Source organism: Maylandia zebra, linkage group LG11 (genome assembly GCF_041146795.1).
Source record: "Maylandia zebra isolate NMK-2024a linkage group LG11, Mzebra_GT3a, whole genome shotgun sequence".
In the NCBI taxonomy this organism is placed as follows: Eukaryota; Metazoa; Chordata; class Actinopteri; order Cichliformes; family Cichlidae; genus Maylandia; species Maylandia zebra.
In genome coordinates this window covers 13846218-13968530 of record NC_135177.1, presented here as the reverse complement: position 1 = coordinate 13968530, position 122313 = coordinate 13846218, and the positions used below count along the sequence as shown (strand labels likewise).

The window sequence follows — 122313 nt, the reverse complement described above, 5'->3', positions numbered from 1 at the left end:
GGATTAATAAATAATATTAGCATCATAGATTTGATTAGTGCATAACTCTAACGTACAGATAGAACAACCATTACTATCGCATTTGATGTTAAGCTGCCAGTTTCATTCACTATGGGGTCACTTCAATGCAGACAAAGTTTCTTCTGTCTGCGCAGTTCCTGATCATCCACGTGCTGTTTGTGTCAAACTTGGACAAAGTCCCACAGTGTTCCCAGTTGGACGGACAGTCCGGCAGCATATCTTTGGGACCTGGTTTGTCTCCATTTAACCAAAACCATTTTCCTCCCAGGAAGCGCAAGCCAATCCAAGCCTGAGAAACACAGGACAAAACTGGCAGAGTCACTCCTGGCTGTGGAAGTGTTGATATAAGAGATTTCTATTTGCAAATTAAGCCGGACACAAATACTCATTACCGAGGCTTTAGTGAAGCCTTTCCTGAAATGAATATTGATCCTTTTTTTAATTTACCCCCACCCCCTCCTTCCCCCCCCCATGCAGTTGTTTTGTACAGTATAGATTTTAAACACATTGGACATGAAAGGACATCTCCACAGCACAGCCTGCCTTAAAGCACTGAACTAGTAGAAAGAGTAAAGCCACTTGAACGTGAACTCCTCTGGTGTTTAATGCAGAATCTATGAACAAGTGATGCATTTAGAAGAACATCTATAATTCAAAACTAATAAACTCAAACCTCATCAGTGGTTGCTCTGTAGATCCTGTCTCTGACATAGTTGTACTGAGAGACATCGGTCAGGCTCAGGAGGTCGTATGTACAACCAGCACATGATGCTTTCATCTCTCTGCAGTGAATCAAGGCGTCCTCCCATGTCTTGTTCTCATTCACCACCACCAGGTTGTCAACAAAACAAAAAGGGTTAAACTTTTCAGAGCATGCATAGCCTACCCAGCCTCCGATAAAAGCATGCAAAGAGCCACAGTCTGCAGTGAGTGGCTGTCCTGGTGCCCAGTTTCTGTAGCTAGATGCTAAACTACCCGTCCAGTTCCAGGTCTTGCCTCCCACTCGATACAGTCCAATCCAGCCCCGTTTGTCAACATCACCTGAGTTTACCTGGGTGACAGTGGCTAGGTAACCATAGTTTTCCATACAGTACTTTACAGCATCATACCAACTGAGCATAACAGTGTGATACTGGATTACATCACCTCGGGAACAGTAGACATTATTGATACTTGAACATTGTGCACTGTACCACATGAGGTCATCTCCTACAACTGCACAGTAGTCCTGCTGTGCAGAGGCCCATTTGCTGGTATGTGAGAGGTCATCACCTGAGACACCTTCACCTGTTCTGAAATCAACACAACAATCATCTCAAAATCAGCATAAACAGACATGGATATTGACATAAAGGTCATTTCAAAATTGACACTGACCTTAGATTTATAGACTTCCAGAATGAGTCATCTTCAGGATCTCTGAGCAGACCAATCCAAGTGTTTGGGATATTCCTTTGGACCAAAAATGGTATAATAACTTTCATATTTATCATCTCCAAAGTAGCCAAGTCAACATAATGTGTCTGGCAGAATAGTCTTGCTTGTGTCCAGTTCTTTTTCCCAATAAAAATTTGTGTGTCACGTTCAATGTTTCCTTGTAAGCCACAGGCAGCCGTTAGTACGAGGCAAAGTGCCAGTTCAAAGTTGCTTTTCCCCATATCTGCTCCTGTTTGGACAACAAGCCACACAGATCAGTTTTCAGAGATTGTATTTGCTGTCAGTCAGTTTATGATGTGATCCGTGGCTGCTGAACAGCAATCACCCTGCTTTTATAGCAACCAGCTATGTGATCAGTGCCACCTACACACACCTCAACATCCAGCTTACCAATAGGAACTCTGCACAATTTCAAATACATTTCAAATGGCCCTGTTGTTGTACTCTCCTGTTGTCACCTTTGACTTTGTTCTTAAAGATGCTCTCCTACTCTACTGTGACACTACATGTTTTATTTTATATTTGTTGAAATAGTTTGGGAAAACTCTTCCTTTCTCTCTAATTGGGAAACTAATTGCATCTGTTTGAGAATGTCTAATTTCTTTCTTAATAAGTGTGCAATCCAGTTAACTCCCACTACTACTAATAAGTGAGGTTTTAACAACAGCTCAATCATATTCAGTCTTGTATGGAGCTTGAAACAGAGTTAATCTTAGTTCAATCTTAACCCTGTATCCCTAGCATTACCCACTGCTAAAACCCCCACCAAATCTGGTATATATTTATACGATATTTGCATGAATGGGGGTCTTTGCTTCTTTCAAGCAGTTACAAAGGAAATAGGGATTGCAAAGTAACATCTTATCCCTGCTACCTGCAGGTAACGTCAGGTATAAATTAATTTTGAGACTATAATAGAGAGTAGCATGTAGAAAAATATGTTAAAATCCCACCTGACGCTCTCTTGTCTGCAGGCGCCTCCTCTTCTGCTAAGCGGGAAAATTACTTTGGAGAATGTATTCCAGACGACATTTGGGAGAACTGCCTTGAAAACATACAAGAACGCTTTCCATTGTCTCATTCAGTTTAAATTCATTCCCAGGCTTCATTATATTGTCAGGGGATGTAGCTCAGTGGTAAAGCACATGCTTTGCATGTCTGAGGTCCTGGGTTCAATCCCCAGCATCTCCAGGTTTTTATACCATCAAGCTTCTGAGCTACAGCTCAAAACTTCTACTGAATTTCCTGGAGGAATCCACCCGAGGGATTAATAAAGTTTCATCTAATGTAATCTACTCCGAGTTGCTGTATAATATGTATCGAAATGTGTCCAGAGTTTTTGACTATCCCACAAAATCCAGCTTTTTTTGGCTGAGATATGTACCCCAATGTATGCGGTCACTAAGAAACTGTTTAGACCAGAACCTTTTTTTTGCTCACTCATGGTGTTTCTGAGACTTTCAGAAACGTTTTCTGTCATATTGTCTTTTAGCAGGCAATAAATAAATAGATAATAAATAGACTGCCCACTCAACCTGACAAATACACTCCATCTAAAAAAGATAAGACACGCTGGGGATGACAAGAGATGTACCTGGAAAGACTGCTGAGTGAGTGAGATTCTACATTGGACTTATTTGTGGATGTGAGAAGGATTTTTATTTTCTTTCTTTTCTGCCTCCACATCAATCTTTCCCTAAAGTTTTCATAAAATGTAGGTGTGTCTAACAAAGGATCAGACGTTTCTTTCTACTAGAAAAACCATGACAGTAAAAGTGGCCTGATCTCATTTGCTCCTTGTGTAAGAAAATGGGAATCGTAAAAAAACAAATTTTAAGTAAGCACATAAAGTAGACCCAAATGCAGCCATGTGTGGTGGAGTAAAAGGCTCTGATGCTCTGTGTTTTAAAGCCCCAAAGAGATTTTATACATTCAAATCCAGCCAGTCTCTGGGCTTAGTTGGCAAATTAAGGTTAGGTAAATGTCTGAATTTGAATCTTATTCAATATGACAGGCTACTGACCTCTGTCTCTTTCACGAGTCTTAGTTATTGGTCCAAATGACTGAAGTGCAGAAGAAGATGATGAAATGATAAAAGAAGATATCAGCAGAAAGCAAAAGAGCAAAGGACTTTCAAACTGGATCTGTTAAAATAAAACCTTTGGTATGGTCGGCCGTTCTGAAATATTTAACTGACTCAGGATAATGAGCCAAACATGTGAAGGGAAAATCCATCAGTTATCATCATAAAGCTTAATAATTCATAATGTGGATCAGCTGTGGACTGCCTTTCTTAATTTTGAATATAAACAGAGAAGAGAAGAGAGTACAGTCTAATACTCTAAAACCATCTGCATTGTTGAAGCCGGATTGATATAAAAGTTAACTTTAACAACAATTTGTATTTGTTGTATAAAAATGTGGAATTTTTCATAGATTCAACTAAAGAAATGGGAGCAGATGTTGCGCCGGATATTGTGATGTCTAATCGCATTACTGACTCGTGGTTGCAGGGACAATTCATCCGGGTGTCTTGTTCTAAAGTGAATACAAGAAGGTCTGACCAGCACAACATTATAGAAGGAAAAAAAATCTGATGGTAAACTTCCTACAGACTACAGAAGAAAATCAAGCCTACATCTACAACAAATGTCATAGACATAGACATCCAGATATCTCATTAAACACAACGAAAGGCCGTATCAAACGTAGTTTTTTATCTAACTTATCTTCTTAGGCTTTTCTGGGCCTGGATTCTACAAAAAACATGGTCATAGAATGATTTTTTGATATATTGATTAGGAGTTAGAGCACCTAACCTGCTCCTCTAATAACTAATGACCCAAGATTACATAGTGACCCACAGAGCGAATCAAACAGCTCAATATGGAGAAAAAAAATCAGTAAGGGCTGGATTAAAGTGCACTCAGCTTTTATTTTTAACATCAGTGTGTCTCATGAAAAGTGTGAGCAGCTGCAGCAAGATATATGTAAAGAAACATACAAATATATTTAATATATGAAAAAATTAAAGTAGAATGCATAGACGGCAAATAACCACATACACACAAAGCATAAAGAGTGATACACCCTGAGCTGTAAAAACTTAAAGCAACTCTGCTCTGTGCTGTCTTTATGGAAAAAGCAACATATAAATATAGATGCTCACTTCATTCAATAAACTCCAGTACATCAACATCTACAGTGTACTTTTAATTTATTAGCATATGCAAATTATGTTGACTAAGAGTTTTTATTCACAGTCATTCTTTGATGATCAGCTTTTCCTCAGAGTAAGTGCTTCCCTCAAGTGGACAAACTGACCTACTGTTAAAAGCACATGTAGTTCCTGCATTAGTGAGCAGCCCATTGTCAGGCTGAAAGCCTTCAAAAGCAGGCATAAATGGAGCAGAGAGAGAAAAATGTCAGTGCCATGTAGTAAAACATGGCACCGACTGGCTACAATGCACCGTCATTTCTTTCCTTTTCCTTCCACCTGGAGCTGAGATGAAAACATGTTTACAGATTCAAAATCATCAAGTGATACTAAATTACTTGTAATCACAATTTCAAGTTTAAGTGGCCTAAATCACATCGTCCTTTCAATAAGTAATCAGAATTGGTACAGGTGATTTTTGCGTCGTTGCACTGCATAAATGTGGAATTATAATATTTCCAAAATAAAACAGCTATAAAATACCAGTGTTGTTTTTCAAGCTAAGAGAACGACTTATTTAGATGTAAATGAGCTCATTGCTCTTTGTCTGTCTGATTTTTCTTTTCTCTACACACATACATACACTAATTTTAAGTAAGTAAGCAAGATTTATTTGGCTTGTGGTCACGAATAATTTAAAGCGTGAGAAGAAATTATTCAAAGCATCTAAATTGAACAGATCAAAGTGTAGGAACAGATTGTCTCGTCATATCTATGAGCACTTTCAGTAAAAGTATTGATTTTAAACATTTGCAACAGCATTATCTCCAGACCTTGGCTCAGTCCAGCTCTCACTTTAGCTAGCCTGGTAACAAAATAGAAACAGTTTGTGTATCTATTTTCAGTCTGTCACATCCTGACTTGATTTCTTCTTTTGTTCCGTTGATACAATAGTGATCATATCATCTTCGGTTTCTTCCCCACCTAAAAGCACAGACACATTGTATATTAATTGTCAGTCTATTTATTCTTCTCAGTCATTTCTTGTGCTAATAAATTTATCCATCACTCACCGAAGCATTCCTGGAAGGACTCAGATTTGACCAGGAAGGTGTATAACAAAGCTGCCGCTAACAGGACGCCAAAGAATCCTCCAAGAATACAGCCAATGAGAAGGACATTGGTTGCACCAGTATCTAGGCATAAAGTAAAAATAAAAACAACATGAGTGCAAAACAGGACACCGCCATGTAAAGGAAACTTTACATGCTGTCTCAACTACACAGGCTTTTCGTGGTCTCTGCAGATTGAGCCAGCCTTGTTGCATCGTGTTTAAGAGAGGTCTCACCTTTCAGAGGGTATCATTCTTTTTCTCCTTATCAGAGGAGAAAAAGATCACTATATCTAAGATTATAACTGTATCTGGATCCTATGTATCCAAGTCATGCCATGAACAGATATGATGAAGAAGGCTTTCAGTTTTAAGGCATTCCTCAGAGATGAGCACCTCCCTGTAGTTTGTGTGCTTAGAAATGTCCAAAAATCTCAATGCCCATATATGGATGAGCTGGATGATGTAACCAGAGCAGCCCTAGTCTCGGCAAAGTAAATACATTAGAAATTAGACTTGCACCTGATTATGTACTGTGTGTGTGTGTGTATTTAACTGAAAAGGCTGAAAAGACGCATTGCTTATTACACTTTCAGTTTGTCATAAGGTGCGTCCTGCTTCGAGGTAGGTAAAACTATATGCTCTCTATCTCCTCTTTTCTGCCTCACTCAGTCCTCTACTTCCTGGAGAGATTGAAAATGAACACTGACAAAAAAACAAACAAACCACTCAATAAAAAGCTAAAGGGTTAAAATGACTGCACATTAATGAAATGCTGCCAAATTGAAGTTAAGAATCTCATATTGAAGAAACAATTTGAGTTTTAGTGGTTTATCTGCAAAAAAATGATCACTTAAACTTGTTGCCATAAGATGTAAAAGCTGCAATGCCCATTGTTTGTGGAAAGTCACTAAGCTCAGGGTGTCCTCTTGACAGTACAGCAGGACTCCATAGACTGCAAACATTTTGTTGGGCACAGTGGTCTCAGACTTAGTGTCCCCCACAGAGAATTGACAGGTCTTAGTGTGTAATGTTGAGGTCCTACAATTAAGAGAGAAAACCCAAAAGTCAGATGATCCCCTCTGAGAAAGAACTAGGAGATGATGTTATTTCTCCTTTTAACCCCCTTTTAATGGTAAGAAACTACGGGAAACGCTCAAAGTGGGGCAACCATCTGATTAAACTGCAACTACTGAAAGGTACAAATAAAGCGACTTGGACCTGAACCCAAGAGACTACTGGATTGAATTAAACTGAAGACATGCAACGTTAGGCAATGCACTTAGTTTTACTGTATTTCAATACTTCACCATAAACATGCAGGACGGCAGAGAGCGCTCTCGGGTTGCTCAGCTGCTGACAAACTACTCTTGTGCCGTTGTGGGGCAAGGCAGTTCCCAGGAGGGTCCACGTAGCCAGCGACTCTCCATTCTTCATTTCACAACGTCCATAGACAGCCTGAGGATGGAGAAAGAGGAGAGAAAGGAGACTGAATAAGGGATTCAAAAGTGCTTCAAAAGAAGACGTTTTCATAGGGTGATTGATGGTGGTCAATTTACAATGTCAACACAATCTTAACACACGTAAGACGATGATACTATAAAATGATCCTGGGTCGTTTGATGGGGATGAGTTGAAAATGCACCATAGTGCAAACATGTTAAACTCATGATTGAATGTCCTTATAATGACCACTTACAATGAAAAAAATGAATATGCAGACACGCTTAGAATATATAAATCCACGGCACAGTGAGGGCTGCTGTAACCTTATTGTAAATGTGACTTGGTTCTACTTTGGTTTCCTAGAAAAGCTTTGTCATATTTGTTCCTCAATGTGCACATCCTGTTTCTGCTTCTTCAGAAAGACTCCCTGTAATCTAATAGCAGCTGTTTCCTGTCAGAAAACAACAGTCACATGGTCACTCCCCCCTCCCCTCCCTCACCTGGGGGATGTCTTCCACGTGGCCACCGGGGCAGGTGAGGCTGTAGTTGTGATTACTCCCATACAAGGTAAACGTGAGGTTCGGATGCGCTTCGGGCACGCCACAGTGAAACACTGCAGGCTCTCCCACACCCACTGAGATGTTAGATGGCTGTGTGCTGTACTTGAGAGCACCGGTGCTTGGAGCTTTGGTGGTGGTGCTAGCAGTACTCAAAGTTGTGTTTTGAGCTGGAGCAGTGATTGGGTGATCAATGCATGCGCGTGAGAGAGAGAGAGAAGGAAGAAAAATGATCAGGTAAAAAGTAAAAAGTTGCAATTTAACAAATGCACTGCTAACCCAAATATATCAGCAATTTATATTTGGTAAAACTAAAGAGTAAAAAAATTCTTATAGAAAGTAAATAACATCAAAGTTATTTCACAAAATAAATACAAAACAAATATCCAAATACAGAGTCACACCTCCTCTCCTAAATGTATATCTAGCCTAATGACTGGAATGAAATGGATGGAAAGATTTGCGACGATGGAATGAGGAAGCGTGAGAGAGGAATGTCTCAGTGACTGCAAAGTATATTTTGGAAGTCATGGATGTGGTTGGTTTACCTGAGGAAGGTGTGCTGATCTGGAGCACAGTCAGAAACAAGCACATCAGAGGAAGCGCCCTTCTGCTCCTCATTTCTCCATCCATATTTTCTTCACTATAGTTCCAGTTAGTAACCTGCAAACAACAAAAACTTCATAAACCATAAAAGAAGTTCAGTGAATGCAAAACCAGGTTATACGGGTGCCTGTGTGCGGGAGTGTGTAGATAACCAGTTATTTATGCAACCATTCTTTTCATGGGTGTAGTGCAGCAGTAGATGAACACTGTTCTAGAATTAGATATAGCAAACTGAGAGTGTTGACAACAACATAGTTTTAAAAATACTATAAATTAAACATACACGCAATCTAACATGCTGCTCTATGTCACCTGAGCAAATGACTTACTTTTTTCATTTTAGAAAACATATGAATTTCAAATGAAATTACTTACACTGAGCACAAAACGAACTGGAATTTCCCAACCAGCTCTACAGAAAGCTTCCTTATTTGAAGATTGTTTGACGGTGCCTCTTTAAAAAGAAAATCCTATTTATTGCACAGATGTGGTGGAGACCGGCCGCTGTGACGAACATCTGCGCCCACTGTCCATAACAGTGTCACTGTCCTCACACTTCTTACCCTTCGCTGCTTCACTTCTTTCTGCCTATCTCCATCCGCTCGCTTCAGAAGTTCAGGACAACAGGGCGCTTTTAGGAATGTGGAGAACTTCCTTATGTGCAAGCTGGATTGATGAAAACAAGTAACAAACAGGTTATGCAGGCCCAGCCTGAACCGATTATAGCTGGGTCAGACGTCAGGTTCGCGCACGCGCACACACACACAAACAAATGTCTTAAACCTGTCTTCTTTGTTCACCCTTCAATCAGTGATGCTTCTCTTTGAATGGTTTAAAAAAGGCACAAGGGACAAAGTTCATGGTAAATGATCGTGACCTGCCAGAAATGCCTTCCTTCTGTTAGAGGGTTTTCTTCATTTTTACATTTTGGTGTTTGGCTGGATGGAAAAAATAATCGAGGGGCATTTGTTTTCAAAGTTGTCATATTTTCATTACGAAGTGAGAGCAATAACAGAAATGGAAGTTGAACTAGTGAAACACAAGTTCCCCATCTGCCAGCTTATAAAAAAAATCTTGAAAAAAGTGAATAATAAGTTACAAATAAATGAATATTTGCTGTAATTTATTTATGAATGGGTTTCACAAATGTTATTAAATTAGTTTAAGGCCAAAATAAAACCATTCTGTCTTCTGTTTTGTTGTTTTTTCATCTGACTTTAAATTGTCACATTTTTGGCAATGAGTCATAACGGAGGATGGGTGAGAGACCGCTGAGCCCTCCCACTGTCTGAATCTCAAGTTCATGCAGAGGTCTCAATGCAACTCTACAGAGCAGAATGCAGAAATGTGTAGCTGGCGTCTACTGTATCAGCTACAGTAGACGCCAAGACTTCAAAGCTGTGTGGAAATATTGCGCATTGATGTGGAGATGATGATCGCAGTGCTGCTGCTCCTGACTGTGAAGTCAGGTAAGAAGATTATTTATCAATTGAGTTTTAAGATAACATAAAAGCTTGGAATGGAATAAAACTTCTTTTGATTGCAATTCTAGACTTTTTTTTTTAAGTATACTTAGTAATTATCTGTTATGTCTACACTGCATGGGGCTGCTTTTACTTTGTAAGAGCCAAAGAGTGAATGTGGAACATGAGGATAGAAAATAACACAGTTGTTAAGATGACTGTACCTGCTGAAGCAATGATGCATCAAACAGGAATAAATAAAAAGATGAGACAATGAGTAGAGGGATTATATTATTCTGAAAGCAGGTACTTTCCAAGATTCAAATTTTTTACAACCAACCATCTTTTTTTCTTCAAAGTTTCACTTTGATGTTTTGGACTTTCAGTTGCTAATGTGTAGCAGTGGAAGACTTAAATGCTGAAACAGTTAAAATGCTGTTTAACTGTTTCAGGATGTGTGATTTTCAGCGACTGCAGACACTCAAATACAAAAAAGTACTCAGTGGGATTTTCCTCTTTGAAAGTTAAAAGGCAACAAATGAGCAAGAAAAAACATTGATGAGGATGAGAACAGCAATATTATTCTCCTTAAATTTTATCTGAACCGATTGTAATCCATCAAATATGAAAAGCTTGGTAGAGAGCTGCCAGAAGAATATTATCTGATAGCAATTAGACAGTCACGTCACAAAAAAGAAACACACCCAACCTCTACTTGCTCTCTTAAAGGAACCTACTTACTTTCCTATTCTGTACCCAAAACACGTACCCAGTTTTCACTGTGGCAGTTCACATGCACATTTGAAAGTATTTGCATTACACGCACTGCTGGCAATCATGTAATCGGGTAATTTCCCCTGATTAACTGACTGTTTTAGTATCTGTCAGGTCAATGTTTGGTTATTTGTTTCAGTCTGAAAAGCCAAACCAAAATGATGACAACAAAAAGCTGCAGTTAGTGGAGGCCGAATAAGAGTGAACAGCAGAGTGATCTTCACCTTCTTGTTGTTGCCTTGTTTTGACAACTTAACTTCCTCATTTTTTTGTAAGAAGTAAAAAACACACTGTTCAGCGGTTTACTTCAATTTCCCCTTTACGTCTTGTCTTTGAATTCTCCATAATAATAAAAGAAACTAACAAAATATGTTCTGTCGTGTTTCATCACCTGTCAGCAGGAACTGTGAGTGCTGCTCGGTCAGTGACATTTGAAAACCCAGATCTTTGTGCTATAAAGGGATCATCTGTGACTTTTAGGTGCGTATACAACTACACAGCTGGGGAAACTGTTAGAACGACTGGATGGTACAAGGGACGTTTGGAAAATGGTGTCTGGAAACGAGTTGAGCTTTCAGTCGACCTTCTGTCGTATCGCCATCGTTATGAATATCTTGGCGACCAGCAGCACAACTGCAGCCTGAAAGTTCATGACCTGCAGGTTAATGACACTGGATATTACTACTTCCACTTTGGCACGGATACGATAGGAATGCGTAGCAAAACTTCTGTGCATCTGACCGTCTCAGGTAAAGTGATTTTACATTAAACCTGCTCTCCAGACTTAATGTTTCCAGCCTCTTGTTCTTTTTTAAAAAAAAAATATTTAACTGACCCACATCCAGAGATGAGAGCCACAGTGCAGCCGGAGAGAGTGAGAGCTGGAGAAAAGGTGACTCTTGAATGTGTGACATCGTGCCAACTTGGAAGCACACTCTGGTTCAAAGATGGACATCCAATGACAAAAACATTGTTGTGGGCGCAGGCAGAAGACACTGGGAAATATTCATGTACTGTCAAGGGGTATGAGTCAGTGCAATCACACCCTGCTGCTCTGGATGTTCAGTGTAAGTAGATGAAGATAATATTGATTCTTGCAAGCTGAGTTTTTACTCATACAACACAAAGTGCAACCAGTGACTTTGTTTAATGCAGATTCTCCACTGAACGTGTCTGCTGAGGTGAGTCAGGCTGGCCTCCTGTCAGTGGGCAGCAATGTGAATCTTACCTGCAACAGCGCTGCTAACCCTGAAGCAGATAGTTACACCTGGTACAGCTCCAGCTCCAGGCTTCAGGTGGCCTCGGGCCGGGTGCTGTCTCTTCCCTCTTTGGAGGTGTCCCACAGTGGAGTCTATCTCTGCAAGGCCGGGAACAGTCTCGGAGAAAGCAACTCGACGGCGGTCCTGCTGGAAGTGGAAGAAACAAAGAGTGAGTCTGTCAGGCGAGTGGGCATAACCTATTGTTCAAATGATGCAAATTATTAGTAGATATTTCATAAAATTGTTAAGAAATCCAATCTAGTGGCTCAAAAAAATGTGCATTTATTTTTACATTTTTGCAGAGGAAACTATGCAGGCTTGGTCATTTGTCATTTTCTCCTACTTTTCTTAACAGTTGATCGTGTTATCCTCCTTTTTGGTATTGGAGTCAAAGTGGTTTTGATGCTTTTCCTTACACTGATTATTATCTGGGTTCGGTAAGTGAATCATACCAACTACTCCTAATTTAGTAGCAGTTGGATGATTTTGAATGTTTTTGTGCTGTGTTTGCAAACGTCTCTCGTTTCCTTGTTAAAGGAAGGGGTGGTGTAATCCTGCTGGGGACAGTAAGGTGAGAAGGATGACACGTTGGACTCGGGTCTGTTTGAAATATTGATTCAAACTGATTATAACCGTCTCTCACAAAATGTCTAATGCTGTCCTTTTATGTTTCAGATGGACAGCAATGATTATGAAAATATGACAATGTGAAATGGGTAAAAATAACCCAGAAAACAAGAATCCACACATACTATTATCATTTGCTAAATGTTGTCAGTACAAAAGCAGCAGGCTTTAAAGCAAGTTTTAGAGATAGGAAACATTTTATGAAAGTTTGACCTTATTCAACCTTGAAGAAGAGATCAGAGGTCTAAAGTAACATGATATTTAGAATATCCATATACAGCAGGTAAAACTTGTATATAATATAATATAATATAATATAATATAATATAATATAATATAATATAATATAATATAATATAATATAATAGGGGCACGGTGGTTAGCACTGTTGCTGCACAGCAAGAAGGTACTGAGTTCAATTCCACCATCAGTCTTTCTGTGTAGAGTTTGCATGTTCTCTCCGTGTTTGCGTGGGTTCTCCCCGGGTACTCCGGCTTCCTCCCGCAGTCCAAAGACACGCTGTTAGTCGGGATAGGTTAATTGATTAATCTAAATTGCCCATAGGCGTGAATCTGAGTGCGAATGGTTGTCTGTGTTTCTATGTGTTAGCCCTGCGACAGACTGGCGACCTGTCCAGTGTGTACCCCGCCTCTCGCCCCATGACAGCTGGGATAGGCTCCAGCGCCCCCCGCGACCCTGGAAAGGATAAGCAGAAGCGAATGGATGGATAATATAATATTTAAGCATTGACTACGTCAACAAGTAAATATACTTCCAAAGGTGCTAAACTGATCAAATCCACACATTATGCAATATTTTGTGCAAAATCCTTTGTTGGTGACTACAGCTTCAAAATGCCTCCTATTTAAAGAGAAATTATTTGCATGCATTGCTCAGTCGTGATTCTTCCACACAAACAGTCCTGATGGTTCAGTGGACCCTTTCTGTGAACTCTGACCTTTAGTTCTTTCCATAGATTTTCACTTGGGTTCAGGTCAGCTGATTGGCTGGATCATTTTAGCAGCTTTATTTTCTTCCTCTGAAACCAACTGAGAGTTTCCTTTGCTGTGTGTTCGGGATCATTGTCTTGCTGAAACGTCCACCTTCATCTTCATCATCCTGGCAGCAGATACATTTTTTCATTCATCCTTCCTTCAGTTATATTAAACATGTTGGCATGGTGTTGTTGGGGAGATATATGTAGTGCCTTTTAAACATGGTGTGTTTTTTGGCATCTAAAGAGTTTTTCAATTTTGGCCTTGGCATTGCTTTCTAATTACTGATAGATTTCCTCTGGTGCCATGACTTTCCACATCTTTTTGCGTCTCCCTTTTTTCCTGGGTTCAATACTTTTTCCCTATGTCATTTCCCATTATTACACCTAATTTGTGGACATCTGTGGTTTATTTCCCTTGCATGTGTGGATTGGATGGGTTATTACTGACATCTGGTGAGAATTTCATGTCAATAGCACCTTTAGAAACACATTTACTTAGAAAATTGGTGACATGATAAATACTTATTTTACCTGCTGAATCAGTCCTTATGTGCCCAAATGTTGTTAATAAAAACAATGGTAATATAAATGTAGTTGTAAATAGCTCTATATAGCATTAGTTACTTTTACCTTGGAGGAGAGGTCAGCGGTCATGTGACATGAAATTTAAAATCTTCATACAGTGCTTTCTATACGTTGCCAATACGCACCACACTTGATGGTCTTATAGTCTCTAAGTTATAAGGATTTTTATCTTTGTCCAATAAATGATTAACTTGACCTAGACGACCTTGGTGGATGTAAGCCAAATTTTAATGGATCGTTAACGTGACCTCACTCTATGTTCCTACAAAGTTTTATCGGAATCAATTCAGATTTTTAGCTGACAGACAGAATGACAAGCACAGAAAACATAACAGGTTTATGCAGAAAGAAAGAAGAAGAAGAAAAAGCTGAGCTGCAAGGTTGCCTTCGTTAATACTGGGTCATTGTTCAATTTCACGGCGCAGGGAGGGAGAAAATATAAATGTTTAATTCAACAATTGAGGCCCACAAGCCTTAGTGTGAATAGGAATTCTCCTGGGTGAAACTGAGAGGACATGTGATCACTTTAAGTCTTCCTTCACACCAGTGTGTTATGTTAGCCACATTGCTGATGTGTGGACATATGGCTTTCATTGGTTACAACACTTTCTGCTCCCCCTTGAGTTACAATAAGCATGTGCATTCTCTTCTGCTCACAGGTCACATGACACCATCGCTCTCATAGTCTTTTCTGTTGCTAGAACTGTGGTTAATGTTTTAAAATGTTCAATGTTAATTGTAACAGAAGCTTGGATAAATATTTGCTGCCATATAACTGTATAAAGATTATTGTGTAAAACTTGTTGCCTTTTGATCTGCTTCCGGCTCTTCTTTTTTTAACTATTTTTTTTTTAATTTCCAAGTTCAGTTTGACTTTGAAAACGGTCCGAAGTCTGAGTTTTGTAAGTTTTGGTCCCACTGCAGTTTGCTGGATGCTTTTCAGTATAAATTTCAGCTCGTGAGCATTTAATGAAATTATAAGTTGGCACTGACAGCACAATACATGCTCTACAGATCACATGAAAACATCAAATGGCTGCAAAAATGTGTATTAAATGCAACTTGTTACAGCTAAGAGTCACATGTGCAAAACTGTCTCTTTGGATAGTTGTTAATGAAACACTTTATTGTTTATTAAAACAACTTTGCACGTCACACCTCACTTTAATATGGCAAATCAAACAAAAGCAAAATCCTAAAATAGTGCAGTTTTTAGATGTCTGGGTGTTAGAGTCACTGTCCTCTTGGTTTTCATCCTCTCCCACTTCTCCTCACGCTCTGCTCAGTATCTGCTGGAGGCTTATCGCTCTCAGGAGTTTACTCAAAGCCACACAAACAGGATCCAGTTGGACTTGCCAGCAGCACTTAATTGGGTTATCATCTTCGCAGTCATCATCACTGGCAGGCCTTCAGTAATAACTTCTTCAATGTTTTCTCTTTCTGGACATTGCTTGTACATTACCCGGTGCACTTTGTGCTGTGTGGTTACAACCCTGTGTCAGGAAGTGTTAGCGAGATCTCCGGATGTCGCCTGTAGTCGTGTTATGCAATGAACCGTGGAGGATATTTAAATTCAAATCTGTTACGGCAACACTCCAACAAACTGAAGCGAATAACATAAAATAATAAAATAAAATACAAATAAAATAAACTTAAAAACAGTAATAAATAAATTTGAGGTCATATGAAGGGGTAACATTTGTTTCCTAGCTTCTTTCTTTTGGAATAAAACCTTTTCTTAGAGATGCATCACTTCATCCTCGACTCAGTACTAGGCTTAATCCTAAAGAAGAAATGCATTTAAACTAATGGAAAACAAGCGGGTGAAATACATTCTGACGGTGCTCCATTGTTCGCTTCTTTCTGAAAAGGAAACGAAAGCTCAGGTCAGTGCTTTGAAATCTGTCGCATCCTGCTTGCTTGAATGAACATTGATGTTTATCACATGAGCTGCACACGCTCACAGCTGGTGAGAACTGGTGCCAAAATTTGATTACCACCTTAGACTTCAGCCATAGTGTAATAATCATTTAAAGTTAATGTGATGTGGTCTTACTTTGGGGAAAGTGATGTTAGTAACCACACAGGAGGAGCTGAAGAAAAATATTTGCTCTGTGTGTGTGTGTTAGAGAAATGTACAGATCTGTTGTTGGTGCATGTGCTGCACTGTGGGTAAGATTCTAGGTAGAATAAAGCCTGATTTCACTGACTCTTTAAGGCTCTGACGCAGTTGCAGTGAGCACATATGACTGACGTCTGGATGACTTCTGTCTCCTGAAAGCAAAAAGAACAAAACATTTTAAGAATAAAGACATTGTCACTGCAATCTAAAGTCACTTTTCATGTTATATAATGAACTAAATTCATTAATTCATCCTTTCAGTCATATTTAAACCTACTGTTTAACTATTTTGGTTCCTTAAATGATCAAAGTTAGTAACCAATCAATCTACCTCAGAGATTTAATTAGACTCAACTAGACTTCTAAAAAGGTATTTGATATATGAAATTAAAATTAACAGCAATCATTATATACTGTATATTCAAACTTCGGGCCATAACATTTTTATGCATCGGTGATGACTCAGCAGACAATATTTTTTAAAAATATATGATTATATAAGAGAGACCCAAGTCTTGAAAATGAAAATGTGCACATATTTAACTACATCATGTTCAGTGTTATAGTTACAGTACTATGTAGAAACGCTCTGATATATGGAATTAAAATTTCACAGGACTCATTATATAAATTCAAACTTCCTATCATAAAATTTTTATCCAAATCTGAGATGGTCGAGCAGAAATCTCGTGTTGATTTGAGATAGAATGACCCAAGATAATTGATTGATTTATCTTTTTGGTCATATTTAAACCTAACCTTTAAGTAATAACTCATTTGCTTAAATGATCCACGCCAGTAACCAATGACTCTGACTTAAGCAATGACCACTCTCATTTGATTTTAATGAAATTATTTTACACATATTGTGCACGAGCCCAGCTACAGGGACTGTGAAGTGAATTATGATGAAAGTTACTGGTTGTAAACAAACAAAGGCCCACCTTATGACACAGATGGCTATGACAACAATAACCAGAAGGATTCCAATGAACACTCCAGCAATCACCCCTTTTCTTTTTCCAGAGAGGGGTGGGATCACAGCTGCAGTTGACAACAAAATACACATTAGTAACACTTAATGTTTGAAAAAAAATATTGTGGTGGTAAAGTTTGGCTTTATGTGATGTTTGACACTGTAGGCAGGGAAAGGTCTTAATATTATATTAAGACCTGCCTCTTCATACACCTACCTCTGGAGGCTCTGGGCGTTATACTGAAAGTCTGAGATCCATGTCTGTTTCGTGCCACACAGCAGTGCTGCCCAGATTCCTCAGTGGTGATGTTGGCACTGCTGGATGTCTGGCTGCTTCCTGTGGTTGTAGCTACAGTTCGTCTGCCTTGATGAAAGCTTTTGTCTGCGTCACTGAGACATGCTGCACCCTGGTACCAGATGTATGTGTGCACGGGCGGGTTAGCATCACTGCTGCAGGTCAGAGTCATGGGGAGCTCGTAATCTAGCTGTCCAGCAGGTGACACTGAGACGGTTGTGTTTCGAGGAGCATCTAGAAGGAGGCATTAGAGATAAGTTAAATCTTCAAGTGAGTTTGATTCAATTCAAATCAGTTTTATTTATATAACACCAAATCACAATAACAGTTCTTCAAGGCACTTTATATTGTAAAGTAAAGACCCTACAATAATACTGAGGAAACAGAGGAAATAAAAACTCTGTAAGAGCACTGCTTGTATCCCTGTTACAAAAGGTTAACCCAGGCTTAATGCGGAAGTTTCTTACTTTTAGAATTTCTCTAGAAAGAGTTAAAATGCTTCGTCAGCAGCACATATTTTAAGCTTGAAAATTTTCTTTCTGCTCTTTGGAGTTCTGTGTGTCAAAACAAGCTTAATAAATAAACAGATGAATGACCTTGTATATAAATGTTGATCTGATTTTTACATTTATAACAAAAGCTTGACTTACACTGCACATCAACTGGTAGTATGGTTGAGTTATGCACTTTGGCTCCAGTTTGCATCTGACAGTAGTAGCTGCCAGAGTCATCTGATTTAACTTCAGTAATATTCCACACCTGTCCAGTGTGTGTTACGCTGTTACTTGTGCTCTTGTGCCAAGTCACATTGGCCTGTGACTCTGCAGGGCTGCAGCAGGCCAAACGTAAGGTTGCACCCTCTGTGATGCCCCTGGATGGATTTGCTAAGGCAGTGACTGCACTGGGGGAGTCTGAAGGGAAAAAAAACAGAAACAGACAAAGCACATATGTGGTGAGATTATTATTTCATATATTCAAATGGAAAAAACAATCATGAATTACAAAAAGCTAAAAGTCAACAACTTTTAAAACACTATCCTAATAGTTAACTAGTTCATTTTTGTTAATGAGGACAGTATTCAAGGAACAAGCTCTGCAGCTGAAAAACAAAGCCAAAGTAAAAAAAACAACAACAAAACAGTTCCTCTAACGGTAACTGGAGGCTGACTCTAAAAGTGAGTCAGCCTCCATAGGTGCACATGTAAAAATGCGCAAATAGAGCAGAAGGAAGTACACTTACAGCCTGGTGTCTGTAGTCTTTAGGTACCCGTCCAACAATGCAACAACCAAAATACCACATTTGAGTCTAAAAAAAGTGGTTGGTAAGCCAATGGGTGGAGTGATTTATATACCATTTGTACATGCCTATTTTCTATTTAAAGGTAGGAGGAAACCACTATGAATGCTTTCTATTCCATTGTTTTTTGGGCCATATCACTATTACATGTGATAGTATGTATGTACTATTTAATTTCTTTATAGATCCACAGAAGACCACCAGTTTTAAAGGACAGGACTCTGATGCTCTCATATGCATGCAGAACCAGACAAGCTATACCAAGACATAGAGCTGAGAGGCTCATATTAAAGCACACACACAGGGAATGTGTTTTAATTTAATGCTAAACACTATTATTCCACAGTGTCTTAACATAATCATATAGCTATTTGCTGTCATTTCTCACACCAGCTTTATGTAAGACAGACAAACTCAACTCGATTGCCTCTCAACAGGTTATAATATCTTTTTCTCCCAAGCTCTGCAAATACTAACCCGTCTTTAATGTTTAGCTCTAAGAGTAATTTGACTACAACCTCAAAAGCATCAAAGGTTATGAAACAGAGTCTTACATCAAGATTACTTAAACCCAACAAGTCGTCGGTTTCACTTCAGCTTCTCATAAATAGCACAAAATGTCAGACAAAGGGTTGCACAAAGGAAACTGTTACTGAATATTGCAATGGTGCTAGAAAAAGCAACGAGCTTTGCTAAGCAGTCATTTAAGAAATACAGTAAGGTAAACTGTAAACGCTGCTAGCTTTAGGTTATTGGACAGTAAATGCTGGTCTCTGACTGCGCTGTGTTTCTGACAACAGGGAATCACACTCAGATCCATTCATCAAGAAAACAAAATAAGAAACAGAGCAAACAGAGATATATTCTGTGACAAGGAAGTTGAGCAACTTACAGAGAAGTTTTTTTTTTATCTTACTTACAGAGAAGTTGACCAATACATAGCAAAAGAAAGAGAAAGACAGACAAAACCACAATGCACATAGAAAATAATAAGAAGGGATGTGTGGTTTGTCTTTAATGGTTTGCCAGGTCATACTGATGTGACTCATCCAGGGTATAAAATGATCACGACAACAGGAGGAAACTCATAAAAATAGATATAAAATAAGGTATCTTTTCTTGCGTACTTTGCAAATCTATAAAAGCTTTTGAATGATGGGGGGACGATGCGTTTGCTGATTGCACACCATCATTGTTAACGATGAGAATGATATTTTTACTCATTTAAGGTTCACACCTGCCACCAGGAGCTGTACGCCGGCCTGCTCTGGCATCTTCTCTGTGGAGTGGTTGGTGATGAGGTAAAACACGTAGGTCCCGCTGTCTGACTGCCTTAGATCATTAATCCTCAGAGAGCAGACCTTGCTTCCTGGTTCTCCCAGGTACTGCACCCTGTTCTGGTAGGATAGATCTGGGAAGATGTGATCGCTGTGGTACACGTATCTAACACAGACAGAGGGACAAGCAGACAGACTTAGACACCTGTGCTCTTTACTTCCACCCTCGTGTGTGTTTCTGTGACTTCAACACATCATTGTTACCTTGCCGTAATACACCGGCTGTCTTCAAGGCACCACATCTCAGACAAAACCATGTACTTTTGTCCTCCTTCACCTCCTCCACCCTAACAGATACACAGAGCTTTTTAAATCAGTGGATACTGTAAAGTGGAAAATTCTAGATTAACTTGACTGTATCTGTTCAAACCACACCCAAAACATCACCTGTAAGCTTAGCATAAAAACTAATTTTGGCTAGTTTTTATCAAAGAACTGACACTTGTTTTTATTCTGACTGCAGTTTTTAGCTCTTAATGCACAGTATAACTGCTAACAATGCCTTCTTTATTGAAATACCTGAGCAGAGGGCCACCCCTCTTCCCTGGTTTCATTGGAGGTCTGCGGGTAGTCATAGGAACACGGGATTTCTATGGAAGAACCAATCACAGCACAGATGGGACCAGATGGGAGATGAACTGACCAATCACCAGCAAGAATACCTGTAATACCAACAAAAAAACCCCTAAATTCTAACCATCACTGTCTTTGCGTGAAGCTCGGATCCCAGCATGACTGCTGCAGCGCTTTTATATATGTACCTACCTTTAAGAGAGAGTGTGACCAAGAGCCAGCAGTTCTGAGCCATGCCTCCATGCATCTTTTGCCTTCTTTGCTGTCTGTTTAGCTGTGGTGCTCTGATCCTCCCAACCTTCTTTGGCTTCACTCTCACCCTGTCTAACAAGGCGTCCTCTTCTAGTCTTTGGGTAATTCAGTGCAGTTGTAAGTGTAAGTCAAATGTCAAATTCCCTTTTATACTATCTGCCAACGAGGAACTAGGACCGTGACTAGGCTTTCATGTCAGTAAAGAGAACTTGGTGTATGTTTGTGTGAGAGAGAGGGTGCCGGCTGGTGGATACTGCATGCATCTGCTGACTCAGATTGAGGTCAACAAGTTCAGTATAATATACAAAATAACAGCTGACAGTGTTTGTCTCAGTGAGCTTGTGTTTATATGTCGGTGCGTTGAGCTGCGGCAGGTCTGTAGGGGTCCCGAGAGAGCCCTCGCGCGCGGTTTGTCCACTCAGAAACGTGTGCTGACGTCACTCGTGCCCCTCTCTTGTGCGCAGATGACCGCTCGCAGGACGACCACAGCACACGCACACACAGAGCGACGAAACTAAAAGTTTGTTTTAATTCGTCCAAATGTTCCTCTCTCTCCAGTTAGAAGCGAGCTCTGGTGGTTTTGGTTGACAGGAAGAGCTGTCGTAGAAAACGGCTATTTACTGTTTTTTCTTCGTCTTCTTTGTTGGGGTCAGTAACCTGTGGAGAGAGCAAAAAAAGGGGGGGAAGGATTTACTTGGCAAAAGCTCGGAAAGTTTTGGATTTATCCGTGTTGGCGTTTAAAATTGCTATCCAATTTCTTCCTATTAGAGGTTTTATGGGCCTTCTTTTGATTTGTACATCTTTTTAAAGCGAAAGGCTCCACCTGTAGCTGAGGAAAACAGACAGGTGAGTCATTGTCTGGAAGGCGATTTGAATGGTGTCTTTAAGCCTTGTTGGTTATTAGCAGTCACGCTCATTTCGTTTTCTCCTTAAGGAGTTAACCTTGCTCAAGTTATTTGAAATAGTCTAAACTAAAGTTGGCAGTGATATTTTAATTATTTAAAGTTTATATGGCGAGCTTCTTAAAATGCCCTTGGGTCTGTTTAACCTGTTTAATCAGTGACACTCAGCGGTTTAAATTAGTCTCCAATACTCACTGCCAATATTAGCCTACAAACAAACACTTTTCAAACGTCACAGCACAGGTTTTACATTGTGATGTATAGAATGGCAATGGGATAGACTTTTATACAGCCAGGATACATTACTTTAAATGAGATCTTCAGATCTCAGCGATCTCATTTGTATGTTGTATGTATGTTGTGCTTTTTCAAAAGCAGCAAAAATTGTAACTAATTTTTAAATGACCATCATCCACTTATCTGTTATTACGCACATGTAATTACACTCACTAGCCACATTTTTAGGTCCTTGGCAGCAAACCGATGCATTTAGGCAGGCAGACATGGTTAACACAACCTGCTGAAGTTCAAACCAAGCATCAGATTAGAGAAGAGGAAGGATTTAAGTGACTTTGAACGTAGATTGTTGTTGATGCCAGATGGACTGATTTGAGTATTTCAGAAACTGCCGATCTGCTGGGATTTTTCCAACTCAACTATCTCCAGGGTTTGCTGGGAATTGTCAGAAAAGTAGAAAATGTCCAGTGAGTGACAGTTCTGTGAGAGAAAATACCGTGTTCATGTCAGAGGTCAGAGGAGAATGACCAGACTGCTTTGAACTGATAGAAAGGAAACAGCAACTCAGATAACCACACATTACAACGAAGGTATGCAGAAGAGAATCTCCAAACTTGTCAAACCTCGAAGCAGATTGGTTAATAACAGGAAGTCGAGATTTCAATTCACACAGGCTTATCCTGTGTGTTGTAATCTAAAGCTGGATAATAGGAGACTGAAAAAACATTATCTGGATTGATGAGTCTTGATTTCTGCTGATAGGGTCAGAATTTGGTGTTGCGTGGATCCACGCTGCCTTGTTTTATATGTTCTGGTCGATGGTGGTGGTATAATGATGTGGATTATCTTAATAATGAATATTATAATAATGAACCATGTTGCAAAGTTCAGATCATCTCAGCCTGGTTTCTTGAGCACTGCAATGAGTTCATGGTACTCAGATGGCCTCCACAGTCACCAGATCTCAATCCAACAGAGTGCCTTTTTGGGATGTGATGAAACAGGAGATTCCTAGCAGCCATCAAGTCTGCAGCAACTGTGTGATGCTGTCGAGTGGATATGGACCAAATGTTTCCAACAAATTGTTGAATCTATGACATGAAAAATTAAGGCAGTAGTGAAGGCAAAAGTGGATTTAATCTGGTACTAGCAAGGTGTACCTAATGAAGTGGCAAGTGAGGGTGTAATTCATAGTCGAGCCCAATGTAACAGGAACTTGTTGGAAAGCCTGGATGGGTGTGGGTCTTGGGTATAGAGGATAGATATACATCCTCCGAATTAAACAAAGTCAGTGACTAACAGCTGCTGTAACATCTCAGAGTTTCAGGAATTAATTGAAAATATAAAGATCAGATGTTTTAGAGATCATAAAATTTATCAAAGCAGGTTTTGAGTGAATTGTTTCTGCCCAAAGATAGACTATAGTACAATATTATACTACCCGCTTTATCGATTTTTTATCTTTTTTACACAATCCTATCAATGTCATGCTGCCAGACAAAAGGGAGCACCAAGGACTTGGACCATCTGCCTCAAGGAGTCAAGGAGAGGAAGAGAAAGGAAGAAACTGCCGCTGTCGACTGTTGCTTCCTGTTGTGCACAAATGTATGCTGAAAAATTTGTGACTGAAGGAAAGATGGGTGAGTGCGCATGTGAAATATACAAGTCTTTGCAGTCTTATCTCCTGCCTTTCACACACACACACACACACACACACACACACACACACACACACACACACACACACACACACACACACACACACACGCGCATGCATGCATGCATACATATCTGAAGATTGAAATGCTGCGCTGGTCATGCTGCAGCCCATGCTGCCTACTTTCTGTGTCTGGGAAGAGACATCAGTCCACATGACAGTTAACCATTAACTGCTTTTTGCAAAGCTGGCTGTCTCTATGATAGTCACTGGAGTTATTTTTGAGGTTCTTTTAGGGTGAAAAACATATACTTGAACTGGCTGATGTTTTTCTCTTACAACAAGAATAAGCACCCAACCCAAGTAGAAATCTGATATGTCAAAGTCCTTTGCACACTAGCACGGTAAACTGTAACACAATATACTAACTGCAATAACAACATCATCCCTTGGCAATCGTAAACTAACTACTTACTGTAACCTTAGTTCTCTTGTTTTATTCCAACAGCATCAGGGAAAACCAACATTAAAAAGAAACCAGAGACTCCACATGTCCTCCTGTCTTTTGGTATTAGCTAAAATGTGATGTGGCACAGTTTTATACGCAAGTTTTACAGCTGCAAATGACTTGACTGTAATTTATGGAAGGAAAGATAAGATTATTTGCCATGTTATTGCTGAAAGGCACTTGTGTCAGTATGAACTGTGACATTCTGTTTGTGATGTCTACATAAATATGTGACCTTTCAAGAGCTCTTATCATTTTAATCCTAAAACAGTACTTTAACACTGTTTTTATCTCTTTTAAATGTGCTACTTATAAGTTGCTTTCCTTACCTTACACGAGGCACAGCTTTCCAGCATTGAAGCCGATAGTCTCCCAGGAAATGAAGTTTTCCTTAAAATGATTTCCACATCTTCCTCGGTTCTTCTCCTTCGGCAAGGCTTTGCTGTAATTTACTTTCTGTGTTTCAGCATGGGTTTGCGAACCACTAATGCCTCACAGAAAAGGCGTCCACCCAAACACAGGCTGCGTCTTTAATGTGTGTAATTATATGGAAAACACACTTCATCTTAGGTGTGTCACATATGTTGTGGCTAATTTTGTTTTTGTCTGAGCTAAGATTAGGTGGTACGTCATCAGCTTTCAGAGGCAATCTGTGTTTGTCTCAACCTCTACATGATTATATACCACGTAAGTGTGAATAAGTAAAGAAAAGGAAATATGCACATGCGTGTAAGCACACTCTTCTCATAGGATAGTGTGTCTGTCTTATTAGATTAATATTTCCTGTGTTCGTGTTTAATTTTAGTCTTGTGTGATAATGGCCGCTACATGTATGACTCATAGCTCGTGTTGTAACTTTAGCTGTGTGTGAGGTCTCTTTCTGCTCCTGTACTGTTATTATCCCACTCCTACTGTACCACACCTAGGCTTACTTGATGATGGACATTCCTCTGTTCGTTTTGCGAACCCCTTAAACCTTTTTCCTATTTATATTGCAGGGGATGTGTTTGTTGAAGCAAGATCAGACCTGTTTTGATGAACCAGTTACATAAATATCTGATCTTCCTGGTTTCCCCATGTCCAAATGTCGCTGCTTAGAGGATAAAGGATGATACATTAGATGCTGACAATGCAGTAAGGAATGGAGAGGGTCAGCAGACCTAATAAACATTAGCATAGCACAGGGGTGTGAAACATAAGGCAGGGGGGCTGAAATTGGACAGACTGCGATCCGGCCCACTGAACAGCTTTTAAAAATGTGACGGAGGGCAGATATTTTTACTTTAACTGTAGTTTAAATAGGTTTTTATAGTTTTTCCTACTGATAAAAGTCCCACCCACATTTTTTTTTACAATAGGTTCACAGCAAAATAAAGAAATTAATTATCAGATTTTTTTCTGTAAGCAAGGTCCATAAAGACATGGATGAGCGAGTTTAGTGTGGAAGAACTTGACTGGCCTGCACAGAGTCCTGACCTCAACCTAACAGAACACCTTTGGGATTAGAGCAGAGACTGTGAGCCAGACCGTCTCGTCCAACATCAGTGTCTCACCTCAGAAATGTATTTCTGGAAGAATGGTCCAATAAATACACTTATAAACCTTGTGGAAAGCCTTCTGAGACAAGCTGAAGCTGTTATAGCTGCAAAGGGTGGGCTGACATATTCAATTAAATTCTTCATTATTGATTAAGAATGGGATGTCTCTTAAATTCATGTGCATGTGAAGGCAGATGAGTGAATACTTTTGGCAGTATAGCGTATCATAAAATGCACTGTGGTAACATGACAGTAGTCATGTGGTGTGGTGTTTTTGTGTTTTTTAACTTGGTTTAGGGAGGCTTAACCTGTCATCTGGTGCATAGCTGTTGCTTTTTAACCAGCAGTCAGATGCTACATGCGATGTTAAAAGTATAACGTCCAACATCCCACAGAATGACTAACATGTGACTCATGATTGAGAACAGACATTGGAAACTATAAAAGAGTTTGTGGATGATCTGCACGTCTCTGTGGATTGGTCATGTACTATATTATGATTCATTCTTACCCTTATTTGCCATAAAGACAACAAACCATGGCAACAATCTATCCAGACACACTTCGTAGCAGCTCTAAATTTGGAATTCATGGTAAAATTACACCAAAACAGTGATGTTGCTAATACACACTAACTAAAATGTTTTTGTTGACTAAGCTTGTTGTTAGCAAGAGCTCAGGGCTCAGACTTTGTATCTTGTAAAAACTTTTGTTAGTAGCTTTTATGTTTGGGTTAGCTGTCAAGATAAATGAACAGGATTTGCTAGTGCGTTCTTTCAGGGTAGCATATATTCCTAATATCATTCATATGGACTACACTCAGTGCTTTATAGGAACATTAACTATTTTAATCCAATCATCGACTATAAGACCACAGCGATTTCAGAAAGCCCTGCCTCATAATACACACATTGACATGTATACCCACACACACAAGAGAAAAGTGGGTCTCAGGTAGAGGTAGATACAATGGAGAGCTTGTTCTGACCTGCTTTGTGATTAGGAAAATGGCATGTGGGGAAGTATAGCTGGAAAAAAGAAGGAACGGCCAATATGAGGAACAAGAAGGGTGAGTGGCACCAGTCTAGAGATGTTTCACATGTAAACTGGGTATACTGGAGAGAGAAACAGTTAGAAAGTGACCTTTATTCACATGTAGAATATGATTACATGTAGCTAAACAACAAGTCTATATGATGCTTTGTCATTTCTTCAAACACATTAGATTTATGTGTGGGTGTTGATGGCTGGAGTGTGCAGGTGGCAGGAAACACTATGCCCACTAGTGTGAATTCTCTAGACAGTTACTCTTGTCTCTTGAGTGGGCTGAGCTGGCCATCACATGGAGTTTGTAATAGGAAGATGGAGGGGTATACCTCCTTTAATGTCTGACCTGACTGAGTTAGACATTTTTTGGTCTCACGTCTCTGTTGGATGTCTATCAATGTTCAGGGCTGCAGTGTATTAAAGCAGCAGTAGTGTAGTGGCTCTATCCAGAAATCCCTGTGGGGTTGTGCCAAGAAGGACATCTAATGTAAAAACCAACAACATTTCTTTGTGAAAAGAGAACAGCCAAAAATAGCTTTTTGGCATGTTTTTGTTAGAGCTGAGGTATGGTGGAAAGAAAATGTGAAAGAGCAAACATGGGTCGTTAAGCTTAATCATACATCTCTATACCTCTGTTTCTATCTTCACCATCTCCTTCTGACCTTTGGGTCACAGCTGTTACTCACAGTTTCAAAGAACAATAACACCATTGTTTAGCTGGATGGGAAGCCTGAGGACAGGAGAGGTGGAGGAGAGGACAGGTATGGAATGGGAGGAGGAGAAGGAAAAAGGTACAAAGAGAAGAGAGGGAGGAGGCAAGAAAGACGTAGGGAGTTTTCAAGCATCTGTGTACAGGTAGAGTTAGTCAGGGAGCAGTATCGGTTTTTGATACCGGCGACACGGGCGGTTGCCCGGGGTGGCATCATGGTGGGGGACGGCATCACGGGCATCGACCAAAAAATAAATAAAATTGCTCGTACTCATGCTGCCTCGACGTCATCCCAGCGCATATTGGGAATGGCATAGGCACCGATCGGTTTTCTATCGCCCATTTGCTGGGAGTAAGGGCGCCCTCCGTTTGCGAGGTGCGCCTGCTGCTTGCGGCACAGGGAGGAGAGGGCGGGGCGGCGGGGGATTCTCTGGCTGGCTGGCTGGCTGGAGCGGCGTCTAATAACCAACTCGCAAAATAAAACAAAATAAAAACAAAACAACAAACACGAAAACACCAGACATCATGATACAGACTTATAATTTGCACCGATGTTTTTTCGAAATTCTATACACGAAAAGTGAGCGCGAGAGCCCTCGGTGCACCTGCTCGCTGCTGAAGTCAAAGTAAACTATACTGTCGTCTCCGCTACTTACAGTCCAGTATATAGAGACACGAGACGACGAGGCTCCAGTTACAGCAGTGCAAGTAAACAAACAATAAATATAAGAAGAGTAAGAAAATAAACATATACATTAGGAAAGGGATCAATGACAATTTAAAATTTATAATTTACAGTTTGAAGATTTAAAGTCTTACACACAACCCTTCGAAAGGGTCAAAAGCTCTTTCCAAATAGAGCACATTTCATTCATAATGTTGTAAATCCAAGCCCATAATGTATTATTATGTATTCATGATTTGAATCCCGGGTTGTGCGAAATCCAAGAAATAAACCCTAGACAAAGCATATCTGTGAACTAAGGTGTAGGTCTATTAGGTTATGTTGTGGTGATCCTCGAGTTGGGGGATGGGTGTTCATACTGGAGTGCAAAATTAAAACCAATGGAAGATGGACAAGGGAGTGTTCGCCCAGGGCGCCAAACGGGCTAGGACCGCCACTGTCAGGGAGAGGTTATGTTGTGCAGTGTGAGGAGTTAGCAGAGTAGAAGGTTAAGGTCCCTGGATCAGCAAGTCTACACAACTATCACGTTTCTTGATAACAACATAAAAATTCAGCAACTGTGGAATTGAACAGTCTCACTATATTTTCTTTTTAATGCAGTTTAATGCAATTTTTAAGATTTTTTAAAATTTTGCTGTTACACTTCTGCTGATCACATACTGGACAGAAAAATCCACATAAAGTCAGTACCTGTGGGGCAGGAGGGCTGATGGGGAGTAGATCTAATAAGAAAACCATTTAAGAACCCTTTAAAATGACCTGATCATGTTTGTTTCAGTGACATGTGTAGGCCAACTCAATGTGTCTGAGCCACAGATGTCAGGCATGAACTCTGGAGGTCAGAACCGCCCACCAAAGGGTCCTTTGATGGATTTGCAGTTTGAAAATTGCAGAGGACACAGGCATAATTTTCATACTGTTCACTGTTATTAAGAATGAGTCACATCATAAGACAGATTGTCTAAACTGTTAATTTATCCAAACTAGTGTTCTGAAGTATCATTAGGTTTATCCATCATCTGCCATACTACATCAAAGTAAGGTAGTCAAGCAAAGGAGCCAGGGTGACATGTAAAGACTAAAAATATGCAGAAAAATGAGACATATTGTTGAAAGTGCACTCATTACTCAGACATCTTGAAATGGTTATCATGTTTAGGGAATGTCATGGTAATTTCTGGGCTTTGTTATGAACTGTTCTCTTTTAAAAGTGGAACGATTGTACAGCATGCATCTTTAATGACTTAAAAAACAATAATTGAGTGCACAAGTTTGTATTTATTTTGGAGTTACACAGACTCCCACTAATATTGATTAAATGTCTATTAGCAGCGTGCACCTTGACCAGATGCTTTTTACAATCATAAACAAGCTTTGGCATAATTCTGGCTGGACATGTGACCACTCTTCACAGCAGAAGAGTTGGTTGGTTTCCTGACATTGAACTGGCCTTTAAACACAGAACACAGATTTTCAATAGGATTAAGATCTGGAAGTTCATTCCAGACACGTAATGGGCCATTTCTCAACTACTGCGGAGTACAGGATCTTCAGTTTAAGCAATTGCATGTAAGTACAAGTTATTCTGATATGTCATCACTTTGTCAGTCGGTGCTGAGCAAGAAGGAAGTTCCTTTTCTAAAATTGACATCTTCAAGCTCGAAACTTGTAGCCAAATGCTTTCTGGACAAACATGTTATGATCAGACGAGACAAAGATTGAACTATTTGGCTAAAATGGCAATAAATATGTTTGAGGATGAAAATGTGAGGTTTTCAAACCTAAGAAAAATGTATGAGCTGTCAAGTATGGTGGTGGTAGCATCATTGCTGTTCTGCTGCCAGTGGTACTGATACATTGGACAAAGTGATGAAAGAACGAAGATGGACTGCCTCCAGGTTCTTCACCTCAAATTATTAGCTAGATGGTTGAACCTATGACACAGCTGAATAGTCCAACAGCACAAGGATCCAGGCACACATCAAAAGTTTTAGGAATGTACAAAGTATAGTAATGTTAAGCTTCTGAAATGGCTTTTTCAAAGCCCTGACCTCAAACTTAACTAATATTAGTGTACATATTCAGCTCCTGATGCTGTGTGGATTTGAGAAAATCCAAAAGAAATCGTTCAAATTCTTGTTTTTTAGATACTTTAAAGACGTATGCTGTACAGTCATTCCACTGACTGTACAGCATACGTACAGTGATCAAGGAAATTAATGGAAAGCCTCAAATCACAATGCCCATGATGAGTGTTTGTAAACTTCTGACCACAAGATGTAGGTATCTTTGCATCTGTCCCCATGATCTAAAACGAGCTTAGATCTCTGTATTCCTGTCTTTATTAAACGACTTGAACGTGAAATGACCAGCAATACTTTTAAACACTTGTTCACATAGCTGAGGCTAGAATGCGGTGTTCTTATTATTAAATTCAGGAGTACATTTTAAGGTTCTTTACACTATAAGGTAAAGATGCTACAGTACAGTAAATGACTTGTCAAATTGTGAAGCACTTGTGTACTCAAGTAGCCACTTGACATATTACAGTTTAGTATTTCCATAAGTTTCATCATGGCCAGTTAATAACTATACTAATGCTGGTGTGCTTAAGTATATCATAAGTGAAATATAAGTTGATATAGTCAGTGTGGTTGGGTATTTTATTTATACTTGTATCACTGTGGATGCCAAGGACATGAAGGAGGAGGAGAAGTGGAAGTACAGTAGTAAAGATTTGAAGCTGCAAGTCATCTGATTTTAGATGTGCTGTAGTTATAACCTTGATGAAGATTGTAACGACAGTGGGTTTGTGTAAATGGTTGGTAGTGGGAAGAGACACGGGGAGACATATAATTCACTATAAGGGATTGCATGGCAGACTGACAGTTATCGTAACGAGTTTCTTTATTATTATTTGAGTGAAGTTTAACAAACTTGTCAAAGCAAGAACAGGACTTATGAAACTGTTACAACAAACTGCAGACCAAATGGTTGTAGATCATGACAGTGAGCAACCCGACACAATACCAGGAACTTGAGACTGGCATACTAAAATGCTGTAATACTGTTAGGTTTTCAGTCCATCACATGTGTGCAATGAAAAATGAGTAATTACTCAAGGTCAAGTTGACAAGCTGTTCTCACAGCAGAGAAAAGCAGACAGGAGGGGAAACACTGAGAGCGACACCCCAGTGCAGGTGCAACACAAACAGACAGTACGTGCACTCAGGACAGCTTTGGCACTATATCATAGTTGAAGAGTTTGTTCTTGCTTGGTGGAGAAATCCTAGACTTTAGACTATTGATCAGTAAGTGTCACTTGTACTTTTCAGTTTGTGCCAGGGAATGTGCTGTATGTCTGCTCTCACTGGGGCTTGAGCCATCTCTGTGAGGGTTTGAAGGGCAGCTGGAAAGTAAAAACATGAACTACACAGCAGCTACGCAGCTAGTATAGCTCACTATTTACTCTTTTAGATTTCATCACCTTTTCAGCAAAGTGTATTTGTTGGTGTGTTATGTAACGTTAAAAGCTGGAGTGCTGCACAAGCATGTTAGCATGCGAGCTTTTGTGCTTGTCAGTGTGTTGCTGTGCAAAGATGCTTTTATATTATCCTCTGCTATTTTATGTATGCTTGTTTGTGTGTCCTCAAATGTGTGTGTGCAGGGAGCAGGGGCATCTCTCTGACCTGTGTACTGACCCCCTGTCGGGTAATTGGAGTGTGTGTAACGCTGATGACCTTGGGAGCCATTGGAGCAGCCGTTTGGGCCGTAGGTCAGACTGCAGTTCTTGCACACCTACACACATTTGGTTCAAAAGTGTTGACGAACATAATCTGTTATTGTTGATATTTCAAGCAGTTGATATTCTGTGCTCTGTGCTCTGTCTGATGATGCAAATGCTTTCATTGTTTGCTGTAACAGACTGATGTGCTGTTTTTATTAAACTTTGTAGTTACATATTGCACAATGGAGGAAGACATAGAACAGTATGATGGTGAGTCTACTGATAGCTTTGAATGTATGTCTTTCTTTCTTTTTTCTTCATTCTTTAATTAGTGATACCGTCAGAACCCCCTCCACCCCCCCCCCCCCACACACACACACACACACATATATATATATATATATATATATATATGTATATATACTACATTACAGGAGTATGTGCTATTGGACCAGTAGTTTTAAAAGTTGCTCTTACAACTCCCCACAGTTCAGGTAAATTCACCTGACCAGCATCTCAGAGTCTTCGACTCCACTCACAGGAGGTGGCGTCAGGTGTGTTCCTCCCCAGTTGATGAACTGCTAGCTAGCATCAGCTGTGAAGAAGTGGGATTTGTCAGGTGTGGTAATTTCACAGTTGTATCTCGTTGTTTCAGTGTGACACACTGTCATCCTCGGGACTAATGTGTGCGCGTGCTTGTTTCAGCGTGGTGAATTACTCAGTCACAGCCGTGTCAGAGGCCAGCAGCGATGCTGGAGACTTCTTCTGCGTCAGACAGGAAGAGCTCAGCTATGGCAAGAAAATCAAAGACTCATTGTATCCATGGTAACGCATACACCTGAGTGGCTGTCTGTCAGCGGTCTGCCCTTCTACTACACTGTCCTCTCTGTTGCTCTTCCTGTCTCTTCTTTCACTCGTCTTCTCTGTTAACATAGAGGACAGCCGAACACTGGCTTCAGTTTTTGGATGTTTTCTGTGTCAGGTTGTTACTAACTCTGTCCGTCTTTGTTTCAGTGACTGTGAAAGCCGGGAAGTTCTCACACTGTTGTGCCAAGGTAAGATCGCAGATCTCCACTCATTCTGTCTGACACACTGGCCCACTTTATACACCGACACCCAACACCAACACTGTTTTCACCCCGGTGTGTAGAGCTCCCAGACACGGTCTGTTCTTGTCTTCTTTCTACTAATCTCACATGTATTTATTAAGCTATTGTCTGCTTTGTTTACTTTTTTAAATGGAGCTATTCTCATTGATTTCTTGTCCATAATATATCAGTCTTTCAACTAGAGTTTAAAAAGTAACTGGTCTTTTTCCTCACTGTTACTATCTTAAACCAGACTGCGGCAGACGTAGTTTTGCGGCAGACCGTATAGTGGGTGGTGTGGACGCCAGGCACGGCAGCTGGCCTTGGCAAGTCAGTTTGCAGTACGATGGTGTTCATCAGTGTGGAGGATCCATTATCTCAGACCGCTGGATTGTTTCTGCAGCTCATTGCTTCCCAGAGTAAGTGAAACAGATAGATTTAACACAGAAACAACAGCTTGATGGATTATTGTAGCTTTTTGGAAAATCCAAGGCATACATGAAAGTTTAATAAATTTGTATAGACAGTTTGAATGAAACTGTAATTTTACTTCTATGAAAAGTTCATTTTCAACATAGCTGTGTGTGTATTTTGCCCTCGCCACATAGGGACAATCATCAGACTGCTCTGCCTGCTGTTTTGTTTAACGTAGTGTTTGCATGTAAATTTAGATGTTTGTGTGCATAAAAAACACATCACAGCTCTCCTATTTTTGCTCTTCTAATGCTAGGCGGTATCGCTTTGTTAATCGCTGGCGTGTGCTGTTGGGCTCCATCTACAATAAACCTGTCAATGCCAACGTAGCAGAGGTTAAGACCATTGTTTACCACAGCAGCTACCTGCCCTTTGTAGATGCTAACATTGACGACAACAGCAGAGACATCGCTGTCCTGGCCCTCACTCAGCCTCTCACTTTCAATGGTAGGACGCATTTGCACATCATCAAAATCTGCCTGGTTTCAGTAACTTACCTCCTAAATTTGATCCAACATAATTATTTCAGGATAAAAAAAATTGCAACTGTTGGTTGTTTCTGATGCTTTAGGGTGACACTAAAACTTAAACAAGCACTGTGTGCAGAATATTTGACACATTTTAAAAACATATATATATATATATATATATATATATATATATATATATATATATATATATATATATATATATATACATATATATATATATATATATATATATATACACTCAACAAAAATATAAACGCAACACCTTTGTTACTGCTCCCATTCCCCATGGGATGGACGTAGAGACCTAAAATTCATTCCAGATACACAATATAACCATCCCTCCCAAACAGTGGTCACAAATCAGTCCAAATGTGTGGTAGTGGGCACATCTGCTATATTGAGATAATCCATCCCACCTCACAGGTGTGCCACATCAGGATGCTGATCTGACATCATGAGTAGTGCACAGGTGTACCTCAGACTGCCCACAACAAAAGGCCACCCTGGAATGTGCAGTTTTGTCTCACAGCAAAATGCCACAGATGCCACAAGCAATGAGGGAGCGTGCAATTGGCAGATTGGGTACATAGCCCCAAGTGCGATAGGAGAAGGATCGTTGAGTGCGAGAGGAACTGACCTGAAAAATAGGATCATGGCCAAGCTTGAAACCTCGATCCCCCGTAGCCGGTTACCAAGATTACGTGAAGTACCCTCAGAAGGTCTGCTAGATGATGTTAATGCAGCACTACGGACAATACCTACAACCACGATTACCGACACTAACAAGCTGATCTACAATACGGCAGCAGTGATCAGTGAGATGCTTGGCTACAAGTTGAACAGCCACAAGGGGCAGTACCCTCCATGGAGAAGGAGGCTAGAGGGCAAGATCAAAGTAGCACGGAGGGAGGTTAGCCAACTAACGGAGTTGCAGAAAGGTGCGACAAAGAAGGTGCATAAGAAATACAGCAAGCTGTCCATACTTGAGGGCCTTGGAAACTGCCAAGCAAAGACTCACAGCCCTAGCCAGCCGCTTGAGGAGGTACACCAGAGAGATCGAAGGCAGGAGAATAAACCAGCTGTTCTCCACAGAACCAGCAAAGGTGTACTCTCAGTGGCAAGGGAACAATAATAATAAGCGAACAGCACCACCAAGGCTGGAGACGGAGCAATACTGGAAGAGCATATGGGAGAAGGACGCAACCCATAACGGCAATGCTCAGTGGCTCTGAGGGCAGACCACAGCGACCTCCCTGAACAGGGTCCAGTAACCATCACAGTGGCAGATATCCAAGAAAGGGTCTCCAGTATGAAGAGTTGGACAGCACCAGGGCCCGACATGGTTCACGCCTACTGGCTAAAGAAGCTGACTGCACTCCACGAGCGTCTGGCAGCACAAATGAACCAGCTGCTAGTTAACGAGAGACACCCGGAATGGCTAACCGAAGGTCGGACGGTCCTGATCCCCAAGGACCCCAAGAAGGGACCGGTCCCCTCCAACTACCGACCAATAACCTGCCTCAGTACTACATGGAAGCTCCTGTCAGGCATCATATCGGCTAAGATAAACAGGCACATGGGTCAATACATGAGCGGGACACAGAAAGGAATTGGCAAGAATACCAGAGGCGCAAAACACCAGCTACTGGTAGACAGAACAATCAGCCGAGACTGCAAGACCAGACTGACCAACCTGTGCACTGCCTGGATTGATTACAAGAAGGCCTATGACTCAATGCCCCACAGCTGGATACTGGAATGCCTAGAATTGTACAAGATCAATGGGACCCTAAGAGCCTTCATCAGGAACTCAATGGGGATGTGGCGTACAACACTAGAGGCCAACTCCAAGCCCATAGCACAAGTCACCATCAAGTGCGGGATCTACCAAGGAGATGCTCTGTCCTCACTGCTGTTCTGCATAGGCCTGAACCCCCTCAGTGAGATCATTAACAAGACTGGCTACGGATACCGACTACGGAACGGAGCAGTTGTCAGCCACCTCCTGTACATGGATGACATCAAGCTGTATGCCAAGAGTGAACGAGACATCGATTCACTGATCCACACTACCAGGCTATACAGCAATGACATTGGAATGTCGTTCGGACTGGAGAAGTGTAGTCGGATGGTAACAAAGAGAGGGAAGGTAGTCAGAACTGAGGGGATTGAACTACCAGAAGGCAACATTGCAGACATAGAGGACAGTTACAAGTACCTGGGGATCCCGCAGGCGAATGGGAACAATGAAGAGGCCGCTAGAAAAGCTGCAACCACCAAGTACCTGCAGAGGGTCAGGCAAGTCCTGAGGAGTCAGCTGAATGGTAAGAACAAGATCCGGGCCATCAACACGTACGCCATGCCCATGATCAGGTACCCTGCTGGGGTAATAGGCTGGCCAAAGGAGGAGATAGAAGCCACTGACATAAAGACAAGAAAGCTCCTTACCATGCATGGAGGGTTTCACCCCAAGTCCAGCACCCTGAGGCTGTACGCTAAGCGGAAGGAAGGGGGCCGGGGACTGGTGAGTGTCAGCACCACAGTCCAGGATGAGACAAGGAACATCCAAGAATACATTGGGAAGATGGCCCCAACTGACCGAGTGCTCAGTGAATACCTCAGGCAGCAGAAACCCAAGAAAGAGGAGGGAGACGAGGAACCATCATGGAAGGACAGGCCCCTGCATGGTATGTACCACCGGCAGATAGAGGAGGTGGCTGATATCCAGAAATCCTACCAGTGGCTGGACAAAGCTGGACTGAAAGACAGCACAGAGGCACTAATCATGGCAGCACAAGAACAAGCTCTGAGTACAAGATCCATAGAGGCTGGGGTCTATCACACCAGGCAAGACCCCAGGTGCAGGCTGTGTAAAGATGCCCCAGAGACAATCCAGCACATAACAGCAGGGTGCAAGATGCTAGCAGGCAAGGCATACATGGAACGCCATAACCAAGTGGCCGGCATAGTGTACAGGAACATCTGTGCCGAGTATAACCTGGAAGTCCCGAGGTCAAAATGGGAGATGCCCCCAAGGGTGGTGGAGAATGACCGAGCTAAGATCCTGTGGGACTTCCAGATACAGACGGACAAAATGGTGGTGGCTAACCAACCGGACATAGTAGTGGTAGACAAACAGAAGAAGACGGCTGTAGTGATCGATGTAGTGGTTCCGAATGACAGCAATATCAGGAAGAAGGAACACGAGAAGCTGGAGAAATAACAAGGGCTCAGAGAAGAGCTCGAGAGGATGTGGAGGGTGAAGGTAACGGTGGTCCCCGTGGTAATCGGAGCACTAGGTGCGGTGACTCCCAAGCTAGGCGAGTGGCTCCAGCAGATCCCGGGAATAACATCGGAGATCTCTGTCCAGAAGAGCGCAGTCCTGGGAACAGCTAAGATACTGCGCAGGACCCTCAAGCTCCCAGGCCTCTGGTAGAGGACCCGAGCTTGAAGGATAAACCGCCCACAGGGGCGTGCTAGGTGTTATATATATATATATGTGTGTGTGTATATATATATGTATATATATATATGTGTGTGTGTGTGTGTGATAAACTAGAATTACTACAATCAATTAGTTACAAGATTTTAGGGGGGGAGAAAATAAATATCAGAGCATAAACAGTATTTATACTGAATAAAATACTGGAAAAAGTATCAAACAACTCACTCAAAATTCTGAAATATGAAATAATTAATCACAGGTTTTTAAAAATCTAATGTGACGATACCTTATAGGCACTGAACTAATTACTTCAATTACACTAATTGAGAAAGACTGCAGATAGGAGATGAAGTGTGTCAGATACTGTTACATCTCTGTGCTGTCATCTACTACAAGTGTTATTCCAGTACATCATGTCTGACATCTAGTGTTCAACATTTAGAACTGCAAAAAAAGAAAAGAAAAGAAAAGATGGAAACACTTTGGGTGATGTCAACAAGCAAGCATGAATGAAAGGGGAACAGCTGAGGGGTTTGGGGGAATCAAGTAAGAGGGAAGGTAGGAATGGCTGGCTTTCTTCAGGGGGTGACATGAGTTAATGAAATGTGACAAAATCAACTGCCTGCTATTTTCATTAAATGTATGCATTTGTTTTGTTAATAAATATTTGTTTGTGTTTCATGTTTGTCTCTGTGTGTAGAATACATCCAGCCTGTTTGCCTACCTGCATATGGCCAAAGGCTGATAGATGGACAGATGGGAACAGTGACAGGCTGGGGAAATGTAGGGTACTATGGTGAGTATACATTACATTAGTTATTGATAAATTTGGTAATATTTCTATAGAACGTCGTCTTCTTGCATTCAGTCGTTGTTTTTGTATTTAAACTTATCATATTTTGCATGAATACTGCGGTGCACTAAATAACAATAACATAAATATAATGGGAAAGGTTTCAGTAGCGTGACGATAACAACTATTCATACGTGACTGTTTATATTCAGGTAAAAACACAGTTGCTCATATTTAAATTTTGATCATTCTAAACTATAGGCCATCTAGCAGATGTTCTACAGGAAGCCAATGTCCCCATCATCAGTGACGCCGTCTGCAATGCTCCTGACTACTACGACAACCAGATCACTACTAGTATGTTCTGTGCTGGCTATGAGAAAGGAGGCACTGATGCCTGTCAGGTCAGATTGTGCTCATGCAGCATTTCTGTCTACTTTTGTTTAGTCTGATAAGTCCTTCTTTTACTGGCATGAATATAAATTGGCATGCGTACTGGTTTGATGTTATATCAGTGTCATGCATGTGATTTTCTCTTATATTTTCCCATGGGTAGTTAAAATGTGAGTGTGTGTCTGTTGTTTTAGGGAGATAGTGGTGGACCCTTTGTGGCTGAAGACTGCTTGTCCAAGACCACTCGATATCGTCTGCTAGGAGTAGTGAGCTGGGGAACTGGCTGTGCCATGTCCAAGAAACCTGGTGTCTACACAAGAGTGTCCCGATTTCTGCCCTGGATATCCTCAGCCATGAGGGTAAGAGTCCTGCCATTTTTCATTTCATCGGACACTGCATAAAAACTGTCTGTGCAGCCCCATCCACTCAGCCAAATCTCCTTCAGTCCCAGCACTTTCGATCTTAATTGTTTGCAACATGTGATGTTCACTTGTGCAAGAATGAATCACTTGCAGGGGATGGGGTTGGAAGTCTGAACACATCTAATTAGCATCTGAAAAGGAGTGACTACATTCGCTCACATTCTGTCACTGGAAGAAGCCACCAAGAAATATCACTTGTGATTTGTCATAAATACTGATCCACTGTTATACAGGCTTAGGTAAACACCTTCATAATCACAAGTCTGTGTCAAAAGAGACTTGTCAGAAGCCTCTGGACTACACATTCCTGATTTATATTTGTATTGCAGTTGCACTATATTGCATTGATAGAAATCATTGACTTCAGGTGTCAATGATTCTACTTTTATGGCCACAGGTGTGTAAACCAAGCCCCGAGGCATGCAGACTTCTACAAACATTTGTGAAAGAATGAGTCGCTCTCAGGAGCTCAGTGAATTCCAGTGTTTTATTGTGATAGGGTTCCACCTGTGAAATTTCCTCTCTATTAAATATTCCACAGTCAGCTGTTAGTGATATTGTAACAATATGGAAGTGATTGGGAAACAACAGCAACTCTCTTTGGGGGAAAGAAGATTATGGCATTGGGTTGTTTTTCAGGAATTGGGCTCAATTTCTTAGTTCCAATGAAAGGAAACCTTAATGCTTCAGCATACCGAGACATTTTGGACAATTTCATGCTCCCAGCTTTCTGGGAACAGTTGGGGATGGCCCCTTCCTGTTCCAATATGAATCTGCACCAGTGCACAAAGTGAGGTCCATAAAGACATGGATGAGCGAGTTTAGTGTGGAAGAACTTGACTGGCCTGCACAGAGTCCTGACCTCAACCCGACAGAACACCTCTGGGATGAATTAGAGCGGAGACTGTGAGCCAGGCCTTCTCGTCCAACATCAGTGTCTGACCTCACAAATGTGTTTCTGGAAGAATAGCCAAAAATTCCCATAAACACGCTCCTAGACGTTGTGGAAAGCTTTCCCAGAAGAGTTGCAAAGGGTGGGCCAACATCATATTAAACCCTATGGCTTAAGAATGGGATGTCCCTCAAGCTATTGTGCATATGAAGGCAGACAAGCAAGTACTTTTGGCAATAATGTTCCCAGACCTACGAACTGGTGGGTTTACTTCTGACATCCTCAGGCCTGTAAATCTGCAGTTACACCCAAGACTATATATTTATGTTTCCTGTGAGCAGAAAGTGCAAATATGCAAATACAGCGGAAACTACTGGATCAGTTAGTAATAATAAAGTAGATTTTTATAGCACCATCAACATGATCTCATACACACACAAACACACACGCGCAAAAACACAATAAAGAGCAAAGTCAGCTTGAATAAATAGGCAAGCATAACACTCACTTTATCTCACAAAGTGTTTCATGGAGTGGCACAGTGGTGCAGCAGTTAAAAACCTGTTTTATGGTATTGCTTTTAGGTATTTGACTAGGGAAAGGGGTATGCAACTATTGCAAACATGAATATGTGCCGTCCTCCATGGACCCTCAATGTGGTTGAACATTAACTGGTTGAAAAGTGGGCTGGAACAGTGGTGTTCACCACAAACGAGAGAAGCGCGAGAGACATATCAAAAACATAAAGCATGAAAAGAACAGACACAATGGACACTATTTCACTTCTGCTCTTTCTGTGTTTTAACTTTGCTCTTCTCTGCTGCTGGCAACGACCAATAACAGCACTAACAAGAGTAGTCCACAGGCCAGTCATGTATGACCATAATCAGCTACAACATGTAGACAGCAGTCCTCAGAGCGGTCTCTAGGATGTGACCACCATTGAACCATGTTGATGCCTGAACATTGCCACAAAGTTCTTGGTTAAATCCTGCTGGTTGCTTCTTCTTCACGATTTTCCAGAACCCAACAATATATTTGTCGGGTTAATTTCAAACTGGCAGCAGGTTTGGATAAGAGAGTGATTTCCTGCAGCTTTGTAATGGATTTGCTTGTCATCCTATGTCAACTGTGACAATGATTAAGAAAATGGATGGATAATTGTGTGATAAAAAAATAAAACAACTGCTGTATCTCAGAGGCTTGATGATCTCCTGAGAGGAAAAATTGAGACACTAAAAGGAAAGAATGGACTGTTGTACATCGGCTTCATGTCATACTGTGATAGAGAGGCTCAGGACCAGTTCAAAAGAGCATTTCCTTTTAATTTCAGCTCTGCCGTTCTAGTCCCCCCCCCCCATGTATACAGGTCAGTGGTAGTGTGGAGATTGACTTGAGGTGACATTCAGTCAGAGATTTAATTCATTTCATTAGGCCACAGTCACACGGAGGATCTCATTATCCACGCGGTGATGTTCTGGACTTTCAGCTAGAGCGTCGTCCAAAGGAGGCAAGTCTGTGTCATCGGGCGAGCTCAGTCTGTCAAAACACAAAGCAAATACATCATAAAACATACAGCAGGTATTTAAACAGAAAAATGTGTCTCATGCTTTTGTTTTTAAACTTACAGTTCTTCAGTTTTGTAACTAGTGCAGTCGTTCTCAAAGTTGTGATGATTCATAGCTCTCTATAAAAAACACACCAAGACACAAACTGGATTATAATCTTTTTCATCTATATTCTTATAAGGAAGCTTGAGTGCTATGCAGTTGTTAATAAAACCATCACCCAACCTGGGGGATAAGATGCTCTTTGAAATGTTTCTTTGCTGCATCTGGATTGTATGCGTTTGGAGGATTTCTGTCTGAATCCGGTCCAATATGCAGACGTCTGTGATGTGTAGATGTGTATTTTGGATTAGCTTCCAATCTAGCCTGAAGAGTCGCACACAGATCGGTGAGTTCTTTGCTTCGAAAGGAAGGAGGCCTAACAATCCACCCAGCCACCCCTTCAACAGCACCATCCTCCTCCTCGGACATCATATCAATTGTTACACCCCTCCAGAAGTCCAGTTCATCTGCACTGAGGACTCCCTGCCTGGCTTCCAGCAGCTGTAAGCAGAAGCAGTACATACAGTTGTGGATGTGCAACCTCTGTGTGGTGACAGTTTGTGCACTAATGTGACTGAAAAACAGTGCAGCAGTACTGTCAGTGAGTTTAAATCACATCAGATAACTTTACCCTTTTCCTTCTCTGACGGCTGCGGGCTGCAGTCTTCATTGCTTCAGCCTGGGCTGCAAGGTCCGGCTGGCTGTAGCGGAAATTCCTGCGTATGGTCTCATAGTATGTTTTACAGGCAGCTGGAACCATTAAGAGAGCATGTCACAAACCTGGAAACAGACAAAGCTACAGTAAAAGAGTAAAGCACAAACAGTGCTTACATAGAATGGCATCTCTAGCCACGTTGTGCAAATCCGGACTTTCAGCCAGAGCTTGGACCAAATGAGACGTGACTGCCTCATTGTGAGGCGAGCTCAGTCTGCGAAATCCAGATGTTTACACGTCAGCGATCACATTGCGATATATATGTATATATGTATTATACAGCCTGTACAACTTACACGACATAATATCTCACCCTTCTTCGGGATTATAGCGCTTGCGATTTCCCTTGGCGTTATGAAAACGACGCACCGCCTCCTACAAAATAAAACACCATAATTGACTTTATGAACAAACTCTCATCCAGCTGTTCCCAGCTCGTCAGATGTGCTAGTCGTTTAGAGCTTAGCAGTTAGCGGTGGCTTCTCTCTGCCTCTCCTGCTCGGGGTGTTTGTGCGGCTCTCCTCTGCCTCCTTAACGCACACGCTGCATACATGCACACATACATACCGCAATCTTGGGATTGTGCGCCCGTCTTTTCCTCTTCTCCTCCACACAAGCGCGGGAGTTCACTACTTCTTCTAAAGCGGTCATCCTCTCGTCTATGGAGTGCAGCTTTGCGTTTACCGCTGTTAGTTGGTCATTCACATCAGCAGCAAACCGAGCCAGCTGACGAGACAGCCCTCTCACAGCAGTGAGCAGTTTGTGGTCTCTGCTGTCCGGAGCAGCCAGCCCCGGTCTGTGCGGGGAGTTCCCGGCATTGCACGGAAAATCCAAGCCGCCAACACACGGTGTCCTAAATCTACCCAGCCTGACAACTTCTCACCAAGCGGAGAATAACATGCTCATATGGTAATAAGAGACGCTCTTCGCGAGGTTCCTCCAATCACCTGCAAGATCCTGGTCACATGGAAACCTCATCCAATTATATGCGAGGCTAAGGTCACAGGTACTCCCGGCCGGTGTGGCGCCCCCCGCCCCCAACCTCATTTGCATTTTTATAACTTACAGCATTTTCATTTGCGTGTGAAAGCCTCCACCTTACCTGGGTGGTGCCAGGCTTCTCTGACATGCAAAACTAGCTGAAATTCAAGTTCAACATAGATGCCCAGCAGTTCCTGATTTTATGTGCTGCCTACAAATTCCTGATCTCTACCTGCACCTCTGCTGCAATTCACTGTGCTGCTTACTTCAAAACCCCCACTTTCATGTGGTGATGTTCTTATTAGCGTTTTACTGTATTACTTGAATTTTATTATCTTCTAATAATAACAGAAACACAATGGTGGTGTTTACATATGTTGGGCAACATAACCTGCTGAAGTTCAAGAAAACATCAGAATGGAGAAACTGATAGGAAGGCAACGGCTTGTTACAACAGAGGTATGCAGATCTCTGAATGCACACCAGCCACAGGAGTGATGGTGTCACTCCTGCCAGCAAAGAATGGAAAAATTAGACTACACAGGCTCGTCAAAACTTGACATCAGAAGACTGGAAAAACACTGCCTGGCCTGATGAGCCTGCACAATTTGTGAGGTCAGACACTGATGTTGGATGAGAAGGCCTGCAGCAATTCATGCCAGAGGTGCTTTGTAAGATTAAGGTCAGGACGTTGTGGAGGTCAGCCTTCCACATTTAACTCGTTCATCCATGTCTTTATGGACCTTGCTTTGTGTATAGTCATGTTGAAACAGGAAGGGATCATCCTCAAACTGTTTCCACAATGTTGGGAGCATAAAATTGTCTAAAATGCCACGGGGCGACCGTGGTTCAGGGGGTTGGGAAGCTCATCTGTAACCGGAAGGTTGCTGGTTCAATCCCCCAGCTCTCTCTGTCCTGATCGTTGTGTCCTTGGGCAAGACACTTTACCGTACTGGTGTTGGCACGATGTGCTTCTGTCAGTCTGTCCCAGGGCAGCTGTGGCTACAACTGTAGTTTGCCTGCACCAGTGTGTGTGAATGAATAGTGGAATGTAAAGCGCTTTGGGTGCCTAGAAAAGCGCTATATAAATGCAGTCCATTATAAAATGTCTCTTTATGTTTAAGGTTTCCTTTCACTGGAACTAAGGGGCTGAGCCCAATTCCTGAAAAACAACCCAACACCATAATCCCCCCTTCACCGAACCGAGTTGCAGTTGTTTCCCAATCAGGGATACTTTGTTATAATACCACTAACAGTTAACTGTGGAATATTTAGTGTTACATTGAGACCTGAGAGCGACTCATTTTGTCACAAATGTTTGTCGAAGCAGTCTGCATGTCTTAGTGCTTGGTTATATACCTGTGCCCATGAAATTGATGAGAAGACCTGAAGTTAATGTTTTGGATGGGTTGCTGAATATTGATGTTTTAAGATGAATAGAATGATACAATTAAGAATTTCATCCTGTTATAACATGTTCAATTCTGCTTTTGTTTTTCCTCAGAACTATCAAAACTCACCCGGTGTTCATAAAATGGCACGGACATGAGATTCCTGCTTTCATGTTTCTGCTTTTTCCACTCTTGGATGACAAAATGGACAGTCCCCATAAGTGATACTGTGACTACATAGGTGCTACGACAGGGGGAAACAAGGCTGTGATGTTCCCCTCTCGTCAAGCCTTCCATTCTCACTGAAGCATTTTTCTGAGGATTTTAACAACTCTCTGAGCCTTTACTGTAGAGTGAAAAGTCTGAACACACATGAAGGTGTGACACAGTCACACCTTCATACCGTACATATTATCAAATGTTAACAGAGGCTTATGTCTTTGCAGGGATACACAGACAGAGCCCAGACATGAGGATCTCAAGTGATGAGCTTACTGATTCACTGCAGTAATCAGAACCACTACAGTTTGTAAACTACATTATTTTTCTGACACCATTTTCTTTGCATTTCTGTGGAAAAAAAAAAGTTACCAGAAGTAAACCTATAAATACAACATCAGTTAATTGCGTACTTATAAGGTCTGTTTGAAGAATTCATGATGTAATTTCAAGCCTCATTTTATGAAATTCTTCTTTATGTGGAGATTTTATTTGTTCGCCCCACACAAGTCACTTTCTTCAGTGTTGGTCTTCCTGCAGCCTTCTACTCAGCAAGCCACAGTGAGTGCACCCTGCATCATCAATTAGTACTAAATACTTAAAGTACTTTGGTCTTAACAGAAAACTAGAGATTAGTGCTAATTAACATGTAGAGAAATCCTGGAGTTTCTGTTTTTTAAACTTAAAACTCATAACAGTCATTTACAGTTCAACCTGTACGTGTGTGATACACGCCATATCTTTTTATATGCAGTAGCTTTACTTTTTTATAATAAAAATAATAATAAATCATACAGATTACAGTTAAAATCAATCAGTTTTTTGTTGTTGCCTTGTAAATATTAGTCAGTGTCTTGTTTATGTAGATGTTTATTTGTGACATTTTACACATGTCTAAAAGACTTGCTGATCTGAAGAGCCAACAGTGCAATACCGACTATAATCATGTTCTTATTAAATATGTACGTTGCAGACTTTTATACTTCTACTTGTGACTTTCAACTTTCAAATGCTAAAGGTGTCCCATCACATTAACTGGTTTTATTCCTCCTACACACATATACGCACACACATTACTGTATATCTTGGTTTTGTTCTTACTTATTAGGGTGGCTGCTGAAAATTGAATTTATACATGACCCAAATAAATGATTCGATATTCTACATCAAGAACATCAACATCTTTTTATGATGTAGGCGTCAGTGGTAAGATTGACTTGTAAACAGATTTTACCAAGCAGGAAGTACTGCAGTTCAATCAAGTCTGTTCAGTCTAATAGTTACTATTTCGGACCACCATGTGGAATAAAATTGTTTTACACTTACAGGATTTATCATGTGCATACTATAAATATTGTAAAATGTAATTGTTGCATTGAGTGTTGCATTGAAATAAAGCTTTAATTGGCCGCAGGCATCTTGTAACAATATTCATTGTTCATTCATTCGAGCTAAATAAATAAATTCAGCTAAATAAAATAACAGTACAGAGCAGTTTTACAGTAACCCAGACTTAACAGAAATAACACGAGTGCTCTGCCACTGCACAGCGTACACCCCTGCACCCACAGGAAGAATATCGAGACCTGGATTCGTTTGTGATGTTTCTTGAGAAAGTCACACTTTGTCCTGTCTGTAAATAGTAAAATATTATTCTTGAAGAAATTCCTAAAGCGCCAATCTCCTCCTCCCTGTCAGCTAAAATTGTGACTCATATCTGTTTATAATATATTAATCAATCCCATTAACAAATTAATTCACAAGCTGAACCAGTCTCATTACCTCTTAGCTGATGGAATGACAGAAATGTCATTTTTTCTCCCTGCCATCCTTTAAAACATATTTTAAATTTCACATGCTATTAATTTGATCAGTTGTGTTTTTACAACATAAACAGTGCAACAACATGATTGCTATAAATAATTAAAATTATTTCAATAAAAAACATTTAGTTTTCAAACGTTTTAACACTCCTGAAAACAGGTTTGCCTTAAGATGACGGTACACTGAGCTTTAAACTTGCTTATTTTCTTGAGAGGAAGAGGGCACATGACAAAATGCAGAGACTCAGCTGGATTTAAACACAGAGGCGTAGATCACAGAGTCGTTGTTTTCTCTTGCTTCGGACCTGAGGAGAAAACAGTGGAATGAACAATGTGGTTGGGTCGCAGTCTGAAGCTGTGTCAGGTGTCACTTCTGTGATAACCTTTATGATGACACACCGATAGCAACACTGAGGCAGTTTAAGATCAGTTTTGTTATCATGGAGTGTGGTTGTGTCTCCTTTAGTAACGTTTCTAGAAATGTGCAGGCTTTAGCCATTGTTATAAAGATAAATCTTAATTTTTTTATCTGTGATGATTTCAGTTATTTTGCTTTAGTTGGAGACGTGTGTGGAAACCCTACAATGCTGTGCTGTGAACATGTCAGAGTTTGGAGAGGAAGCATACCAGGAGTGCTGTGGCCGTCTGTTGGAGTTCAGGTGATGTGGAAAACTGGGGTCTTTGGGCCTGATGGTCACTGTGGAATAGGTAACCTCATCTTCATAAGAAGTGGTATCCTAAGAGAAAGAAGAAGTTGATGTAATATGAGTGTGTTGTGTTTAGTAGAGATGCTGAACAGTTACGACTGTGGATCATTACTTACATCCCGGTGTGAGCTCCTCTGTGAAGCCGTAGAAATGGCCTGAGGAGGGACAGAGGGAGTCGAGGATGGAAGCGGGTGGATGTTAGCATACGTGGTGTCAGGTGGATCTTCAGCGGCTGATGATCTTGATCTTGTTCTGATGAGCCTGGAGTCAAACACTCTCTGCCAGAGTGGACACATCCAAATCATCACTCCACTAGAATATTTGGTCTGCTATCTGTGTGTGTGTGTGTGTGTGTGTGTGTGTGCATGCTCTTCAGTGGGATACTTCCCAAACCTGTGTGTAACTGACAGATATGGCTTATTTAAAGATTTTTTTGCATGTACTCACTTTCTTGTCTGTGCTAGTCTTCTGTTTCTTCCTGCCATGACAACAAAATTTAAAAAGATAAATAAATCAAGGGTTAAATATGTCAAAAGTTGTGCCAACTCAAGCCAGAACAGAATGTTCTACGTTGCTCAGTCACGTTTCCTAATGTTTAAGGGAAGCTGTTATGTAATACTAGCAAACACAGGCAGCTTACATGCTAAAATACTGCCTTCTAGGAGTTTCTTAATATATCAAAACTAACTAAATGTACAGACACAATCTATAAAGAATCCATGAAAGTCGTTTTATGTATAGTAGTGACCTTCTGTGCTGATATGGACCCTAGCAATGAATGCTCCCCTCCCTACTAAATGCCAAGATACCGACTGTCAGTGTAGAAATATGCTGCGGTGACTGATGTGTTAAAAATGGCAGCAGCAGAATGGAAATTCAGATGACACACACGGTGCATGTTAACACTCATTACAGCATTAGGTAAGACACGTTTTTAAAAGTTCTGCAACACGTGAAAAAAAATACAGTGACATAAGAAATATGCACATTTAAGTAAGTGTTTAAGTGCAAAAAATGACATGAGTCAGCCTCACTAAAGCCTCATTCTCCATCTCTTACTGACTCACCGGAACAGAAGAAGCGCCACCACTAGTGTCACAAGAAGAAAAACTCCAATTCCAGCCACGACTGGGAGGGACTGCCCTTCTGAGGGGAAAGCACACACTCAGCTTGGAAATAACATATAGTCAATTAGCTCAATAAATTTCAATAAAGGAATTGAGGCAACTTAAGATTTATTTTTCATATCAGATTAAGAGGTTGTGGTATTTGGCACAGATTGCCTTTTGAGGATACAACGAGCATCTGTAAGTATTGGCTCCTACCATCCTGCTTTCTCTGCATGGACAGCAGCACCTGAGTTGAGTTGCTCTCCCCGAGACTGTTCCTGACCTTGCAGAGGTACACTCCACTGTGGGACTCTTCCACAGAGGGAAGGGAGAGCAGCTGTCCTGAGCCCACCTGCAGCATGGAGCTGGTGGCGTCAGAGTCAACCATTTTGTACCATATGTAGCTGTCTGCTGCGGGGTTAGCCACACCGCTGCAGGTCAGATTGACACTGCTGCCCTCATCAAACAGCTGTGGATCCACTGAAATGGAAATGTTCGTTGGAGGGTCTGAAAAAGCCCAAACATCACGATTGTTAACAGATTTGTTATAAAAAGACAGGAAAAATGGTGATAAGTGATCAGCTGTTCACAACCTCTTCTTCTTTGAGTGCTAAAATCTGAAGAGACACATTACAACTAAAATAATTACATTTAAATGTGCTCTCTTGTCTTCCTAATAAAAACAGAAGAGATACACTTCTCAATAGCTTTAAGATCCAAAATGTAAATTAAAAAAAAGGATGACACCCCCCCCCCCCCCCCCCCCCGGCACACACACACACACACACACACACACACACACACACACACACACACACACGCACACACAAAAGCTGCTGACTTTAATTAATTTGGTTGCATGTAATCTTGCATCTAACTTTGATGCCTAACTTCAGTGGAAAATGTTACATTTGTTGGAATCTTGTTAAAGATTAATTCTTTGAATGAATAAACCTTAAGAGTATCAGTTAAACTCTAATTTCATCACGTATTTGTTAGGACAGGACAGACTTTGTCTTCCAGAAGTGATCTCTAAATTAAAGTGGGCATGTAGGACTAATTTGGACCATGGAGCCCTAAAAAACTGTTATAGATTTAACTCTTTCCGTGAAGCTCAATTTAGGAAATAAATGTTTAAAATAAAAGTTTTTAGAACCCACATAAACCCACCTAAACACTAAAAAACAGTCTAAGGGGGTCACCTTAGACTGCAACAATTAGATTTTTTAAAAATGTGTTTCTGGTCCTTTCATTCATCAGTCTCTTCTCCCTATGGACAACACTAAAGAACTTGTTAACTTGTGAATAATCAGGTCTTAGAAAATTTCCTTTTTAAGTAGATGGTGAAACCAGTTAGACGACATGTGTGCTTTACTGTAAAAAGTTAAAAAATGATGCATCAGCATGGATATTTTAATATCACTTCCTCCAGACTGAACTTTTTGACACATTGTGACAGCAAACAGACAGACTGTAGCAATCATCAGGAAGTTGTGATATCAGTCAGTTGAGGATTGCCTTTGAAATGTCTGACACTGTACTCATGACCATGTGTCTAATTGCCCTCCTAGATAGCTTCCAAGTAACCAGACACACTCACATCTAACGTCAAGGTGAACCTCTGTCGAGTTGATCAAGTCGATGCCCCTCCAGCTGATGTTATTCCATGCCTGGCAGTAGTACCATCCTCTGTCGCTGGGGAGGATGTCAGAGATGATGTAATTCTGCCCTGAACTGAGAAGCTGTCCATCCTTATACAGGCTGTATCCGCTCTGTGCCACAGGAGGGTTGGCATCGCTGCTGCAGGTCAAAGTCGCTGTCCCTCCACTGCGGATGTCTCCCCATGGACTCACTGATAGTGTCACTTCTCTGGGAGCGTCTGCTTGAGAGGAGATAAGGAAGTGTAGCCACATGGATGATAAATCCTGATCGTAATGATGGAGTCATTAAAAGTGTCAATACATGCAACAAAAATAAAATACAATGAAGGAAAATTTCAGTATTTTACTTCCCCTTTTCTGTTTTTAAAACTAATTTTTACAAGCCACAAAAAAACTCCTCTGTCATCCTGCTGTCTCTTATCTCATCGGCATGGGCCACAACAATGGTGCTCATGCTGGATAAAACATAACCTTATCTGACCTTATTTCACACTTAGATCAAACTTCAAGCAGCCTTTAACCTAATTTCCCAGAGTAAAGGTGATATATTGTGATGTCCAAGTGAGGATATGTAAAAGTACAACTTGAGCCAATTTCTGGACACAATTGTCCAAAAATGATTCTAATAATTCACATGATCAAAGTTATTGAAATATTATGATGAGATTCAAGTGTACTCCTGTAACAATTGGTCTTCCTCACAGGAGACAGAAAGAAAAACACAGTCATATATAATAAAGTTAATCATATATTCATGTAGCACGTGAATAGAGCGGGGCCTGTAACTTGAATTCTGTGGTATGCTTTCTTAACCCTCTACTCACATTGAACATTCAGAGCCACAGGTGCGGATCTGACTGATTCCTGTCCATGGACTGCACAATAGTAGTCCCCAGCATCCTCTCTCCTGGCCTGGAAGACTGGATTTGACACAGGTTGCCCATCTCTGAACCAGACAATGTCTTTAGGCTCAGGACAGCCTGACATACAGGTCAGCGCGACATGACCTCCCTCTGTCACAGTGCTCGGCTCGATGACTGTGGTCAGCTCTGATAAAGAAACATAAATCAATAAATGTTTGCTAAACTCATCGAAACAGAAATGTTCTCGTAATTAGTTGTTACCTCCCACAGACAAGTACATCGGTTTTATGCTCATCCATCTGTTGAATGTTGTGGTAAAACGAAAATAGTAAGCTCCTTCATCAGTGTGTTGTACATCATTGACCTTCAGACTGCAGTCGCCGCGGAAGTTTCCCAAATATTTAAAGTGGTCCAGACTTGAAGTAAGTTTATCAAGAGGAAAAAGTCCCCATCTGCCAGATGCATACAAGTTTTTAAACCAGCTGACAGAAGTAACAAAGTGACCTACAGGGTAGTCATATTTGCAGTTGATCAACACTGATGTTCCTTTCAAAGCACACTGATTTTCAGACGTCACACTCCAGTCTCCGCTCCAGACACCTTTGGACAAAAATGCAGAAAATGAAGAAAAATGTATTTCCAGAATTAGCGCTGCAGTTCCATTTTAGTCATCACATATCCTGTTTATTAGATTAAAAAAATAAATCTCCTCACCTGGCGTTATTACCAGAATGATCAGGCTCCAGCTTTCCATTATTTGAAGTTTTACCTGCAACAATCATGACACAGGTCAATATACACCAGCTGTCCCCAAAAATAAAGAAACCATGAGTTAGTGATCAGAAGTACTCACCGGCTGAAGCAAAGTGGCTTATTGCTTTACACATTCTTCATTTTTGTGGTGCAAAAAGCAGAAGTAGGCACACATCCTTTCGTTGCTTCCTCTAATGTCACACTTTCAGAATGATTATGAAAAGTTATAGTTTCATTTTTTTTAAAAACGGATATCAACACAAATATTTCAATTTATAATTAACCTATTAAAATGTTTCCATACTCTATTAAACAAGCATTATCTAATAATTGTATTTAAAAAAAGACAACTAATTGATACAGCTTACATCTAATGAAGATGTTTTATTTATTTAAGATGATCAACTCTGACTTCGACTAACATCACTTTAAAATGACTGTTCTTAATTAAGGATTTCTCATTTGTTGAATGCCCGCTGTTCTAGCTCATCGCCTTTTTTTTTGCCGAGGAAAGGAGTCAAGGATGTAGGAAGGGCTTGTAGACGACCTGAAATATATTTTTCCACCAGGTGGGGCTACCGCTCTATTTAAGTGAAGCTGGAGAACCCACCGGTGTCTTCATAGATATTTTTTGCTCAAAGTGCAGCGCTGTGATCGTCTTAACGTATTTTCATGTGATACCTCTGTGTGCAGCTGTCACTCTAACGCTGTGGCAATGGATTGTTTTGTGTTTTGGATCTCGCAGGCGTTTAAGTATCAAAAGCAATGGATTTTAAGAGCATGTTTCATGACTCATTCAGGTTTGTGGTTCTTGTATCCAACATAAGTGAATTATGCTGTGCACTGTGGTTGGTGTCCATGAACAGGAAGAGCCTGTTCTCAAAGGAACAATCACCATGTGATTTCCTCTCCTCTCCGCTGTATTTAACTAAGGCATTATTAAGGTACTTTTATATCGTGCGTCCAACAGGATGATTGTAACATCATGATTTGTCATGACTGATTTCTTAACGTTGTCTTTTCTGGACACATTGCCCCACGAAATATTGCAATTGCTGCAAAAGAAAGGAAATGTTACAAACAGCGCATTAGTGACACATTTATAGGCAAAAACATTTTCTAAACTTTGAAAGTTTGAAGCTATAGGATGAAGTTCTGCATCAGGTCAAATATGTAGACTCTTTCAGAAAAAGTGAGTGAGCCTCTAAAGAAATTTGTGTACAAATCTGGGACTCATCAATACTTTCTTGAATTTGTTCGTACTCTACGAGCAAATGTAGAAGCGCTTCAGAACATATGAACAAATGATAAAAGCCCGGATGTCTTAGAAAATTTAGTCACACATCTTTAAACTGAACACTACAACTACTAATTCTATTACTAATACTGGTTATTATAAGTTTCTTCATCATTCAAAGGTTTCCAAAACACTAAAAGCTTAAAGTGCTCAGAATTAGAATGAAATATGTGACAAATGTGAACACTTTTAACCTTTTTATTAATAAGCATATAACAGCTAACAAAGGCATTGTGGTGTCTAATCTTATCTCATCTTAAAATATTCTTCATTTCCATCCAGCAAGTATGGAAGATGAAGAGTATAGTTTCATTTCTCCACACTGTCCCAGCTTTGCTCGTGATAGTGGATGTTTTTCAATAACTGCAGTGCAGTTTCTCATCTGAGGCTGACACATCCTTGTCCTCAACTTTTTTTTCCCAATATCAATTTAGATATATTCCAGCCCAAGCCTGGTGTTTTCTGCTTAAAAAAAGGGAAACAATCACTTTAGAGTAAAAATGCACTTTTTCTTCAGAGACTATAGTTTCAGTAGCCTCAGTCAGACTTCATTTATGAATTTATTTCCATTAATTTCAAGATAAAGAGATTTCTTTATATAGAGAAAAGAGGGTGTGGTATGGAGATTATGGTAGCAGTCAGGAGTAGTTGAGAGTGAATCCAACAAACGCGGTGATAACTGGGACAATACTGGTTCATGTTTGAGGTTTCACTTTCTTTCTTTTTTTGCGCAATAAGAACATTTAGGTTAGTGAATGAGACCCAATATGTGCTTATTTTTCCTTTTCAGGCTTAAAATCTAAAGTGTTGCAAAACAAGACGTGGATCACCACAAGAAGCAAGACGTTCTTGAGTCGATCCATGTCACTGTGGAAAGTCTCAAATGTCCGGTGAAAACCGTGCACAAAGTACACAGTCATAGATAAATACATAAGATTCTTGTGAGAGTTAATTGTTTGAAATATTTATTATTTTATTACAAATGAATTAGATGATATTTTAAAATCAGCAGCAAAGAAAAACAGACATGCACAACTGATTGATTTTATTTTATTTTATTGACAGCTCATTTGCATTGATTGGATATAATACAAGCTCTATCAACTGCACAAACATCTAAATTTAGTGGAGAAGATCAATCAGTGCGGGAACTCATCAATGTGAAGTGCTGTATATCCTTTATGCATGTCAAAAATGATTCTACACGATTTCTCCCTCAGATATCAAGCTCTTATTTTCATACAAATCATCACTGCAAATGATAAAGTAGCAACCGCTAATAATTGGTCATCAAAAATTCCACTGTTAAGTATCAACAAACAGGCAACACTAGAAATATGGCAACCTGCAACGTGGAGTGCAAGCAAAAAGGCATTCAGTGTTATTGCTGTTCAGGTGCACAGAAAGAAACAGCAAAGTTAGGAGCTGGACTCCAGGAAAGAACACATGCTTCTCTCTTAGTGAATCCATAATGTGACACAATCCGAGTGTCTGATCCAGAACGGTGTACGGTGTCACCAGGGTGAGTTTCCTGTCCCTTGAGTGGACAGAAGCAAAGTGATTAGCTCAAATGAGGAAAGCTGATGTGCCATTCAGCTAAGAAAGAAAACAGGAGAAGAGAATAAAATATAAAACCTGCACTTAAACAGGGAGCGTGTCCAGGTAAGAAAAGCAACAACAAACCTACATCACAGTGCTGTTGCTGTTTTTGACACGAGCAGCTGTAAGTGACTTACCTGAAGCTGCTTCCTCCTGGTTAGTGACGAGGCTGGGGCAGTAAAGTGTAAACAACTTTGGAGGAATCCTTTGGTTTTTTATCAGCACCCAGTGGCCGGTTGTGCACCTGCACCTGATCTGTGCTGCACGGAGAGCAAACAGGAACCACATTAGTTCATCTCACATCATATCATAAAAGTAACAGGTCAACATAACATAAAGCAATAGTAGAAAACAGCAAAAGTAACAATAGTACTGTGGACCTAAACGTTGGAGAAACAAATCGACAGTGAAACAGGAAGTGGGTCTTAAATTTGGGGACGATTACTGGGGAAAAGTAATTGGCAGAATTCCTCACCCTCATGAAAAAGACTCGCCCTTATTCAGGTTAAGACTGTATACAGATTGCATTTGTAAAAATCAAGACGATCTAAAACACATCCCGGCATCCTTTTAATACCTCTGCCCGTGATTTAACTTGCATGTTTTTTACCAGCTCAGTCATGCTGGACTTTTTATTTTGAGGTGCTTGCGCATGTTTTGATCGTTGCGCTGAAATCTCATCCACTAGTTGCCATTTTTGGTCTCTGAGGATTCCACTCTAAACCTTAGTCGTAAGCTGATGGATGTTTTTGCATTTACTTCAGTGTTGATGTAGAATTTTGCTGTCCTCACCCTCCAGCTACATCACTTTGGCTGAAAGATGTTTTTTTTTAAACTGTGAAAAAACTAATTCAGGCTCAGAGGGAATGCTAATAAGTTCTTGTACATGTGGCGGCTGTTTATCATTTATTTTAACTGCTTGAACACAATTGTACTAGGCTAATTTTGAGTGTATGTTTTTTAAATTAAAATTTTTTTATATATTGGGTGGGACCTTTGGGATGGGGAAGGTTTGTAGTTTGCGTAGTATGGGAAAAAGATATGCAGGTGTGCCGTACCTGGACAACCTGGAGTAGTGCACAGTGATGTAGTTGGAGGCAAGGCTGCAACTTTGACCTTCTGTGATTGGTGGAGCATCCTTCAGAGGAACAATGGAGGGATGGGAGCTGTCACTCAAATCCTCTGGCTCCTCCTGCACACACACACACACACACACACACACACACACACACACACACACACACACACACACGCACACACACACACACACACACACACACACACAAATGCAAAAACTGCATTTCTCATCCATAGCCATGAATGCCTCGTAAATATTTTCTCACCGGTATGTCGGACATCTTGCCCTTCCTCACTGGGTAGATATGTTCAGCTGACTCATAAAACATAGTGTCAGCTGTCACTGATGGACACTGTGGGGGAAACGCACGAAAACACACACACAGCAGAGAAAACTGAGAATTAGACTTACAGCAAAACTACAGCAAGAAATGAAGAGATAGAGCAATTCCATAACTGATCAAAACCAATTAAACAAAGATCACTGTACCTTGTTTGTCACGTCTACTGACTCTGTGTCTACTCTGTGCATGTTTTTACTGGGAAGGTAAAGAAAAGGGATTGTTAGCAAGTGACAACCCCTCTAACAACACTAATACAAATAAGCCAAAGGGAAGAAAAACGAGCAACTGACAAAACTGTCATATGTTCCTCCTTAAAACAGAGGAAGAAATTGTGCTTTTTTTATGTCTGCGTAAGATCACAGAAATAGCCCAGGAGTAGTAATGGATAAATAGCAGTGTACTTCCTGTCACCTGATCATAACAGCCACTGTCAGTGTGATGAGTCCAGCAGAAACACCCACTGCTGAGGCCAAGGCAATGACCTTTAAACGACCTGCCAATGGAAGGATTACAAGGGTTATCAGTGTGACTAGAGGGGGGAAGAAAGGAGATGAAATGATGGAGTACAGAAGTGCCGCAAGCTAAAAAAAGATCAGAAATAAAAATAGAAAGTGTATGTGACTAAAGAGGGAAAGAGCACGGCATTAGTTAGCCGCTGTCTAGACTTTAGTCTTGTGTTTCCAGTCCTGATTTCCAAACCCAGCTCCACTTCTTCGGCTGTCTAGACTCACAGAGTCGTTTTCCACAGCACCTCATCACCTCCTCCTCCCCCCTTGTAGAGAGAGGGCTTTAAGTGACTCACCATGACTCATACAAAAACAGTCAGAAATCATGAGACCATATACAATGAAGACCAGAGCCTGCGATACTGACAGGAAGGTTTCATCACCATTCAGACAAAGGAAAATCTATCCAAACATCTCCTATGGTAAAAAATTGCAGATAAATACTCGAAGCCATGTTGAGTCTGCGCCTGATTGAGTGTGAGTGTGTAAAAAGTGAAGAGATCCCCCAAATTACTACAGTTTATCCGGAGGAAATGTGTACATTGTGTATGTGAGGACAAAGTTTAAAAACTTTCCAATGATTTTTGAGCTTTCATTTTGATGATCTCTTGCTGCTTCCAAAGAGCAATATCCTGGGAGGAAAGTACCAAAAACTGAAGTTCTGAAACTGGACATTGGCGCTAGCTAGTGCCAAAAGTGAGTCAATCTAAACTTGGGCAGAATTAGACCAACAAAGCTTTGGTCTATGGTGCTAACATACCTCTTTATTGAAAACTGTGCGGATATTTATGTTATTATTAATGTTTTTGGGGGGAGTTTTTCTAGCTAAAACTACCTATGCTGGTAAGGTTTGGCTAAAACCAACTGCTAAACTGCTTTTCTGCTCTCTGATAGCGCTTTAGCTATTAGCTATGTATTGCTTCAGCTAATAAGAATAAGAAGGAATTGTGCCTGTGGTAGCATTTTTAAAGCAATTATATAATGAATATCCTTCATTTTTTTCTTATTAACTGTGCTTTTTAACTATAGCTTGTTTCACACACATTTGGTGAACAGTATTCTAGTATCATTTTATTTTCATGTTAGCTCTAATTAGCAGGGATATGTGTCTGTTTGCAGAAGCACTTTGCTAACCACAGCAGGAGGCGTTAGCTGGTAACTTAGCACTCCACTCTGTCATAATCAGTTTTGGCTGCATATAACAACAAATACACTAAACTTGAGGCTTCAAACCATGCACATCTTTATATATATATATTTTTATAGTCTGTAGGTGTTGCTAGTTAATCAGTGTTTGGATCCTCTTTAAGAATATTCATGTCCCTACGTAATTTCATCTTTGTTCAGATATTTCAGTCTCAGCCAAAGTGGCGGGCAGACCAAACAACATGTCCTTCTTTAAAGTTGCACTGTGGTTAAAAATTACAGCCATATTTTTATAAACTAACAAAAAAACTGCTTGATAACATCCTGTTGACAGACATGTAACAAATGTGAATGTGTTTGTACCTCTGACTCTTACGGTGAGGACTGGAGAGCTGTGGGCTCCAATTCGATTCCTGGCCTCACAGTAGTACTGCCCGCTTGCACTCGGGCCAACCTCAGAGATGGTAAAGACAGGACCAGACTTGGTGACCCAAGCTGCATGTCAGAGCACAGGAAAGGAGATTCTTCTTATGCATGCCACAACACAAATTCATATAACATACTTCCTGTGGAGGATCCTACAGATGGAAATGTTGCCTTTGTATAAATGCTTTAAAATGTATTAGTTAGTTTTTATATGCTGACATTGCACAGCCCCTCCATCCAGAGCTAATCGGTGCCATGTGAAGTTGTCCACTGCTGGGTTCGCCTGACTGCTGCAGGTCAAGGTCAAAGGTCTGCCAGCATCCACAACACTGGAGGGACGAGCCAGAACTGAAGTGTTCTTAGGGGGATCTTGAGAGAGAATAAGAAAGAATTAAGACAGCTTCAAACTTTACTCTATGAAGAAAAGCCACAGGAGTACAAGCAGAGCAGAAACTGAGACAAAACTGCTAAACGACACGAAGCCAGCCAACACATTCATTACTTACACAGCACAGTGAGAGTAGCAACAGGTGACGTTTGGTATCCTAATCCGTTTGAAGCTCTGCAGTAGTATTGACCAGCATGGTGAGCACGCACAGACGACAATGTCAGGTTCTGAAAGGCACCTTTAGCAATCACCTGGTCACCAATGATACGATACCAAGCATACCTGTAGCAGAGAGGTGATTATGGGGGTGGGGATGATGATGATGATTAGGGTGAAAATGATTCATGGGACTGGGCAAACATGAAGCAATCATTTTTTGTTAGTTTTCCCTGGTAGAAGACTGAAGATTAGGGGGGACAGGGGCTTTTAGTCTGTGGCACCCAGACCCTTTAACAGGTATAATCAGGCCTGCTGTTGACATTCATTTGTCTTTAAGTATTTTTTTTTAAATTCTGTTTTAAGATGTTTCTCTATTGATGTTAATAAAAGTGTCTTAATTGCTGTACAGCACTCTGTGCCTTTTATGGCCACAAAATGTGCTAACTAAATAAACTTTACTTACTTATATTTTTAATGACTGATAGTGCTGGGGGGTTTTCGGTGAAGAAATAATAAAATAATTCAGGACTTGCAAAATATCCAGTTTTAAATGAGAAACAAGACTGAAGTTTGAATTTACATAATTTTAATGTGGTGAAAAGCCATGAGAGAATCATGATACTGACGAGGAAAAACACCAAGACAAGGAAAAAATACGTAGTAGAATTAAACTTGGTTGTTGCTGTACCCTCATACCTGTTGGCAGGAGGGTTTGCGTGGCTGACACAGCTCAGGTTTGCAAATGAGCCCTCTCTCATATCCCCTCGAGGACTCACCAGCACATGAGTGTTCTTTGGAGAGTCTAAAGAAGCGGACAGACAGTCAAAAAAGAAAAAAAAGATGCTATTATTTATAATGATTATGCAAATTGGTCAGGTTGCGTCAGTAAGGACGTCCAGCATAAATTTCCAAATCAAACACACAGAGCTAAACACTGTGACAAACCCTTGTGGTAAGAGAGCAGCCAAAAGAGCTTTTTTATTTGATTATTAAACTTAATCTGTGTGGAACAGTATGAAAAAAAAAACTGTCTGAGCTGAGGTTGTATCACTTCCTGTTCCTTTATCCATATGACATTTATTTGAGTACTCGCTTCATATCTCGCTTAAAATAGAGTCGTTGCTTAATCAGTTTAACCCAGACTGCCCTTTGACAGATTTACACAATAAGAACTAGAATAAAACCCCGACTAGAATAACCATTTACAGAAAATGACACCAATCTATTACTAAACACATGATTTTGATTGGTTTAATTGGGGGCAGATTGTCTCTGTGATATTAATAAAAACATGCAACAAACTTACAAGTGACATTGAGTAGAAGCGCTTTGGAGCGATCCGTTCCAAGTGAGTTACGGGCTACACAGAAATACTCTCCTCTGTCTGTGTATTTGAGGTTGGACAGGTGGAGCTGAGGCCTGAAACTATCTGGGATGCTCCCACTCTCTATGTCTGGAAAACACACAAAGGATTAGTGCAGGCATAAAATTTAAGTGTGGTCATAATCCAAGAAATATGTTTTCTTCTATAGTACACTGTTTCCAAAACTTCAGTTAGTTTAGATTTTTTTATTTCTACAAATTATTCATTATTATGTCTACTTATGTGTAACTGTCATCAACCAGTTAGTCCATCCATCTCAATCAGGTGGACGTGGACGTATCACATATAATTTAAATACAATGAACAGAGGTGAGTCCGGTACCTTTGAACCAAGCAAAGCTCTCGACAGGCGGAGCTGCATCGCTGCTGCAGGTCAGAGTGACGGAGCTGCCCTCTGACACCTCTCCTACTGGAAAGACTGTGATGGAGGTGAAGCGAGGACCATCTGGTGAGCATGAGAAAGAGCAAAGAGGGACAACCCCATTACCAAAAATCTGAGAAGATGAGTAAGTATAACAAAATGAAAACCCTGTATTTAACAGAAAACAGTACAGACAACATATCAAGTGCTGAACTAGTCGAATTTTATTGAATATGCTCATTGCGAATTTGGTAACAAGAGCATGTGTGCAGTATATTTTATGTTTGTGATCTGAGGAGAGCAGATGTTGTTGTTGCTTTTTTGAATTGGTTGATTTTGGATTGCAGAAGCACAGCAGTTTAGGGGCAACTCTGTTGTATTTTTGTTCTGTGGAGTTCAAAATGTTTCTATTTCAATTTTTCTACAAATCCATGCTGTACATTTAGAATGTAGTTTGGCATTGTTTCACTGTAATAAGAAAGACGATTAAAGTTAATTTGGTTGGTCAGACCTCAGGATAGTTTTTGCAAATGTTCTTTGGAGGGCAATCAGTGTTGGTTTTCAACCTTGTCCCTGAAGGTTCGGATATTTTCTCTGGATACTGAAGACTTCATTGTGGAATTATTGAACTGTTTAGCCACACTATATTTTATTCTGAAAGGACCTTTTTCTGCACATTACTTGGTAACCTCATTAGCTATGACATGATTAAAAAAAATTAGTGTAACATACTTATGTAGTCTTTGTATGATTTTGAATTAAATATAAAATTTAATTGATTTCTAAATAAATCGTTATGTGTAGATTTACATTGTGCACAGCATCCTAATGGGTTTGTACACAATTTAACGTTTATCAGGGCCAGTAACATGCATATATGCCCTATATGTGTGAAGTTCAGTAAAATCTGAAAATTTAATTGCTGATCTTTCCAGCAGTTACATTTTCCAGCTATTCCAGGAATATCCTCCTACATGCCTGTGAACATGACATGAAGAGATAAACTAGAAGATATGAAAAGCTTTCAGGTTTGGTTGCCTGAGGTTGCTTACGTCCCAGTGCCAGTGAGAGTGATGGAGACTGTACGTTCTGGGGTGGGATCGGTCGACAGGTGTATGCTCCGGCATGCTGCTGGTCAAAGCGGTTAATGATCATCCATTTCTCATAAGAGCCGAGGTTTAGACCATTCCTGCGTGCACAACAGCACAGAAAATCTACACTTAACATGGACTGTTTTTATAAATGCTCAACAGACTGGTTCTTTTTTCTAACACTCGAAGCATTTTACACAACATGCCTCATTCACACCCATTCACTCAAGCACTTTTCTATGCTTAAGTGCTTTCTGTCTAGCATTCACACACCGATGGATGCATTGGAGAGCAACTAGGGTCTCAGTATCTTGCCCAAGTATACTTTGGCATGCAGGCTGGAGCAGCCAGAGATCAAACAACCAGCCTTCACATTAGCTGATGACCTCCTCTACCTCCTGAGCTACAGCCACCAACAACAAACAACATAATTCTAACTTTACTCTAATAACAGCTGAGAGACATGTACGGTGTGTACTGTGTACATGCACACTCACGCACCTGTAGAGCGCAAGGCTCCTTCCTGGAGCAGCACATCCTCTGGCCTGGCAGCCCACAAACACAGTGTCTCCGAAGCCGAACATGTTGCCAGGCCTGGCTGGATGCAGCTGGACCTGGAGGTCTGAAGCACAGCTGTTAAGACCTTATTACATAATAGCAGTCATAGCAACTTTCATTAGTGTGAACCTACCTGTTACATCCAGAGTGATGGTGTCCGGGGAGGTCCATCTCCCCAGGGGCTGATCTGTCTCAAATCTGAAGTGATACTGACCTGCATCACTCAGCTTTACACCGCGAATCTGGACTGAACAGCTGGAGTAGCTACCCCCAGTATAACTGGAAGATAGATTTATATTAAAACACATTATTTCTAGAAGTGTTAAAAGAACTTTCACAACCAAACTTTCACTTTAATGCATCTGTGATGTGCGGGTGGTCCCACCGTGTGCGTCCGCGGTATGACAGGCTGATCTGGTTTGGGTCGGTGTGGTGGGTGAACTCCCTGCGACCCTCAGCAGACACACGGAACCACATGACCCGCTTTACAGTGTGACCTGTGAAGATCATAAAAACAAACATACAAACAAAAACTGCAAATTTCATCTTTCTTTAACGCTTTACATTTTTATACTATTTCTTACTATCCAGTGTTTATCTGATAGTACAGAACCCATCTACCATACCCATCTTCTGTACCTGATGGGTAGTCATATCGACAGGGCAGAGTGACGGTCGTTCCTGCCCACACACAGATCTGCTTCCTAGAAAATGAGACACTCCACCTGCTCTGGATGCCTGCAGGGGGCACAAACAGGTATAAGACAGAAATATTGAAGAACACACACACACACACACACACACACACACACACACACACACACACACACACACACACACACACACACACAGTTAAAAGAAAGCCTACAAAAACCACATGTGTATGATTCACCGTCTCATCACGTCATCTTATAATACAGGCTCCACCAGGGTCAATGAATACATATTTGGGAAGTAAAAGAATAAATCTCAACAACCCACAAGTTAGAGTGACTCCTCGGAGGGAAAGCTGTCAAACCACAGCTCTCACTGCTCCGTTCAGAGGGACACATAAAAGTGAAGCAGTGTAAATGAGGCTTGATGAGCAGCCATTGTGACTTCCTGTGCGCCTAACAGCCTGCCTCGGCTGACTATGTTGCACAAAAGGCAATCAATACTTATAAATAACCTGAGCGTAAAGGCAAGGACACCTGGCTGCAGAAGCCTTGGTGCACAATACATCTGTAAAAACTGTTGTTGTTTTTTTTACTCCTGTCATGTAAATCCTTTTGCATGTGATATACTTTTCAATAAAAATCAGTTTAATCTTTGATTTAAAAAAACAAACAACCCACACATCTAGTAATTAATCTCAAAGAATGCACAAAGGTTTAGTTTGCTTCTTGTTTGATGCACAAAATGGAAAGAAAAATGTCATACTTTGATCTCTCTGTGATTTCTCTTACCTGGTAAAGCTGTAAGGATGGTGCCCAGAACTAACGCACCTGCCAACATCTCCGCTGACACGAGCGCTGGAATGTCACCGGAGACGGAGAAAAACACGGGCAGACGGAGCGCTAAAGATCACATCAGTCAAATTTTTTAAAAAAGTCATCGAGTCAATTAGATCTGAAGTACTCACCTCTCAGAGGGTTTACTTTCACCTCGGCCAGTCAAACAGAGTTGTGGGATGTTTGCTACCCCTGATAGTGATGGAGGTGATTTTTATAGTGGTGAGAGTTGCATGGTGAACTGAATCGGCTGGCAGGAGGAGCGGAAGGGGCAGGAGGAGGAGGAGGAGGAGGAAGAAGAAGAGGAAGTATAAGTAAAAAAGTAACCTCTGATTTCTCCTCTGTCTTCATCTTGAAGCATTTTCACTTTTACTCCCATAGCTTTTTTAAGGTCACTCCTCTGGTGACTTACAGTTCCTATTTTGTGTGGCTGTGAAAATGTGACATCCTTGTGATCATCTCACTTGGCAATGTTGCAATTATTCTTACTGCAGGTTAAATGTCATTGACCGGTGCTACGTACAAATAGGTGGTCAATCAGTTCGTAGTATAGCCAAACTAAAGAAGTGATAAAGAACTACCAAGATCTTTGATTGAAAGTGGTTTAAATACGCACAAAATTGGGGCATACTGACCATTAATTTTTTCATATCTGGTCGCAGGCTGTTGCTGTAACACGTCTCCCTCGATTTTCTAAATTGTTTTTAATTCTCTGTAGTTATAGCATTATGAAAAAGTCTTGAGCTATCACTCATTTTTTTCAAATATTTTTAAAAAGGCAAATGGGAACTGTGTGAAACAAATGCAATCATACATGGAAATACAGCATACAAGGCAGAAAATAAGTTTGTAAAACTAATAAGCTTGAAAGTCAAATATTTGCCATGACCACCTTTATTTCAGGGATAGCTCTTCACGAAGGACATCCAAAGCTCTTCTTTGGATGTTGGCTTCCTTTTGGTCTGTCAGTAAAGTTGAGGTTAGGACTCTGGGGAGACCAATCTATGATAGTGTCCCACTGTGTTTTTTCTATCCAGGTATGCTTTTACTCCCCTGGCAGTGTGTTTGGGATGATTGTTATCTGAAGAATGAAGCCCTTTCCAATCAGACGCTGTACTAGTGGGTGGAAATGGGAAGCAATGTTTCTGTATTTATAATTCCATCAGTTTTGAAAAGATGCCTAACACCACTTTTTAAGGCATTTGACATTTTTCATGGATTCAATCAAAGATATGGGAATAAATGATCTGCTGTTGCAACAAAATGCCTAAAAATACAATTTACCAATTTAAAATTGGTTCTTTGCTAAGTTGTCTGTCATGTGGCGACACGGCACTGATTAATCTCTTGAATTAGGTGCTTTTTATGCTTTATTCACAGGTCAGTGTTAAGTGGTTCAAAAAATAAACAAAAAAAACCCATTCTTCTGAAAATGGTCAGGTGTTAGGACTGGACTGAACTTGAGCAGCCAGTGTTCAAAGAAAAAATTTGAAAGTCCTTCAGATAGCCTGGAAAACTACTGCTCAAGATCACTTTATAAATTAACAGTCTGTGAAATTGAATTTTTTTTTAAATTTGCTTTCAAAGGGCCAGCCAGACTGTCACATGGTACTGCAATTACAGTGTAAAATGGGTAAAATAAGTCTAATAAGTGTTTACTATGCTTTTTGCATGTTGCAATGTTTAAACAACTATGCTTATGTCCTTTTGGGTTAGAAGAGTCAGGCTTCTAACCCAGAAGCTTTACTGAACCGTTTTTTATGCCTTATACCTTTTTTCTTCACTGGGAACAAAACTGAGATTGGGTCCAAGAGTTGACTCCAGTTGGTTCCAAATGACATAAATTGTCTATGTACTATCCAATTTGTTGCGACCACTTCACTGTGAGGGCCAACTGCACACACTTCCTTCAAGCAGACTAAAAAGCAGTATAATAAGAACAGCTCGTCTGCGGTATCTGCAGCTGTCCATGTGCGTCAGCAAGGAAGTATAACCTCAGCCCTCACCTCAGTTCCTGCTGTTCCTGCTGGCAAGTGCACTTCAAAGCAATGTACAGAAACAAACGGCTCATTAATAAAATATTAAAACAGAGTAGAGACTATTTCCAGTTTTTATCTTGGTATCTACCAATCTACCTCTATGGTAAGTTTTGCCATCTTTATGTTTTGTGTTGAGCAGGTAATCTACCGTGAGTTCATCAGAGATTTCTAGAGAAAAGAAGAAGAAGGAGCGCTAATAAGAATAGTGATGAATCTGTGTGAGCTGTCTGCATGAGCAACACCTTCCATGGATACATATTTAACCAGTTTGTTGAAATAAGATCAATGCAGCATGTTAATCCTGCAGAAATGCAGAATTACTGATCTAATTGACTGCAGTGTAAACGACACTGACATTGTCACAGACTGGTGGAACTCTGACCATCCCGATTGACTGATGCGCATGCACGGTTCATTTATGAAACAAGACCAGGCCTGTTGGCGTACATTAATATACATTAGTCAAGTAGACATTGACTCAGCAGCCCAGATGTCCTCTCATCCACTGCTCTAATTGAGAATTGTTGGCACTGAATCTACCCACAACCAGACGTGGGGAGGTACGAGACCTCTCAGTCAACTGTGTCCACTTAGGCTGATGAGTCTAAATGACTTTAACATCCTAGCCTGCCACAGCTTGGCCAATAGATGTCAGTTTAGCGTCACGGCTCGGCCAATTGGCTACTTACTCCAGCTTTGACCGAGGAGTAATGATGATGTACAGTTTAACATATAAGTCAATCTTCATTCATGGGCATAGAGTAGAATAAAGTGTGTGGGGGGGAGTTCAAAGTTTCAGAGATGATATTGATCACCATCTGGAAATGAAGCTTGATATTTTGCTTTCTAGCCAGCTGATCATGAAAATGATGGCGGGTGGGCGACAAAGGGAATGCTGTCCGATTATATCCAATTTATACGCTGCAAGATTTCAGCATCTGTAGGTCTAGCTTTTGTTGGGCTTCAGGGAAAAATGAGAATAGTTGTCATTTATTAATACAAATATATTGGTGGAGTGTTAGGTTAATGACACTCCATATGCTCCCAGTTTGGGTTCCTAAGAAGAGAATTTTGTTCAAGGGATCTGCACTAAGTTTAGTGGGAAAGCTCAACTTTAAAAAGCAGCTTTAATCAGGAACAGAATGTCTCTGGTTGGGAAAGTTACCTTGAGAACATAATGAAAGTTTTCAGGATATGAGGTTAAACGAACAATATACTCCAGTTCACAGATTGCTTGGTTGGATTATGAGTTGGACCCCACTCTACTGAGCCTCCACATGACAAGAAGTCTTGTATGATTTAATGATCCTGGATCCCAGCGTAAAAAAGTCATTTTGGTCGCTGGCTGAAAAGTTTTTAGAACCTACACTGATTTTTTTCCTCTCCCCTCCAAATACTGTCTGTATTATGTTGAGTAAGAAGATTGGTGGGCTTTGAGCTTAACCTGTAACCACAGAATGACTTCAAAAGGATCACGGCACACTAATAGGTCAAAGCCTGATGTAATCTTAATCGAAAACAGAGGGGACTAAATGAATGAAGAGAAACAGATGGATGGAGCTAGATTAAGTGTGACTGACCACAAACAGAGAGAGAAAGAGGACAAGAAAGGGAGGAATGAGAAAATTTGAAGGGAAGGTAGCAGAGGAAGGGGGGATAAAGACAAAGGCATAAGAGAAAGAAATAAAGGATATACAGAAGATGGAGCTTAGAGAGGCCCAGAAAGCTGAGCAGAATATAAAAGAGAAAAGGGGGGACGAGGCTGAAAAGTAGAGAAGTGTTACATTTGTCAGAGAAATGGAAAAGAGTGTGAGCGGGAGCAACAGACAAATGCATGACAGCGTATCCTGCCCTGACGGTAGGGAAGATATCCATCCGCTGACCGCAGCCTCCAGGCCAGATGAAGTGTGACTGTCTGGTGGTCAGACTGGACCTGAAGATTTTCCGCTGTTGCAAAACACTTCCTGCCTGCTGTGTTCATGTAATGTGACCGCTCACAGTTTGCTCCCCTGCCATACTTTAAGTTGTCCAATATGTTATTTCTATGTTTTTCCTTATGCCCACAGATTAGACTCTTGGCTCTGCAGGCCCTCCAGCCTTGGACGAACTCCACATAAGCAAATAATCATTCGACTGTCCAACATGTGTTAGTCTTCATATTGAGTGGTGCTCTCCGCAGGGGGAGTCAGGGCAAGATGATCAGAGCTGCAATCATATCTGACAAGGTGATATGTTGTTCCTGCGCTGTCTTTTAGGAGCTCTAAGTGATGACTTGATGAGCAGGATTTCAGCCAAGAGAATTACTGAATCGATGGGGAATTAAAGAAAAGAACAAAAGAGAAACAGAAAAGCTTTTCTCCTTAGCCTACCTCATTCATGTTATCAATAAAACACACAGAATTTACTCGTTCACACACTTGACTTTTAACAAAAAAAAGAAGGAAAAAGCCAATCCAAACACTTGGTGATTTCTTAAAACTCCTAAATCTTTGAAACTTATTGAAGGCCTATTAAATTTACCCTGGTTTTGCTCATTCCGGTCCCATTCACAAACTCTGCTGTGGGGTCGGATTTCTGTTCCATGTCTGCCAGAGACCTGTCTGTGGCTGCTGTGGTATTCCACGCTGAATGAGTCATGTCTGGTGGTTATTATGGGCAGGCGTTTGCTCCCCCCCCCCCGTCCCGGCTCTCGCCCCGTCTAGTGGCAGCAGACAAAATTACATCTGCTTTTGAGCCTTGTCCAACCAAGCTGACTAAGATCAGGTTTTCATTTGACCAGACTAGATGAGTTAAGTGCACATTTTTGGTTAGTGGCATAAGAATAAATTGTTGTTTTAACTTCATGTTGAGGGAATTGTGTGCAGAAAGCTGATCGAGGATGGTAAAGTAAATTTGAAGCTGAATAGAGGTGGTGATCAGTATCATGGTGAGCATTTTGGAATGTTTTGGGGGCCCAAACAAAGGGGAGCAGTTACTTAAACTTGTTACTGAAAACTTGAAAGCAGGCACACTGTTTGTACTGTCTATAACAGCTTCACAAAAACGTCTTGATGCATTCCCAATCATCCAGGTAAGTAAATCTTATAAACAGTACATTTGCATAATGACTGAAACCAGCTGATTGAACCAGTGGGCTGGTTTCAGTCATTATGCAAATGTACTGTTTATAAGATTGGGGAAACCTGCAGTCAGCTGAGACTGAAGAAGTCACTTGGATGAATGACGAAACGTTCCTCCCACTGAAAGCGCTACGTCCAGATGAACAGAATCAACTTTTGGAGCTTCACAAAATGTGCTAACACATCATGGAAGTAGGAAGCTCTGTCCCTATTGTGAAGATTTCAGACAAATTAAACATGACTTTTTGGTGTTTGGCCTGCGGCCTCTGAAATAAGCCTGAACCACTTGTGCCCTTGAAATTTCAGCACGAGTATTTCCAGACTGATGATGCCTTGGAAACGGTACATGTTGCAATGTGCTGCTTGTTTGTGTTTATTAGTGAGAGAGAGCTGCAAGCTTGCTGTTTCCCCATTTTCAGCAAACTAGTTGCCAGAGTTGGGAAGTAATGAAGAACAAATACTTTGTTACTGTACTTAAGTAGAATTTTGAGGTATCTGTATTTTACTTGAGTAGCTTTTTTATGACATATTTTACTTATATTCTCTACATATTAACACAAATATTTGTACTTTCTACTCCTTACATTTTCAAAACGGGTTTGTTACTTTTGGTTCAACACATTTAAAGTGAGTAAATTCGTCACTGCGAGCCTTTAAATATCAAATCGATTTAAACCTAAACCGTAACAAATGAAAGTTAGTCCTGTTCACGTATTAATCACCAGGGGATGTTGCATAAAAAGAGATGACGTGTGCCACACTCAGGAGTTAAAGTGGGCTGGCATTTTGTGTATCTGTCACAACACCGGAACAACTGCAGGTGCCAGTAAGTGGTGATGGTGGCACTTCAGCATCTAGCTAGCTGTACAGAACACGAGCGAGAATAAAGGAAATAGCATGTTGTTTCAGGTAATTTCAAACGCAGTGTTTCTATCAGCTCAGGAAACATAAGCGAACACACAAACTGTTTGTGTGAAGTCTGTTGCTGACTAAAGGTCCAGCTGCTGTACTTAACAGAGAGAGAAAAGAAAGAGCTAACTTCACTCAGAGATGGAGAAAGATAAGAAAGACAGGAGAGGAAGAAGAGAGGTTATATTTAAACCTCAGAGCAGCAGTAGCTTAGATCCGCTCTATTGGAGCTCTGATTAGAAATAATTGTGAGTTGTGATTCTTTTTCCCACACTGAGCAATTACTACAAATTTTAGGGTCCCACTAAGTGCTGAATCCCTCTTTAAACTATTCATTTCCTGTTTAGAGGCAAAGTTACCCTCTGCAATGTAGGCAACAAAAAACAGAGATATATTCTTCTTCTGAGTCAAGCTGAGTACAATTAGATTTAAACTTTAGACTAAAATAAAGTTTGTATTCCTGTCTACTAATGTTCTAAAAGCATGAGGCTCAGTTAGCTTTGCACTAATTCCTCCAAGCAGCTACTTTTTACTTTCTTACTTTGAGTACATTTCAGAGCCTTTACTTTTTAACTTTTACTTGAGTAAGGTAGCTGAATCAGTACGTCAACTTTTACTGGAGTATTTTTAACACTACTATCTGTATCTTGATGCATTCTCAATCATCCAGGTAAGTAAATCTCCAAAGGTTGATTCTGTTCATCTGGACGTAGTTGTTTCAGTGGGAGAAACATTTCATCACTCATCCAAGTGACTTCTTCAGTCTCAGCTGACTGCAGGTTTCCCCAGTCAGATGAACAGAATCAACCTTTGGAGATTGGTATCTGTACTTCTACAGAATGTCTGTACTTTTGCCAACTCTGCTAGTTGTTGGTTGTAGCTTCCTTTATACCACACGGACGTGAGAGCGAAATCTTTTCATCTACCTCTCGGGAAGAAAGCAAGTAATTATATTGGGTTGGACACACCTTTTACCCTCAGGCCTGCCTTAATTCTTCACGGCACAGACTCAACAAGGAGCTGGAAATATTTCTCAGCTTCATGTGACAGCATCACATAAGTGCTGCAGATTTGTCGGCTGTACAATCTCCTGTTCCACCACATCCCAAAGATGCTTTGTTGTACTGAGATCTGGTGACTGTGGAGGCCATCTGAGAACAGGGAACACATTGTCAAGAAATCAGCTTAAGGCGATGTGAGTTTTGTGACATGGCCCATTATCCTGCTGTTCAATTGGTAGTAAGGAGCCGATGTGTGCCAAGAAATCCACGCTTTCATGTTATGGACACCAAATTCTGACCATCCATACATTCATAATAAAAATTAAGATAATAATAAGATAGATAATCCATCCATTCATTCTCATCCGTTTCTCTAGTACAGGGGGGCGGGGAGACTGGACCCTATCCCAGCTACCATAGGACGAGAGGTGGTGTCCACCTTGGACAAGTCGCGAGCCTGTCGCTGTACTAACACAGACAACCATTGCTTTCAGTTGAGCAGGGTGTGTTATCATGCAAGCACAGTTTTATTTACTTTTTTTTAAATGATTTTTTTGTGTATATTGATTGTAAATGTAGTGACTGTCATGTATAGTGTACATTTTGTTTAACATGTACAGCACTTTGGTCAACTGAAGTCGGTTTAGATGTGCAATAGAAATAAACTTTGATTTGACTTGCTGCTGCCTTCTCATCAGCTCGAAGAGTCTGTGACTCCTGACATTTTTACCCAGGGAACTGCTGCACACTGGATATTTTCTATTTTTCAGACCTTTCTCTGTAAACCATAGAGATGGTTGTGTGGGAAAATCCCAGCAGATCGGCAGTTTCTGAACCACTCAAACCAGCCTGTCTGGCACCAAAAACCATGCCACCATCAAAGTCACTTAAATCCCCTTCCAACATGATTCAGGACCTTGGTTTGAACTTCAGCAGGTCAAGTGATTGGCTGACTGGATATTTTGCGCTAACGAACAGCTGCACAGGTGTACCTAATAAAGTGGCAGCTGACTGTAGTTCCCAAGATAACACAGCAGCCATTTTTAACCATAGCTCAATACCATGAGAGAGGTAGTTAGCTTTTTACATTCATATTACACAATTCAGGTTTTTGCAAATTGTTTGCATGTGGCTGGTCAGTGTGTTCCAATCAGTTCCAGGCAACGCAGAAAATTCATTCGGCTGTTTCGATGGAAACACTTTGTGCAGCTTAAAGTGGTTCTGGAAATCCAGGGTTCGCTGTGTGAGGAAGAGAAAGGCACACCTTGTTCATTTCTACTATCCAGATATTCCCAGCTGGGAATCTTGATCCGAGACAGCAATGGCACAAATTTTCTGCTGCGAGCCAAACGTCTCTCCGTCTGTCTCCCTGCACTTTTTTTATTTGAATTAAAAATAAAAGCCATTTCCTGGTTGAGCTTGAGTGAAACGTGCACGTCTCCTGTGTGTGAGAGCAAGGCAGTGTGTGGGAGTGCATATGTGTGTGTCTGTGATAGTTTTACCATGTGCAGAGTCGCTGCATGAGGCTGAATGAAGTCGGATGTGAAGGAACCTGTCAGATCTGGGCTACCGTCGGAAACACTCCTTCTGCTATTACCTCCTCCTCTTCCTCTTCCTCCTGATTGAAGACTGGACAGGAAAACTCTGCTATGCATGCTGCCAGGAACTTTGTCTTTATAATGTGTATGCATATAATACATTTGCATGCTGCAAATGACTTGAAAGTTAAAAACTGTTGTTAGAACATTTTAGTTTTCTCTTGCTGTTGTCAGTTTGTATGTCACTACCAAATATTTTGATACCAATAAATCTAAAAAATAATAAGTATATTCTATAGACTCTATAGTTTGGGGTTAGTCCAGAGGGGGAGTCATCAGATTTGTCCAATGTTCAGTCCCACCCTGGCAGCCCTTTGGCTACGCCCCTGGTTTCACATCTTCCACATGGAACAATCTCAGTCCAGGACTTTCCTTCAATCCCAACCCCAATCCTAACTTTAACCTAAACCCTATAATTAGCTTTTCGGAGGGAAAACTGTCCGCACAAGTCATTTTCTGGTAATTGACTGCAAGTAGAGTTTAAATGGTCACAGGCACATACGCATGCAGCGTGTGCACGCAGTCACTCCTATAAACAGTGGTCGTGTGCAGCTGCGGCGTTTGTGATAATGAGACAATCCTTGGAGGGGCTCATCTGGACCAAGTTATATCATCGCCCTGGAAACGGTCCACAGCTCTAAAATAGGAGTGTTTGCTCCCAGTCAGCTGCAGCATGATGTCATCCAATATAATTCAAACAATCAAGGAAAAAAAGGGATATCTGATGACATGTGAATGTGCAAAGAACGGTGGTTTCCTTAAATAAGGAGATTTTTGTGGTGCAGACTAATTTTGAGCTCTGTCTGCAGCTGATGTTTGTCTAAACAGAGACGTGCCATAAACAGAAAAACATGTTGCTTTAACCGGAGCACCTGTCCCTTATTATTCGAAACAAAAAATATGCAAACCATGTGAACTGTCAGTATATTTGATACATGTGAAAAACTAAAGACTTTATACAGTGCACATGAAAAAAAAGCACCTCAGTCTGCTGTTTCTCAGGTTCTTCCAGGTGTTCCACTTTTCTAATGAGTTTCACTGAACTACTGACTTCATAGCAATCACTGGGTGTCCCCCTGCTGTGGCTTGTATTACTAACCCCACATCTGGATGAGGGAGTTCTACAGTACATTCACGGCTTTACGGTAGAACCATATGCCGGCAAAATACTTATAATTGCGCACATCACCTAAAGAAAACAAAACAAAACACAATGTTCAAAATAGACCATCATTTTAGGTTATGTGTTCTTTTTTCCCTCCTTCTGGTCTGAGGAATAAGGCTGTCCTGTACTGACCCATTAACTGCCTGAATCTATATGAACGCGAGCGTGACCGTGTCACTCTCGCCTTAAAAGAGCTTCGGATTGGTCGAGTCTGGTCTGTTTTACCGAGCAATAGCTTTATTAAAGGCTGCGTTTGTGCGTGTCAGTATGTGTATGTGTGTGTGGTTTACTAGAGGGCTGTGGTGGTTCTCAGGGGACAGCCCACTCCAGCTGCTCCTTTACAAGACTCTAACATCAAACACACACACGTACACACACACACTTTAACACAAGGGCTCGACTTCACACATCTTTCCCTTACACCGTCAGCCTGCTTTAACAAGTTCATCAAATGAACGCTTCTCATTTCTTCCATTCCTGACATGCCGCTGACCTTCTCTCTCTCACACTCGCCCTGTGACATGAAATATAAATATACATATTATATATATGAATGTGTTCCCTTTTTTCTGTTTAATATGTTGTGTATGCAGTGCAGTTTCCTATTGTTTATAATGGGATAACTCACATGATAATCACCTGCAATTAAACAAGAGTTGTCAACGCGCTGCTGCTTTTGAGCTTTTGAGCAACATTAAAATATCTTTAAATATGAGCTATACACCAATAGGTGTAGCACCAGAGGTGACCATGATCTCTGAGCCGCCAGGAGCACAACGTGCAGAAAGGTTCTCTTCAACCCCTGCCACCCAATAATTTCAGTGTCACTTTTAAAGAGGGATTATTTTTCACTCTCCAAGGTCTGATGGGTGAAAGCTGCTTGACTGCTGCAACACAGTAGAACTGTCATAAAATGTAGTATGAAGTATGAAATGTTTGTACTTGACCTGCCATAAAACTCCCTTTGCACTTTATATTTATTTTCATCACACCTCTGCATTAACGTTTCAAAAGCAGAACTTTGGAAGGAGTCTGCAAAGTGGTCCTGGGTACATTTATGTAGTCAGAAAATAATGGTACGCCTGCATGTCTATTGCACAAAACAAGGCTATTTTCCAAGATGTGAGAGTATAGATTTGCAAGGTGGGGTTGGAGCCTTGGTACTGACTGTGTGAGAAGCAGGGTGCACCCTGGAAGAACTCCCAGCATATCATGGGAGTTATGCAGGAATATAGAAAAACCTCACAATGAAAAATTTCTGTTGCAGTGCAATAGTGAAAAATACTTCTAGTGTGTTTTTTCAACATATTTTATTCAGCTCTGTTTTATTAGCCGTCATCACAGGGCACTTTACGTTGTGAAGTAAAGACCTTAGATAAAAAGAAACTCAACAGCACCCAAGAAAGAGACAAAACAAGACCACAGGGAGACAACGTGCAAAATAACAATACCTGGAAGGCAAGTAAGGTCAGTAACTGGAGCTCCAGAACCAGAGATGCCTGGGAGAAGGCAAAGGGAGAAAGAGGACAGACAGGAGAGAGGACAAAAGGGTAATGACACACAGTATTGGAATGTAAATAAAGGAGAGCAAAAAACGGAAAAACAACAACAAAAAAACAAAATTGCAAACTGCCACCTAGAATATGCTCTGTAAAAAGGGTAAGTGTAATGAGCTAAAGTTTAAGGCTATAACTTGATTGTGTTCTCAAGCACTTGTTAATTATTCTTGTTCACCTTTTTTGTCTTATGTGCTTACACACCACTCTGCATTTAATCACTGGTTATGAATAATCTCTGGCTCTACTTCACAGCATGTTTTGTCTGTTTGGTTGCCCCTCCCTGACGGTTCTTCCTGTTAAATGGGAGTTTTTCCCTCCCACTCTCGCCAAGTACTTGATTATTGGGGTTTTTGCTGTATTATTGTAGGGTTTTTACTTTACAATATAAAGTGCCTTCAGGCTACTGCTGATGTGATTTGGTGCTATATAAATAAAACTGAAATGAATTGAATTTATTTTTCTTGGTGGTTGTTGTTCTTTCTGAAAAACTACAAAACCTGCCAAAAATAAATTAATCTCAAAACCTCAAGTAAGCAGATCCCGTTTCTCATTTTAAACAATGCTAAATAAATGTTTCTGTGTTTATGTCTGTGTTTCTTCCAGTACCTCTCAAAGCTCACTCATGGATTTCACACTCAGTAGCAAGTTGCTGCTGATAGGCTATAGATAGTCCATACCCCTTTCTCTCTTTCTCTCTGTTGCGCTCCAAGCTGCCCTTTCTTTGTCCCCCCTTTCTCTCGCTCTCTTAGTGATGTGAGCTCCCTGGCATTTGAGGCAGCCAGTCATTACACCATGGAACGTATTGGAGCCAACCAGAGCTTCAGGAGTTTGGAAAACCAATGTGTAATGTTTTATTTATTATTACCTTTTAGTTACCACTCATTTATTACAAACAATCCTGTTTGCATAAATGATTTGTTTCATAAGAGACTTGATCAAAGGTTTAGCGAGGTTTTAGTTTATACCAGTGATAGCTGCCCAACTCTTCCATTCAAGTGTGGCACTGGAAATGATTGAAGTGAACCAGCAGAGCCGACTAAGCTCATATAACCAGTGAGGGAAAACACACAGCCCAGGAAAAAGAAAAAAAAGAGGGGGGACGGCAGAGATGGTGGCACATGGGAGGGGAAGAAAAAGTGGGTGAGAAAGTGACTGAGAGACATTTAGAGAAAGTTAAAAATACAGAGAGAGAGAGCTGAGGTGGTGAGTGAGTCAGGTGGTCAAATCGTTCCTGCCACCTCATTAGTGGCGATGACATCACAGCTGATTCCTCTTTTGGTCCGCTACTACTGCTCCGCCACTCCTCTGTTAACAGAGCTGCTACTGGCCAGTCTTTAACGGCAGAGTCTGGGGAGCCACTTTTATGTCGTCAATAACTCAGAGAAAGTAGAAAAGGAGGCAGGATCCACCGTGATTGGTGAAGCCGTCTTTTTTTTTTTTTTTTGAGATTTGATTTTTTAATGTTAGATTTATTCCCCGTCATGAATACACTGCAGAGCAGCTGCAGCTGTCTGTATTCAACTGATTTAGTTGAAGCAGAGTCTTTAACGGTTTCTCCTGAGGATTTGGCTCACATTAATGCCTATAGAGAGATTTCAAGGACGTTTATGTAGCAACAAAGCAAATATCTCACAGGTGAGCAGCAGTGCTTCCAAACTGGGTTTCAATTCAGAAACAAACCCACTACTTGTTTGTGTGTGTGATTGTGCTCATTTTCTGCATACAGCATTAACTCAACAAGAAATATAAGCCCGATAATCAGAAGAAGGCTGTTCTTGAAATGTAGCAGGACTTTGATTTACACTGGAACAAAATGCGTGTGAGTGTGGGTTAAAGTTAATGTGTAACCAGCTGGGTTATGTTGGCTCCGCCCACCTGGAATTGACCTGTTTGGAATTGACACACAAGTCATGTGTTGACCACCTCCACTCCGTGGTCTTTCTTTTGAAGATGAGGAACAACATGGTTCAGTCTTGTTTGCCTGATACTGAGTGGGGTCGGCTTCTCTATGCAGCCAAGGCTGCTTTGCCAGTTCAGTTTTATTTCCAGCATCACTTTTCTGGGTTGCTGCTGGGTTTTTATTAAAGGTTAGCCTTCATGGCTGTTTAAGTCTCCTGTGTTTTTATTCATTTATTTAAGGAGGGCTACTTAAGTGTTGACTTGATTTTAAACTTTATCAGAGATGTCCAGCACCTATTACAGAGCCAGTTGTGCACTGTAACAAGTGACTTCAGTTGTGTCGCTCATTCTTTGCTTGCATGTGCTTTTCATTTCCACTGATTGTAGTTTGCAGTGGCAGGAAGCCATTTTAAAGTGCCATTTGGCTGTCTTTTAGGGAAACCTTTGTTGTGTGGAGGAGAACCAGAAGATTGTTTGGGTGCAAGTCTCAATATGGCAATAAGAACTTTTAACCTCGTGCCAGTCTGGTTACAGGCTCCTCAAAGATATGCAGTAACTATGTCTCTGGGCTCCTGGACTATGCACCAGCTTTGATTTTGATTGTCTCCTTGGCAGGACTACACCGCGTTCAGTGGAGCTGCTCTGCTGTGATGAGTCCTTGAAGTCCGTCTGAGCATTTCCCTTGTGTGTCTGTGACGCGTACTGGATCTCCTCATATGTCAGACTTTGGGGAAGAAAATGGAGCCATGGGGCGCCAAATCTGGTACGTAGGTTGAAAGAAATTGTGCTGATGTGGCAAAAAAAATCTGGCACAATGGCACACATCACTGCAATGGGTGTTTCTGCCAAACGCTTTCCCACATCAGGATGTAACAGCTGTGCTCGACACTCTGACCTTTGTGGATTAATTCACAGTCCATAATGAATTAAAATAAATAAATAAATAAAAGTGACCATACAACACGCCCTCACTTAGATTCCTGACATGTTGATTTTGGGCTTGTCCATTGAAGTTTAATGTTAAAATGCAGTCCAATGCAGTGACTTTTACTAAGAGGTAAGCAGAGTTGCCATCCTAGAAATCAGTGTTACATGGATTACTGCTGCATGTGTTTAAGGTTGAGATCATTGTAAATATATTCTGTTTAATGACAAGCATTATATTATAGAAAATCGGGCTTGTGGTCGCTGTCCTGTGAGAATCTCAGTTGTTCATGAGCTCATAAACATAATCATAAATTAATCTGAAAGTGCTGCTGATCCTGCACCTGCTTAGCTTACCAGTTTTATTAGAACGGACATGGTGAGAACTGTCCTCTCTCCATCGTTGCCAGCTTATTAAATACGTTTTTAACAGGTTTTTCAAACTCCATCTTCTCGACATACACCGTTAGCCAGATGAAACTGAACTGTTACAATAATAAATCACTGAAGCTAGTTTGCTTGCTAATGCTAGCTGTGTTTCCATAAGAAGACATGGATCTAACTGATCTCAGAGCAGTGAAAGCGCCAGCTCGCGTCACACGCTGGTTTCTGGAAAGCACTGCTTGCCTTGCTTGTCCTTATGGAACACCACTGGCAAAAGGTAAGAGTAGGACTCCTTGGAAGCAATCTTAAAAAATACAAACCAAACCTGTAAAAAGTGTTGCAGCTGAGTTACCATTGAAAATTTTGGGGGTTTCTATCAACTTGAAATCACAACTTCTTCCCTTAATTTCTCTTAAGTGAAGCGTGCAAGTTAAGTCTTACTTATTATCTGTTGCTTGTAACTTAAATCTGTTGGAAGGTTCTGACTTGCTGAAATAAGTTGTTTTAAAATAACTTAATTAAATGTGTTACCAGTTCACATAATATCATTGAGTTGTTCCAACAATTCTCTTTTTTTTAGTAACCAACCAACAAAACAAACTGAAATTGATAAATTCTGGTAATTTTTGTTTTTACCCTAGTAACTGGGCATTACATTTGGACCTTTCTGCACTTTTCTTGAGTTATGATGTTAAATGAACCCATTGTTCCCATATGAATTCATACTTTAAAACCAAAATAAAGACTTTCTATTCAAAGACGATGCTTAGTTTTTAAATTTATTGCATCCAACTCACCACAAATAGCATCCCAAATGGTTCCCAGCTATGTGCTTGGTGTCAGGAGGTAATTGGTGCAGGCATGAAAGCCTTTAATTGCTCATCCAACTAATACTCTGATCAATTACCAATATCACAAAAGACAAAGCAGTGTATACTTGACATATAGGTGTTCCACTGATCAAGCATTTAAAGGCAGACATAAATGGAGTGTGTATCCCTTTGCAGACTCTCATTATGCAGTGGAGGTGGACTTTATCCTCGGTTTTCCCATAGGAGTAGATCAGTGACCAGAAGCTGCTTGTGGAAAAAACACAGTGCATGTGTGAATTAACCTAATTTCTTTATTTTAAAGTAAAGGCATCTGATGAAAACCCCGTCAAGGTGGAACAGAAACTCAGAATGCAGTAGAAATGAAGCTAATTCAAAACGACCACAAGATAAAGGATTAGAAGCAGATTTCCGTCTCTCAAAGTTTCTTTTATTGGCCCACTGTGTTCACAAACTAAAAGGAGACATGCTCATACAGCAGGGCTCAGATGTATGACGACAGCCTTCAGACGCACTCAGACAAACGAGATAAAAGTCACACAGACTTTAATTTCCCAGCATTTCTTTCATTGTTTTACAGCGTTCTGAGGGATGTCAAATCAAACAATAGCTTTTTACTACACGCTTGAACCCAGTGCACCGCAAGCGTGTTTGTGAGAAACTCTATCATAAAACGGGATATGAACGGAAAAAACTAAGAGAACGAGCGCAGTTTCGACTGATGTCTTCCAGTTGTGTGACCTCTCTTTCCTTCCCGGTCTTTTTTCTGTCTCTCTGCCTCTCTCAGTTTAATAAGGCCAGCTGTAGAGTCTGGCTCTCTTGGGAAACACAGTAGAGTGTGGCTGGCGCTGAGGCTGAATGAGGCTGAAATTGGGGCTAGTGGTGGTGGGGGCTGCAAGTTGGGGGGGCGAGCACTTCCGACCATTTTCCCCATACAATACACTTTGCAGTCCGGAGCGCTGGCAGGCTGCCACCAGCTCTCTCCTCTTCGTCTTCTTTGACACCCGCCCCCCCCATTCACTTCCCCCTTTTCCATCCTACTTTTCTTCCTTGTCCTGCTTTCCACCTTCCCACCTTCTTTTCTCTCTATCCCTACTCTTCTTCCCATTGTCATTATTTGTGCGCTCCCTGCTGCGGAGAGCACACACTTACTTTTGGTAATGACCCAGTCCAGACGTCTGCTTAGTGGCATCATAACAGAGATCTTCCCCTTTTCCCTCTTTCTATCAGTTTCGGTGGAGGCTATAGAAACGATTATCCGAGGACTACAATAAATAGCTCAGTTCCTTGGAGTGTCTTTCCCCTGCTAGACGCCTGCTCTCTGGTACGGTATCGAGTCCAGACCTGCTTCCGAGTTTTGACAGGTCCCTGACCTGTGCCAGAGTTGTTCACTTCACTTATTCTGACTGAGAGAGAGAGTGTGTGTGTGTGTGTGTGTGTGTGTGTGTGTGTGTGTGTGTGTGTGTGTGTGTGTGTGTGTGTGTGTGTGTGTGTGCGCGCGAGGCTGGGCCCTACTAAGATGGTGGGTGTTTTTCATCAGACTAATGAATAATACGTCTGAGCTGAGCAAAGAGTATCAAGCGAGAGGAGAAGAGGAGGAGAAGGGATGGGGGAGGAGAGGGGAGGGGTAATGACTATCAGATGGTGCTCTACTACTGTGCTGCTGCCACCACTACTGCTGCTGTGTCTTTAAAGGAGAACACCACTCAATTTCAAAATGCGTGGTTAAAAAACACACACAAAAAATAAATAAATCTAAAACTGTCATTAAAAAAAAGAACTTCCAAAGTCCCAGTGTGAGAAGAAAGAGCGATGCAAGTCGAACATAAAGTTCACTGCTCATTTTTCAATAATCAATCCTATTGGCCTTTTTTTCTGTGATGTTGGTTCATGGGATTCTCTAAAATGAATTTGCCAAACTCTCTTTGCCAGCTCGTACTAAATCACTTGCTTCAGCCTGACAAATGCCATAAGTCCACGGTCCAGAAGGTGTGTGCTCGGGAAATTACATCCTCGGTACAATCAACACCTCTTAAAAATACCATGAGTGGCTACCTGTTCATTCACAAATAAAAGAACTTTTGAAACTGCCTTTTTCTTCTGGCTCCGCTTTGAGCTGCGTCGCGCAGCTGTTTCCAGTGAAAAAGCTCCAAGTCTGAACATATACTTGCTTTTAAGTATGCGTTCACCAGTGCACGATATGGCCATTTGGCACTTGGTTGGTGCAAAGCCTCAAAACCTAATGCTAAGTTTATACAAGATGCAATTCCCACATTCTGGTAGGACTCTGTCATATAACACGGCATGTCAAATGTCACCGTTTTCATTATTTGCACTATGCAAATCATGCATCATACATGTACAACTTAAGTGTAAAACTGTAAGTGTTACACTGCAAATTGGGTCTGCAGTTCAGTACAACGATAATATCTGACACAGGAACATTCAGCATCACTGTGTAATGCACAGTCTGCATCGAGGAATATTGGTCAATATTTTTATGTAGTTTAAATGTAAATGTTGCCATTACTGAATTGTAATGTGACTCCTTTCTTCTTATGCAGCATTCACTTGGCAAACATACGTGATTATAAATAGTGGATATACCCAGTCGAATGGGTTCTGGCAGTGATTCAGAGAGAAATGGATACTGTATTAGACCAGCCACACGCTCCTGGGATATGCAAACTAGGGGAAGATCATGCTAATGCAATGTAATGATGGGCCGCAGAGAGAGCGCAGCTGGTTTGGAAATACACCTCCACATTTTAGCGGTCAGTCAAAAATATGCAGATAGGCAGAGCACAGCGCAGAACAAGTCGTTTCAAAGATCATGTCTTCATCTCTCTCTAACTCCAGGGCTGTAAATCATCGCAGGATTCCTCAAGCATTGACAATACTAACATGCCACATTACCGCAACTCCTGACCTTTTGTTGCATGCCCCCCCTCCTTCACACACACACACATACCACATTTTCTGTCCGTCTCTGCCGCAGCTATCAATTAAAGGCATATATGCCAAAGCAATAATATTTAGAAGAGATCCAAAATGTTCTCCAACCCAAACCCAACTGTTTACCACATACTGTCCTAGTTTTCTCCCTCGCAAGAGCGATGAGCTGTCGGATACAGCGCTGGCTCCTGAAAGACAAAGTTTGTTTTCACTGAGGGATTTTGTTATTTTTGGTCCACTTTTATTTAGTTTTTCGGCATTAGGAAAAGTTTAAATAGCTACAAGAGCATCATTAAAGGTTCTTTTTCTTTTAATCTAAAACATTGATTGGAAGTTGGCCTGATCTCATGAACGGATGTGTTCAATAAGAGTTGAAGGGAAGTGGAAAAGGTTTTTTCCAACAAAGTGTAAAATTGTTACACTTGGGGGGTGTTTCCCTTGCTTTCTTCCTTGTTTCCATTACGTCCTGCAGCTGAAGATTATTTTTTATTTATTTATTTATTTTTCTTAAGGAGATTTATTCATGGTAGCAGTGTGAACTCTGCAAAGGTGGTGTAACGTGAACTGTAGGAGCAGAACCGCATTGTTTGATTGCACCTTCAGGAGGAACCGATCAGTGCCAAAACTTAATGCTTCTCTGCTTCTGTGAAGCACTCGTATGTAGGAAGAGCAGCACATTTTGTTTTCATTATAGTAGTCCGACTGGAGTTTAATTCCCACCTATGCTGCACTTTTCTGTGCTTCCTGTATGTACTGCAATCAACCGCTGCAACCAGCGTTGGCTTTGGTTCATTCACTCAACACCACAGCATAAACACCACGACTAAGATTGAAGGGCAGGGATGGACACCGAGGGGAGGGGAGTCAGGGAGAAATATGGGCAGAAGAGGGAAAAAGACAGAGAAATCGAGAGTGATGAATGCCGACTGTAACATTGTGTAACTCTGACAGATTATTCATTGTGCTATTAGTTTTCAGCAGCAGCTTACTCTTGCCAATCTACACAAAAGAGGCATACCAGTAATGGCAGTTGGGTTTAGAGTTTTCACTGAGGTACTGCTGAGGATTACAGACTTCATAGCTGAGCTTTACATAGGTTGTCAACCTTTAACCGCTGTACATTTAAAGTAGGAAGAAACACATAAAGGTCACACAGTCTCTTGGCAATAAGAGTTAAGCTGCGCGATCATGACTAATAATATCACAAAGAGTTTAAGCAGAAAACACAATTAGACTTTGACGCTCCTGTCTTGCCTTGTCTCTTGCTAATTTACTCCCACTTGTGTCTGTCTTCTCGCCTCTGTCTCTGCTTCCTTTGCTGTACCTCGTTTTGAACTATTAACTTCCTTCTCGAAGAGAGGATGACAGATAGATGAAGGCAGTTTAAAGTCGCAGCTCTCCTACTACAATCTCCAATCGCATGAACCTTAAATTCACGTTAAATGTCTGAGTCCCATGAGGATAGATACATTGCAAAGCTCTTTAGTGCCACAGCTCGTACAGATAAAAGTCTTGCGGTCGGATAAACCTACATTTTGGCGTCATCCATGAGCTCAGCGATGCCTCCCGGCCAGCTGTCCCGGGATGAAATCAGAGATGTAGACGGAGGGAAAGAAAAAACACTCACACTCGCCACTCTGTCTTCACAGCTTACTGCAGTCGAGGAAGTGGTTGAACGAAACATGATTTTTTTTTTCCTGCAAACGCAAAACCCAGTTGTACCTCTTGCTGGTAGCGTGCCCTGTCAGACTAATGACAGAAACCAGGAAGAACATATCACGTGAGAAACTGAAAACAAGTTAACACAACAGAAATTCTTTTAAGATATTCAGTCGTTATTCAAAAGACAGTTTGGTAAATTTGATTCTGGACACATTTCTGTGGAAAAAAGAAAATAAATATAGAGAAATAGATCAACCTGACATCTGATTGTACCGTCCAAGATAACAGCTTTATTACTAATGCCACATGACAGCATTTTATCCAACACATCGACCGTATTTCTTAAATTTTAGAGGGCCCCGTGGGTGATGCAAGATCTGTTTTAGGGTGGATTTCCCCTGGAACATATCAGCATGCAGCCAAAACAAACTCCTGCGGATGGTTTGCCTCTTGCCTCCGGTCTCTCCGGCCTGCTTCTAGAGAGCAGCCAAGGGACCCTCAGTGCTCAGAGGGAGGAGCAGTGCAGTCCTTTTGCCCTCCCACTGGCTTTAAGACCAGAGACAGACGGAAACACTCAGACTGCAGGCACATGTGGAGCAGAGACACACAGAGAGGGAGAAAGGACAGAGAGCACGAGAGAGTGAGGCGGCTGGCGCAGAGTCGTTCCTGGAATTGAAACGGGCAAATATAGAAACGAAGGGCAAAGAAAGACGCGCAGAGAAGCAATGAGAAACGAGACCAATTTTTGCTTCAACATGCAAGTATAAACTGATTTTTTGATTCTTATTTTGAAGTGATAGCTGCAGGAGACACAGATCTTTGGGATGTGAAGTGCATGTGAATAGATCCAGAAAGAACAAGAAGGACTTGGAACCTGCAGCTCTCCATGACCCGAGTGCTCTGAGGTCAAGTTGTCGTGACCTCTTAACCTGCTTTAGGATCAACTTCAATAAGGGGAGATTACAAGTTGAGGCAAATTAGACTCGCAAGGGAAACATCCGATTCTCCTGGCTTAATTTATTTTGTGAAGAAGAGAAGTTTTGGGGGAAATATCTCTGGTGGACACCTTCAGCCAGCTTCAGCCAACAAGCTTCATCAGCTCAACCTTGCCTTGAGGAAGCCCCCACAAGACTGACCGGTAACTGTCACGCTGTTGCGCCCAAGATGACATTCGCCATGCTGCGCACGGCACCCCCCGCGGGCCGCTTCCTGTACGGCGACATCGCCCTTCTCTCCGAAGACGATGACGAGAACGGCAGCGAGGGCTCGGGCTCCGAGGAGCGTACCAGCAATTCCTCCAACGCCGCCTTTCGCTTGTCCTCGTCTTCCCCATCTGCCTTTCACATCAAGGTGAACAGGAAGAGGAAGCTGTGCGGGGGAGGAGGCGGAGGGATAGAAGTAGGGGGCATGGCCGCGAGACTGGTCCCCCCGGAGTCATCTCCACCTAAGGAATATCGCCAGAGGAACGCGGCCAACGCGCGGGAGAGAGATCGCACCAATTCTGTCAACACAGCATTTACAGCGCTGCGCACACTCATCCCCACCGAGCCTGCAGACAGGTAAAGACCTGCATGAGTTACTGTTTTGTGACATCATGCACAAATAAGACAGGGACAGAATGATTTCCACCTGGAGAGCCAAATAAATGATGGTTTTATATTTAGGCCTTTAATCTGAAACTCTCCAAACTCGAACAGGGAAGAAAAATTCTAGCATCTAGCATCATTCTCTTGCAGGTTTGAACATATCCTATGAGGCAGATATCTTTACGTTACCCTCCAAATTTCTTTTTTTCCTCTGTCAACACCACAACTGTTTTCATGATTGCAGGAAGTTGTCAAAGATCGAGACGCTGCGTTTGGCCAGCAGCTACATAAGCCATCTGGGTAACGTGCTGCTCCTGGGCGAAGGGCTTCATGACGGACAGCCCTGCCACGCTCCCTCACCGCCGTTTTTCCATGTCAGCTCCTCCCCCAACCGAGGATCCGACCAATCAGCGCAGCCCAAGCACATCTGTACCTTCTGCCTCAGTAACCAGAGGAAAATGGTGAGCGGATAACGAACTCTCAGTCAGTTAAAGAAGAAGAGGGAAATCCGGGAAAACATTAAGTTAAAAGTGCGTTTTGCTTAAAAATCCTCTAAAACTAAATGGCGGGAAGTTAAAAAGAAAAGTCTTGTTTTCTTTATTTATCTTTGTTAAATTTTCCAAAATACAAATGATAGAGATTTAGCTGAAGACCAGTGCGGTCAGAGACACTGTGTGGTGGTTTAGGACAGCTGACCTGAGATCAGTGAATGTGCCCATAAACCAGATTGGCCCAGAGGGACTGTAAAAGCAAAACCACTTTTTAAAGGACTCAGTGTTATTGTATCATCGGGGGTTAGTTTTAATCAAGCAGGTGGTTTCTGAAAATCTCTGAGCATTACAGTCCACAGCAGTGGTTGTTTTTCTCTCCGAGAGCTGGGTTCAAACAGCACGCAGGCTTTTTCCAGACTAAATGTGTACGAGTGTTGTGTCTAAACCCATCTATGGTGTTGTTTGTGCTCTCTTTTTAAAAAATATGAATTTAGAGTTTACAAGGGTATTTATGCAGTGACTGAGATTTATGACCAGGAGCCCGTGAAATCCGTCCAAAACCATGCGTATAATTTCAAGAATGCATTGACGTCAGCCCGAATACGAGAAGGTTTTAATCATAACTTCTCGAGATTGACCTGAGAGATACAAATTGGTAACTGGCAATTACTTTGTTCCAGTGAAAGTCACAGTCACAGGACAAAATGTAGGTGGAGAATCGATAACATTTTAGAGCAAAAAAACCAAAACAACCAACTTTTCTTCTCCACTTTTGTCAATAATCTTGATAAAAATCTACATTTCTCTACAACTATTAAAATGGATAAGCTACACCTTAGGGCGAACCTGTTTCTGCTCATATTTGATTGAGTCATCGCGGGAAATTAACATAATCAAAGCCACTCTCGCAGACGAAAATCATCAGCTTGATGAGAAAATACAGAAAATGAGGGATCAGCTGAGTGAAGTTAAATATATACGACCCCAGTTCTGATTTTGACAAATGCTACAGAAGATGATAAAGAGTTGACTTTCTCCCCCCCCCCCCCCCCCCCCCCCCCCCAGCCCATAGCTGCCGCCCATTTAGCAGGATTTATGGGTAAGGGGCTGACATCTGGCAGACTCCGCCGTTACCCCAGCAGTGTGTGAAAGCTAATACCCTCCTCAGTGTCTCAACCCAGAGACCCTTTAGCTGGGGGATAACCTGAGACTCAGCAGTCTTAGTGTCCCCCCCACCCCTCCAAACTTCTGCGAGTGAAAAACTAGACGTCCTGAGCGTCCAAACCCAGACGTCCTCAGCTCGCAGATAACTCGCCTGAAACCTGTACCCCGTCCCTTCTTTTTTAACCTGTCTGTCCTCGCTGACTCCTTCACTTCCTCCTTCACTTCCTCCTTAGTCCTCGCAAACATCTCATTCTGTTTCATTTCTTCACCTTCAACATGTGCACCCCGGCTCCCCTCAAACACCACCACCACCACCTTTGTGCATATCGATCGACCTGATGGAGGTCAGAGCTGCCAGTAGGAGCTTTCTAATACTATCTGCTGCTGTCAGCTCGCTGCTGTGGTTGCATGACTGACCTGTAAATGCATGCTGGGTAGAAAACTATTTCTCATGTCAAAACACTCGAGCGCAGACACTTCAGCTTACTCTGTGTTACACACTGTCAGTCACGTTATGATGTTTCCCGGTAGCTCAATGAAAAGTCTCATTATTCTCCCCTGTGTGCTGTGTACGTTGCATCAAGCGTACTTGGCTGACTTCCCCAAACGAATCCAGAAGAATCGCAAGCGAGAAGACAGAAGATGAGTTAGCACAAGGGTGTAGAAATGGTTGCTTAGTTTTGGTTTATGCAAACAGTTTTATGAATCACACACAAACAACTATAATGTCTTTGCAGTTCTGCTTAAAGTGAATTTAGTAGCTTATCAGTATCACAATGTGAAGATCTTTTTTTTTTTAAACTCTATATTGCATTTTCTTTTACTGCATACAACCAGTAAAAAATGTTAAATGGTGCACTTTCTTGGTCTAATTTCAGTGGTGGATTAATCTTCACTTGGTTAGTTAGACGGTTAGCAGCAGGATGTTGTGTGGGTACAAGTACAGCATACACTGTGTGGCTATGTTTAAAGTTAAGCTGTATTGGCACACAGGAATAAGCTGAGCTGGGCTTTGGATACAAGAACAGGACTTGTTAGCTGGACCCTTCAACAAAGGCCCGGTGGAGTCATAATAATATCACTCCACCAGGCTCCAGTGCTCCTCCTCGCCATCATATCGGCACACACAGTGCAAAGAGGCTCATGTATCCACGCTGAATGTTTATTGTGCGATTTCCAAATTAAATTGATGCATCCATCCATCCATCCAACTTCATCTGCTTTATCCGAGGCCGGGTCGCGGGGGCAGCAGCCTGGTGTGTGTGTGTGTGTGTGTGTGTGTGTGTGTGTGTGTGTGTGTGTGTAAATTGATGCAATTATCTAAAATATATTTTAGGAGAAAAATGAGGTTCATTTGGCCTCCTCTGATTGGCAGAACCTGAGAGCATTTCGTTTTCTCTGGAAAAGTGGCTACAGTGGGTCTAAGTGGGCTAAAGAGCAGAGTCGGTGCTGGTGATTACAGAGAGGAAACGATTGTGAAGGTAAAATGAGACTTTGTGTCCTGAGTGCTCTCTTTGTATGTTTTTATGGTCATTGAGGTTCATCACAGCTGTCAGGTCTGCTTAGACCAGCTGCTTCAGTTACACTTCTTTCCAGCGTCGGAGAGGGCGAAAGTGAGAAAAGTATACGCTCATTTCCTCTTATTATGTGTGTGAATACTGTATAACTGTTTCAAAACAAACAGTGTTGTTAGTAATGACTACTGCACACGGAGTGCTACGCTTTACATCTTACAGAGTCGGAGGAATAGTGATGGGATTTCATTATGTGTCGGTTCTTTATACACATGTCTTAAGGAGCTTTAAAATGAATTTCACTCATTTACGGTGAGTTTCCTGAAAATGATACAGAACATGATTAAAACCCTCTCAATATCGCTGCGTCGTCAAATGTCAGCCGTTTGATGAATGACGGGTCTTTTTTTTTTTTTTGTCAGATTTTAGGTTAAAAATTTTCACCCACCTTCAAGTCGTCTGAAAAATTCGAGAGGTTTAGTAGAGGCTTGTCAGGAAAAAAAATGTATCTATTTTTAATTTTTTATGCCAACATAAAGAACAAAATCTCTCTCTTGATGCCCTAAAGTGTCAGGTGAAGCATGAAAAGCTACTTTGTGAAATTTACTCTCAGTATCTTTTTTGTTTTGATGCCAAATACCTCCTTGAATGTTCATATATATCACAGCAAAAATCTGATGTGTAAGGGGTGGAGCACACGCAGTTTGGCAAAGACAAAGTGGATAGCAGCTCTTGCATGCTGGTGCCTTTGATACTTGGATTTAAAAAAGGGGGGGGACATGCTTGATGGCTACATCTGTAAATGAGATGTACAATACTGAGGACAGACGACTGAGGTGAGCCGAGCACGGCTCAAATCCCCGTGCTGTCTACTTGATTGATGCAGCTATCCTGTGCAAAGGCTCTTTGCTGTCAGTGCAACTGTCAGATGCCTGGACTCAACATGTGACAGGAGAAGCTCACAGTGGCAGCTTTTATAATCATCAGCTCTTTATTGTCTTAAGTCAATATCTGGTAGAAGTCACCTTCAGTGATGGTGAAAGTGCTGAGGTGGTTGTCTGCTGCAGTTATTTTACAATCTGAATTTATGCAAAACGTGATTCAAAACAAACATCTTTTAAAATGTGCTAATCTATCTGTCTCTAGTCCGCAGCGTTCAACTGTGGCCTATTTCTTTTGGCCCGAAACAGAGAGCGGGTTAATTCAATTCAAAGGGCTAAAGTAAATAGAAATAGCAGTTCGTCTGCCAATAAGAGCAATCACACTGCATTCTCCTTTCTAGCTGGATGTGACGTGCCCAAGCGTTTTCCATCATTTGAATTTCGAAGAAGCTCGTCTGATTAATTAAAAGCAACATCTTATGTTCGGAAACAAAATTTTTAAAAAAATGAAAGAAAAATTTGGTGAAAATATAACTGCTCTGGTGCTTATGGTGTGGTTGGTGTAAATAGACCAGCGCTTCTTTTGAAATGGTTAAATTTAGATGCGTTTACAAGCATTTTAAGGCACGGCCCAGAGTTTTACTCGCACTCAACGGAGGTCATTTATTTGGAATTTCTGGAAATCAAAAAGCAAACGTAAGCAGACAATGCATTCTGCCTTTGATATCGCAAACGGTTCTGATTTATATCTCGGCTGCAGCACAACTACGCATGGTGATTTTTGTATGTGGATGGAGAGACGGGGGCACTAAAATCTCACTGTGCAACTGGAAACACCTCTTCTCTGCTGGTGTGAGGGCGAGGACCACTTGCATTTGTTTTTGCATGAGACGGATGTGAGTGACACATCTAGAGTGAATTTTTTAATGTGTCTTAAGCAGCAACCTTGCAAACACACTCACAGACAGATACACACACACACACACACACACACACACACACACACACACTGGCTGGCTCTCTGTGTCTGGAAGTCATTGGCAGCACAGAGCGGAGCAACAAATGAGCTAATTGTTCTGTAAATGATTTATCCTCTGCTGAGGCCATACAGCCAGTGTTTAATTCAGCGGCTGCTATTAGAAACACATTGACGTTGGGCTTTGATGGTGATGTTAAAGGAGCCTGGAAACCACTCACTGTGAAACGCCCTCCCTGCTTACGCTCACGCCCACACCAATCACACATATATATACACACACACATGTGGGCGCACAGCACACCACCGCACTCAGACACTTTTATCAAAAGCATTTCACCCTACCTCCTAGTCTTTCCAACCAGACAGCCGTTCACCACTTCTAGACAGCGTGCAAAAAAGAGAGAAAAAAAGTCTTAAATATGATTACTTAGTTAAGGAGTTCTGGATCATGACTGCGTTTTCAACACTTTCTAAACTAATGGTGTGCAGGAAGTTGTGGAAACAGAGATGGAGAAGTAGAGCGAGAGAGAAAGAGAAATAGCCAACGACTCAGCGGGATAATCAACTTAGCTATTTATCCTCCAGTTTGGACAGTTGGTTTTTAGGCTGCGCTCAAACTACACTTTGCTTCTTTATAGAGATCAAATGAACCATGGGCCTAAAGAGGGCTTAAATGCATGCATAGGACATGTGCGGGGCCGCGCTAATGACTGCGGTTTTTGCAGTTATTTGGATATTAGTCTGTTTTCACTGGAAAAAAGCATTGCGTCACTTTTGTGCACAGAGTCGACGTCTCGGTAGAACGTCATAGATGAAAACTAAATTGCCCTCATTTGCTGATAATGCTAGCGTTGAGTTGGAGGGAATGTTTTTCGTGCCTCGTGAGCAAGAGCTTCGCTATGCTAATGAGGTGCATCGAAGGCAGCTAACACGCTGATGGCAGCGTCTAAATGTATTCTCAGCCACGCTCGGTGTGTGTGAGTTTGTGTACGAGTGTGTGCCCTCGAGCGTGGACCTGTCTGTATATTTTCAGCACAGATGGAAACGGTTAAATCCTAATTTAACACCAGCAGAAGAAGCCGGGTCAGATAACTAACAAAATCTATTAGCAAAACTATCATTCTGTAGCCATTCGGTCTTTGGGGAAAGGGCCGCTCACCCAGAAAATTAAAGCAAAAATACAGAAAGTCGAGCCAGGCTTTAGAGAAACACAGCGACAAAGCAGGATTTATGCTGTTTCTTGAAACAATATGTACTGAAGCTAATGACATACTGGTTTTTTTAGGGTCTACATCTTAGCACTGATGATCAAGCGCTGGTTAGTGCATAATGTAGCAAAATTAAGTCATCTGAGACTAGTGAAAATGAAGTCTGGCTTGTTATGGAGTCATTAAAACAGATTTTTAAAATGCTGGGGAAAATAAAGTACATGTGTGGCTGCCTGGTGCAAGCAGCATCTAATTAGGCAATCTAAGATTAATCAAGAGCCATGCTTACTGGCAAAGCTGCAATGAACATGAATTTGTGATGTGTCCAAGTCACGTAGTGGCAGACTGGGGCCTTATTTTGTGTTTTATTTCACTCAATTGAAGTCTCTTATGTTTTATTTATCAATTAATGATCATTTATGGGGGAAATTACAGCTTCTATAAGCCACCAGAGGCCCTGACGCATACACATACTTTCACTCGCTAAACTGAAAGGATATTACCAGTTTTCATTTCATGGTTAAATACCAATCTCCTTATACGATTGCGGGCCAGTGCCCAAGTAGAAATTATTTTTTCCAACCAGTCATTCCTGTCCTCGTGCAGCCAGAAACTAAATTAGATGTTTGTATTTGACAGAACAGCTTAACACAGGAAAAAAAGAGAATGGAAAATCCAGTTATAGGTGAAGGAACGGCAGGATTGGGTTTCGGAAAAACAATACTAAAGACTGAATTTGTGGACTTGATAAGATGCTGTGAAGACAGTGTTTACTGTCTTCACATTAGGGTTAAGACAGGCTGCTTTCTCCTTGTTGGTCCAAAAATATTGTTCAAGTTTGGTAGTATCATCATATCATATCTAAAGTAAACATCAGCAGGTAATCATATTAATGTCAGACAAATCGGCCTCCTGGGAAGACAGCGGTATGTGTGTGTGCGCGCGAGCCTGTTTGGAAAGAGAAAAGAGAGAGCAGAGATGTCATCCGAGCATGCCCTATTAGTCTTCAGGAGATTGTTTTGACTACCAGGCCGGCCTTAAAGCCCCCCTCCCCAAATCCCCTCCACCTTCTGTTTTGACTGAACCGGCTTCACTCCAGCTGAACCGCCTACACCAGCTACAGCTGTGCCTCGAAACTGTCACGGAGCACTAACAATGAGACGTGGGCTGATTCCTACCGATTCCGCTGCAATTTGATGTAATTTGGGAAATCATCCAATTTTCACACACAGGTTTCAAGTGAAATTTCTCACGTACCCACTTTAACTCTAAACTGCCTCAAGTACTTTTCCTTCCACTGACAAATGCCTTTAATTTTCCCCGTTGCTTTCCAACAAACACCCAGGAGCATGGCTGCGTTTTTGTCTTCCGACTGATGGTTTTGATGGTTTGTGAAAGGGAACAAGCACAATGAGATCACAGCGTCAATGAAGCCGAGGTTTTTCCAGGCTGTAAGTGACACAAAATAGACATCTGAGCAAGACTACATGTCATGTCAGATGGTTAAACTGACAGATAATTTGAGGCAGATCATTAGTCTTGTGTAATCTTTTACGGTGATCATATCAAGACTCTTCAGTTGTACTAGGAATGGATTTGTGCCTGAAGCAAGGGTTCTTAATGTGGGGGGATCCCCCAGCGCTCCACGAATCACAGCCAAGAGATTTACTATAAATTATAAAACTGCGCTCTTCAGCAAAAAAGAGCAAATCTACAGATGGGATCCACGGACACCAACAAAATAAGGATTTTCTGTCCTTTTCTCCCACTCGTTTTGTCTTTGGGTCATAAGAAACTCTTAATATGATATAAGTGCCTCTTATTTATTTATGGTACAAACAATCCAGAAGGCAACTGAGAGTATAAATGGTGGTAAACATATGCTTATTTGCATTAGGATTAATGCTGAAAGACCTCTATGATCTTTAAAATGAGGAAACCCTACATGTGCTGATTGATGTTCTTATATTTCCTTATGCTAGTAATATCTCATCTACTATCTACTTAGTTTTGAAAACAGGACAACAGAAGAACAAATAAGACACATTTGGTCACATGAAGTAGCTGCTTTTAAGCGTGGCTACTACATACTAAATTATACCGCTGGTGTTGCTCATACTTGCACTCGCAGCCAGTAACACAGTGGTAATGATTCATGTCTAGCAACGGTAATGGTTCAATTGCAGTGTAATCTAATGATCCTCTGCTGATCCAGCTGGAGGAAGGATTGACAACAACAGTTTCTGCGTCTCCTCACACTCACTCACCTCCGTCAGTGGGAGTACCAATTCCTGTCCAAGTCTTATGATCTCATTCTTTGATTACCGCCTGATACCCTTCCAACCACCAACCCACCTATGTTGATCTCAGGCAAACGGATTTTTCCAAACACCTACACCTTGTGCGCCGTCTGAGAGGAAATGTGTAACAGGTGTTCGGCGTGATGAGAGGAAAGGAAAGTGGGAGGCAGAGAGGGTTAGTTGAGATGATATGAGAGGGGGTAGAGAAAAGTCAGGAGAGGACATGAGTGCTTATATTAGCATATGGGATAATGGTAGCCTTATTCTTCAGCTGAAGAATTAAATAACAAAGATCCGTTGTCAGCTATGAGTTAATCCTTAAAACATCCGTCTTTTTTCTCCTTTTTAAATTTTTTTTTTTACAAAAGCATGGATGATATGTGTTGCATATCACTCAGTGGTGTGTTCAATAAAATCCCTTGACTGTTGCCTGAAAAGCCAGTGGTAGATGGCCCAAGTGAGCTGAGAAGAGGTTAGGTGAAGAGGAAAAAGTGATGTTATTTTCCTGGCCAGATAGCGAAGGTCTCCCAACCAGCCAGGAAATCAGGGCCTCCTGCTCTGATACCACAGATAAATGAGAAGCATATCATCATGCTCTGCTGTCATGAACCAGCTCATGATGTCAATCTGCAGGCTGTAATAGTATTAAAGAAAAGCTCATTTCTCTCTGCCACCACAATTAATGTTGTGTGCTACATTACAGAATGTGTTTATGTGAGTTTGCTGCACGCAGTCAAGGCTAATTTACTCTCCCATCAACTAAAAGCAGAGTACATCTAAAACCACATGAACTTGCTGTGCCAGTGATTCCAGTACGAAACCATATATTTTTGAGTGCATTTTTTATGGTTTACATAAAAAAAATCATCTTTTTTACCTGTTATGATTTTTTTTTTTACTGTAAAATTGCTGGGCTTCTTTAGAGCCTCTGTGATGAAATATGGTTTGAATAAATTCATTAAACGTAAAGTATACTTGTGTTAGTGAAACCAGAGAAAGCTTCGATCAAAGCTGGCAAATTTTCATGAAATGACGATTAAGAAGTTTGTTTCTTTGAGCTTACCTCAAATTGTTTTTTATATTTGTGAGACTGGACAGATAAAGTCGACTTACAGGAGGGAAGACTTTCTGAAGCCACCCTCCTGAGAAATCTATGAAATATATCAAGTAAAAACACCAACAACATCCATAAAGAATCAATGTTCGATGGCAGTTAGCCTTTTTTCCACCTACCGTTTAAGTTTTCTCCAGCTCTAACTCATGAGAGCAAAACCCAAACTGTTGTTTCAGTTTGATTTCAGTGAACCCGTCAATGATGTGAGATGTTGTTTCTGTCTCTTGCAGAATAAAGACAGAGACAGGAAGACCGCCATAAGGAGCTAACAACGACGACACGAGCCACGTGGATAAAATGCTCATCACTTGCTTACAGCGATTTTTAAAATTACTGCAACTTGAACACTAACCAGACTCAAAGACTTTTGAAGGACTCCTTGCAGCACTTCCAGGATTTTCCAGGAACATTTTAACTAAAGTTTGCATTTTGTTAAATGACCTTTTTTAAAAAAAAAAAATTTTTTACAGTTTGAGAACTTTCAAATGACTTTCACATGCATACCAACACCACCAAGAACCTCTTAATACCACTTATAAAAGACTCTTGACTGTATCAGTGACTCTGAGAACTTACGGCACATGATCTGAAAACACACTCATAAACTTGTATTCCCGAAAAGCTGTGTGTTATTAATGTGTAAACTGAAGTATAAATGTATATTTATGTGACATAACATTATATAATGAAACTATGTTATTTAACGGCTATATGACTTTTTTTTTGACAAACAATGTGCATCGTTTTGAGGTACAATCGTTGGCTATATGACATCACAAAAATATGCTGGAACATTGTTGGCATTGGTTATTTCTAATAATCATTTTTGAGAGTTGAACTTAACTCAAGATGAGCAATAAATTGTTTGTATATCTGGGATTAAATTTCATTCATATGCTGCTGGTATGTTAAACAGATTGTACTCTAAAATGTTCTCCTAATTCTTGCCAGTCCCAACCAATAAACGTTGTAGAAGTTTCCACCGTGACTTTCCGGTGAGCTGCAGATATATTTTAATAGCAAATCAATGCTGTATTATGCTTTTGTGGCTGGTGGAGAGAATTAAGTGGAACTTCCTCTCTGTCTGATCCCATAGCTCACATAAACCTAATTACCCTTATTCACCTGCGACGCTCTCTTTCTCTCTCACATGCTTGTTCCTTCTCTCCTCGAGAACTCGGTTCTAGTTGGTGCTGCTGTTGCTCAGACTGACTAAAGTTGCAGATGAGGTTGGCAACAGAGGCTTAAGGAGGAAAGAAAAAGGCAAGGCAAAGGGAGAGGGGAGAGGAAAATGAGCAAAATTGAATCTGCAGGTTGGCTACTTGGACATCTGCCTTTGTCCCTTTGCTGTCCTCTTCTTTACCTTTCCACATGCTTGTTCTCTCTTCTCCTCTGCTCTTCCTCTCTTTTCCCTGGAGTGCCACTGCCCAGAGTCTGGTTATTGATGGCTTTCCAGTGTGCTTAGCCCCACACCAGCTACATTCTTCTGAACTTGTCCTTTTATTGATGCATCCATACATCATCTACTTGTTTTCTTATTTTTTCTGCTGCCTTTTCCAGTGTTTCTGGCTCTGTGTCCTCCATCACCTTCATGCAGCATCTCCTCCAGTCTGGCAACTGCTGTGATGGAAAATGTAGATTCTGCCCTTCATTTTTGAGCATATTCTCTTTTTTAAAATAATAATTTATCTTTTTCTTTCTCCTGTGACTACTACACATTTTTCCTACATTATCTTCAAGGTCAGAGGATAGAAGTTATGGCTACCTGAAAATGTTGCATCATCTGGGTGATATATTATCCTGCATGAAGAGTATTAAAATCTTATAATGCCACTGGTGTCCCAAAGTCATATAACAGTAGAATTTCTTAAGCTATTTTCCACCATTAAAAGAAATGTAAATTGAGCCTGTTCTTTTAATGGAGGCTAACCGCTGTGCTGCACTAGTTCGGTGTTCCCAAATTATTTTTTAACGACGCTAACAAGCTGTTTCTGCGACTGAGGTGCCAATTATCGAGCTTTTTCCTACAATGTGACAAGTGCCCGATGAAGGAAAACAACTAACAAAAAATTCAAATGCCACTTTCCACTGCCAAAAAACAGCTTTTAGTGGAAATGGTGCTGAAAAACAAAGCTGATTTATTTTGTGTGTGTGCATGTGTCAGATCTTACAAACACCCCCAAATTATATCACTACTGGGGACTCACAGCCAGTTCTAGAGTTAATATGTCCCCAGATGGATGTCTTTTAGAGGACACGCACTTTAAAGAAACAACTCACAAAGGTGATGAAGGAGAGAAACGTGTCGTCTGAAAGTTCATTAAAATCTGAATTAAAGATAGCTTCAAAGCCTATAATCGCTTATACCAAAGAATACAGTTGTTTGATATGCCCTACGAGTTTTTTTCTTCTAAAACGTAACGCGGGATGACAAAAGACTAAATCTCAGGACACGGATTCAAAATAAGTGGTCCCTGCTGCTTATAGGTTTCTGAGAAAAAGATCTGAAAAGCATCGCATGTCTTAAAGATCTTAGTCCTATCATGAGCCGATGAAATGTAGATAATCTTACTGCTGGGGTATTTTTTTTTTGTCTTTTTAAAAGGAAGCAATAGCTTTGAAAAAGCTCTGTGTGTCTAGCGTGTCCTAATGACTTCTGGTCCAGTTAGTCTGACAGTCTGATCTCTCTAGCAGGCCGTCTGTCTGGATACTAAAGGGGGGGACTGGTTCCTCCCACACAGACCAGATCAGGTTCCCCCTACGCCTACGCACGCACAACTTAGCATACACACAGATGACCGTTCACACGTTTGTGCGCAGATGAACTTACATATGCACAAACAGATGGATGTACTGTGTGAGCGGACGTGCACATTTGCACACACGGGAAGATCTGTGATATAGCTTAGCTTTCTAATGATCTCTGTATTTTATATTGATGAAACAGATCAGCTGAGAGGGCAAACTGCTTTTTATTTAAGTGGGCGGTTTTGGACCAATGTGAACCGGAGGTTGGAAGACCGACTGACTCTTATTATTATCACTATAATGATCTGACAGAGATGACCCCACGGAAATCTGGCATGTGAACGCTGATAGCTGAAGTTATAAAAAAAAAATAAGAGTTTGTGCTGGAATTTGCACGCTTTTACGGCACCACCGGCTTTGGTATGGACCATTTGTCTTAAAGTAGATGATTCAGATAAAACATAACTACACTTCACTTCATTCAATGTTTGGACATTGACTCTTTATTTTAAAAAATGCTTCCGTCCAATGCCGCAGTTTGTTTGAAATCAAACAATCAATATGTGATTGATGATTGTAGACTTTCACAAAAATATTGCATTAACTGTTTAGGATTTAAACAGTTCATTGGATGACTGACTGACAAGCGGTTTCATGGCCTGTTCCCTTGTTATTTCATGACAAATTAAGAAGATAAATGATCTGGAGTTGACTCCCACTGTTAAATTTGCATTTGGTTGCTGTTCACTTGAACACTCAATATGAGGCTCAGAGAGATGTTGACACAAGTGAAGGAGACCATCATGAGGCCGAAAAACCAAAATAAACCTATAAGAAAGATAACAAAAACTTTGAGAGTGGCTAAATCAACATTTTGGTACTTTTTTAGAAGAAGGAATGCACTGACCAGCTCATCAACACCAAAAGGCTGGAAGGACCACAGAAGACAGCCAAAGTGGAAGATGACGGGGAAAAAATTCATTTCAGTGATTTAGAAAAACAACTAACCAACGTCAAGAACACTCTTGAGGAGGTGTATCATTATTAAAGTCTACAATCAAAAGATGTCTATTAATTATTGATTAAACTCAAAAACAAGAAGGTCAGATTAGACTTTTCCCAAAAAAACATTTAAGAGTCTGCACGACAGCGAAAAAAAATCTTTGGATAGATGAAGCCAAGATTAGCTTCAACCAGAATGATGTGAAGAGAAAAGTACGGAGAAGGAGAAAAACAGCTTATGAGCTGAAGCATACCACATCATCTGTCAAACATGGTGGATGAAAGTTTATGGTATGGGCATGTATGACTGCCAGAGAAAGCGGGCCACTAGTGTTTATTGATGATGTGACTGCTGATAGAAGTTGCAGGATGGATTGTGAAGTGTACAAGGCTCTCTGCTCAGATTCAGCGAAATGCTGCAAAACTGATCAGATGGCATCTCACGGCCCACAAATTTTGCAAAAGCAACCCAAGAGTTTCTCAAGGCAAAGAAATGGGATATTCTCCAACGACCAAGTAAGACGCCTGATCTCAACCCAGCAGAGCATGCTTTTCATTTAGTAAATGCAAAAATGAATGCAGAGAGACCCACAAACAAGCAGCAACTCATCATTGAGTTCTAGACTTTAGGCAGTCATTGCCCGAAAGAGATTTTCATCTAAGTATTAGAAAGAATCAAGAAAAGTATAGTTTTTTAAACATTATATTAGTTTGTGCAGTTACTTTTGAGCCTGTGAAAATAGGGGCTACACATAAAAATGGCTGTAATTTCTAAACAGTTATTGCCGTAGCTTTGTTAAACGTCTTAAATTAAAGGTAAAATTCAAAAACTTTAAATAGTTATGGCCTTGGAACTGCAGTCAGAGCTTTCTTTTTATTGTCTATGTATATTTGCAGTTTACATTTTTATTTGTGTTGATGTGTGGCTACAGTCCCACACACCAACGCAAAGCCCTATCCTAATGAGGACACACACTGTCTTTCTTTTAGTTTTTACATGTGAACACAAACATGACAACACAAAGCAAAGATGGAAACCAGCGCAAAGAGACTTTAAAGCGATCGCCACAGATTCTGCTTTAGAAACACGAACAGGTAGAAACGAGCGGCTTGACTGCTCATCAGTTTGTTACCTGTTGAAGTTCACGGTCTGGCTGCTGCCTGCACACGAATTGCAATCAGTTGATTTTTGCATTAATTGTGAAGGAAGAAAAAAGCATGTTTGTATGATTTTTTTTCTTTCTCTCAGCCATGTGTACAGATATCTGAAGTACCTTTGAAACACAAGTAATTGCATAACTGTAACTATAATGTAATTACTCAATTTATAATATGGTGCCTTGCAGGCATCGGGGGGCAGTTATCAGCCTCCTGAATCTGCTTCTGTCCCTCAACTTAACGTAGGCACAAGTTGTTTTGGCTAGTAGGAAAAATAAAATGTTTCCTATAAATGTTTTAGTGTTAAAATGTCTGCCCAAAACCTACTCAACTAATTTCCCCAAACATATAGCATTATGCTTCAATATTAAGACATTGTCCTGCCCAATCAGCTCTCACTTCACTATTATTAAACGCTATATTGGATGCTTTTCATCTCCTCTTCCACGTTCAGTGACAAGGAAAAAAGAATCATAGAAGGTTATGTTTTAAAACATGTAATTATAGATTTTTATGGTCATTTGGGTGCAGCACAGAAAGCTCCAAACATAATACTGATGAGCAAAAAACTAGTAATATAATTTCAACTTGTAAAACAATTCGCAGTTCAAATGTCCAGCAGACAGGGCGGAAGATTAACATGAGGTTTAATTCATTTTGACTTTCTGGCAACCCAGAAAATGCAAAAACAAATATACACTTTCCTTTTGAGCTCAATTTCTACCATCTCTAGAGAGAAATATTCTTAAGCTACTAAATACTATATTAAGTTCTCCAGATAGCTGCTAACGTTTGCCATTCAGTGCTAGGCTGTGAGATGCAGTGGAATATTCCCAGGTTTTTGCTGAAAACAGCTGAAAAATGATACTGAAAGTGTCCAGGTTCCAAATTCTATGACCAAAACAATATGCTAAACTAGACTATGCAATTTCTGGAGAAACTGGTGGGATTTTTACTGCTGTTGGACATTTTGGAGTGCATTTTCTTGTGTGGGTTGCGGTTTAAAATTTGGGAAGAAGGACACTTCGGTACACAGACATACAGAGGTACACAAGGTATCAAATAACATGACCCGGCATTTTTATCAAGTTCCTCTATGGCTGCTCACTTTATTAGACACTTTAGCTGTACCTAATAAAGTGACTTTCACAGATGGACCAAACAAAGTGGCTGGCAACAGTTTTACCTACCAAGGTGGCCACCTCTGTATCTAATAAGGTGTCCCTAATAAAATGGCACTGATGTAGGTGTAACTAATAAAGCCATTTTAAAAAGCACACAACTGTACCTAATAGAGTGGCCACATATGTATCTACGCAGGCGTCCCTAATGAAAAGGCCACAGGTAGACCCAATATAGCTGTCCATGTTCACTGGACACACTGGATATTAGATGTATGAATGGTGTTTCTATAACAAAGTGTGCAGGACTAGTTGGGTGAAATAGATTTGGTTTTCTCTACGTTGTTCAGTTTGCAGTAATCCCACCAATGATGCTAATATGTGCCAAGGCTCCCAAAGGTTTGGGTTTCTTACTGTTAGTGTCATGTGACACACAGCTGATAATACTGTAAAAAAATGTTGGTGAATGCAACTCTTAACACGTCACATATGGAATTATTTAAACAAACCTCCCTAAAAACTGTTTTATGCAAAAGCTTTCTAAGCCCTAGGTGTCAGTCTGTAGATCCATAAAATGAAGCTTTGTGAAGCTCAAATTAATGTTTATCATGGTATTTATTGACAAATAAATCTTTTTTTAAAAACAAGTGGCTACATTGGCCGTTCTCTCAAAAGCGTTACCAGGTTTTTTCTACATTAATCAACAATCATGACACGAGAATCAGTGAAGTAGAGAGAAGCACCTCCTGTTTTTTACTCTAACTCATCCATGTTTTTGTACTCAGATGGTACCCAGCTGAATAAGGCCTATTAATTAAAGATGCACAGGTAGCAGTGCTTTTCCTGAAGCATGACCTCCTGTTGACACTGGAGCACAAGTTTCCTCTGGTGTCCTCTTGTGCTCGGTGAGCATGTTGGCCAACTTCCTGGCTCCACTTGAACTGTCTCAATAAAACATAAAGAACAAAGATATAAAAATGTGGAGGAAAGAGTGAAATGCACCTTTAGGAACATTAGTCTTTGTAACCCAAGTGGGACCTGAGCTACACACACACACACACACACGCACACACACACACACACGGCAGGAGGCTAACTGCTCCAAGTGGGAGCTGTGCTGCTGCGGGCCGGATGAAAGGAAACACTAAAACTACAACGAGGGAAAGACAGGTGGCCAGTTTGGCAGCTCCACACACTTGCAAACATTCTGACACACGCATACACACCAACACACACATGAGTAGGTACACAAACTCCTTCCTCCTCTAACCCCCTGTTGTGCACACCTGCGAAAGTGCCAAATCCCGGACTTGTTCGGCTCTCTAGCTTTCTTAATGCCTCCTCTCACTGTATCTCCGCCCCCCCACAATGAATCTTTCTCCCCCTTTTTCTCTTCGACAGGTCCTCAGAGTACACATTCCTCTTGTAAGCTAGCAGCCTGGCTCACCTTTAATTGGTTGTTAAAAAGACATTTCCTGCTGAAGAGGATACCACCATGGAAGCCTATATAATTGCATGTGAATGTGTGTGAATGTGTTTTTCCCCAACAAGAGGGTAATTAAGGTGTCCAAATGTTTATCTTTTAACTTGTGCATCACTCTTGCAATCATCAGTCATGTTTAGTCACCTTACCACAAAAACACGTGAAAATGAGAGCAGAATGAGCGAAAACAACTTTGCGGCTGACCAGAGAACCACAGTTCCTCATCATCTGCAAAGCTGTGAGTCTTGCGCAATCTCCTCAACACTTCTCAGATTTAAAAGGCTCGCTGTTTCCCTCTGCTGCCTTGTCAGGTAAGGTCAGACAACAAAAGCTGATGCACTGTCTAGTGCCAGTGATTGTTTCTCCATTTCACTCATCCATTGATCCCACATTTTCCACCCTTTTCAAAAATGCCATTAGTAACTGTCTAGACTCAATACAGATGTCTCTTTAAAGAACTTTAACACTGGTTTAAGAGAATTTTTTTATTTTAAGAATTGTGTTTTAATAGTTTAACTATTGCTTTAGTTGCGGTAGCAAGGAAATGAATATGTGACCTCCATTTAGCAGAGGCAACTTTTACAATAACATAGTTTGTATTGTTTTTTTCAACAAAACAAGCATCTGATACATCATTTACCATCTGAAATGTAATGTATCACATGAACTGACAATTAACGAGATGAACACTTTATGTAAGTTCGAAGCCTAGAAAAAAAAAGAAAAAAACGAAGAAAAAACAAGAGAAAAAAAAGAAAAAAAAAGAAGAAAAAGAAAAAAGAAAAAAGGGGAAAAAGAAAAAAACAAGAGAAAAAAAGAAAAAAGGGAAAAAAGAAAAAAAGAAAAAGAAAAAAAGGGAAAAAAAGAAAAAAAACAAGAGAAAAAAAGAAAAAAAAGAAAAAGAAGAAAAAGAAAAAAGGGGGAAAAAGGGAAAAAAAGGGAAAAAAGGGAAAAAAAGGGAAAAAAAGAAAAAAACAAGAGAAAAAAAGAAAAAGAAGAAAAAGAAGAAAAAGAAAAAAGGGGGAAAAAGGGAAAAAAAGGGAAAAAAGGGAAAAAAAGGGAAAAAAAGGAAAAAACAAGAGAAAAAAAGAAAAAGAAGAAAAAGAAAAAAGAAAAAAAAGGGAAAAAAGAAAAAAAGAAGAGAAAAAAAGAAAAAAAAGAAAAAGAAGAAAAAGAAAAAAGGGGGGAAAAGGGAAAAAAGGGAAAAAAGGGAAAAAAAGGGAAAAAAAGAAAAAAACAAGAGAAAAAAGAAAAAGAAGAAAAAGAAAAAAGAAAAAAAAGGGAAAAAAGAAAAAAAGAAGAGAAAAAAAGAAAAAAGAGAAAAAAAGAAAAAAACAAGAGAAAAAAAGGAAAAAAGAAGAAAAGAAAAAAGTTTGAAACCTAGAGTTAAAAAAACAAACAAACAAATTGTAAACTCAAGAAATCCCTGTTTGTGTTTAAATTGGTGTATTTAGGTGCATGATGTTTTACCTACTCACAGTTCCATAAGAAGTTGTTCCAGGTTAAAGATCTTACAGTAGGTGCTTTTATCAAAAACATTTATCGCACTGAGCTCAGGCTGAACGTCTGAAAAGAATTTCGGAAGCATTTGGAGTGAAGCTGTATGTGTAAAATGTTGAACACTACGTTTGGCATCAGTGAAACACATATGGATATGTCTCAGGCTGTCTTTCCACCAGCCAACAGGATTACATCTAATTTCTCTCTCTTTGCATCCTTTGTTAAACTATTTATTTATTTTATTTATATTACCTCACATACAACATAAAAATAAAGTCCGTGCTATGGTCAAATCTAGGGAAAGGACAATATCCATAAGGAAGAAGACGTCAAAAAAATTTCTCTAGCAAATGTTTCCAGCGCTAAATAATTAAATTATGTTTTACGAGAAAGAAAGAGTGATCCATATAAAACATACTAGTATGTTTATGTATTTACTGTACTGTAAGTTTGATAACCAGATGCTTAAAGGCCCTCTGCAGTGACAGTAGTAACACAGGAAACCTTTGAACAGACCACTGAAGAAACAGGAAATTAAAGGAAAATAAACCAAGATCACATTAGAGGCTGATGAGAAATTGCTTAAGATCTCATTTTCATACTGGGAACACTGACACAAGCTGCTGTGCTATGGCTTCATGGTAGCAATTTAAATGTGCAGACCCACATGCTCATAATTGCAAGGGAAAATACTAAATCAAACCAAAGACAGGCCAGGTACAGCTGAACACTTAACAAATGGACTTTCAAACTTTAAACCTTGACAGTAACAACAAAAGCAGATACCCTTAATACTGCTCTGTATATTGTGTGTATTTCGCCTGCACTAAAATAGCGTTAAGGGTAGATTTGTGTCCATTTGACAGAATAATTCTGCGCTGTCAGGGTTGGAAAACAGAGCCAAACCTTAACCAAGCACAGGCTAAATCACTGCCAGCTGACAATCTCGGGTAAATCTATAAAATCTTATCAACCAAAACAAAGCCCGAATATCAGTTAACTGTTCATTAACTCTTCCTTCAGTCCTGCATTAAGTTTTCGACCAACAGAAATAGTGGGTGACCTATGCAGACATTTCTACTAGATCTGGGCTGGGCTAGATGGATATTAAGATAGATGGGAGTTTGAGACACACCCTAAGCTGCCTTAGTTGCACACACACACACTGGGCTGCAAGTGTAATAAGCGTTTCATCCTTTTACAGGCTGTGTGAATCAGGAGGCACTTTAGGTTTTATTAGCTTTAAGCAGGCGTGTACAGATCCAACTGTGACCACGTATAGCTCTCCCCAGACTAAAACTCAGAGCACCCTAGACACAGTTATTAGTTGGAAGATGAGAAATAAAAACCAAAACAGGACTAATCAGAAAAAAAAAGAAGAAAGCAAAAAGGGTTTTTTTTCCACAAACATAAATAATAGGTCAACAAAACTTGACAGCAGGTTTGGGTGTGGCAGCGAGGAGGAGCACATCCAGACTATAGCAATCCTCTGCTCAGAAAGAGAGACAGAAAGAAATGGCATGAAAGAGAGAATCAGAAAAGAAGCCAAGCTTTCAGTCAGTAGCAGCTTGCCAGAGCGTTGCTTTGCTTCGCCAGGTCCCTGTGCTCTCTGCTCTGTCCTCTCCAATAAGACCCCTGGTTTAATGCTGGAAAATTCTCTCCAAGCTGTCAATCACCTCCTTTAATAAAAACAAAGTATAACATTGCGGTCTCGCTCGCTCTCCGTTCTCCCTCGAGAATTAGAATGCAAGGTTTTGTCTGCGGAACTGTGAAAATCTCCTCTGCTTTTATTAGCAAAGCCCTGGTTCGCCCGAAACTCTGGAAAAATCTGGCCACTCTCCTCTCTGTGTCTCCCATCTGGACTACATTAAAGCCAACCACCTGGACTCAAACCAAACCTGAAATGAAACTGGGGGTATTACAGAAAATAACTCCAGGATCTGCCTGCATACACACGCACACTCAGATACATATCTTCCTATATTCACTCACTCACACACACATTCACATGCATTTGTGCTCCAGACATGGTTCATGGAGCTTTTTGTTTCTCCAGCTTTCTATTTCATGCTTAATTAGATTTCCTTTAGGAAAACTATTCTTAACCTACATGGGATCTGATTTGACTGACTGGCTCATTGCATGTTATTTTTTTTATCTCAGTTGTTTGGTTAACTCACTAGCTGATGGGCTAGTTGGGTGCTGACAAGCTGGCTAACGCAGCTGACAGAATGAGGGATTGACTGGCTGACTGATGAGTGACAATTACTGAGTGGCTGAGTGGCATTTGGCATTGTATCGCATGTGTGACATTAATGAACTCTTTCTTCTACCTGTCAAACTAAGAAATAGTCCTTTAGGCTTTTATTTCTGGGCCTGAGAGCACTGCAAGGCAGGCATCATTAGATTTTAATTATTACTGGTCGTTATCTTATTCTTTTGAGGCACAGATCCATTCTTGTCTCATATTAACTATTAGAGTATTATGAGACGTAATGTTACTTTAGTTTTAGGTGTGCATACTTTCTCCACAAATTGAAAATGAATTTAAAAAATCACTGGTAAGTTGTTTTGGCAAATTAGTGAACCTCTTTAAAAGACAACACATTTATATTTCCAGTGGAAAAAGAGGCCTAGGGCTACGATCTACTTAAAGGCTTGGTTAGCATTAAAGGACTGTGAGAGACTGTTGGGTTTAGTCTATAAATGTGTTATTATCAACAAGTATAAATTACATCAGTGGTAAAATGATCAGTAAATTACTAAAAAAAAAAGATTTATCAAGAAATCCTGATAACATAGGATAGATACACCTATATACCATAGATAAAAAGCAGGTGAAACCAGCATACCAGGAGCGAGAACCAGAGAGATGGACAAAGGCCATCGGACCCTGTTAGAGAGGAGAGAGGGAGCCTGCGGTAAGGATCCAAATGTCAGCCAACTCCTCTACATGGATGACATTAAGCTGTATGCCAGGAGTGAACAATATATCGATTCACTGAACGATACCATGAGGATATATGGCAATGACATCGGGATGTCATTCGGACTGGAGAAGTGTAGTCAGATGGTAACAAACAGAGAGAAGGTAGTCAGAACCGAGAGGATCACAACTACCAGAAGGCGACATTGCAGACATCGAGGACCGCTATAAGTACCTGGGAATCCCATAGGTGTGAAGGGATTTTTTTTCATTAAAGGCTGATTGATAGTGGAGTGGAAGTTCTTCCATAAAATATGGTTATATAGAATTCAGTGCTAAACACATCACCTGTCAGGAAACACTGCATAAAGGTGGTGTTCCAGTTCCAGTCACAATTTCTGACTTCCCACTTAAAATAAAACACTGTATTAAGTGGGATGGGCCAGTAAAACGAAACACCAGTAAAAGACACCTGAGGCAGAGTGAGCATATTAATAGCACTGAAATCATAATGCAAAGTAAAAGACACATTTTACTCTACTTCCCACTCTCTATACAACAGGAGGTAGCTTTTCATGTCATTTTCACTCAGTGAGTGACTCATTTGCAAAGCAGGTGATGAACTCCTGAGCTGCATGAAGAAACCTTAATGTAGAGTTTTGCTACTTAGCAACCATCACTAGTAACATTAGGTTAGATGTGGAATTACTTTTAATGTTCCATTTTTCACTTCTGACAATGCATGGTCAGACTGGACCCTTTGCAGGGCTGATTATATATTTGATACTCCTGCCCTAAGGCATACTCTTCTTTATTGTCTATTTTACACTAAATGTGACCATAAACCATAATCTGAATGAAAAGCAGTTATGACTATGGATATATTATGAACGTCTTTACGTCGTAAATCAAGTGAGAAGTGTGGTAACTTTCTCAGGAGTATCCCCTTACTGATCATTAGAAAGCATGCAGATTCGAGACACTTCTGCACTGGCTTCACTTTGCTTTTATTTACAGTCAATGACATGTGCACATGCTCAGACAAAATAAGCCAAAGCTGGTTGCATTAGGCAGCTTCCTATAAAGAAACTTCCTTCCAACACTTTGATTAGTGCTTATTTGAAACTGTAGCATCACATTTCTCTAAACATAATCAAGTTGTTTTTGTGTCCGAACCAAACTAAACCCAGACCGTAGCAGTACGACATCATAAAACTGATTTACTGATCATTTGTAATCGTTTTGGAAGAGACAGATACTATTGCCCAGCCACAAAAAAAAAAAAAAAAAAAAAAATCTGCTCAAATTCCTAACCAATCAATGACATGTAAAATGTTTATCTAATTGTATTATGTGAATAAAATGTGAAGTGTTACATTTAATGAAAACTGGTCAAATTAAATTGACTTAACTGGTACACATTCAGTAATGATTAATTATCTAAACAAATTGCTTTTGATTTGATATATTTCAGTCACCCCAAAATAATGCTTCTACTGAGGTTTTTTTTGTTTTTTGAGTGTGAGATCTCATTTACTAATTTATTTAATCTGAAGGTTTTCAATGTTATTCCTCAAAGAGCTGATGTTGTTGTCCTTATTTTTTTAGAAGACAACAACATCAGCTGAGAGCAAAGAAGGCCTGTTTCAAAGACATCAGAAATGATAGGAAAGAGATAATAACTGCTGGTGATTTGCAAAATATTCAACATTACTGTAATCAACTTAAATACCAGTTATATCGACATTGTACAGAACATGCTGAGATGACAGGTGCAGCATGCATCGAAGATAAAGTTATTCTATCCCACCTTTGCTACCAGAGCTCTGCAGATTGGAGAAACGAAGCAGCACACGGGGAGGAACTGGTAGCTCAATGCTTTGGAAGATACATGCACGCAAACAGGCTGCCAGCTGGTTGCACTCCAAAACCACTCTTAACCTCCTTAAATCACCAAGGTAAAGTGTTAGTAGAGGCAGAACAAAATGAAATGAAAATAAACATGGCAGAGCAGCGTTTACAGGCCAGAACCCGGTATCACTCCCCTTGGTGGAAAACACACCATAAATTGCAGCAGATCATTTTGTGGAATTACGGAAAAAAGTGGTTCCACACTCCAACAGAAAAAATTGGGCAGCTGATTTATGTCAGCATTAATTATGTGTGCATGTGTGCGATGCGTTTGGGTGATTTGTGCATGTGCCTGCTGGGTGTCCTTGTTTGCATCTATTTGTTTATATAGAAAGGCCATCTCAGCTTTGTGTGTGTGTTAGTGTATGTGTGTGTGCACACGTGTGTGTGTGTGTGGGCGGAGAGGGGGATAAAATAGGGAGAGAGTGGATTTTAACTGTGGAGAGTAACAACTCTGCGGTTTTTGACCATATGATCCCGTACATTTCTTCTGTAGGCAGCTGGACAGTTTCCACCGCTCATAATAACAACAATATGTTCCAGATGAATCCCACTCCTCACTACTGTCAGCGTTTGGCTGCGAATCCAACCCCCGGCTGCACGGATTTGTAAAGCATATATCCTTTGACTGGTACTGGTCTGGAGCCAATAAAAAAGGGACAAGACAAAATCATCAGTGTCAGAGCAATTCACTGTTTACTGTAGCGTCACTGAGTGAGATGTTCTCCTGGGACACGATGAAAGTGACACCGCAGCTAAACGTGCTCACAAGCTACTGTGCTGTCGTGCAGTTAAGATGCTAGTGATGCATCCTGTGTGCCAACCAAATGTTACAAAATGCCCTCAGAGAAACATTTTGGAGGTTTTTTAAGCTTTCACTTTGTGGCCCTTGAACTGATCAGCTGTTGTAGCTCTCTCTCTGACTCTTTTCCTCACAGTGGTGGATCGGAGCAGCATATTTACTGTACAGGCAGAGAACTGAAGAAAAAACTAAACCCAAGACAAAGAATTAAACTACTAAAAAAAACTTAAAAAAACCTGGAAATCTCAACATGAAGATGACAATGCAAAAATCAAATTTAACAACTAAGGAAATAACTCTTTTCCAGGCTATACCCTACTTCAGCTGAGCCTCTGGCAGCTCAGTCATTGTGGGCGGCTCACAACCACTGCCAGCACAACAAGGCTGCAACTTCGGCATATAGACAGTGGCTCCTCCTAATCTATCATTCAATAGATAATTGCAACGAGAAATCCCTCCCTCTAAATAAATGAATGTTGTTACAGACAATGCAATGCAGTAGCATAAACACAGAGAAAAACCTGCTATCTAATTATAAGAAAATTGGAGAGAGCACTGTTTGCGGTAATTACAGCTGTGGGACTAGGTTGAATAATATCAGCTTTGCACATCTGGACATAGCAATTTTTGCTCAGTCCTTCCTGACGAAATTGCTCCATCTCAATGAGAAGGTGAAAAAGGTCAAAATGAAATTCAAGTTCAGCTTGGGGCTGGGCTCTGTGTCCCCTTCGGTTATGTGTCTGGGATCAGTGCCCTGTGGGAAGATCAATTATCCGCAACTACAGGTCAATTTGCCCCTACAATTCTGCACACAGTTTTATTTTTTAAAGCTTTCAGTATTTGATGGCACATAATCCACACCAGGAGATGTTCCCACACTTGTACCTAATAGGAACGAAGTGTGCTTTACTAAGCACCTCTGAGTATGGCCAGAAAACTTTAGTCTTCTGACTATAAATGATCATTTCTCATGACTCTTCCAAAATAAAGGAGAGAAAAAACTTCAAGGTAGTTGCAACAATATAACAACACTAAATTGGGATGGTTTGACTTCTTTGAAGACTTCATCATCCCCCAAATTAGAGAAAGGTATCTCGGCCTATGGTTTATAACACAAACAGGATTATACACTGGCAGCAGCTCGAATGGAAAAATGGGCATCAGTCACAGTTGTGTGGATGGAAATTTGCCCCACAGAGCAGTGCACGCTATGAGTGAAGAATCTTCAGCGTACCTCACTCTGCTGTAATATTAATCTTACAGGACATTTTCACGGACCAGCTGTCTGTTGGTATTTCTGGTGTCCATGAAGAGCTTGGTGACTTGGGCCATCGTGTGGAGGCATCTCATTTTCTGAATGTTCACTTTGCTTCCAGACATTTGCTATCAGTGCAAATTTGTGTGTGCCTGTGTGTGATATTAATCTGTCATGGACACAAAACAAGGGAAATTTTTTGGTCAAGGAACTGTGCCAGAGAGAAAGAAAGCTTCAGGTTAGTACTGTATCTCATTTAATGAGTTGGTCAGTTTTAAGGAAAATTGATTGACTTGTGAGTAAAGTGGCTCGAAAGGCACTAAAATGTTCTCTCTACATAACTTTACTGTGCATGATGGGGATAAATCAAGTGTGTAGCTGTACATAATATGAACAGAATGTGTTGTATCTTTGATTTTCAATATTGTATTATGTTTGAATTAACTGTTTATTTGCAAAATTGTATTTTTCCTTTGGCATGTATTTAGCTGGCAAAAACTCACTTACCCCCTGCACTGCCAACATACAGAGCCTGTTATGAAAGTGACTCAAAGAAAGATGATACATGCAGTAAGACGATACATCTCAAGGAGTAAAATAGAAACCAGGATTTCACTCCCTAGATAACCCATAATTCATACAGCCCCAGGACAAAATGCCTGTTACAGTAGCCCACCAAAGGAGGCGAGGCAAAAATGATTTTAAGAGCACAAGACATCAGGGATTGGGAACTCCAAGAATATGAGCAATTTATAATCCAGGAGAACATCAGCGACTGCCAAAGATTTGACCTAGTGTTCTTGTCCATTACTCAGCAGCATGTTTACTTTGCAAAGCTTGCTTTGCTATAAGAGCTTGTAGCAGATGATGCGTGCTGTATGCGAGGAAAGAAATATACCAAACTAGCAGCAGCAGTGACCTGGCAGTGCAGGATACGCCCTGTGGAATCTGGGTGCCACGGATTTTTAGCCACTTCCATGAGCAGTTTAGCCAGTCAGTTACAGCAGGGTTTTGTGGTCAGGGCGAGGTCAGAGCGCACCGTGCTTCCCTATAGAGCAGCAGCAATGGCTGAAAAAATACAGGACAACCATAACAGGCTCGTGTCATGAGTAACTAAATATAATCTGATAGCACAGCAGCGAGCTGTGCGTGTAATTGTTTCCTATATTGTTCACTTCAGCTCAGTGTGACATGTCTGAAGTGTGGTTTCTGTGAGACAAATTTCTGTTGCTGTTTATTCTTTGTGGATGTTTCTAGGAATAGCTGAAAATTGTTGCTTTTGTGATCCTGCTCGGCATAACTCAGATCGGTCAATTACTTCAATTCAGTTGAATTCAATTGAGTTTTATTTATATAGCACCAAATGACAACAACAGTCACCTCAAGGCTTTTAATAATGTAAAGGAAGAGACCCCACAATTATACAGAGAAATCCAACAACCACACGACCCATTTATGTCCTCATCTCAACAATGCACAAAACCATCACATTTGTTTAATCCAATCTAAGGTGTGGTGTATTCAGCCATCAAATCTTATCTGCAGCTTTAACTGCTGCATTTTTACAGTGTGACAGGACAGTGTCTCCTTTGAGGCTGAAATATCTTTAAAGGCTCCTTATGGGAAAACATCTTTGATGGAATCAGTGTTAAAAAGTCCAGTTACCTCTTATCTTGTCCAAACAATATGAAACAGTTTAAACACCCTTATCTATGAAACCACTGTGCAACCTAGAGCAAAAGAACAGCAGAACTGGATGATATCAGGAAAAAGCTTGCATAAATCCTCCCTAAAAACTGTCTGCATGATGAGCTGTAAAGAGTTATGGTTGTTCTTCTGTCTTCGAGCCACTGTTTCATTTCTAAATAATGATGCTGCACTCGAGCCTCGCCCAGATATATGAGCTTGGATAGAAGCTAGCAGCAAACTGACATTTCATTGATGAATGGTTTTACGTGTCTTACAATTTTATGTTAGTTTTCTATTTTTATCATGGAACATGATCATGTAATAAGTGAAGAAAAACACACAGGTACATAAAAAAAAAAGTGATGCTGTGGTTTTACTGGAACCGACTACAGTCTTTTTCCCAGATGGTCTACTGACTCCAAGGATCGGGAAATTTAAATGACAAAACAGGCAAGTCGGGAGGAGAAATGATGGGAAGACAGATGGATGACATGTAATAAATGGAAGATGCTTCCAATAGTGACACAAAACATACATCCTGCGATGATTCATTAAATGAAGATGATGACTAAAGAGACCGAAAACCGAGATCATCGCTAGTCATTTTTGTTTTACTTCTGTTTTGCTTTCACTGCTTTGGCTTTGGAACGACAGCCTTGTGTGCCATGGTTGCAAACTTGTGTTATTATAACATCAAAGTGATTATGTTTAGAAATATGAGAATACAGTGAAAACATCTAGAGAACCGAGGGTGGAGATCAGCTTCTGTTTACACTTTGTAAAGGCTGGATTTACAGTGGGCTGACCCAGCCAGCAGTCACACAGTGCAAACATACCCTGGCAGATGGGGAGTGATGGGATTACAGGTCCCAATAAGTTACGGTATGTGCTTCTGCCACTTGTCTCTGTATGGATCATAAACCCACCTTCTCCTCTAAGGACAATGAACCTCCTTGTGAGAGAAGGAAGGATGTTCAGGGAGAATGAGCTGAGCCTGCCAACAGAAATAAAGATGGAGGAGATGGAGCGCTCTGTAGAAATGTGGAAGCGCTCAAAAGAAAGAAAGAATAAGATCCCTGCTCCTCTGTGAGCCATCGATCAGATCAGAAGCCACTCGCTTTTTGCTAGAAGAACAAATGATAATATTTTGATCAACATAAATTAGGATTTGCACATAACAGAGTATTTCATTTCCATAGATTGTACGTTTTTAATCTTAAACTGAAAAACTTTAAAGTATCTTAAAAAACAGTTCAGGTCTACACATAATCTGTCCTCAGAAAGTTATATAAGGGAGTAAAGTAGATTCTTGGCTTTCTGCAGCATCTCTTTGCTTAACTTTGTTTCCTGCAGAATTAAATACTTAAATCATTTTACTTTTTGAATAATTCAAAAACATTTGACAGACTGGAGTAATCCTCTTTATATTTGTTGCTTTGTGCTGGTAAACGTTGAATTGAACTTGGTGCAGTTAGATCGAATTACCAGAGAAGTCTCCTGTGTTTTGTTGTTAGGTAAACGTAAGATATAATATCAGAGAGATCAGTTAAATGAAACCCAATCGCTTTTGGTTTGATCATCTGAAATTAGCCGACTCATTCAGCACTTTGAGAAGCACTTTGCTGAGATGAGAGGAATCATCGTGTTCTGTTGTCAGAGGGAATTACTCTTCTTATTTTTGTCTTTCCACATGTTCAGATCACTTTGGCCAGTAATCTGATTGTCAGTGCACACCACAAGCAGAAATAGATTACGGTGCCTACCATGAAATACTTTCTATCTCTGTTTGTTTACAGGTTTTCTTTTAAACATAAATGAATTTGTGTATATATGTGTGTGTTTTTGGGTTTCTTTTTTTAATAAATGAACCTTTCCGGATTATCTGCAAGGTTTTCCAGCTCATGCTGATTACAGTTTCAGACAACAACAAGCTGAAAGTGGAAAAAGAGGTAGGAAAATTTGTACTGGGACCCTTTTGGGAACAAATTGGCTCTGTTACGGGAATTTCTGCTAAGCATTTTAGAGTAAATGTACTGTTTAGTGGCAACTGCAGCTGACTGAGCCGTATGGAAATAAAGCGAGCAATGCATGACAAGCTTTTTTATCAACACAAATTGTGGTTGAGACAGCAATATTTCTACAACAAAAATGGCCCACGTGAGCAGGCACAAACTGCAGACTTAGGTCAATTATTACTTTGGGGAAACTGCTGATATGCTTTCTTTTTGTTTTAGAGCACACTTTGTCAGGACTTTTGTTTCTTGCCAGCAGCATACAACCGCATGCAACACAATACCCATATGGCATTTGTCAGGAAAGATGTCACCTTTAAATGAAAGCCAGCCCTGGTCAAGGTTCCTTTCCAGGCCCTGACAGACCCTGATGTCCACAGTACTCGTGTTGCTGTAAGGATGCTGGTATCACAGTGAGGTACACATTTATAGCAGTACTTTTCCATGGCGTTTCGTGCCTGTTTAACTCTCCTCCACACCCAGCGTCAAATAATGAAACTGCACCAGTGCAAAATTTAACCCGTTTTTTTGGTGTCAAATCAATAGTTTATCTCAGGCTGATGTTAATCATTAGGTATCTAGGCACCAGGTTTAAAAAGATACACAGTGTGGTATTATTATATATGTTGATGGGTAGAAATAATCTCTGTTTCAATGCTCTGCAGCTTTTTAAAATAAAAACTGCTGTAATATAGTGAAAATATTTTTGCTTTGACTGATTTACGTGTGTTTCTCCTCACTTATTTCTCCTCAGTATAACACAGAGATAATATAACTCTTGGTTGTCTGAAATTTTAGCCTTTTTGTTCTTCTTAATGTAAGTTCATGTAGCTTTTTTTTTTTTTTTTTCTCGAGTTGAACTCCCCACCGCTGAGTTATCTACAATTCTCACCGACACATTTAACAGCAACGTCTAATAGCTTAAACCATTTCTCCCCTTTGAGGTTAGCTTCAAGTTTGAAATATGAAGTTGGAGCATATTTAGTGATGGAAACCACGAGAAGTGCTAAAAATACCTCTGCCAGTCTGGTAGCCACGAGGCTCCATCACACACTCATTACCACACGACCTGAGGTTGGGAGGAGAGGAGAGAGGAGGGGATGTGGTCAGGAAAAGGAGGCATATAGCGTGTGTGTGTGTGTGTGTGTGTGTGTGTGTGTGTGTGTGTGTGTGTGTGTGTTTGTCTGTCTGTCTTGAATGGGTTAGCAGCAGAAGGGAAGGGAGAAAGTAAGGGATGTGGTAAAAAGAGGAAAAGAGAAGTGGAGAGTGAAAGAAAGGAAGAGGGAAGGAGGGAGGGATGTGAGGTGTGTGTGTGTGTGTGTGTGTGTGTGTGTGTGTGTGTGTGTGTGTGTGTGTGTGTGTGTGTGTGTGTGTGTGTGTGTGTATCTGTCTGTGTCTGCACAGACTCAAGAATGGTTGTGGTCAGATACATTAGTATTATATGATATTTCCTATGGTCTCTTGGCATTTTTGAATGACGGCACATATTGCGCCTGCTGGACTATTACTAAAATCTTACATCACATCATTTCTGAAGAATTTGCAATTTGTTTGTCTCGACAAATCTCTTTTTTCTCTGATCCCCTCTCCTTCCTTTTCATCATTTCTCCTCTCTCTCTTGTCTTCTTTCTCCATTTCTTTCCATCCTCGGCACTGCTAGCCACCTTCCTTTATGTCCTCTCTTCTCTGATTTATTCCCTTGTTCCTCTCCATCCGTCCGTCTGTCTATCCGGTGTTCTCTGTTCCAGCTGCTCTGTCCCTCCAGGACCATCAATCCTTCTCCTCAACCCATACCTGGCCCTCATTCAGCGCACACATGTGAACACATGCCGTAGAGATACACACACACACACATCAGGAAGCCAGAGGGGCAACCTGATCCTTCAGTCAACCTTGGAGTGAATCACACAGATGGAACTTCCAGGTTTGGAAATCAAGACTAACAAGGTGATCTGTGGCTCAGCGGGCCGAGGCTGTGTGCTGGCAACTTCATGAGTCTGAGCTTGGCTGCCACTGACTTCAGTGAATGATAAACTGTAGATACGCACACTGATAGCAGGATTTGGATTTTTAAAGTTTCTTTAGAAACAGTTTATCGAAGCTTAATCTTGAAAAGATTTTAGAAACCAATATTTTATCTGTTTAAATTCAAACTGCTCAAATTGAGTAAAATTATAAGTTCCAGTTCATTTATCTGTTTGATGAGGAGGGTATAGTTTTTAAAGTATTTATTCAAGGTATTCACATGTACTGTAAATAAAAGATGAACATCATCTTTTATTTGGCATCTTTTGTGCTGCAGGCAGAGAGAGGACTCAAATGCAGGAGTCCGTAGACAAACTTCAGAACTTAGCACAGCTTCATTTCTGGACTTCACAAACAAAATCTTTACTAGCACAAGGAACTGAGAGCTTAGAAAACACACGGCATGAGGGAAGCTGCTATAGCAATGTCATGAAGAACAATGAGAAACTGAGGACTTACACACACGAGGTAATTAGGGAGATGGAACACAGCTGAGGGAAACAAGGCACAGGTGAACTAGGTCAGAGTAACGACAGGGGAAGCAAAACTAAACAGAACACACACAAGACGAGGGCCTGTCAAAATAAAACAGGAAGAGCAAGAAACACAGAGGCAGAAGCCCGGACTCGACACAGAAACTCAATGCACACGGGACTGTCAGAATAAAGCAGGGAACAGACTGAGACCAGGCACAGGAAAACACGTACAAAATGGGACACACGTACACAGACTCAGACTGACTAAATACAGGGAACAGATGGAGGAGACAGAGACAAGACTAGAAGACACAGAATGAGGGTGAGAGACCGAGGGACCGAGAGAACTAACTGGGAGAAGTCAGTTTTTCAGGTGTCTTTATGGCATAAATTCATGCAGGTGTGTCATGGTCTTATTTAAGAGGCAGTAACCTCGTCCACCTTCCTCATGGCAAAAGCAAACTGACTCGCATGTTTAATGGCAGGAGAAGGTGTGTGTATAAATATGATGGAGAGGAGGCCTTGGGCCCGTTACAAATAAGATACACCCCTGTGTTTGCCCCCCGAATGTCTTTAACATAGATCAATCCTGGCAGCTGTTCCTATGAAGCATCCTTCAGTGTCAGAGTTTTAAATCCCGCTGCTAATGTGCAGACTTATGGGACACAGCTACAAAGACATACAGGAAGAGGAGAGCGGGAGGCAGATCTCCAGGTAACACCAAGCTTGTTGCAGCTCATCATAAAAGTCTTCTTCTTTGTTTATGGCTGGAAGGAACTAACTAGTCGTTGTTTAATCGCATAATAATTCAGTAATAATTAATACGACCTCCTTCAGTTCATTTCAAAGTTATGCTTCAAGGACATATTGCTCTTATTTTCTCTCGCCTGTACAGTTCCCTTTCGGACCTTTCCTTCTCTGGAATTTAAAAGTGTGAATTATTGTGTTTAAACAGATAATTAAAGGAGTTGTCTGGGTAAACATTATCACATGTTTCGGTCCATATATATGTCAAAGGGTGCGGGGCAGCCCAAAGCAAACACATGACATCAGCACACAGAGAGGCATGCTCACAGAGACACACAGAAACCGGTGTTGAGAGAAACTGAGAGATGAAGTGCGATATAGGCGGGAGAGAAGAAAGATACGCAGTAACAATAAATAGGCAGAATTAGGTGAAAGAGAAGAAGAGGAGGTGGAACACGGGACAAAAACACAAAGAAATAGGAAAGAAAGCATTAGAAAACAGAGAGAACGTACTATATATGGTTTGTGGGTGGCCAACAGATGATGTGTTATATATGCTTAACATTTACATGTACACGTGATAGTGACAAGGAAGAGGGATAGATGAGGAGCAATAGGGGAACGGTCACAGGCGGGACTGGGTGTTGATGCTAGAAGGCGAGAGGAGACAAGAGGGGAGCGTAAGATGAGTAAAGCTCAAGTGTTAAAATATTTTATAGCAGAGGCCTAACACAGAAAGAAAAGAGAAGGCAAAGAGCTAAAAACAGAAAGGAGGGAAATGAAAAAGAAATGTGTAGAGCTGAGCAAAGACTAAAAGTCAGGAGTTGCATATATACAGCTGGGCATTCTGGGGAAGAGCTTCACTAACAGCTGTTAAAGCAGGGGTGTCGAACTCCAGGCCTTGAGGGCCGGTGTCCTGCAGGTTTTAGATTTCACCCTGGGTCTACACACCTGAATCAAATGATTAGTTGATTACCAGGCCTCTGGAGAATTTCAAGACATGTTGAGGAGGTCATTTAGACATTTAAATCAGCTGTGTTGCATCAAGGACACATCTAAAACCTGCAGGACACCAGCCCTCGGGGCCTGGAGTTCGACAACTGTGTGTTAAAGCATCATAGCACCTCACTGCTTATTGTGTGTGTTTTATTATTGACAGTATATAATCTACTGAGCTCATTAGGAACTATAAATAAATAAGATCTGTACTTTTATTACCACGGTTAAGACCTTAAAATGAAACCTTTATAGATGAGCAGTGAGAAGAGTAATTAGCTGCAGTCACATTGAAAAATATAATGCAGTGTTGGCTGATTGTGTTAGTGATATAGCGAGACTCAAAATGCAATAATGTAATACACAAAATGAGAAATATATGACTACATCAAAGAATCTGATCTTTTTCGCTTATCATTATCAGAGTAAAAAAGCCTTTTACGACTCCAGTCTGTTTACCTATTACCAAATTTGGACTTGGGAAAGTGTGTAAAGCTTTTTTCAAGCAAGAATTTGTTTTTATCTGTTCGGTTGTTGTTAATAATGATACTTAGATATGGTCAGCATGGCTTTCTCTTTCAGTTTTACTCTAGATTTGTGAGCTACCAGTTCCTTTTAGTCTAAAGTTAGCTGTCACACAAAAACAGTCATTAGGATTTCTGGTAAGAGTTTACTCATTTTCCTGTGTCTTGTTCACACACACACTCTCTCTGTGCTTTTTCCTCCATACCCGACTCTCTGTTCCTCCCCAAAAGCCTTTGCTCATGTCTCCCGAGAGCCACCTGATGTTTTCGACAGAAGGTGAGCAAAAGGGAGAAGACACGTTGCATCTCAAGAATGTTGTCTTACCCTTGCCACATCACGTTTTATACACACACACGAATATTTGTGAGGGCATTCCACCAACCTGCGTCGTTCTTTAAACCTTACCCTTGACATTCATCCAAACCACTATGTGACTGAACTTTTGCTCTTGTGCTGAATTCAAACCGCAACAAGCGGCAGAACAAAGTAACACAAAACATTATTGTTTTGCATGCACATCACTTTCTCGCCAGCTGGAAAACCAGTTAGATGTTGTAATATACACACCACCTATGCAAAAACTGTCCATCTTTTTGCCACTGCCAAAGCCTGTCATCTAGAAAGAAGAGAACTGCTTCTGAATCACCTTGACTTCAGATGTACTGAAGAGCAGGGGAAAAGAAAAAATGAGAGAAATTGGCAGCAAGATGCTCAAGGCGGGTACGACTGGGGACATAAAGAAACAGAGAAATAAAATATAATGCAAGAAATGCATTGTTAAAGAAGGATTGAGATCAGAGAGTAAAGAAAAAACATTTAAGCAAATCTTAGCGTGGTCAAACTGTGCAAAGTGAAGGGAACTCGGCATGGTACTCTTCTAACAATGCTGGACTCAAAGTGAGAATTTTTAGGATTTTTACTCTTTCTTTTAACCTGGCACAGTCATTACCCATCATACAACTCAACCACAGAGCACTGAGCTGGACATTTTAGGTATGTTATGGTAGTACTGACAAATATAGCCTGAAGGCTCAAGCAGAGATGTGGAGTGGGCTGCAGAGATCTGGAAGAGATCTGGCCAAATCACTTCTTCCAAACTCTACAAGCCCTTTGTTTATAATTTCAAAGTGTTCACCCTAGCTGATGCGCTCTTTGAAGACAGAGTAGTTGCCAAAACCAGCATCTGAGCTTTGGGGAATTTTGGAGGCTTTTAGGTAATGTCAGTAAAGTTTCACTCATGTACATTCAATCACTGTCCTCACCTCTTGGTCTAATCTGATCCAGCCAACACAGCATTACAGATAAATGATAGGACAGGCTAGTAGCCCCATTTTCTTTCTTTGCCCAGCATCAAGCCTAGCCCCCATCAGTGAGGGCAAACCATCAACTCTCTGAAAATGTTGGACATTTTATACCAACTTTCCTCACACAGGATTTTGTCAAAATAAACAGGAGTCGTGTGAGTGCCCTTTAAATATCGACCACTCTTCTCTTTTTCTATTGAGGTTTGACTGGTCCATAGACTGTACTCACTAGCCACAGTGACATCACCCATCAGTTTGTGGGCTACCCTTTAGGCGATGGGCCGAATGTTAGCCCTAGAAGTCCCAGGTCCAGTCAAAATGGAATACGCCTCCTAGGATGGTTGAGAATGACCGAACTAAGATCCTGTGGGATTTCCAGATACAGATGGACAAGCTGGTGATGGGTAACCAACCTGACATTGTAGTGATGGGCAAGCAGAGGAAGATGACCGCAGTGACAGATGTAGAAATGCCAAGTGAAAGCAAAATCAGAAAGAAAGAACACAAGAAGCCTGAGAAATGCCAATGGCTGAGAGGAGAGCTTGACACGATGTGGCAATATATTGTGTTTGATTACCACAAGCAACAGTGGTAATCGAAGCACTTGGTGCAGTGACCCCCAAACTGGGTGAGTGGCTCCAGCAGATCCCAGGAAGAACATCTGAGATCTCTGTCCAGAAGAGCACAGTCCTAGGAACAGCAAAAATGATGCGCAGGACCCTCAAGCTCCCAGACCTCTGGTAGAGGGCCCGAACTTAAAAGACTGCCAGCAGGATGACAAGCTGTCCCCTGCCCACACAAACACACACACATCTTCTCATAAACATCTACATGATCTAATTTCTTTAACATTCAGAACCGTGCACACCCTCTGCTGGTCATTAGGAAGAATGCAAGCTTAAGGTACATCTGCATGCCTTCACTTTCTAATCTCGTAGGCTATGTTAGTACCTCATCTACGCTGTATGGCCTTGACCTAACAAAATCTTTCCAGTCTATTTTAGCATAATTTGATTTGCTGTATTATTACATTTTTTAGAACCCCGAATTTATGTCTCACACATTCATAATGTTGTCTGTACCACATATATTGGGCATCGCTGATTTTGGAGATTCTTTTATATGATCTTTTTAATGTGCCAAGCTGATCGATAGTTTCTGTTAAATGTCAAGTACTAAATACTCAAATACTACATATTCACTCCATGATATGTTGCCTGATAGGTTGTTTGTTTCCACAGTATGATCCAGCCAAAGTAAAGAAAGGTTCAAACTGGCACCAGCCCACAGACCGCTGGGTCTGATTGCAGTCTTTGCAGGTAGTCTGTCTCTCAGATAGACTAAAATGCTGCACTTCACAGAGTCGTGTCAGAGCCAGCAGTGTTTGTAAGAATCTGCCAATTTCAAGTTGAGGATTTCAAATCATATTAGCAGATATCCTACGGAAGCCTCCAAGAGAAACAAATCTCTGCTGTGATGAGGTGACACTTCCAGATCCTCAGTGCCAGGCCAAAGAAAACACAGGAGAGTGGGAGAGGAAGTGAAAAGATGCAGACAGTGGAGAGATAGGTAGGTAGCTATGAAGGTAGGAATGTAAAGTGTGTGGATGTGTGGACTGATTGATCACAGCTCATTTTGTAATTATAGGGTGTAAAAATAATTTCAGCACATGATATTCTGTTGTCATTTTTGCATTTTTCATGTATCACTGTCCAAGATCTCAGTTTATGTAACCACAATTGTGTCTGTTTGTGACAGTATTTTCCTACAGACAGCGTACAGTTTCAAGAGGGG

The 122313-nt window shown here is 40.8% G+C and overlaps 8 protein-coding genes and 1 non-coding gene across 14 annotated transcripts; 4 read left to right on the top strand and 5 right to left on the bottom strand.

The window, feature by feature from the left end:
• The first annotated feature begins 2577 nt into the window (after positions 1-2577).
• On the top strand, positions 2578-2649 carry trnaa-ugc (transfer RNA alanine (anticodon UGC)). The gene has a single exon. It is a non-coding gene; the product is annotated as a tRNA-Ala (tRNA).
• Positions 2650-4386: 1737 nt separating this feature from the next.
• Positions 4387-8962, bottom strand: LOC101472394 (uncharacterized). Its single transcript, XM_004566832.2, has 6 exons — positions 8711-8962; positions 8278-8392; positions 7673-7899; positions 7037-7184; positions 5689-5811; positions 4387-5599 (listed from the first exon to the last, which is right to left on the bottom strand). Exons 2-6 carry the CDS (start codon positions 8360-8362, stop codon positions 5517-5519), a joined length of 666 nt encoding a protein of 221 aa, XP_004566889.2. The 5' UTR covers positions 8363-8392; positions 8711-8962; the 3' UTR covers positions 4387-5516.
• A 713-nt stretch (positions 8963-9675) lies between these two features.
• Positions 9676-15068, top strand: LOC101472697 (cell adhesion molecule CEACAM6). 2 transcript variants are annotated; one of them, XM_004566834.5, is made up of 7 exons: positions 9676-9804; positions 10974-11321; positions 11418-11639; positions 11728-12000; positions 12187-12268; positions 12369-12402; positions 12507-15068. In XM_004566834.5, exons 1-7 carry the CDS (start codon positions 9765-9767, stop codon positions 12540-12542), a joined length of 1035 nt encoding a protein of 344 aa, XP_004566891.2. In that variant the 5' UTR covers positions 9676-9764; the 3' UTR covers positions 12543-15068. The 2 variants fall into 2 exon arrangements, with proteins under 2 accessions (XP_004566891.2, XP_004566890.2); XM_004566833.5 differs by having other exon boundaries at positions 9684-9804; positions 10971-11321.
• A 77-nt stretch (positions 15069-15145) lies between these two features.
• Positions 15146-21233, bottom strand: LOC101474451 (protein amalgam). Of its 2 annotated transcripts, none has more exons than XM_004566841.6 (9): positions 20833-21233; positions 20587-20729; positions 20272-20354; positions 19968-20173; positions 18084-18344; positions 17356-17667; positions 17107-17206; positions 16251-16314; positions 15146-15903 (listed from the first exon to the last, which is right to left on the bottom strand). In XM_004566841.6, the coding sequence occupies exons 1-8, from the start codon at positions 20885-20887 to the stop codon at positions 16254-16256; spliced, it is 1221 nt and encodes a 406-aa protein (XP_004566898.3). In that variant the 5' UTR covers positions 20888-21233; the 3' UTR covers positions 15146-15903; positions 16251-16253. The 2 variants fall into 2 exon arrangements, with proteins under 2 accessions (XP_004566898.3, XP_012778920.2); XM_012923466.5 differs by having other exon boundaries at positions 20587-20657.
• A 375-nt stretch (positions 21234-21608) lies between these two features.
• hpn (hepsin) lies at positions 21609-46008 on the top strand. 2 transcript variants are annotated; one of them, XM_023154644.3, is made up of 13 exons: positions 21609-21738; positions 23529-23671; positions 31843-31950; positions 32131-32172; positions 32392-32521; positions 32608-32727; positions 32917-32957; positions 33244-33409; positions 33721-33911; positions 38101-38196; positions 38455-38597; positions 38781-38945; positions 44711-46008. In XM_023154644.3, exons 2-13 carry the CDS (start codon positions 23635-23637, stop codon positions 44753-44755), a joined length of 1284 nt encoding a protein of 427 aa, XP_023010412.1. In that variant the 5' UTR covers positions 21609-21738; positions 23529-23634; the 3' UTR covers positions 44756-46008. The 2 variants fall into 2 exon arrangements, with proteins under 2 accessions (XP_023010412.1, XP_004566896.1); XM_004566839.4 differs by lacking the exons at positions 21609-21738; positions 23529-23671 and adding an exon at positions 28318-29744.
• Positions 40287-43131, bottom strand: LOC101473658 (uncharacterized protein C14orf93). The gene is made up of 7 exons (XM_004566837.3): positions 42793-43131; positions 42539-42600; positions 42342-42439; positions 42142-42260; positions 41694-42011; positions 41529-41587; positions 40287-41439 (listed from the first exon to the last, which is right to left on the bottom strand). Exons 1-7 carry the CDS (start codon positions 42874-42876, stop codon positions 41331-41333), a joined length of 849 nt encoding a protein of 282 aa, XP_004566894.2. The 5' UTR covers positions 42877-43131; the 3' UTR covers positions 40287-41330.
• A 288-nt stretch (positions 46009-46296) lies between the features above and the next one.
• On the bottom strand, positions 46297-51846 carry LOC101473182 (B-cell receptor CD22). Its single transcript, XM_004566836.5, has 11 exons — positions 51833-51846; positions 51694-51748; positions 51241-51579; positions 50941-51165; positions 50056-50334; positions 48672-48962; positions 48414-48492; positions 47794-47824; positions 47463-47624; positions 47267-47376; positions 46297-46944 (listed from the first exon to the last, which is right to left on the bottom strand). The coding sequence occupies exons 2-11, from the start codon at positions 51731-51733 to the stop codon at positions 46884-46886; spliced, it is 1617 nt and encodes a 538-aa protein (XP_004566893.2). The 5' UTR covers positions 51734-51748; positions 51833-51846; the 3' UTR covers positions 46297-46883.
• Positions 51847-54068: 2222 nt separating this feature from the next.
• Positions 54069-63838, bottom strand: si:dkey-33i11.1 (sialic acid-binding Ig-like lectin 10). Of its 3 annotated transcripts, none has more exons than XM_004566842.3 (19): positions 63690-63838; positions 63514-63579; positions 62708-62806; positions 62454-62565; positions 62202-62347; positions 62012-62132; positions 61472-61608; positions 60381-60503; positions 59981-60127; positions 59371-59476; positions 58634-58797; positions 58347-58496; positions 58065-58196; positions 56461-56542; positions 56196-56244; positions 55972-56058; positions 55687-55820; positions 54766-54888; positions 54069-54625 (listed from the first exon to the last, which is right to left on the bottom strand). In XM_004566842.3, exons 2-18 carry the CDS (start codon positions 63560-63562, stop codon positions 54786-54788), a joined length of 1941 nt encoding a protein of 646 aa, XP_004566899.2. In that variant the 5' UTR covers positions 63563-63579; positions 63690-63838; the 3' UTR covers positions 54069-54625; positions 54766-54785. The 3 variants fall into 3 exon arrangements, with proteins under 3 accessions (XP_004566899.2, XP_004566901.2, XP_004566900.2); XM_004566844.3 differs by having other exon boundaries at positions 54069-54566; XM_004566843.3 differs by having other exon boundaries at positions 63514-63624; positions 63690-63801.
• A 20356-nt stretch (positions 63839-84194) lies between these two features.
• scxa (scleraxis bHLH transcription factor a) lies at positions 84195-95820 on the top strand. Its single transcript, XM_004566845.3, has 3 exons — positions 84195-85161; positions 85433-85649; positions 95070-95820. The coding sequence occupies exons 1-3, from the start codon at positions 84767-84769 to the stop codon at positions 95106-95108; spliced, it is 651 nt and encodes a 216-aa protein (XP_004566902.2). The 5' UTR covers positions 84195-84766; the 3' UTR covers positions 95109-95820.
• The last annotated feature ends 26493 nt before the right edge of the window (positions 95821-122313 follow it).

Excerpts from the sequence above, each read along its gene's own strand:
- LOC101472697 (XM_004566833.5), top strand. The coding sequence starts at position 9,765 with ATGATGATCGCAGTGCTGCTGCTCCTGACTGTGAAGTCAG. Across the intron at positions 11,640-11,727 it reads TGCTGCTCTGGATGTTCAGT|ATTCTCCACTGAACGTGTCT; the intron begins GTAAGTAGATGA and ends TGTTTAATGCAG. Across the intron at positions 12,001-12,186 it reads GGAAGTGGAAGAAACAAAGA|TTGATCGTGTTATCCTCCTT; the intron begins GTGAGTCTGTCA and ends TTTTCTTAACAG.
- LOC101472394 (XM_004566832.2), bottom strand. The coding sequence starts at position 8,362 with ATGGATGGAGAAATGAGGAGCAGAAGGGCGCTTCCTCTGATGTGCTTG. Across the intron at positions 5,812-7,036 it reads TGCCGTCCTGCATGTTTATG|ATACTGGTGCAACCAATGTC; the intron begins GTGAAGTATTGA and ends CTTTATGCCTAG. Across the intron at positions 5,600-5,688 it reads GTCCTTCCAGGAATGCTTCG|GTGGGGAAGAAACCGAAGAT; the intron begins GTGAGTGATGGA and ends CTGTGCTTTTAG.
- scxa (XM_004566845.3), top strand. The coding sequence starts at position 84,767 with ATGACATTCGCCATGCTGCGCACGGCACCCCCCGCGGGCCGCTTCCTG. Across the intron at positions 85,162-85,432 it reads CCCACCGAGCCTGCAGACAG|GAAGTTGTCAAAGATCGAGA; the intron begins GTAAAGACCTGC and ends TCATGATTGCAG. Across the intron at positions 85,650-95,069 it reads TCAGTAACCAGAGGAAAATG|AATAAAGACAGAGACAGGAA; the intron begins GTGAGCGGATAA and ends TGTCTCTTGCAG.
- hpn (XM_023154644.3), top strand. The coding sequence starts at position 23,635 with ATGTATGCTGAAAAATTTGTGACTGAAGGAAAGATGG. Across the intron at positions 33,410-33,720 it reads GCAGCTCATTGCTTCCCAGA|GCGGTATCGCTTTGTTAATC; the intron begins GTAAGTGAAACA and ends TTCTAATGCTAG. Across the intron at positions 33,912-38,100 it reads TCAGCCTCTCACTTTCAATG|AATACATCCAGCCTGTTTGC; the intron begins GTAGGACGCATT and ends CTCTGTGTGTAG.
- LOC101473658 (XM_004566837.3), bottom strand. The coding sequence starts at position 42,876 with ATGACCGCTTTAGAAGAAGTAGTGAACTCCCGCGCTTGTGTGGAGGAG. Across the intron at positions 42,601-42,792 it reads CGCACAATCCCAAGATTGCG|GAGGCGGTGCGTCGTTTTCA; the intron begins GTATGTATGTGT and ends TTTATTTTGTAG. Across the intron at positions 42,261-42,341 it reads GGCTAGAGATGCCATTCTAT|CTGCCTGTAAAACATACTAT; the intron begins GTAAGCACTGTT and ends TAATGGTTCCAG.
- LOC101473182 (XM_004566836.5), bottom strand. The coding sequence starts at position 51,733 with ATGGAAAGCTGGAGCCTGATCATTCTGGTAATAACGCCAG. Across the intron at positions 48,493-48,671 it reads CATGCAGAGAAAGCAGGATG|AAGGGCAGTCCCTCCCAGTC; the intron begins GTAGGAGCCAAT and ends CTTTCCCCTCAG. Across the intron at positions 47,377-47,462 it reads AGAGGAGCTCACACCGGGAT|GATACCACTTCTTATGAAGA; the intron begins GTAAGTAATGAT and ends TCTTTCTCTTAG.
- si:dkey-33i11.1 (XM_004566842.3), bottom strand. The coding sequence starts at position 63,562 with ATGTTGGCAGGTGCGTTAGTTCTGGGCACCATCCTTACAGCTTTACCA. Across the intron at positions 56,543-58,064 it reads CCTCACCGTAAGAGTCAGAG|GTCGTTTAAAGGTCATTGCC; the intron begins GTACAAACACAT and ends TTCCATTGGCAG. Across the intron at positions 56,245-56,460 it reads ACAGTGGCTGTTATGATCAG|TAAAAACATGCACAGAGTAG; the intron begins GTGACAGGAAGT and ends TTACCTTCCCAG.
- LOC101474451 (XM_004566841.6), bottom strand. The coding sequence starts at position 20,887 with ATGCATGGAGGCATGGCTCAGAACTGCTGGCTCTTGGTCACACTCTCT. Across the intron at positions 17,668-18,083 it reads ACTACCAGTTGATGTGCAGT|ATGCTCCTCGAAACACAACC; the intron begins GTAAGTCAAGCT and ends GCCTCCTTCTAG. Across the intron at positions 17,207-17,355 it reads AACGCCCAGAGCCTCCAGAG|CTGTGATCCCACCCCTCTCT; the intron begins GTAGGTGTATGA and ends TGTCAACTGCAG.